This window comes from Eretmochelys imbricata, chromosome 17, assembly GCF_965152235.1.
Source record: "Eretmochelys imbricata isolate rEreImb1 chromosome 17, rEreImb1.hap1, whole genome shotgun sequence".
Lineage (NCBI taxonomy): Eukaryota > Metazoa > Chordata > Testudines > Cheloniidae > Eretmochelys > Eretmochelys imbricata.
This window is the reverse complement of record NC_135588.1, coordinates 19039557-19179544: the sequence shown is the minus strand read 5'-3', so window position 1 is coordinate 19179544 and position 139988 is coordinate 19039557. Positions and strand designations below refer to the sequence as shown.

Sequence of the window (139988 nt, the reverse complement as noted above, 5' to 3'; positions counted from 1 at the left end):
GTGGCCAGTGAGCGGAGCTGAGAAGGGAGCTTGGCTCGCTGGGCTCCCAGGCCAGTGCCCCGTCCGCTAGACCACACTGCCTCTGTATGCAACTGTTTATTATCATCACTTGTACTGCGGTAGTGTCTGGCAGCCCCAGGCACAGGTGAGGGCCCCCTGGCGCTAGGTGCTGTACAAACACAGCGCAAAGAGACAGCCTCTCTTCCAATGGCCCAGGCCTGTGTCTATCATTTATAGTAGGGGACTGACGCCCATGTCATCTGGCGTGTGCCGGGCTGTGATTGGGCTTCAGCAGGTGGAGAGGTGGGTCCTTTGCTGTTCATTTGAACCAATCGGTGGCAGCAGGTGTGGAAAAGGAGGCGGGACGTTTCCCAGGCGTAAGGTAGCGGACAAGGGGGGGGGGCTGGTAAAGAGAAGGGGCTCTAGGCAATGAGGCAGACGCTACTGGGAAGAGCCGAGCAACGTTTCCGCCCTAGACTGAAGAGGGAGGTGATTAGCTCCTGCCCCACCCCCACATGCAGAGACCAGCCATGCCCCGTGAGCCAAAGCCCCTTGTTTTCAAGCAATGTATTTCATTCTTTACCAATGAGTATGGTAATTGAACAGCACTGCAGACCACGCCAGGGAGCCTATAAGAGCCAGCCAGGATTTGTCATCAGGGCAAAACTGATCAGCCGGGTTGGAGGGGTGGGTCGAGGAGGGTCCCCTGCAGGTGTGTTATAAGCTGCTGCTGGAGATGGGGTGCTAGAAATGGGAGGCCTGCGGCCTGAGCTGGTGTGGGAGGCGAACCAGGTAGGGGAATTCATGGTTTGGGCCAGCGTGGCTGCAGGTAGAGCGCCTGGGGCAGCGGGTACCCCAGTGTGGTGGGGGGTTCTGGCGCGGCGGGGGACCCAGGCTCTACGTGGGTCACTGTTCTGATCGGCGTTCTGGAACGTGCCTTGCTGCGAGGACTCTGCCTCCCTGCTGCAGGGGCCGGTCCGTCCCCTCCCACGCTGGGATGGGAGACTGAGCAGCTTAGCGGAGCGGGCTCCTCATTCGGCGCGGACGCCGGCAGCATCTGCGCGAGGGGTGAGTCCCGGCGGGCGGCAATCAGCACTCGCTCCCAGGCGGCAGGCCCTCAGATTGGCGCCATTAAGTCTTCTCAGAGGTGGGGCCCGTGCGGGGGCTGGCCGGAGGGGGGGGGCGGAGGGTGGTCTCCGGAGGAGCCCGTAGGCCGCTCCTGCCCTGGAAACAGCTGCGAGGCGATAAATCTCCAATGGCTCGCTAGGGGCTTCGAAACAAACGCATCAAGGCTGGAGGGGCCAGGAACCCAAAGCTGCCGAGTGCAACCTGCAGAGAGGCCCATGCCGATACCTCTGCTCTGCTGACGCCGGGCCTATAACGCAGGGGAATGAGGGAAAACAAAGAGATCGAACCCAGCCAAATCCCAGCCGTGAGCATTTCGTGGCACTCAGAACCTGGTCACAGTCCGGCCACATGGAGAAGGCTCTGCCCAGCAGTCCCATGGGACTGAAAAGCTGGGGCCATATCGGGGTATAACCCCGCTGTATCTGCAAGGGTCTCCCCAGCACAGCAGAGGGTAGATGGATCCTGCAGGGCCCAGCTGTGGCGACATGGCACCAGTGCGATGACAAATGGGGCTACCCTGCATCCCCCATCCCTGCAGTGCAACATCTGCTGAGTGTGGGGGGGGCATGCTAGCCAGCCGCAGCCCCAGGTCCTAAACACAGGTGACTTGCAAAGACTTTGCCCCAACCCCGGTCTGGATCCCTCTCCAGCTGTCCCCATCTGATTGGCCAGTCACTCTTGGCTGACCAGGTTTAGAAACGGCACCGGTCCCAGCCGGACTCCTTTGAGGTGGCGAAGAGGCCGTTCCAAGTGCTGCCCTCGTTGGACGTGCATCTCCCTAATACACACACCCTGGGACCTTTTAGGGCACCGTGGATGGGTTCCTGGGTGTGGGAGCTTTGCAATTGCTCTGTGGCTCGCGGGGTAGAAGGCGGCTTGGAAGCTAGATGGAAATCGCTCATTTCAGCAGCAGCGTGGGCCGTACAATCTACCAGCACACCAGCCATAGATCACGCTGAAGCATGGAGGGCCGGGGGGAGAGATAGAGCCATGTCAAAGCAGCAGGAGCAGTATCCAAGCAGCAAAGGCTACGGCCTCTGAGGTTGTAAAAGGGGAGTGGGGAATGTCAGAGCAGACACGGGGCATTCAGCCGGCCCAGTAAATCACAGCCTTTTTTCACTCTGCCAGAGCATGCTGCCTTTAAAATGCCCTGGTTACCTCTGTGAGTGATCAGCCCCTGGACCGACTGTTGTCCTCCAGCTTAGAGAGGCATCATTGTCAGAGTGAAGGAGACAACCTGGCTAAGCAGAAAGGGGACGTGGGGAAACCCAGCCAGCTGGGGAACCGGGGAGGACAGCTCATCACCCCGCTTTAAGCCACCCACCTCTCCGAAGTGGCTGGCTGGAGCTCTGGCCAAGTCCATGGTAAGTCAACGCTTTACTGGGGTCATGGGGACGCTCGCTCAGTGGCAGGTGGGCACGCTGCACCGGAAGCTGCTCTCTGTGCACGCTGCAGGGAAACAAGTGTGGACAACGGCAGGCTAGATCCTGAACCCTGGGTAGCTTTTCCCCCTGCCGGGAAGGGAGAATGGAGGCCTGTGGAAGGAGGAGTAAGCAAACAGAATGGAGGCTGCACCTTAAGGGAAACTCCTTCAGGTGGAATCTGGGGGCCAGGATTTCACCCCTGTGTTAATGGTGCTGTCCAGGTCCGTTGTGGATAGCTGGGTGAGGAGACGCTAGTGAACATGTCAGTGCCAATGGCCAGGAGCACGGCATTACGGCTACAGATTAGCCTCTGCTCTGGTCTCCAGAGGGGAGAGCTGGAACCTGCTGCTGGAGCTGAGAAAGGAGCATTGCCTTGCAGGTCGAGTAAGGGGCTGGAAGCCCTGGTGCTCAGTTGCCTTGAACAAGTCAATTAACCCTCTCTGTTCCTCATTTTTCCCAATGGGGCCAATAATGCCTGGCTCGCTGGGGGTGGGGGTGGAGGTCTTTCATGCCAGTAAGGAGCTTAGCTGGATGTGCCAAGCTGTATTATTGTAAGGCCAGTGAGGGGGGGGGAGAGATTCCTTGCCTCTCCTTTCCACGGTCCATCTGACAAGGGGCCAAGCGCTCCCTGATCAGCGGGGGACATCTCCTCGGCACCCTGCAGGACCGGGCCTTCCAGGATGGAGAGCAGGAGGACAGTAAAGCACGAGCCACGTGGCAGATTTCCTTATTCTCCTTTGCCGTAGGGTCAAGTGCCAAGCACTCGGCCCCCCACAGCTAGGACCAGATTTCCCCCCAGAGCCCAATGCCTGATGCTCTCTTGGGAATCTGGCCCATGAAGTAAATGGGCCATTCCCAGGCCAGCTCTCCCAGCCAAAGCTATAAGTGGGGTAAATCAGGGTGTTACAATGGAAACTAGTTACCCCCTGCACTACTTCCTCTCCATAATGCCCCTCTGAACTCTCCGCGTCCATTGGATGGGGCAAAAAGCAGCTGGGAATGTCACAAGAACCACGTTCCACTGCTCCCGGCCTCTGCTCCAACGCGTGGACGTGTGTTTCATTAACACAGCAGCCCCTCTGCCCCTGGGTTTTTTTCTCCTACTCTCCCCTGCAACTTGAGCTGCTTGAAAATGGAAAATAATTCTCTCTCTAGACATTTAACTGGTACTCCCCCAAACCTCAGAGGTCCTGCTGGGGAGCTCCGGTCACATTGGGTTGGTTCCGGCACTTTGGAACAATCAGAGTGCAGGATGTCCCCCGAAAATCCATCCGAGGGGGCAGGGCTGAGCCCATCACGCTGGGACAGGGCTTTGAGCACAGCCGGGGCTGCGGAGGGTGTATGCAGTGCGTGTGTAACCCACGGGGGAAGAGCTACCGGTCCCCACTGTGCCGATCCACAGAGGACATGAGTTGTTAAAGCCTCACCCAGCTGTAACTCCTCCTGTAAGCGCACCTGCTTTGGAGGGCCCTGGGTCAGACCCTAGTCGTACCTGCTAAGACGGGGGCTGTCATACAAACCCAGTGAGTGAAGCACAAGCTACGTACCTCGCTCACACAGCCTCAGTCTAGGAACTTGGTATACAGCTGGTCTCGCAATCCCCACTAATAACACTGGCCCGGATCTCAGCGGGCGTTAACTGGCGCCGTCCCAGGGAAGTCAGCAGAGCTGTGCTGATACAGACCAAAGAGGGACATGGCCCCGTCTTTCTTGTTATAAATTCAAGGGTGAATTTCAGGCAGGTGCTGTTAGTCGAACAGGGGCGGGGAGATTGATCACCATGCTCCCCCTTCTAGGCACAGACGGATGCCTGTGTCTGTGTGCAGGCCGCAGAGATAAGCTCTCCTGGCCCCGGGGGGTGGTGCGGAGATAGGGCATGAGTGATGGGGCCCCTCCGAGGAGCTGAAGCATCGCACAAAGGGAGCGAGGAAGGATGGCACAAAAGCTGCAGGACTTGATTTGCCGGCCTGTCTGGGCACCATAGTGTGTACACAGACGGTTAGGAGAGGACAATAGATGAAAGGAAACCACCAAAGGCTGCAGAGAGACAAAAGGGCAGGAGGCTGGAACTGGCTAACAGCAAGGGAGGAGGAGGGGAGTGACTGCTGGAGGAAGCATTGCCTAGTGGTTAAAGCCCAGGGCTGGGCTGCAGGAGGTCTGGGTTCTAGTTCAGCAGACGTGCTGTGAAACCTTGGATTGTTAGCGGGTGCCTAGAAACCCCGCCCTAAGGAGCGAGGTGGCTTACCCACGCTGAGCTGGGTGATTGGAAGGCTCTGTTGACTTGAACGGAGCCATGCCCATTTACCCCAGCTGAGGATCTCTGGCCAGCTAAGTGACTTGCCCTGGGTCATGCAGAAAGTCTGTGGCAGAGCAGGGACTGCCCCCCGGTCTCTCCAGTTGCAGGCTAGCACCCTGCACCAGCCTTCCCTGAGCCTGACACCCGCCTGCGGTTACTACTCACGCTTACTATCTTTCTTTCTAACTTAGCAGGGAACTAACAGAAGAGCCTGAGGACCAACCCCAGAGACCGCGCCATGAGCAACACTTGACTCCCCCTCCATCCGTCTGCCACAGCCAGAGCGCCGCGAGCCAGCTAGGCCACCCCTCGTCATATGGCCAGCGCTGACCGCGGCACCCACAGGCAGCTGCTTCCTTGTGTCTCTGCTTGGCAATGATCCGAAACAAAGGGGGTCCCGGACTGGTCGCCAGGCTCCTGCGGGAGGCTCAGAGAGCTCTGGCTTACTTCTTAGTGATGTACACTCTCCTGCTGGGCGGGCTGCTGGGCGCTGGGTTGATAGTACAATACCTGGCACCGCGGTGAGCGCAGACGCCGCCCCAGGCCCGCCCTGGGTCCCAGGAGACCTGGGCCCTCGTCCTGGCTCTGCCGGTGACCGTGGACAAGTCACGTCCTTGCTCGGTGCCTCGGTGTCCCCACCTGTACCAAGGAGACAATGCTGCTAGCCTCCGGTGCGAAGTGCTTCGAGATCTACTGAGGAAAAGCACTGGAGCAGAGCTAGCTCTTGTGAGGATACAGGGAAGGATCAAAGCCGTCTCACAAGCCACGTGGATTTTAAAAGCATGGGTAATCCACACCTACGCAGCATGGTCCCCTTTTGTGGGGCCGCGGCCACCCGCAGAGAGACTGAGGAACTCGCTGCAGCCTTCGCGAACGGCAGTGTCTCTTTTAGCTCAGGCTCATGCTTTAAGATCCTAAGGTTCCAGGTTCAATCCCACTCCCCCCAGCGGCATTGTGTAACACATTCAGCTACCCGTGTGCCGAAAGGGTGCTCCCCTGCCGGGGGAAGTGGGGGCCCCCTGTGAAGATGCGTAATGGACCCTCAGCAGTGGGTTACACAGTGGGGCCCTGATCTTAGCTGGAATGTGTGTGTGTGCAATAGGCTAATAATAATCCAGTTGACCATGGAAGTCGGTTGGTTGTATTTGCCAAAGCTGTGTCAGCATATAGAACGTTATGTGTGATTAGCTTCTGTCCTGCAAAGCCAGAGAGGGGTGGAGGGGGGCAAAAAGTGGGAGACACAGTGGAGCATACAGACCTATAAAAATCGAGGGGGGAACTACCCCCGGGCCTCCTAGCAAATGATGCCCCTGAGGGCAGTTGCCCCACCTTGTATCCAGGCTGTGCATGACGCTGCTTTCCGTTTAATGCTGGCATTTCCGGGGACCCAGGGCGGGGTGTGGAGAGGGAGAGATACAGCCTGTCGGACAAAGGTTACGATGTGATCACTTCTCTCCTCCATCCCTCGCCATGCGTCCGCCCCTCACCCCCACTCGTGGCCCTTCCTTGTTTCAGCGGGTGGAAGAAAACACTCCTTTGAAAGCTGTTCCTAAGCGGCGGGGGACATGGGGGGGACTAGCCCTTGCTCCCTGCTAATTGCAGTGCTGGCTCCGGGCACGTTATGAAAACGCACAGTCGTTAGGCTGGTTCCTGCCATGCCCGCAGGGGCGGGGCGGGTAATGCTCTCTCACTGTGAGATGGCCTAGGTTCAAAAGCCGCCCCCTCTTGTTCCTTCCCGCTGCCTTTCTACAGCCGTTTCCGCCTCCCTTTTTGCAACACGCGTTCTCGGCTCTCAGCATGGCCCCGTCACAAAAGAATGAAGCCCACTGCTCCTGCGGGTTGCTCCCCTTCCCATGCGGGCTGGGAGGGGCAGCCCTGGAAAACGCAGGCCTCTTTATCCAAAGAGCCGGTGCAGGCCAGCCGCAACCCACACCCTGCCCCGTGCCATGGGACCGCCCCGAGCGGAGGGAGCTTTCTCCGCCAGCCTCTCTAGTGAGGCCACCATGCATGGGCTCCAGGCGCAGCAGTTGCTTTGATCCCCCGAGGTCCTGAGCCCCCGTAGGATGCTCCGCAGAGCATGTAAAGTTGGGCTCAAGGGTGAATGGAAGCCCTCCCTTCCTGAGCGAGAGGAGGGCAGGCATGGCCAAGGCTGCGCTGCACCATCCCCAGCGTGCCTCTGTGCCACGCACTCCGCTTGAAGGCCTCGCGCCAGCCCCTGGGCAGCAGCGAGAGCTGGGTCTGCGGCACCCTCCCCCCCGGCCGGCTCACGCCCTTCTCCCTCGGGCTGATACGTGCAACATCCTGGACCTGCAGAGCGCAGGATCGAACCCATACCCCCACAGGCTGCCCGCTCTTGGCTGGGGATCTCGGCCCCTCCCGTTTGGTTACGATAGATTTGTATGATGTTGGCACAGAAACAACCCGGCCAGGCTCTGCACAGACATAGAGTGACAGTCCCTGCCCTGGAGAGCTGATGGTCTAAGTAGGCAACGGGAGAGTCTTGGTCACGAGTCAGCCCAGTCTGCCTTCATCCCAGTTATCTAGCGGGGAAAGGTTCTCTCTGAGCCTGATCCAAAGCCCACTGAAGTGGAGGGAAAGACACCCCTTGGCTCCAATGGGCATTGGATCAGACCCCATCCCATCCTCTGAGCCATCTGCTCCCTCTCACCTGCTTTTCTAAACTGTGGGACCGGACAGCAAAAACAACTGCAAAAATAGCCCCGTGGTCCTGCATGGCTCCATTCGCCCCATCGCTCCCGCACCCTATCCCGTTGCTAACACGGCCTGCGCTGCAGAACCATTGCTGCCAAACGGAGAATGGGGCAGTCTCTGCTGAGTGCAGAGGCAGCATTGCCTAGTGGCTAGGGCAGTAGATGGCAACTAAAGAGACCTGTATTCCTGACTCTGCCACTGACCTGCTCGGTGACCTTGGTCAAGTCATCCCCCCTCTCTGTGGCCCTGTTTTGCTTCCCACCTGCTGGCTGTCTTGTCTATTTGGATTAGAAGTGCTTCAGGACAGGGAAAGTCTCTTGCTATGTGCCTGGGCCTTGCCAAGTACCATGGGGCCCTGATCGTGGTCAGGACTTCTAAGTGCTAAAAAGAGCTAATAAAAATACCGTACCGGCGGCAGCCTCAGCCAGACGGGCTGGCTGCAGGACCTGTCTGCTATGAGGCAGGAGGGACACAGCTTGATGGTCAGAGCGGGAGAGTCAGCGTGGCACAGTGGCTCGCGCTCTCCCCGGGATCTGCCTCCCTGGGCTCCCCCTAAGCCCCTCAATGGGTGCGGTGCACGCCAAGCCCTGCCTCAGAGACAGGTGCCGGAGTCCAGGCTGCAGGGAGGCACCTGTCTCCGCTAGCAAGCCACAAAGGGGACCCAGCCACGTGGCTTGGATGTCTGTGGGAAGGAACCAGGCCTCGGCCTCACCCCTCACCAAGTGGCAGGAGTAGGCACCTGCCTTATAAGCTTTAGCCCAGTGGTAAGCACACTCGCCGGGGAAACTCGGCTCTGATTCCCCCCTGCCTGCCAGAAGGGGGACGATGGGTTTGAAGGGGGGGATCTGCCACCCCTCTGGCAAGTGCTCTAACTACTGGGCTATGGGGTATCCTGTTGGAGCGGGGGGCTCCCCTAGTTTCTCTGTTGAAGCAGTTCCACTGTAGCCAAATAACAAACCAGGGACGTTAGCCAGGGCCTCCCCCACCAGTGTCTGAGCCCCACAGCGACAGTCACTCTCTCTGACCCAATGACTGCAAGTACTTAGCCGCTGGGCCAGTCGGAGAGCAGCAGGGGTCCTGTGGATCACAACGGAGCCAAAACTGGGCACCTAAACCTGAATCCGGGGTGCTAAATCCAGGGCTTAGGTGCCTAATTGCCTGTGTGGATCTGGGCCTTTCCCACAATGGGCCTCTGTTTCCTCTCCCCCCCCTTGGTCTGGAAACTCCTCAGGGCAAGGACTAGGATAACGGGCACTGGGCTCAGCCAGGGCCTCTGGGTGTTGCCCTGATGCACAGAAAAGGTTAAAATGAGGCCCCCTGGGCAGGTCTGGCAGTTAATAAAAGCATCCCGCAGCCTGGTGCCCCCCCACGACACGACACAGCCGCAGCTGGAAGGGTGATGGGGGTAATTGCATTGGTCTCAATGGACGGTGATTTATACCAGCTGAGGATCGAGCCCAGGTTGCATTGCAGCCTGATTAGCAGCCCCCGGGCAGGGCTTCCCAGCGTTCCCCCTCTTGCTCTCAGCCTGCCTCGGACTCCTTTGCAGCCGGCGAGGCCACGTAACATGGGAGAAGGAGCCGCACACGCTGACGTCCGAACAAACCGAACTTTCCGACAGCTTGATCAGAGCTCACTCCGCTCTCGCCTCTCCCACCTCTGGCCTGCTGCATGCCACCGCTGGGGCTCTGAAATGCACAGCCCACCACAGCAGGAGAGGAGCGACCGCAACATCCAGCTCCACGGGACGACAACTGGATCAGTCCTCCACAGGTAAGCAATCAGTCGAGGAACTGTGTTGCATGGGGACGGTTGTGCACTGGGTTCGTGCGGGAAACACGTTCTGTGCAATGAGCTGCAGGTGCCCATTAAACCGGCCAAGCCACTCGCCAGAGAAGGTAGCCAGGCCCAGGAGCGAATGACCCTTGGCGCCAGAATAACCCGTATAAATAGCACTACGGCATTCTCCAGTCACGGCCCAGCCACCGTTCACAATAGCGGTTCTGACACGCCGACACAGGTCACGCCCCATGCTGCTGTCAATGCCGGAGATGACCGGAGCGGGTACGAGCCCCACGGGGCGAGGTGCTGCACAAACCTAGGAGGGGACCGTCCATGCCCCTAAAAAGACAAGCCAGACACAGGAAGGATCATTCTCCCCATTTTGCAGACAGGGGGCCTGAGGCCAAGAGCGGTTATGGGCCAGATTTTCAAAGCGCCTAGAGATGCAGATAGGATTTTCCAAAAGCAGACGGCACCTAAGTATGTTTGAAAGCCTGGCCCGGAGGACCGTGCCCATTCAGACAGGAATGCTGAGGCAAAGGTAGGCCTCAAAGCCAGGCCCTTGAGCCACAGGTTACTGTCTCTACTACACAGCCACCCATCCGTTCCTAGTGTGGCTCTAGATCTTCTCCTTCAGAGAGGGTATTCTCACATCCCCTGCAGGAGGGCTGAGGCCCTTTGCAGGAAAACGTGAGCACTGTCTCAGGTGCTAGGGCTCTGCGGCTGCCCCCTAATTAGCTGTACAAATGCTACACTCCAACTCCCGACTCGAGGTAAGTGTTTTGCCTGGCGCCCGCCCCAGCTTCCCTAGTCTAGATAGAATCGGGTGACCAGACGTCCCGATAAAATCAGGACTGTCCCGATTTTTCGGTCTTTGTCCCACATACCGACCGATGCACGGTTGGGGCACCATTTGTCCCGATATTGCGGCTTTGGCCGCTCCGGTGGGGTTTTTGGGGGTTTTTTTTTTTTTTTGCTTCCCCCAGGTGTCCCGATTATTTTCTCTGTTTAATCTGGTCACCCTAAGATAGAACCCAGCGTCCATAGGGCCTTCCTTGAACCGGCTGCCTTCCGCTGGCTGCGTGCAATCCCAGCCCAAGGTTTTAGCCCCAGGTGCGATGCACGTTGGGCTGGCAGCCTTATCCCCGGCTCAGCTGGCATCCGAGTGAGGCACCATCTCATGGAGAGGCAGCCGTGTGCTCTGCAAATCAGAGGCAGTTTCAGTTTAGTGCCTGGGGAAGCGAAGCTCAATCTGTCCTGAAATCCTGTGCGGGATGAGTCACAAGGCTGGGAACCCACTGCAGGGAGCTTTCCTGAGCCGACTTACTGAGATGCTCCTTCTGGCTAGAGGAGATGGGGCTTCGCACAGACAGGGCCCTGGACTCTTCACAAGAAGCCCACCGGCTGGGAGAGCAGCTCTGGTGGGGAAAGTGTCCTGGGGGGAGGCGCACAATTTAATGGTACACATGGCAGCCTGGATGCTCCCCAAAGGGGGTGGCGTTCCCCAAGCCAGGGGCTTTCTTCCAGAAAGGTCACCGCTCAGAGAAGGAAATGGCAGGAACAAAGGGAACCATTAGTCTCCTCTCCAGCTGCTAATGAGCTGTCGTCCCAGCCCTGACGGAATTAATGGTCTCTGTTATCTCCGCTCTGCAGCCTGGCGCCTGCTTTGTGATGCCAACCTGCAGAGAGAGAGAGAAAGATCAGAAAGGAAACAATGCCCATGTCTTGTACAACAGGCTGTTCCCCACCTCCCCTGCATGATCGCTACCTGAAACTGTCTGCAAAGCTTTAGCAGCTGCCCTGTGGAGCTAATCCAGGTGGGCGGGGGAAGAGGAGTTCTGCCATTAGGTTTAGAGAGTTTGGAAGCCAGGTGCAATTCTAATCAATTTGGGATATAATACAGGCCGAGAGGAGGTGTCAGCAGAGTATTTCTGTTCTGCGCAGCTAGGGGACAGGACAAGCCTGCCGGGAATGGACAGTTTTGCCCCACCACAACCGTGCCCACACGTCCATGCTGCTTACCAGGCTTTGGATCCAGAGAGCTACTTGCCCAGAGCAGGTAGCCCTGCCTGTGACCTTGTCTCCAGTGATGCAGGATTGGGAGTACAGGAATGGAGGTTGTTCGTAACTCTGAAATGTTCATATCTCTGAACGAAACGTTCTGGTTGTTCTTTCAAACAGTCACAAACGAACCTTGACTTCACACAGCTTTGAAATTTTACTATGCAGAAGAAAAGTGGTGCTTTCCCTTTATTTATTTATGTTTAGTAGTCTAGGTTTAGCACAATACTGTACTGTTCTGTCTTTCATTTTGGGCGTGGGTGTGTCTGCTGCTGTCAGATTGCTTTCGGTTCCAAATGAGGTGGGCAGTTGATGGGTCGGTTCATAACTCTGGTCTTCGTACCTCTGAGGCTCGACAGTAGCTAGTATTGGGTGGGAGAGCGCCAAGGAAAGCCCAGGGTGCCACCAGGAACTTCAGAATTCTGGTGGATTTTTCTGAAATTGCTGTGTAAGGGAATTGGCTGGGGTGTGTGGGCTCCACCCTCATCCCTCCCAGAGCAGAGACAATGGAGAGTCGTTAACCGGCGCGGAGAACATCCTCATGTTGCCGCATTCCATCAGGCTGCCATTACTATTAAAGGCCACAGAGCTGTGGGGTGGGGTGCCACCCGGAGCCACGGCCAGACCACTTAGAAGCAGCAGGTTGCAGGGCTGCTGAGGTTTGGCCCAGCTGCCCCTCCAACAGGATGGGAAGCCAGGCCAATCTGAGTGACTGGCCAGGGAGTCGCAGCTCTGCTCAGGTTCCCCTTAAATGGGGCTCCAAAGCCCCTGGTTATTTATTCTTTGCATTACCATGGGCCCAGATCCTCAAAGTATTTAGGCACCTCCTACTGAGAGCAATGGGAGTCGTGCACTTAAATACCTCTGAGGATCTGGGGCCTAGTTGCTAGGAGCCCTAGTCCCGGACCAGCACACTGTATCACGGCATCCTGGCTCAGTGTTCTGTCCTGCCACCCTTGCATTACGTCTATTGTGTGTTGCAGTGTTCCATTACGTTGCCATTGCATCGCACCCAGCGCTGGGTGAGTAACAGGGGTTTTGGTTCACTGGCTAGTCCAAGAAATTTTTTAAAATATATCATTTTGGGTCGACCTGAAAGAAATAGGTTTTTGAGATTTCCGGCAAACCAAGAAGTCGAAAAATGTTTTGAAAGGAGCGTTTCTTAAACTTCTTACAGTGTTAAAAAACAAAATCGAATGCAAGTTTGACTCATGGAGGGGTTTTGAATCCTGCTGGTGAAAGAGAAGCTTTCAAGCTCCACAGAAGGCACGTGGGACATGCACAGGTCTACACTTAAACCGCTGCAGCTTCACCGCTCTAGTGCTGCCATGTAGACACTACCATGCTGATGGGGGGGGGGGGTCTCCCGTTGGCGTAGAAGGCCATCCCCCTGCCCGAGAGGCAGTAGCTAGGCCACAGGACGAAGTCTTCTGTTGACCTAGCCCAGTCTACAACAGGGTTAGTTCAGGATAGCTACGGTCTCTCAGGGTGTGGCTTTTTCACTCCCCTGAGAGACTTAGCTCAGCCAACGTAAGCCCTGGTCTACGCTTCAGATTTACTTTGGTATAGCTACATCCCATACCAGCAGGAGAGTGAGTCTGTGTGTGTGGTTTTTGGAAAAGGGGGGGGGGGGAGAATGAGAAAACCTGGATTTGTGCTGGAAATGGCCCACCTTGATTATCATACACATTGTAAAGAGAGTGGTCACTTTGGATGGGCTATTACCAGCAGGAGAGTGAGTTTGTGGTGGGGGGGGAGGGTGAGAAATCCTGGATTTGTGCTGGAAATGGCCCAACTTGATTATCATACACATTGTAAGGAGAGCGATCACTTTAGATAAGCTATTACCAACAGGAGAGTGGGTTTGTGGGGGCAGGGAGGAGAAAACCTGGATTTGTGCTGGAAATGGCCCAACTTGATTATCATGCACATTGTAGGGAGAGTGATCACTTTAGATAAGCTATTACCAGCAGGAGAGTGGGGTGGGAGGAGGTATTGTTTCATGGTCTCTGTGTATATAATGTCTTCTGCAGTTTCCACAGTATGCATCCGATGAAGTGAGCTGCAGCTCACGAAAGCTCATGCTCAAATAAATTGGTTAGTCCCTAAGGTGCCACAAGTACTCCTTTTCTTTTTACATCCCATTAACTGCTCTCTCCGGTCAGTTTACAGCGGCCTCATTAAAGCGACACAGCAGCACAGCGGCACCGGTGCAGCCGTGCTGATGCAGCGTCTACAGCGTGGACCTGTCCCGAGTTCTCCGTGTAGACCAGCCCTTGGCGTGTCAGAGCTAAATACAAGGTGGACGAGATTGTTTCATATCAGTAGTTACGCACGGAAGAGGCCATTCAAGATGAAGTGGTCTGTTAGCACCCGTGCAATCTCAGGACAAAACCAGGGGTTAGTGGGTTACAGAGTGTTGTAATAACCCATAAATCCAGTGCCTTTAGACCGTGATTTTTTAGTGTCTAGCTGAGTTAGGAATCTAAGTTCCCAGGCTCGTCTTTGCGGACTGTTTTGGTGTTGACAAATCACCATTTTTTGCTGGAAAAATTTGATTTGGCCAAAACGTTTCTCCCAGCTCCAACTGTATCCTGATATCCTCCTGCTGTGGTGTTATACCATGTGCAGTGATGGGAAATATTTTCCCCCTGCTGTTAGGGGGCTTCTTCCTTCACCCTCTCACTTCCCTGGTCCTTCTCGCATGAACAGAGAGCAACAATACCCGAGTCCAAAGGTGCAAACAATTCCATGTTTATTCCAGCAAGCTTAAATCCAAGTTCCTTTTTCCTTATTTTCGAATCCCAACTTACTTCCTGTTTGCCCCTAATTTATATAGTAATATTCTTAGCTATACCTTAACCAGTCATTTTATTGAAATTTACCTAACCTATCCTAACATATTGTAACGTGATTCGCTAACCAATTATATCCCACCCACCTTAATTAGTTTACACCCAGCAAAATTAATTATACAGCAGACAGGAACAATCACAGAACCAGACAGAGACCATGCCAATAAACAATAACAAAGCAGGAACTATAATGACAAAACAATACAGAAGTGAGGATTTTACAACAACATCTATAAAGACATAAGGGTTTCCCAGCTGTGTCTATTGATAAGTGAGTTCTTACCAAACAGAAAACGATCAAACTAAATTTCCGTTTACATCTTTTAGGCTCTTCCCTTTCTCTGGAGGTGATAGCTCAGATCACCTTTCTAACGGCCCCTTATTTCTTACGGCCGTATTTCAGTATGACTGGTTCGGAATGTGAGGATGTGATCGTATGTTTTCCAGGTTCCGGCTGCCCCTGCTGCTTAGCCAGAGGCCTTAGCCTAAGAACAGGGCCTCAGACTGTCACAGGGAGAGAAGGACCTTACACCAGCAGACCGTGATTTTGATTCTTTCTTTTACACCTCTATAACTAGCTAAGTGATAAGAATACACCTAAATTCTTAGAGTATAGGCCTTTACAGACAGGCCTGAATATCTATATCCTAACACCTGCGTTGACTCGTCCCACGGGGCAGAGCACGAAAACTAGCAAGTCTGCCCTGCACCGAAATGGTGCTGGGGACCAGCTACAAAGGGGTTACGTTCTCCTGGTCTTCGTGAACAGACGGGCACAAAGGGACATGACTCAGACTGCCTGACATTTCATTTTTAAAGACCTAGAGTAGAGAGCAATTTTTTTTCCCCTAGTACAAAATAACCCTGTTCTAATAACAACTATTAAACCACATCCTGCATTGAAGGCTATATTCTCCCCTCCTGTGCACGTTAAGATGGTGACATTAAGCAGCAGAGAAGCAGCATTGTCTAGCGGTTAGAACCCAGCGTGGTGTGTCAGGATTCAGCAGTTTCCAACCCTACCCACAATCACAGAGCAAGGCAAGTCACTCAACTGCAGTGCCCTCCGGGGAGGTTTCAGCAATCAATGAAAGTGCCTGGAGCTTAGAGCGAAGACCCAAGAGAGATGCTAGGTTTTCTCAGGAGAGCTGCTAGGGGCCCTGCAGGAGCCATGCGAAATATTTTCCGTGAAACCAAACCCAGATCCTCCTCGTTCCAGGTATGGTCGCGAACTCTGAGGGCAGCTGAAATTCATTGAAAGGCTCGCAAGCCTGAGTTGATTTATATAGGGTTACCGTATTTGAACATTCAAAAAAAGAGGGGGGGGGCAGTGGATTTGTTCACGCCCCTCGCCCCCAACGCCACCCCTTCCCCGCCCCCATTCCAACCCCTTCCCCAAAGTCCCCACCCCAACTCCACCCCATCCCTGTCCCATTGGACCCCTTCCCCAAATCCCCGCCCCAGCCCAGCCTCCTCCCCTGAGTGCGTCGCATTCCCCCTCCTCCCCCCTCCCTCCCACCCGGGCGAAACAGCTGTTTCACGGCACAAGTGCTGGGAGCTAGGGGGAAAAAGCAGGCATTCTCTCGAGTGATCAGCATTCACTTTCTTTCTCAAATGATCACCATTCACTCTCTTTCTTGAATGATCAACTCTTCTTTGGGGAAAAATAATGGGAAAATCCCAGATGTTTTTAGATATTTAAAAATTCCTCCCAGACGGCGATTTACAAACCAAAAAGCTGGACATGTCTGGGAAAATATGGATGTATGGTAACCCTAGATTTACGGCTCTCCATCAAAACCATGTGGAATCAACTGAGTGCAATTTGGTTAGAAAACTGAACCCTTATAGCTGGAGCGGTAGAGCCTTTTGCTGGTGGTTTGGAAGTGCTGGGGCTCCATCCTCACCCTATGCAGAGCCGGTGATGGATATGTGGTTGCCCCCTTAATTTGCAGGTGCTAGCCTGGTAATGGTACAATTAACAGGCCCTGTCCTAAGGAGCTTTCCACGTGAAGGCCTATGCTTGTGAGCTGGTACTGGTTTGAGAAGCAGGAGGGATGGCTGTGTTAATGGCTGTGGAGTGCAGGGGCAGCGGTGAGAGCTGGGTTTTAACTTGCAGCAGAAGTGAGATCTCTAAGGAAAGGGTGGGGTGAGCAGGTGGGTGGGGAGGTGAATTAGGCTTTGTCTTTACTGAAGTTTCAAGCACCATGCTTGACAGTAGCTACCAGGGTCCCCTGGGGCTGGGAGCTGTACAGACAAAGAGACAGAGACAGCCCTTGCCTTGGAGAGCTTGTAGTCTAAAGATGAGACAATAGGTGGATACAACGGACTGTGTGTTGGGGGAAACCATGAGGGAACCATGCAGACAGTGCTGATCAGCATGAGAAACAGCCGTCCCTGCTCACCTGCCCCTTCAGCACTGTCAGGCAGATGTGGATTCACAGCTGGATAAACTAGGCCAGGACAGGTGACAGTTGTCTACGCTAGGGGTTTGCATCAGTGCAGGTGCCCCTGGGGCTGAAATCCCAATGCAGATGAGGCCCTAGGCTTGTCTACATGGGAGGAGTTATTCTGGAATAGCTAATCCTGACGGACGCCACGTCTGGATGCTCTGAATCTAGAATCAGAGCGCCTTATTCCAAATTAGCTTATCCCCTCGGACTGAGGTAGTTTGGAATAAAGATCTCATTCCTCGGAACAGCCACACATGGAATTAATCAGGAAGAGTCAATCTGCCTCAAATTCATACCCTAATGCACAGCCATGCCCTGCGATCTGCAAGAGAGGAATGCCTTGCTCACGGCCAACCCTTCCTGTGCCAGCAAAGGGGACCAAGGAGTGTGCTTATGGGATAGCCTTTTTCCCCATGGTGGACCATCGTTCGCTGGTGGGAAATGGACCCAGGCTCCCCCCAAGGGCTACAGAACAGCCAGAAGGTTTATGAAGCAAAGAAACTGGTGCAAACGGTGGTGAAGGGCTTGTGAAGTCCAGGTCAGCCCAGAGTGATCGTTAAGGGCCCTCCTGAGTACGCTGGCTGCTGGGCACACTGCGGCCCCTGCCCCGCTGGCAGGGCTGTCCTCCAGCCGGATCCCCAGCTGGCGGGCAGCGTTCTGGCCCCGTGAGGTCATTGCATTGTTTGTTTCAGTGGCAGCTGCCCACGCAAACAGGCTGCTGTCGCTCTGGTGTTTGTTATGGCATGGGTTTGAGGGGAAGCCACCTCTTCAGTGACAGCGTTGGCAGTGCTGGGAATAAAGCAGCGGGGGCTTTGGGAGGTGGGTGGGGGCGGGGGAGGGGGAGGGGAGGCGCTCCCCTTCGGCTTTCTCCCCCTCCTGTTTGCAGGTCTCCCAACTCCCAGCCCAGTGCTCCATCCACTAGACCGTGCTGCCACCCAATACGGCTCCGACATGCGAGGCGTTTGGATGCACTCCCCAAAAGCAGCATTTCCTCCCCAGTGTTCGACTTTCCTGGGACACTGGCTGTATTTCCTCCTCCAGCCCCAGGAAGCGCTGATCTCCCAACTCCGCTCTTACCTCCCTGCAGGGAATGTCACCGTGCGAAGGGCGACGGCTGACCACCATCCAGGTGCACGACGACTCTTAGCCGTAAGGAGCCAAATCACCTTCGGTGCTTGTTTGACCAGGGGCCCTGTCTGATCTGTGGGGCCTGAGTGTTGTTCAGCAGAGGGAACAGGATTGAAATGTCCCATCTGTGTCTTCCCCCCCACACCTCCCCCGGCCCCAGGTGAAACCCTCTTCAGATCTCCCCCTTAGATGGACCTTTCCTGCCCTTGTCACCAGGCTCCGAGACTGAGCAGCCTTCTGGCTAACGGTCCCCTGTTTATAGTCGCTCATCTTCACTTGCCGAGAGCGGGGCTAAAAATAGACAGCAACGCTGCTGAAAATAAACCGGAATGAGCAGCTCTCTCCTGGGGCTGCTGCCTCCCCGCCTGGCTCCGATGCATTTCAGCACCGTCCCTCGCGCGGTGGGGGGACTCCATTGTTACACGCGGCTACGAGCCATTCACTACACCTGCCGCAGCTTACGGAGGGCGGGTCGCGCAGGCCAAGCTGGCCCGTTCAGGGGGCTGGGGCTCTGCTGCACCCTGTGCCTGGCTCAGCCCACCTCCCCAGGTGAAGGGCATATGTCCTGCTGGGGTCACATGGGAGAAAGTTGCTGAAGTCCTTCCTGGGTGGGGCATGTGATTCTGATTTCCCTTTTAAAGGTCAGAAGTCTGGCTGCAGGGCTCTGGGACACTCCGCTCTCTTCCTCACGGAGACTTATTCTTTCTTGGTTGCCTTAATCTGAAATAACTTCCCGCCTGGCCCAGGAGGGCAAGTTGAATGGAAGTTGTATATGGAAGACGAGATGCAAGCTGGGGAAAGCACCCCAGGATTTTTTTCTTTCCCTTGAGCTTTTTGCCTGAGGTGGCTCTGGACCCGTCTGAGTTCTGGGGGGAGTTCTGACTGGGGCGCTGGTTCTGGAAAACGATCGCTGTGGAAGGGGCAGCCCTGGGAACACTGAAGCCACGTTCTCCTACACGCCGATCTCGTCCAACCCTGCATCTCAGATGGCTCACTGTAGCATGCGTCATTGAAATGCTAGACACCGAATTGCACCCCATCAGTTGCGTGGAGGGGCCCAGCTGTAACGATGGCCCAATGTAACGACCTGGCTGCCCCTCTGCCAAGTAGTAGCAGATCTGGGGGCTCTGCAAGTTGAGGACGGGAATCAGTGATTTGCTTTATTTACATTTACATACAGCAGCCCTGGCCCAGAGAGTCTCACAAATGGCACCGAGGCAATCCCCTTTCATAGCTCTCAGCTCAACCATCCCTGGCTGGTTCCCAGGGAGCAGGCCTGCCCTCTCTAGGGAGGGAACTTTTAAAATCAGGACTGGCTGTTTTTTCTAAGAGACCTGCTCTAGGAATTATTTGGGGGAAGGCCAACGGCCTGTGTTCTCCGGGAGGTCAGACCAGATGATCACAATGGGCCCTTCTGGCTTGAAAACCTATGAAAAATACAGACAGGCAGCAAAGTTTTCTGCTGTTTGCAACAGCTTCCCACACCAAGATCCGCATCACAAAACTAATACAAACATATCATCAAAGACTGAGCATTGCTCACATGTGGCCATCCACTGACTCCTGCCATAACAACGCTTCGCACCATCCCTCCATAAATTGCAAAGTGTAGGTCAGGGTTATTCCAGTGGAAACAGAGGCACTGAGAAATGACGTGTCCTGCCCGAAGAGGAAGAGTTAGTCAGCTGCAGAACCAGGTTTAAAACCCCGATTTCCTGCTTGCCAGTTTTGTTCTCACCCCCCTGCCTTGCTCTGCCTTGGCATGTCTAAATACACACACAACATGAACAGCACACGTTGAAATTGGCCAGATTAGCCCGGTCCTTCAGTGCCCATAGGCCTGTAGATCCTGCTGCAGGCCGTCACTTTGACTCTGGATCCCAAACGTTCACTTAAAAGAAGCTGCTCAAATGAATAAAACCAGTGAACAGGAGACTGTGATTTAAAAATAATACGCCCCCAGCCCCCCCACAATAAACCTGTTTGTTTGCTGGTATCCTTCCCAATGCAGAAGGCTTCACTCTGCGGCTAGCGCAGCCTGGCAGAGCCCACCAGGTGATTTCTTTCTCACCTTCATGTGTGTAATCCCTAGGATGAAGGGGGTGGGGGGGAATCTGGGGGCTGATCTTATCAAGGGGAATTAAAGAAAAGTGGCTCGTGTCGAATGCACGTTCTAGCAGATTGGGGAACGTGCTTCACTGCAATACCAATTCTCCAATAGCCCGATGTCCTGTAATTTGATGGTGAACTTCTCTGCGCCGAACGTAAAGGGTTAAACAGGGCCAGGCTGTCTGCTTCCTTCCCAGGCATGGAAGAAGCCTCATCTTAGAAGCGCCATGCAATGACCAGGCATAACTGCAGTTTCTCCAAGCTCTTGCAGGGGTGCATAGCAGCTCCCAGGAAGAAGGGGTCAGGGAGGAGGTGGGGCATGGCCTGGCCATTTCCCCTCTCTCCCCGCTGGCAGGGTGCAGAGCATGTGTCCTGAGGCATGGCGCAATGAGTGTGGGTCGCCCACGCCCACTCACTGGGGTGCGCTGTCTCTCTCGAGTGTGGTTGGGCCCCAGAGGTTGATTAACATTGGCTCTGAGTTGGCCATTCTAGCTCAAGGAGTCAAGGCGCTGTGTGTTCAGACCCAAGGGCCCATGTTCAATCCCCACTACCAGCAACCCCCACAGGGTCATGCTGTGACCTGGGGTCGGCACCACCGTGTTGCGATGGACACTTGACAAAATGACTGTACTTAGTGATGGACATTGGACGGGGGGGCGGGGGGGAGTTATGTCATTCAGTCATTCAATTTTTTGAAAAATTACCACAGACCTCAACATTTTTACCATGGGCACTTGTGTCCGTGTACGGACACATTGCTGACCCCTGGCTGTGACACACACTCCCTTTGGGTGCCTGAAAGCTCCCGAAAGAGATGTGCCTCCTTGAAGGACACTCCTCCCCAGAGTTACTGCAGAGGTGGGACAGCTCCCCACTAGGGAGCTCAAGTGTGGCCTAGTGGCTAAGAGTCACACCTGAGCCCACACTGTAACTGTGTATATATACACACGCTAGCCACTAAAGTCAGGGACCGGATTAGCAGAGACAGGACTCTATCAAAAGATTCACTCTGTTTGCCATGCACAAGGAGCCAGGCCTGCAACTTCAGTCTTAGAAAAGGGAAAAACAATCACAACAAAAACCAACCAAATCTACATCTACATCTGCATCTCCATAAGACAGTGAGAGCACAGTGTGTGAGACTCTTTGCCTGACAGCCATGTTGAGTTCACTCACAGCGCCATCCCCACAGCAGACAGGCAAGGAAACCCCTTACAGGCGACAGCATCATAGCACGTCCTTTTACACTCACACAGCCAGGTGGTCGAACACAGTTATACTGGAGTCTTGGCCATGCTTTCAAGTGCTCACTCAGCTGGTGAAGGCCCTGGAGTGGGATTCGGGAGACGTGGTTTCCTGACTCCGCCACAGGTTTACCATGGGACCCTGGGCAAGTCACTGGTCTAGGAGGTCCCCTGCAGTCCTATGTTCCCTTTCCATGACTCGGAAATGACAGGGGGGCTGTGAGGAAAATAGTCATGTCTGGGAGGTGCGCAGATACTGTGGGGATGGGGCCACAGAAATGCTAGATTAAGGGAATGGGCTGCTAACTGTATCTTAGAGCACTGGTAGGTTTTGCTGTGTCATGTGGTTATAGCTGATTGTTACATAGATGTGGAGCCTCTTGTGAACACTGGTAAAAATAACATTTGGGCAGTGTCGAATGCATGGATGGCTGTGGCTGGATCCTCAACAGAGACAAAAGGGACACCTCTATACCTCTAATGATATAGCCCATCTGGAATATTGTTCCCCTTTTGACCCGAGCAGCTAGTCAAAAATGTGGGGGTCCAGTAGGTTGTTCCAGTTAGGAGGAGAAATTCGTGATAGTCAGTTAGTTCTTTGTAAATAAACAAACTGCATCAAAAGAATGTACAAAGTCCCGTGTCTCTGAGCCCAGAAAGACTCAAATAACAGATAAATAACAAATAAGCGGAGATTTTCCACTTGTCCCAGCTCCTGGAGTCATGTGATTCTAAGAAACACATGATATGATAAAATAAAATCATGATAAAATTGTGAGCATTGGCAATGCTCTGACAGAGCAACCACGTAATGGATTCAGTGTGCGCGTCAGAAGGCCTAAACTCTAATCTGTCTCATGCTTCTCTCTAACCTACTTCCTCTGAGACACCTGCCCGGTCCAACAGATGGCGCTAGACCACGCTACCATTGGCACTTCTCACAGAGGCCTTTTTGCACCTGCTTTCCATATCCTGTTGTTCCATATGGTCTCCACTCAGCAACGCGCCATGAACAGCGGCACCTTGTTTCACTTCTCAAAGAGGAACAAGCCTGAAGACATGGGCCTCTCTGTCCTTGTGGTGCCGGGTGTATCTATCTTCATGCAACACTAGCAAATTAAATACCAGATGGTGTCAAGCAGGAGGCTTGAATTTTGGCAGAGGAAAACAGCCAGGCCTCCTGTTCTCTGGCTGCTGCCATTTTGTCTGCTCAGATTGCAGTACTCTATGAAAGCGAGGCTGCGACCCAAAATTCTGTGGCCCGTTATTAGTCCTGGGGCTGCGGTGTACTGGAATATATGAATGCCCCCAAGTAGCTCAGGCTGTTGTAAGGCTTCCACAGGATCTAGCAGGAGCTGTCTTCTCTTTGCCCAGGGCTCTTGCTGACTTTCCCTTGTTATTGTTTATGCGTAATGACTATCATCATTATTCCTATTATCTGGGTAATTTGTCTAACACCCCCTTACGTAACGTACAAAGTGAAGCTAATCTGCATTCAGAACAGATCCACTAGAATACGTTTCTCAGAAACCACTGGCCTCGGCGTCTAGCAATCGGCGAGGAATAGATTCATCGTTTGAATTACAGTAGCGCTAAGAGGCCACAGCTGCGCTAAGGGCTGTATGTACACATAGCATTGCACTATCCATCATAGAGAGAGGGCCCTGTCTGGAAGAGTTTACAGTCTAAATAGACAAAGGGCTAGAGGGGGGAAAGCGTAGACACATTGAGGGGAAGTGACTGCCCAAAGTCGCACAGCAGGACAATGACAGAATCAGGACTAGAACTCAGGTTTCCAAGCTAGCATCCTAGCCACTGGCCAACACCACCTCTCCAGAGCACATGCCTAGTCCAGCTAACCCTATAGCGTATCTCTGGTACTGGATGCTTCATAGGAAGGTGATCTACCCTAGTGCACCAAGATATTTGGGAATACTCCAGTAGGTACTATATAAAGCAAAGCATTTTCTTGCAAGGATCTTGCAATGGATTAGTAGTCAACTAATCGATTGCAATGGATTAGTATTCGACTCTTGTGATAGATGTACACACCGGTTCAATGATTTCTCCAAGCTCACTGAGCAGTCAGTGGCCAACTGAGGATTAGAACCCAGGAGTCCTGAGACGGAATGCAGAATTGGCGCGTGTGGCTGGGTGACTGAAGAATAAAGCAATTTTCCAGTAGATGAAGGCAGGGGGGGAAAGAAATAATACCAACTCATCTTATCATCTTGGCTTCCAAGGTAAGGAGGAGGTCACATTAAAACAAGCCAACCCATCAGCGATAGCAAAATCTGAGAAGGGACGAAGGGAACAGACCGCTGTGGTCCTTACTACTGTCCCCGTATAGTGCTGCCAATGCATGCCATTCATTCACCGCAACCCAATGCCATTTACTGGGCATGTTCCGAGAGACAGACCAGCTTGTGACGGATCCCCTGCGCGAGGTCACCCACACCAAACAGTGCAGGGGTCGTGCCAGAAATTAGATCTTGTTCCCCAGGGGAAGAAGAGTACTAAATAAATGAACCAAAGATAATCTCGCCGGCAACACATGGCCTTTTTCTCGTTCGAAACGGTGCTTCCTTTCTGAGCCATCTTCTGTCAGTTCATTCAGTGAAGTACATGTTTCACTTGGAAAGCGGCTTAGGGGAGCTCAAGTGGGTTGAGCACCCAGTCACATGGCTTGAAATAGAAATCGCTTGTTTGGTGTGGGCCCCGCTGTGGCAGGTGATGTTCCTTCCCCAAAGGGCCAGAAGGGCTCCCGGTCACAGGCAAAGCATCAGGTGTTTTTAGAGCAGAAAGCTGAGTGTGCCTGGAGGAATCAACCTTCTGGTTCGGTGCTGCGTCGTGACCAGGGAGTATCGCATACTGGCAGAAGACGTCCAACTGAGTCAGCAAACTAGGAAGGGCCAAGTCATCATGACACTGAGATCAGGAGCAAAGCCAAATTTACTACAGATCCAGGTAAAATGGCCTTCAACGCCTAATAAACAGATAGGGCCACACACGAGGGGTTCAGGTCCCATACGCTAGGGAGGAGTGTGTTTCATTGAAGGCAATGTTACGTTTAGGAAGCGGTTGTTCTGTTTCCCAGAGAATGGGGGCTGGATGTGCCTTCAGGAGGCCCCAGGTGAGGTGGAGATGCCTCTCAAAGCACTGTGATGACTTTGAATATCTTCTCCAGGCTGTTCTGCAAGGTCTAGGCCAGCAAGTGGGAGGTTTGCCTCATGGCATGTGGGATAAGGCAAAGGAGAAAGGGTTCCAATCAGCTTCTTTGTGCATTCAGAATCCCCCGATGATGGATCAGGCAACTGGCTAGCTGTGCTGGTCAAATCATGATTGAGAAACTTTCCCGCGAATAGCCATTGAGATCTTATGGTCATGAGGTCAGTACAGATACCTAGATGCGTCACATCAACAGTGACTAGCGAAATCTCCTGGCTGACGCATGGGATGAGCTAGGCTTTACCCAAGCCAGCTTTTCATGGGCAAAGCAAACCTTCGAGTGAGGACAGCAGAACTGCGGGTGGAGTTGTTTAAAGAAACTGATGGATTCGCTTTGTACCCAGTGAAAAAGCGCTGGGCTAGCAGGGAAACCCTCGCAAGTGTAAATGGCGGTCTCCAAGAGCCAGACCACTAGGAGAATGGGAGCCCAGTGCCACAGCAAGCACCGAGCCCTTGATCTTTGCTTTGTGGATTTTATGAACAAATCATTGAGATTTTAGTGCATTTTCTCCCATTTGTGGTTGGTGCGAGTGAGGGGCATTATGACTACAAATGCATATTTTAAAAAATAAAAATTTCCCCGCTGGAACTAAATGCTGTTCTGCAAACACGGTGATGCCTTTCCCCATGATGGCTAAACCCAGGAGCCCTGGCTCTAGAAACAGGAAGCTATTGCTTCACCTGAAATGGCAGCTCCATTAGCTCAGAGGCAGTAGAAGACTCGTAAACTTCTGTAGGGGGCCTAGCCATTAGGGGGAGACAAAGTGGCATCCTGCATCCCCCCTCCACGTTAAGAGTCTCCGCTCTCCCCATATGGAAATCTGTCATCGGTCTCTGCAGAAAAGAATAAAGAAACAAAGGCCAGATTCCCAGCTGGAGTAAAGAGGCAGAGCGCCAGTTAAGTCAATGGCATGCTGCGGATTGACACCAGCTGACCAGCTGATCCTGTCTGTCTTATGGGTTCCGCTAAAGTGAAGCAGCACAGAGGGTGGGTCCACAAATCCAGGGCCCCAGATCCAAAGGGTGCCCCCAGAGTACAGCATCATCCTGTGTCATGAAGAAGGATGGCCCTGTGATGGGAAGTGCTCCCCACCCTGGCAAGAGCTGAATTGGGCCAGGTGGTCCCAATCAATTAATTAGGCTGCAAACAGGGGGAGCTTTAGGCTGGAGGCAGCTAATTAGAGAGACACTCACCTTTGAGGGACAGGCGGGGCTTCTACAAAAGACAGGAAATTGGAAGCAGAGGGGGCAAGCAGAGAACCAAGTTGCCTAAAGACAGGTTTCAGAGTAACAGCCGTGTTAGTCTGTATTCGCAAAAAGAAAAGGAGGACTTGTGGCACCTTAGAGACTAACCAATTTATTTGAGCATAAGCTTTCATGAGCTACAGCTCACTTCATCGGATGCATACTGAGGAAACTGCAGAAGACATTATATACACAGAGACCATGAAACAATACCTCCTCCCACCCCACTCTCCTGCTGGTAATAGCTTATCTAAAGTGATCACTCTCCTTACAATGTGTATGATAATCAAGTTGGGCCATTTCCAGCACAAATCCAAGTTTTCTCACCCTCCGCTCCCCCCCCCCCCCCACACACAAACTCACTCTCCTGCTGGTAATAGCCCATCCAAAGTGACCACTCTCTTTACAATGTGTATGATAATCAAGGTGGGCCATTTCCAGCACAAATCCAGGTTTTCTCACCCCCCTCCTTCCAAAAACCACACACACAAACTCACTCTCCTGCTGGTAATAGCTTATCCAAAGTGACCACTCTCCCTACAATGTGCATGATAATCAAGGTGGGCCATTTCCAGCACAAATCCAGGTTTTCTCACCCCCCCACCCCCATACATGCACAAACTCACTCTCCTGCTGGTAACAGCCCATCCAAAGCGACCACTCTCCCCACAATAAGAAAAGGAGTACTTGTGGCACCTTAGAGACTAACCAATTTATTTGAGCTCAGATAAATTGGTTAGTCTCTAAGGTGCCACAAGTACTCCTTTTCTTTTTGCGAATACAGACTAACACGGCTGTTACTCTGAAATCTCCCCACAATGTGCACGATAATCAAGGTGGGCCATTTCCAGCACAAATCCAGGTCTTTTCACCCCCCCCCCGCCGCCACACACACAAACTCACTCTCCTGCTGGTAATAGCTCATCCAAACTGACCACTCTCCTTACAATGTGTATGATAATCAAGGTGGGCCATTTCCAGCATAAATCCAAGTTTAACCAGAACATCGGGGGGGGGGGGGGGGGGAAACAAGGGGAAATAAGCTACCTTGCATAATGACTTAGCCACTCCCAGTCTCTAGTTAAGCCTAAATTAATAGTATCCAATTTGCAAATGAATTCCAATTCAGCAGTTTCTCCCTGGAGTCTGGATTTGAAGTTTTTTTTGTTGTAAGATAGCGAGCTTCATGTCTGTAATTGCGTGACCAGAGAGATTGAAGTGTTCTCCGACTGGTTTATGAATGTTATAATTCTTGACATCTGATTTGTGTCCATTTATTCTTTTACGTAGAGATTGTCCAGTTTGATCAATGTACATGGCAGAGGGGCGTTGCTGGCACATGATGGCATATATCACATTGGTGGAAGTGCAGGTGAACGAGCCTCTGATAGTGTGGCTGATGTTATTAGGCCCTGTGATGGTGTCCCCTGAATAGATATGTGGGCACAGTTGGCAACGGGCTTTGTTGGAAGGATAGGTTCCTGGGTTAGTGGTTCTGTTGTGTGGTATGTGGTTGTTGGTGAGTATTTGCTTCAGGTTGGGGGGCTGTCTGTAGGCAAGGACTGACCTGTCTCCCAAGATTTGTGAGAGTGTTGGGTCATCCTTCAGGATAGGTTGTAGATCCTTAATAATGCGTTGGAGGGGTTTTAGTTGGGGGCTGAAGGTGACGGCTAGTGGCGTCTGTTATTTTCTTTGTTAGGCCTGTCCTGTAGTAGGTGACTTCTGGGAACTCTTCTGGCTCTATCAATCTGTTTCTTCACTTCCGCAGGTGGGTATTGTAGTTGTAAGAATGCTTGATAGAGATCTTGTAGGTGTTTGTCTCTGTCTGAGGGGTTGGAGCAAATGCGGTTGTATCGCAGAGCTTGGCTGTAGACGATGGATCGTGTGGTGTGGTCAGGGTGAAAGCTGGAGGCATGTAGGTAGGAATAGCGGTCAGTAGGTTTCCGGTATAGGGTGGTGTTTATGTGACCATTGTTTATTAGCACTGTAGTGTCCAGGAAGTGGATCTCTTGTGTGGACTGGACCAGGCTGAGATTGATGGTGGGATGGAAATTGTTGAAATCATGGTGGAATTCCTCAAGGGCTTCTTTTCCATGGGTCCAGATGATGAAGATGTCATCAATATTGTGCAAGTAGAGTAGGGGCATTAGGGGACGAGAGCTGAGGAAGCATTGTTCTAAATCAGCCATAAAAATGTTGGCATACTGTGGGGCCATGCGGGTACCCACAGCAGTGCCGCTGATTTGAAGGTATACATTGTCCCCAAATGTGAAATAGTTATGGGTGAGGACAAAGTCACAAAGTTCAGCCACCAGGTTAGCCGTGACATTATCGGGGATAGTGTTCCTGACGGCCTGTAGTCCATCTTTGTGTGGAATGTTGGTGTAGAGGGCTTCTACATCCATAGTGGCCAGGATGGTGTTTTCAGGAAGATCACCGATGGATTGTAGTTTCCTCAGGAAGTCAGTGGTGTCTCGAAGGTATCTGGGAGTGCTGGTAGCATAGGGCCTGAGGAGGGAGTCTACATGAGGGGTGAGAAAACCTGGATTTGTGCTGGAAATGGCCCACCTTGATTATCATACACATTGTAAAGAGAGTGGTCACTTTGGATGGGCTATTACCAGCAGGAGAGTGAGTTTGGGGGGGGGGGGGGGCGGAGGGTGAGAAAACTTGGATTTGTGTTGGAAATGGCCCAACTTGATTATCATACACATTGTAAGGAGAGTGATCACTTTAGATAAGCTATTACCAGCAGGACAGTGGGGTGGGAGGAGGTATTGTTTCATGGTCTCTGTGTATATAATGTCTTCTGCAGTTTCCACAGTATGCATCTGATGAAGTGAGCTGTAGCTCACGAAAGCTTATGCTCAAATAAATTGGTTAGTCTCTAAGGTGCCACAAGTACTCCTCTTCAAGTTGCCTAAAGTTATTCCCTGGGAGGAGGAAGCGAGGAGTGGCACTGTGAGGGGAAGGCCGGGAGGTATGGAAGCAGCTCAGGGAAAGGCAGCAAGGTGCAAGGACCCTGTGTAGAGGATCTCTGAGCTAGCACCCGGAGTAGCGGGTGGGCCCGGGCTGCCCTGCCAGCCCCAGCAGGAGTGGCACTGTGAGGCAGTGAAGCGGGAGACTGCTGGAGAGCAGGAACCTTGTTGCACTCCCCCCCGGGAAGGGGAAGCCTGATAGTGACCTGGCCGGAGGGCTGAGTCACGAAGAAGACAGCTGGGGCTCCTGAGAGCAAGAGAGGGGCTGCAGAGGAGAAACTGGGGTGTAACCGCTGAAAGGGGCGTCTGCCTGGACCGAGCTAATCCCCAGAACAGCCAGGAGGTGGCATCATCCAGCAGTGAGTAGAACAAACCCATCCCAGGTCCCCAAACCAAGATTTGGGATCCCCATGCTCCAAACACTGAGCCTGTTCAGATCCAGGAGCCACACTGGACGTGGATGCAGTTTCACCTGTGCAGTTTCAGGCCGTCCCTGGTGGGGGTAGAAATGCGTCGGCAAGAGGCATCATCCTCCCGGACTCGCCAGCACCCCGTCAGCAGCCAGAGTCCGAGAGTGAATGGGGGCCGCGGCACAGTGGGCGAGGGAGATGGGGGGCTGCTCGCCCCCAGCCTCCCAAGGTCATGAAACACCCCGGCAGTGCTCTTCTGCCGCTGGCCGTTGCTCTCTGCAGTGCGCGCTTTGCATTCGGGGGGGCTGCACTGGAAGGAGGCTGCCATTCAAACCTGCCTTTAGAAGCAGCAGTCTGGGGAGGGGGGCTCGGCTTCATGACAGCTCAGAAAGCTGCTCTCAATAGAGGGCTCCTGCCGGGGCTGTTAATTCAGGGCTGCTGTATCCTGCAATTACACGAAGAACAGCTTCCCTTCTTTCTTTTGACTCCAGTCACATGAAATTGCCGCAGGAATCAGGCTGCTGCCAACTTAATGGCTCTTGAGGCAGGGCTGGGTCGTGGGTGCACTTTGCCGGCTTGGTTTGTACAGAGACCATGCAGCTGACGACACCGGCTATTATGTGTAATGGATTCCATGGGGCGAGGGCCCCCCCGGGGGCGAGGAGAATGGAGTGGGGGAGGCAGGTGCCCATTGGGGAGCCGTGTTAAATGGCTTACCGATCGTAGGCAAGGTCTTGGCGCTCGGTTCCCTGCTCTACAAGCTAGCCTTGCGGTGGGGCTTGCATGGCCCAGCCAATGCACGCAATAGGATTCCTCCTTCCCATCCCGTCCTTTCTTTGCTCTTCGTTAGTTAACTGGGAACTAGGCCCAGGAGGGACCAGTGGCCGGCCATGAGCGTGCATTGTGACCCTTGGCTGGTGCCTGGGCCGGGTTATCCAACCCGCTTCCCTTTGTGTTTTTCCTTGTTGGGGTTTTTCTTCCAAATGGTCCAACGGGGGAGAGTTCCTTCTCGCAGGGCACCTGCCAGGGCTCGGGGCTCCCCCAGGCAGGTGTCTTCGAAATGTCCCCACGTCTCTGGGGGTCTGGAAGCTCTCCGTGCCCAGGCCCTGTTCACGCTCCCCGTGAATTCACTGGGGGCGGGACTGGACCTATAGGCAGCCAGGAGAGGGCGGCACTGAGACCAGCCTTAAGGGCTTGGTTCTGATGATGGAAAGCAGGAGTAATGCCATTGATGCTAACCCCCACCTCCCACCGCGCAGCCCTCTCTCCTGAGCTCAGTGTGCTTTCAACCCAGGCTAGCATGGCTGCGGGGCTGGTTTAAACCCTGGGTTCCGCTGGTAACCCGCCCACTTTGCAGTGAGGATGCTGGCTAAACCACACCAGTCCCGAGAGGCCTCCAGAGGGACCGATGAGTTCTCCCACAACTCACTGGGAAAGAATCTCAGGCCCCCAGAGTCCTGTCGACAGCTGGAGAGCGCAGCAGTCGCTGGGGTCGGGCTTTGCACACTCTGGGGAGGCTAACCCGGTGCCCGTCAGCAGAGTTAACTCTGCGGTGAAGAGAGACCTTTTAACAAGCTCAGGTGACTCCTGACAACGATCTCCCCGTCAAGCCGGTGACATATGTAAACAGCTGATGCCTTTGCAGCGCCGTGGCTTCTAGCGAAGGCTGGCGTGTGCCTTTTCGGCACGCTCTCTTCATGATGCGTTTCGGACTGTTAAGTCACGGTGCATATGCTTGCCTGCCCTCATCAGCTCAACAAAATCTGGCTCGCGCCTGTGCTCTGTATTTACTGGGAAGTCTCCCAAATTCACATAATGATCCCAATTAAAACTCCTCTTCTTTTTTTTTCAGTCACAGAAATACAGTCTGGCACGCTGGGCTAAGTCTGTGTATCCTATCGTCTGTCTATGTTGGCTCCATTCTCTGTGTTATCGGAGCCCTGCGTCAGTGAGGTTGCAGGGATGTAACTGACAGATTAATTCAGCCCCATAAATGCAGCCACCCAGGCAGGATCTGGCTGGGTGTTTAACCTGGGGTTAGTGAAAAGGGGCTGGGGCGGTTTATCCTCGTCTTTCCTTGCACCCCTGGCCAGCAACTAGTGGTGGTTCTAGGGCAGACCAGGCCACATTGATTTATCATCATTTATTCCCTGTAGGACCGGGACATCCAGACGCCTCCTCTGAGATCACAGCACAGATTTCCTTCCCTCTCTCTGCATTTTCTCCCTCTTGTTGCTTTACCAGCCACCAGCTCAGCTCAGCTTGTTGCGTGCATTGGCTGCAGCCCGTGGTAACAGGAGAGATGCTGCACTGGAAAGTGGCATAAACCTTGTGCTTGGAGGCAGCATGACCTCCCCGGGTTTGACCTTGGGCAGGAACAAGGCGTGCTCTGTGACCTGATTAGAAGGCTCAGCATGCAGCTGTGCAAGGGAGAGGTGTTTGGTAAACAGGTCTGGCTGATGACTTCCGTTCCTGAGAAGGTGGGGAGCCCAGCGCCCTTCGCCTGTGATTCTGACCATTGTACGGAGGTCGGGTTAAACCGGCAATAAAATCAAGCATGGAAAAATCTACTGGGGGTCATTTCCAGAGGCTTCTACCGCGTCTTCCCTCCAGCTGAGATTTTCAAAGCCCTCAGAGTGATATGGGGCCCCCATCTCCACCAAATGTAATGGCAACCAAGCCTCCAAATCAGTTAGAAAAAATGGAGACAGATTTCATTCTCCCAGCCCAGTTGGACTCCTGGCACAAAGAACCCACTTGGGTTTCCAGACAGAGGGCATGCTGGCTGCCAGGCAGGTTCTCAGCCAGCCTCTGAGCTGCCCTATCATATCAGCCAGCCAATGAGCCAGCTCCATTAGGAGGGCATAGGCCAAGTACCTGCAACAGACTCCTGGATTGGCTGGCCGTGACGCGGGGTAGTTCATAAAAGAGCTAGGACAGGTAGAAGAGGGGCTTGTCTTGTTCCCTTCTTCACTGCAGACTCAAGGCTTTTCATTTCATGCTATCCTCCCACTCTCATCTAGTACGTTTCATCCATAAATCTCAAAATGCTTTACCACTGAGGGGGAGTCTTATCATCCCACTTGTAAGATGGGGAAACTGAGGCACAGAGAGGGAGCCATGGCGTGCCCAAGGTCATGCCGCAAGCCAGTAGGAAGAAGAGAACACAGGTCTTCTAAGGCTTAGTCTAATGTTCACTGCTCTAGACCACAGTCCCCCAAGGTACCCGCTTGCTACAGTAACTCAGGCCAGGGAACCATCTTGGCTCTTAGCCTGTCTCGGACAGTGGCCAGCACCAGATGCAGAAACTCTGCAGTTGGCAGCAATGAAATAACCTGCCCCTGGGGAAAGTTTCATCCTGACCTCCTTTAGTTAGAGGTTGCCTTGTCCTTTGACTCTCTGTGGTGTAAATCAGGAGTGACTCCATGTCAGGCAGTCAGATTCTTTGCTGTCCTGCACCTTGTACAATCATTTACACCAACGCAACGTGACTTCAGACTTGATCTGATCTGGCAGCATTTTACACCCGTGTTGCTGGGTGTGCATGACCACACATAGTGCAGGGCTCTGGCAAATAAGGGGGTTTGTTGACAATCCCCCGTCCCAAGCCTGTGCAGGTTGGACCCTGCTTTGGCTGTGATGAGATCAAATCTCAAGACGTTATCGCTGCAGGAAAAACATGTAGCTTTATACAGCATTGGCACTTTTCAAAGAGCCGGGGAGGGGAGCACTGAAATGGAGTCGGGTTACATTTGTTTTCTCTCTTAGGTCTTGTCTACATGGGGAAATTAACTGGTATACTCATACTGCCGTAGCTAGAGCAGCGTAACTCCCTGCGTGGATGCCTTTATTCCGGACTAGTGTTTCCACTTCAGCACATACTGCTGCCAAAGCTACATACCCAGAGTTAGATTAGTAATGTTTGGAAAAAATTCCAGGAGTTTTGGAAGGGATCTAAACCCTCATCTTTCAGGCCGTGCACTAACTAATGGAGGTCAGGAAGAAACTTGCCCCAGAGGGGCAGGTTACCCAATAACTGCCTGCTGCAGGGTTTCTTGCAGCTGGTACTGGTCACTGTCAGTGATAGGATATTAGTCTAGATGAACCGCTGCATCTATCCTGTTATAGGTACCTACATGGCCCCCAGTACCGTGGTATCTGAGCTCCTCATAATCTTTACTGTATTTATCCTCACAACTGCCCTTTAGAGTAGGGAAGGGCTGCTACTGGCATTTCTCAGATGGGGAGCTGAGGTACAGAAATACTTAGCCCCTGACCCTCACAGTGACTAAGTGACTTGACCAAGGTCATAGAAGAAGTCTGTGGTTGTGGGGAATTGGACCCTGGTCTCCAGCTAGTGCTTCAAACGCCAAAGCATCTTTCCTCTCCAGCCTTGCAATGGTCCAGTCCCATGTAACTGAGGGGCAGAACTCATGCCGTAGGGTAATGGACCTTTCCTATGGCATGGGTGAGTCCCACAGCAAGTTCTGGGATGGGGCTTGGGGTTAAACCAGCTCTGCTGACCCCCTCCGGCCAGCGGGCAGGATCCTTGCCAGCTGCCGGTTTGTTGCGGCTGGGGGGCCTAAAATTCCCCTTTGCCATGTCAGCTGCCAAATGGAAAGGAGTGAAATGAAAACAAACTAAACACTGAGCAGGACGGTGGTGACAGTCTTGGCAGTGTGGCCCTCTCTGAGCCATAGGAAAAATACACCACAATGAGCTGTTCTCACCAATGCAAACATCCTCGACGGGGGGGCTTTTCCCTCCTGACCTTTCTCGCTTCCTTATTTCACAAAAGCTCTCTTGTTATGCCACCGATTTACCCTGTGGATTATATTGCCGCCTTACCACACACAGACTGGATAACCAGCGCATTCTCCATTCGCGAGTCGCTCTGTCTGAGCCTCTAACCCAGAGCAGCCTCTGACCCCAGGTGCTTTGTCCTAGTGTATTTGTCCTTCCTTGAATCCAGTTCTTGGGTCAGAGCCAAATCCTGCATCAAACCATCCTTCTCCCACATTTTTATGTTTTGCTCACTTGGGCATTTGTTTCCAGCCGTTGCTCTAAGATAGATCTTGGCCATTTCTTCTGGCCTCCATGCGGCGTCTTGCATCACCAGCTAGCATTCATGGAATAGCAGGGTTGGAAGGCACCTCAGGAGGTCATCTAGTCCGACCCCCTGCTCAAAGCAGGACCAAGCCCCAACGTTTTCCCCAGATTCCTAAATGGCCCCCTCAGGGATTGAACTCACAACCCTGGGTTTAGCAGGCCAGTGCTCCAACCACTGAGCTACCCCTCCCCCCATTCAAAGAGGGGTGCAGGTAGCAGTGGCTTTACTCTGTTTTTTTGAATGTGAATTTAGTTCTGGTGAAAGGTGGTGAATCGACACCCCTAATTTGGGGTGTCCCAGTTTGAGGTACCCTGATTACTCAGGGGTGCTGAGCACCCACAGCTCCCCCCGGCATCTGTTGTGGGTGCTCCACACCTCTGAACATCAGGTCCTGCATGCCTGGGGCACCCATGATTAGAAGCCACTTAGGAAAATGTGAGCCTTAGCCGCTCCGTGCCTCAGTTTCCCCCTCTGTAAAATGAGGCTGGGGAAAACTGGGCCAAGGGCAGATATGGGGCAGCTTAATTCATTAGTGTTTCTGAAGCACTTTGAGGGGGCAAGGGGCTAGGTGGGATGCTACAGAAATGCAAAGCATGATTGGTTAAAGTGGAGGTTTCAGATTAGGGCTGCTAATGATGGTAGTTTCTAACTCAGGTTTCCCTGTGATGCAATATCACTAGGGAGAGGATGGAAAAGAAGGGGTGTTTCCTTTGGTAAATATTTACCACCCAAGCTCTCACCCTTTCGAGAAATAGTGGCTCCAAACAGCTCGCAAAACCCCTCTATAAAAAGCAAGTTAATCATTTTCATGAATTGCTTAGGCGGATTAACCCCGAACAGCTGGAAATGTCACACCAAAGGTGGGCGTGTGGTTACAGGGCCAGACCCCCTGCTGCCGTAAATAGCTCTGTTGGCCTCAATGGAGCTATGCTGATTTACACCAGTGGAGAACTTGGCCCATTGTGTAATCAGCAGAGTGAAGGATTCAGGTCAAACCATTTCCCCTTGAAAAAAAGCAGAGGTCTCATTCCCATGGGGGTTGGGTTCCCCAACACGCCTCTGAAATACATTATCATCCTCTCCGGAGGCTGGATTAGATCGAGAATAAAGGCAGCAGGTGCCTAATCCTGCCATTACTCACGTTGGTGTAAATCGGGAGTAACCCCCTTTGAAGTCAGTGGATTAACGTGATGTCAAACAGCAGCCAGCGAGAAGGGATTCGGGCCCAAGCGCTCCAATGCCTTTCGTCTCATTGCTGATAGCTTGCACTTTACTGCGTGTTCTTTGCAGCCATAATTAGGGGCTCTGGGAACAGATGGTGAAGGCTTAGTTAAAAGTATTATGTCCATAAACATAACCCTGCTTTGTGATTGCTCACTGCCCACGGCAGTTTGGTGCGTGTACAAAGGCCTGCGATTTTTATATCGCTTACCCCATAACACCTAGCTCACTTCACCACTGGCGCTCAAAGCACTTGACAAACGAGGGCGACAGCCATCTGCCCTGTTTTACAGAGGAGGGAAACTGAGGCACGAAGAGAGCGAAGGTCACCCTGTAGGCTGGGAAGACACCGATGCTCTGCGCTGAAAAAGCAGGGAGGTTGGGTTTGGATAGTGAGACCGGAGCACTAGATGGCTCAGAGGGCTGCCTTTAAGGCCAGAGGCTCAGCTGGTGTAAACAGACTTCATTGACTTCCATGCTGAGGAGCCGGCACAAGGTCTGGGTTCGTGAGCTGAACCCCAGCCAGGGTGGGAACAGCTGTCCGTTATTACCCGCTGATCGGGGCTTGGTGGGTTGTGGTCCCTTCCTTAGCGGACAGGTCTCCAGGTCACAGAGCCACAGTTGTGGCGGGAAAACTCAGCAGACAGGCTGGAGATTCAATAAGGTCCCAGGGACTGGACAGGGGTCAGTTCCACGGGACGGAAGCGGGGTGGTGGAGCCCTGTTTTGCTGCTCTCCCAGCTACGTCTGTCCTGTGGATTGAGGGTCTCAGTCTCTAGGGACTGGCAGCACTGAGTTACGCCCATAATACAATGGGCAGGGTTGGTTGGCCTTTCTCTGCTCCTGGAACCGTTCTTCTCAGAACTGCATGGGCAACGGGAGAAGCTACCCCCTTCTCGAGCCCAATAACTGGCCTATGGGCCAGTGGCTCCCAGGCCCGGAAACCAGTTCTTTCCGAAGCGCGAAGCAGCGCTCCCGGCTTTCGGTGTGCTCCCCTGCTGTGGTTCTAGCTGAGCCGTGAGCGGCGTTCCCTGCCACCCACCATGCTCATCGGGAACTCAGAGCAGGTTCCCCCGTTAAATCCCTGTGATTAAGCGGCGGCGTTGGAAGAGCAGAACATGCCGCCTTGTTTTGACTCACCATGTATTTTAGGCTACAACATCTATGGTGTGCGTGGCTTCTTGAGTGCGGCGTCTCACTCTTCACTTCCTGGCACTGTCTCTCTGGATGATTAACGCTGTTGTAGATCATCACACACACACACACCCCCACACCCTATTTTTATTTATTTTCGTTCCCAGATTCCCCCTTCCTTCGCTTCTCTATGCCTTGCCCCTAGTGAGTATCAGGGCCCCTCATGTGTCTACTCATTGAGCCAAATCATGCCCCCATTTACACCAGTGTAATCACACTCCCTTCAGTGCTGTTGCTTGGGTGTAAAACGAAGGGCCGAGTTACGGGGTGTGGCTGTGTGATCATTGCCCCTTAACTGCCTCTCCGAGACAGAAGACTGTAACACTGATTATAAAAGTCACATGAATCTGTGCTGGCTTCACTGATCGTTACAAGAGTTTCCCTTCCTGGTTCTGAGGGCAATAACCCTAAAATATTGCCCGAGGGATGTGAGCAATTGCAAAAAAAGAAGGTGTATGTTCAGCATGGTCTTTTGCAAGGCTGGTGACTTTTCTGGCCCTTGACCAGTGTTTTACACAGCTGTTGCCTCGGGTGAAATGATCAGTACATCTTCGTTATGTTTTATTTCTGTATTACATTAGCGCCTGGGGGTCCCCCACAGACCTAGGGGCCCATGTATGTTAGGTGCTGTACGTACAATTAGTAAGAGACAGTCCCTGCCCTGAAGGGCTGACAGATTAATCAGAGAAAGGGACTATTCTCCTGTTTTAAACAGAGGCAACGAGGCAGGGTGAGACTGACCAGATGGATCATGAGATCATCTAGTCTGAGGTTATGCCACGGGCCGCCCCAGTGCAAAGTCACACAGTGAGTCTGTGGCAGAAGTGGGAACAAAACCCAGATCTCCAGGGTTCCCAGGCCAGCGACTTATCGATCAGATCAGTCTTCCTCTTGCATCTCACTTCTCTAGGGCTGAAAAGAGAAGTGCGGGTGTGCAGCATCGGCTGTCTTGCTGCTCGAAAGGGTCTGAGCACGTGCAATGACCTCATTGCATGATTTTGGGGACCTAGTGTTGGCCTGCAATTTTTTTTTTTTTCCAGGCAACAGCGCAAAGGTGTCTTAGGTCATGTGATGCTGTCTGGCACCACTGGAATCTCGTCTCCTCCTCCCTCCCCGGTAACTGGATCGCCGGCTAGCGACTCCCAGTAATGATACAGGTGCTGAGAGAGAGGCCTAACCAAGCTTCCTCTGTTACTTCCCACACCCCTGCTGCAGCTCTGAGCGGGGCCACTGAGCTTGTTTTATGCTCCCCCTGCAGGGAAGTCAGCGCAGGCAGGCAGAGCCGGGCACAGCAGCGGCCAGCCAGCCTCCTGCCACAACAGCCGCTGGTACGAGAAAGCTGGTCATGCTGCCTCTAAGGTACAGGCTGCAGCCCTGGCCATGCCCTTCTGCCCAAGACATGCCCCCTGTATCGGAGTTTTGGGGGACAGCACAGAGCTGACTGGGGAGGCCTCCTGCAAAAGGGGTTTTCCATGGGGTGGGACTTGATGAAGGCTTTGATGCTCCACAGCATCTAAGTTACAGGACAAGCTTGGCTAGCTCAGTTGGTACAGCCTCAGCCTTTTAATCTGAGGGTCCAGGGTTCGAGTCCCTAGTCAGGCAAAAGGAGCCTTTTCCCCCCCGTGGCATCTTCCAAGGACTTCAAAAGGCACCTCTTCACAACCCTCCCAATGCAGTGGGGCCAGATAACCTGAAACGTTAGCTTGGAGAGGTGTGAACCGCCTTAACCCTTTCACCGCTGATCCTTTCAGCAATGACATCCCAGCTGTGGGGGGAACTGGAAGCAATGCATGGCCAACTCCCCCTGTTCCAACCTGAGCGCTGCTGGTTGAACGTGCTCCAAGCGGACTGTTTTATTGCTTGCCAGGGGCTTGGTCCTGCATTCTTTGAGATTCCCAGGAACTGCAGCTGGAGTGCCAGCAGCACCAGGAATGCAGGATCAGGCTCAGTGTTTGCAATGGGAATCAGACTGCGGAGAAGACTCCCCGTCTGTGCATACCAGAGACTGTTTGTTTTATTTTCCCCCCTCTCTTTTGGATCTTGGCCACTCGCTCTCTGCAGGGACTGGCTGGCGTCTCACACTGGGCATGGGAACCTAGCTTCACTGGGAGATTTGTGTGCTATGAAAAATGACGTTTACCCAGAGCAGCAGCTTAAAACCTCCTCTCCCTCTCTACTCCCGATTTGCAAGAGTAGCTCCACTGGTCAGCAGGCATGAACCTCCTTGCTCGTGGGGGTGCAAACCAAAGATAACTCCTCTGAGCTCAGTGGGCCCAACTCTCCTCTCTTACACCAGCGTAGCCCAGTTGACTGCCATGAAGCTAATCCCGATTTACAGCAGTGCAAGGGTGCTCAGAATCGCGTCCAGCGTCTGTACTGTTTACCAGTGGCAGAGACCTCCAACCGGAGAGCACCAGGGGCAGGTTAACTATTACGTGACCAGTGAGCAGATGCTCTTTCTCCTGTTGTGTTCCTTTGAAGTGAGCTGGGATTGCTGGGAAGGGCATTACTGGGGAAGGGGACTGAAGTGGATCCCAAGCTCTGGTGTGGAGCTCAGTGAGCGTTTCTCTCACCGCCTTCCATATTGCTAGAAAATCCCTTTCCTAATGACCAGCTGGTTAATGATGGCCCTGGTTAATGTCAGCTTTGGACAGGATTATGCTAATAAAGAGGGGGGTTTAACGTTAGACAGAGGCTTGTTTAGTTTGGTTTATACGAGCTTTGACATGTCTGTTGCTCTGTCTAGCATCAATAAATATATGTATTCCCCATTGGCCCTGCAATCACAACACTCAACTCTGCAGCCCCCTGTGGATGTCAGTGCCTTGTTTCCAGGCCTCTTTCCTCTTCCTGCTGCTCTCTCTAACTAACCTTCCCTTTCAGAACTGGTGCTTCCTTACTCAGGATCTGTTGCTGGTTCTGGTCACATCGCTAGTAAGTCCCATTGATCTCCACAAACACTAATCTAACCCTGTATTTCAAGATCTAGTATCCTGATACGTGTCAGCTGCATGTTTTGGTCATTCAGTGTGTTGTTAGGTTTCAGAGTTAACAGTCCATCTCCGTGATGAATGGGTGCAGTTCATGCTTCTCAGAGCTGTTGATCCTGAAGTAATCCTACAGGTCAATATGGCTTGTGTCCTCTGTACCTTCTCCATAGAGAATGTGGGGCTTTCACAGAGCCTGATTTGAGACCCTGGCTCTTTAGCCCCACTAGCTCTGCAGGTCCCCAGTCCAATCACCAGTGTCGCCAAGCTGGTGGCTGTCACATAAGCGCTCTGCAGACTCAGGCAGACAGTCCCTGCACTGGTTGCATTCAGGGCCAACCTTTTCAGGGGTTTCTTCCTGCCCCTAAAGGCTAGAGATGTATTATGATGAAAGCTGAGATTCCGGAGCACGAATCTGCAGCAGGCCCTGAGACTGGCCTAACCTCCCTTGCTCTGTCACTTCCCCTACCCCCGCAGCTCTGAGCAGGGGCACTGCCCGGCCAAGCTCAGCTCCATTGGCCCTTGGCTTGTCAATAACAACCAGTAGATCAGAAGAGTAATTGGCCTTTTCACAGGGGCCCTCCATTAGCGAGGAGGGGATGGAATCCCCCACTGCACCGAGTGTTTGCTGTCTCTAGACCTAGGCCCTCATTCAAGCAAGGCACTTAAGAACATGCCTAACTTCAGGCATGTGAATGCGTTGCTTTGGCACTCACCTTCAGCCAGGCTCTTTGGTCAGTGGAGAGATGTGGTCACCGTTCCATGGGCCACGTTCTCCCCCCTCCACCCCATCCCCTCTGCACTGCAGAACGGAGGGAGCTGCTGCGGAGCACAGAGCTTGGCACGAAGGGGGGTGTCGTGTAAGAGCTGGACCCAGCATAAGCAGTCCCTGTCCAAGTGGGAGGACGACGGGAGATCACCAGGATCCCCTGCTCCCCACTGACCTGCCTGCCTCCTTGCACATGCCGTGGCTTGCAGATGCTTGCTTTTCTTTCTCCCCAAAGCAGGGCCTATCCATGCCATGAAGCTCCTCCTGCCCCACCTCACTGCTGCAGGACAGAACCCCTTAGAAGCCTACAAGTGACACCCCTAAGAGTTGCAGCAGCATGGCCTGGTGGCTTGGGTACGTAGCTAAAAAGCAGGAGACCTTGGTTCTATTCCCAGCTCAGCTGTGTGACCTTGTGTCAGTCACGTCTCTCTGTGCCTTAGTTTTCTATCCGTTAAATAGTATATAGTGCTTCCTTGGCAGATTTAAAAGCCCATTAATGTCTTCAACCCCAGAACTCCCCTGTGAGGCAGGATAACTCCATTATCTGCATTGTACAGGCTGGCTACAGAGATACTAAGTGACTTGCCAAGGGTCATGCAGGAAGCTGGTAGCAGAGCAGGGTACTAAACCCAGATCTTCTGCATACTAGGTTAATGTCCTAACCATGGGACTGCGCTTCCCCTGCTTTGTCAAGCACTTTGAGAGCTATGGAAGAAAAGTGCTACAGGCTTATTTGTAGTGAAGAGCCTAGGTCCCCAGGTAAGCAAGGCACCTAATGACATGCCTAACTTCAAGCGTGTGAATACTCCCATTGACTCGTGCTGAGAGTTAGGAGCACTTGTTAAATTGGGCCCCTAGTTTAGCAAAGAAACCTGGTGGCTCTTGGAGGCATTAGTGGGGGGCATGTGTATGTCTCACCCTGGTGTAAATCAGGAGGAACTCCACTGAAGTCCATAGTTATAGTGATCAGAGGTCAGAATTTAGGGCCCCTCCAAATTCATCAGGCAAAGGCATCTATTCCAGTCTCCTGAAACTGGATCCCGGCTCAGCCTTCCTTTGCAGAGGCTGATCTGTTAATAAAATGCCATATGGCTTAGTCTGGAGAGGAAGTCAACTCTCTCCTAATCCTGGATCCCGCTCGTGGGTGTTACATCTGGGCAACTTGGATTTCTGAATTAAAAAACTAACAATAAAGCTTGTAAGGCCAACATCAGCCGTGCCGTAAACAGCAGAGTAAGTTACATATCGAGTATAACCTGGTCAGAGTGCTAAAGTAATGAGCTGGCGTGGCTTTGTGCAAATTGAGTGTGGCAGGCAGGAGAATCAATCTGCAGGAGGATGTAAGGTAAAGCAAACTCCCTTCGCCCTCCCACCCCCACGTGTGCTCCCACACCCATTTACAACAGCAGAACTCCATTGACTTCAGTGGAATTTTTACGGGCTGCATGTGACATCGGACTCAAACCCTGAATTCCTGCCTGTTTTTCTTTTTTCCAAGAATGAAGATGAAGGAAAACAAATGGGAGGGAATAATGGGAAGAGAGAGAGAAAACAGTGTGGGTAGCTGGAATAGAGCAGTGTGTGTGGGAGAGATAATACTTTGCATTTCAGCTGCTGCTCTCATCCACACATCTCAAGGTAGTTTTCCCTTTCTTTAAACGAGAAGCCCAAGACCCAGAAAAATTGAGTTACCCAAGTTCCTGCAGCTGGGTAGCCAGGAATAGAATGCCGGAGTCCTGATGCTCTGTTCTGATCACTAGACCACATGGCCTTTCAATTAGCTAATGCTCCACTGACTGGCACAAGGTAGGAAAATGGCCTGAAATGAGACAGAAAATAAATAGCGCAGGGACATTAGGTATTAATACCCTGCGTTTCTACAATGTCCAAGAATTTCATAGCTCTTTATAAACCTTGATGTGTCCCACTTTTTTTTTTATAAAGGATTAATAAATTGCTAGATGGTTTAATAAATGGTGAATTGGTTGTTATAAAGGCCAATAGGTTGCTTATATCACCATCTAGAACACCTTCTGCTGATGGGCTAATAACCATCTCTAGCATATGTTGCCCATGTCTGTAACATGCTTAGAACATCTGGTCACATCTCAGTATAAAACAGGATCCATCAATGAATTAAGCCATATGAGGAATTTGTTTCCTGAACCTATACAGCATTAGGCTACAGTTTGCTCTCCCTTTTCCTCAATGAAAATCTGAAGTAACTCCTTTGAAGTAAGTCCATGTTTACAATAGTGTAGCTAAGAGCAGAGTTTGGCCTATATTCATAGATTTTAAGGTCAGAAGGCACCATCACCATCTAGTCTGATCTCCTGCACGTTGCAAGCCGCAGAACCTCACCCAATCACTCCTATAATAGACCCCTAACCTCTGGCTGAGCTACTGACTCCTCAAATCATGGTTCAAAGACTTCAGGTTACAGAGAATCCACATATATTTACACTAGTTGTGTAATTCAGTCTCTGAGGTAAATAATTTACTGTACTTTGATTTTGAGGTAACACCCAGTGTGGGGGAGAGGGCTCCGAAATGAGGGACATCCCGTTTACTGTTGAACAGAGCACAGGTAGGGTAGGAGATTGGTCAAGAAGAAAACAGACTTCCCAATTCTGCAGCCTGTATTCGCTTGGGTAACCCGTATCAGTCCTAGTGTCTCCATTGATGTAAATGGGCTAAATCATTACCCAGGCAAAACTTTCCTTGGAGAATTGTGTGAGTGGCTCAGGGTTTGGCCCAAATGTTTTACTCAGCTGGATAAGGATTACTCCTGGGAGTAAAGTTTGCAGGTTCAGGTGTCTGGTTTATCGCATGCCTGATTCTGTTCCCTCTTATATCAGCTGCTGCTGGCTTGCACGAGACACAGTCCCAGAGACTAGGACTGAGTGCACCAAGAAGCATACAATCCAGTTTGTTTCTGGAGCACGGTGGTGTTTGTTCCAAGCACTCAAAGTTAGGGCTGGCTGCGGGGGTGCACTGAAAGGAAGGATCCCACACAAGGTTCAGCAGATTTCCATGTATGGAAAGGTGTGTTTATTTTATCTTGGTCAGTTGCTTCTGGTCAATTGTATCCAGAGTTATTTAGGGTCCCTTAAGTTGTGTGTGAGACTGATGGGATGAGTAGGGGACTCATGGTGGAGGGTTATTTTTTGGGATGTGGATGGGAAGTTAGAAATGATTCTTTCTATTGTAGTTAATTAGTGGCTAGATCTTCAGAAGATCTAAAAGAGGCTTTAAACCAGCTGAGGACCTGGCCCTCTATGTCAATTGTGATAGATTATTGAAATAGAGACCTCCAACTCCCCTTTCCACTGAGGGAGATCCAAATCTGACTTGCCCCAGCGTAACTCTTTGGACTGCCCTGGAGCAGCACGTGAGTCCCTTCATTGTAAGTGAAAAGAGCGTTAGGCTCTTAGCCTTAATATAATCTTGTTTTAACCAATGGTATTTTTTTTCTTTGAGTTCAGGAGCACTGATAACTTTGCTGGTCAGTATTAAAAGTTTTGTTCGTGTATTTTTCTTTTCTCGTGTGATCAGTAGGTTTTATTGGGATTCATTGGGTGATACACAAAACTTTTGTTAATTACAGGCTTAGATTGTAAATTCCCTGGGCCAGGGATCATCTCTTTGCTCTGGGTTTTGTACAGCACCTCGCACAATGGGGTGCTGGTCTATGACTGGGCTTCTTGTTGCTACTGCTGCAATACAGATAACAATGGAATGGGATCTCTGTATGTTTCTCTAATGTTAGTGTCTGGTTCTCTGCATTCAGTAAGTCTTCAGCCTACTTGACTGTATTTAACCCATCTTCTCCCTGTGTTTTCATGCTCATTTGTATTCTAGTTTGCAGGCAACACCCGATTTAACTCAGTGCAGGGTTTGGAAACCTTGAGTACTCATCTGCTTAACAATGTTGCTAATAAATCAGGGTCTGAGCTCCCTCGCCGTGTATTATTCGGTGAGTGTGTCTACTGGTTTAGGTCTCTGCCCCATGTTTACAGTCCAATGTTTGAAGGTGCCAGAGGGCGGACCCTCAGCCTTGAGCCTCCTACTGTTTCCACTGTACTAGGGTGACCAGACAGCAAGTGTGAAAAATCTGGACAAGGGGTGTGGGGTAATAGGAGCCTATATAGGAGAAAGACCCCAAAATCGGGACTGTCCCTATAAAATCGGGACATCTGGTCACCCTACACTGCACACCCATGTAAATGGGGAGTAACTCCACGGAAGTCAATGGAGTTACCCCGGTGTGAAACTGGAGGAGGATTGGTTTCAGAGTAGCTGCCGTGTTAGTCTGTATCCGCAAAAAGAAAAGGCGTACTTGTGGCACCTTAGAGACTAACCAATTTATTAGAGCATAAGCTTTTGTGAGCTCCAGCTCACTTCATGGGACGCATGGAGGAGGATTGGGAGTGCGGGCTGCCTGGGGGAGCCAGATTGTGCCCTTGCAAAAGCATCACATGGAGAATCAGCAGCTGTGGCTGATTCACCGACATGCCTATCACCGGAGTCGCTCTTAGCCCAGGGGCGCGTTAACCAGCTCAGACAATCGGGTGTCACACTCCGCCGCCTCGCTTTAGAGCAACGCCCCAGAGGGGGCGCATTACCGAGCGCACACCGAGCAAGCAGGCGGGTCACTCTCTCGCCAACAGCCAATCCCCGCTGGAGCTGCCCGCCTGACCACGCCCCCTCCCTCCTTCCCTTTTCTGATAGGCCAGCGAGCTGCCGGTGACGCAGCTCCCCACACATGGGTGAATGGAAGCGTGAGCCGCCCAGCTGGGCTCGTTCTCCTCTCCCAGTCCCCAGCGTCCTGCAGCCGGGCCAGGCTCGGGAGCCCGACCGGGACCTGCCATGGCCAAGAGGAGCTCGCTGTTCATACGGATCGTGGAAGGGAAGAACCTGCCAGCTAAGGACATGTAAGTAACAGTGCTTCTCCCCCCAGCCCCGTGTGCGTGAGAGAGAGATTCTCCCCCCAGCCCGGTGTGTGTGTGTGTGTGATTCTCCCCCCAGCCCGGTGTGTGTGTGGGGGGGGGTGCACAGGCATCGTGGGGGTGATTTGCTGGGGGGCTGGCACAACTCGTAGAAGGGGGCTGCTGAGAACTATTGAGCCAACCTGTAAACCCTGGGTATGATGGAAACCACTTCAAGCCAGGGAGTGCAGCACCCCCCCCCCCACCCACACTCTAGTTCCAGCGCCCATGGGGGGGTTGTGTTGGTTCTAGTTTGCAGATTAGTGGTGGCCCATGAAACACAGGGAGGATAGAGATCGTTGTGAGGCAAGGAAAAAAGATCTCCCTGCCCCACAGGACTGGCATGTTCAACCCCAAACAGCAAGCATGTCCAAAGTATTATCCCTTCCCTCCCCCACTGCCAATTATCCACATGACTGTCACCCCCAGCCTCCCCCCCCCCCCCCCGTGCAGGCCTGTCCATAGAGTGATTGCTCCTGCCCCATGCCCAGGGTTATTGTTACTCCGATACAACCCCTATTGTAGGCAGGCTTTGAGGGATCTCCTCCGCACCCCTCACTCCCAGTGTAGTTCTGGCATGTGAACTCTCATGCCCCTCCCCAGTGGGGGGGATGTTCTCTCAACACAACCCCCCACGCCTTATAGGGTTAGTCTCCCAACACACCCACTCATGCTTTCTTCCCAAGTGACATCTAGGGTTATCCCGAACACACGCACCCTCTCCCGATGTAGGCATGCTTGAGGAGTTATTTCCCAATATATGCCATGTTCCTTTCTGATGCATGCATGTTTTTTTAGGATTATCAGCCAATACACATGTACTTCTCAGAGTATGCCGGTTCTAGCTCTGGAAAGTTGGTACAATGCAGTGTCCCAGCACCTGCCTATTCTTCACGTTGCTTCTCTTTTACAGACACTGGACTGTAACCAAAAGAGGTTGATTTATTTATTTGCTTCCTGATTTATTCTTTCTTTCCATCCTGTGTGGCCTTTTCTTGGGGAAGAGAAGTGGCTACATGTTGCTTTTTTCTGGGCAGGAGGAAGCAACTACATGAGTGATGGAAAAGGGTTAGTAAATGAAATAGACAAGATTTTGCTGCTTACCATATGGAGGCATTTGTAACCAGGTTCCCAATGTAAATCCTGAATCGCTCCGCTCAGCTAGGACAGCCATCTCCGGAGGCTGTCAGTGTTAAGGAATCAGACTTCGGGTTGGTGGGGCTGAAGGGCTGCCAAAAAAAAAAAAAATCCTAACAATCGTCATGGAAAAAGAATAGACATAAATAAGGAAAGAAATGTGACTTTTGAGTGTTTTACAGGCCTGATTCTGAAATGAGGTTTACGTCAGTGCAATAATGCCACACTCCTGATTTGCCTGAGTGTGAATGAGAGGAGAATTAGACATTACAGAAAACTGAGGGTGAAATAACATTTTTAAAAATGCATTGCCCATAGACTGCGTTTGCAGGGAACAGGGACTGGACAAGCTCTGATTTCACCAGCATGGCTGTGTGATCTAGTGGGTAGGGCATTTGCTGGAGAAACAAGAGACCTGGGTTCCATTCCCAGCTCTATCATGGGACTGTTGGGTGACCCTGCACAAGTTACTTCCCCTCTGTAAAATGAGGTTAATTATCTTTATCTGCCTATGTTAAAGTGCCTTGAGATCTGGGGCTGAAAAACCCTGGATTAGGGATCATTGTTCTTCTGTCTTTAATTTGGCCAGCCAAACACTGCTCAGGTTTATACTCCAGAGAGCTGTCCACGCAGCCCCTAAAGTGGGTGGTGAGGCTGCACAGGGGAGATGGAGGAGCCTGGATAGCCTAGTGATGGGGCCATGTCAGTACCTTGGGTGTAAGCGAGAGCTAATCCAGGAGGAACTCTGCTGAAGTCAATGGACCTTACTTACCCCTGGGTGAGATCAGAATCTGGCCCAACCTGCTTTAACTTGGAGGGAGGCAAAAGATGCGTCATGGGATGGGTGGCCAGACTGATCCGAGTCTGTCTCGCTCCAGTGTGTCCTGCAGCAGCGCGTTCTCCTTGCGACTCCAGTGCCCTGGGCTCCAAAGCCCAGGATCCCAACCCTTCACCTTGGATCAGATCATGGTTCCCGATGCTTTCGGTGACATTACTGGGTTTCGGGTTTTGTGTTTTGTTTTGGTTTTTTTTAATTGCTCTTCTGATTAAATCCATTGACTCCATACATCAGATCCTCAGCCGGCATAAACCATCATAGGGTCACGGAGCGATGCTGCTTTATACCTGCCCAGGATCTTGCCCATTATAGTTGTGGATGTCTGTGAGTGGTGCACCTGCTCTGATGTAAATCTGGAGTAACTCCATTTGTTCCAGCTGAGTTACTCTGGATTTACAGCAGGATTTGGCTCTGATCCTTGCTCCCAGCTTTCACTCGATGGGCCATATCTTCAGCTGGCCTAAATCAGCACAGACGCTGCTGACAAGTCCTGGGGACGGTGCTTACTTGTGCCTGCTGAAGATCTGGCCCCACACCTGTAACAGACCTGTAAATAGACCTGAAGCCCCAGCTGCATGTACAAACCTGCAGCTCCAGGGTGACTGATCTGCGAGGTTGCTGATCGCCACAGCTGAGCCTGCGGTGTCCAATTCGGCCCACGGGGCGCCCTGACATTTTAGGCAGCCTATTCATTAATATATTAATGGGTTTGCCTTCTCAGATACCTGGAATGAAATTCACTCCCCAGGCAGCAGGGAGAGAGCCGTGCCTTGGCTTGTCTCCAGCTCCGGGTTGGCTTCTCTGGCCCTCTTTGTGTTTGTCTTCGGTCTGTGTTAGTCAGGGCTTTGAGGAGCCACTGATGGGGCCATGCATCCCAAGGGTTCAAGGCCCTGGACCGCTCTTTGGGGAGTCTGAGCTAGTGACGTCCTGTATCCGTGGAAATAGACGGGAAAGAAGCTCTGAACTTGCCACTTCTCCTGGATTTGCCTTTCGGTGGCCCTGGGGTTGTTCTGCCCAGCCTGTAATCACTTCTGAGGTGGTAAAAAGTCTTAGGGCCTGATTTTTCCTTTCCTTTCTACCAGCTTTACTCCAGTGTAACTCCACCAAATTCAGTGGATTTACTGCAGATTGACACCAGCGTAAACACGAGGTGATTCAGGCCCTGTAGGGATAAATCGTGCTCTGGGTGACACTGTTGTAAATCCAGGATAACTCTGTTTCAATAAATGGATCATTCTGTATTTACGCCAGAGTAGCCAAGGGCAGAATTTGGCCTACAACATGTAGCTCGGGATGGATCCAATGCAGGGGTAGCTTATGGAAACTCAGCCATAAGTGCACCTGATTCGCCTCTGGCACTGCCATACCACCAGAGACGTGAGCTATTTACCCTGTATGAAGCGGGTGTGAGATATGAATCAGACCCAGTCAGTGCATGGATCCAGCTTCTGCAAGAATCTGAACAAACCCAAGTACCTCCTGTTCAAGAGATGCTTAAATGTGGCCCCAAATTTTAGCCTCATCTTTAACAATGGGAAAAAGTCCTGTTCAAGTACAAATCTGCCCTGGCAGTGTTTGCAGCCTAGACTTGGCTGCATTGAGAACTTGAAACTGACTAAACCAGAGGGAAACAGACTTCTTTGATTTCTCCCCTCTACCCCCGCCATGGTCTGAGCCAAGGGGGAGAGTGGTGTTTTTGTTTTTTTGGTTTTTGTTTTTTTTTTTGTGCAGAGAGCCATGAACAGTATCAAGTGAGCTGGATTTTGGACACTCCCTTTCAATAATCTAAAGTCATGTTAGGAACATGGGGATAGAAATGGGTTTCTGTATGTGTAATATGTTTATAGGGAAATCACCACCACATGCTGTCCTGTGTACCAGGCATGTCATCAGTGCAACATCAGCTCAGTTTACATCCAGGTTTCCAAACACCGCCCCTATCTTTGGGTGCTTCGCTTGAATCTCCTTCTGTGGGCCCTGTTAAAAATCCACAACTCCTGTTGACTTTGCTGTTTGGCGTGTATCTGGCAACTGAAATAAGGTTTTTTCCAAGGAGGGCTGGGTCCAGGGCCTGGTGGCGGGTGGACCATTCTGGGAAGAGTGACTCCACTTGCCAGCTGGCAAGGGCTGGGCTCCCAGCTGGCTGCCTTACAGGGATTGGGTTTCTTACCTTCAGCAGTTTCTGGGTGCTTACCAGAAAGGCACCTCTCAAGAAGCTATTTCTAGACTGCCTGTAATAACATGCTGTGTCCGTGCGAATGGTTCCTCCCACCCCTGGGGAAATGTTAAGCGTCCTTCTCCCAAGCAGTCAAGCTGCCGATTGTTTATTGTTTAATTGTGGGTGATTCAGTGGCATTTGATAGTGGGGGACTCCTAGCAACCAGAAATAGCGCGGACAGGTGTTGTGTGAGCTTCGCCCCCCCCTTCAGTTCAGTTCTATTGTGAGCTGCAACGCCCCCTTTGTTATCCTAATGCTGGGCCCCTCCCCACAATGCACCTCAGTCTTGACTTGCAGCATGTCTCTTCCAGTTCAGTACAGGTTCCCTACTATCATCAGCTGGGATGTGGACTGTCACTCCTTCTGGTTGGAGTAGGAGCCAAAGTCAGGAATCCAGTAACCAAAGCCAAGGGGTCGGGGACTCGGGGCCAGAGTCAGGAATGCAGTAACCAGGGCCAAAGGATCAGAGCTGGACTTGGGAACCAAAGCCAGGGGTTAGAGATGGAGTCAGGAAGCCAGTAGGCAAGCAGGACTGGCAGGAAAGGAGCAAGGCAGGATGGGGGCTGGAGCAAAGCAAGGAGAAGGGTAGGCACAGCAGAGATCTGCTGCGGGCAGAGATCTGGTGAATAGCCAGAGCTCAGTTAGAGCTGTTGTACTTAACAGCAGGCTTGCTGGCTTCCTCAGCCAGTCAGACAGAGTGGTCATCAGACTCCACTGCGCTCACAGGCGGTCCGGTGATCGGCAAAGTGCAGCTGCAAGGCCTCATGCCTGACACCCTACACGGCTCTGCCAGTGAACCACGGCTCTGCCAGTGAACCACGGTCCTGGCTGGCTGCATCTCCTGCTTTCCTAGGCTGTATCATGCCTGGGGTATCTCCTCTGCAGCCAGTGGAACTGCACCAGGGACTGATTTGTTGGGTTTGCGTTGCGGACGAACGGGGACCACGTTGAGCCACCGTACGTATTTCGCTTCTGACCAGCTCCTTGGTTTGGAACCTTTGGCAAGGAACGGCCATTGCACTAATCCAGCGCGCTAACTCCTGTAGGCTGGTGGCTGTGACCCTGACCCCTCCCACTCCCCGTTCTGGGGACCTCGATGGAAGGTCGTGCACAGAGCATTCAGCGGCACAGCAAAAGCGTCCAAAATGGAACAGGCTCGTGCCAGCTGGGCAGTTTAAATAGTTCCTAGCTAGCCCTGGTACGGCCACGGATTTACAAGGAGGTCAGAGCAGCAGGGCGTGGGGAGAGGGATGTGACTAATTCTTAGGTGTCTCCAAGCAGCTCATTCCTAGGGGATTAGGGGCCCCCTGGAAGCTTCACCTGGAGCATTAGCTGAATTCCTGCGGCCGTTTTGTTGATTGTGATATTCCACCACTCTGCCTTCCTGCTGTACCTGCTCCTTGTTCCTGGTGGAGGATGGGACATAAAAGCAGGCTGCAAGTCACTTCACCTTTATAGACCGTGCTTGTACATCTGATCCAGAGAGGTGGAATATCCCTGCTGAATCCCAAGGAGATGGTCTCTGCAGGAGGGGTCATGGGTTATTTCTATGGACAGATGTCCTAGCAGGTTCATCCTGATGCCTTCAGGTACGGTTTTGCCTAAAGTTTTTACCCTCCTGCTTAGCTAGCACAAATATAAACACCAATATTAGAGTCTCATCTGAGCAAAAGCCGTTTCTGTCTGCTGGAGTTACCCAAGCTACTGGAATACAGTCATAGCCCTTGGAGCTCGCTGCACCTTCCGGCTGAAGGTCTCGGAGTGCTTTACAAACATGAATGCGCTAAGTCTCACCATCTCCTGAGGAGGCAGATATCCCCACCCTCGTAGAGATGGGGAAACTGAGGCACAGAGTTCAGGAATGAATTGCACAAGGCTATGGAGCAAGTAGCAGAGCTGAGAAAGGAACCCAGGTCTTCTGTCTCGGGTGTACTTGCCGCTAGACAATGCGGCCTCTTACCCTTCCTGCTGAGGACCCATGACTCTTAAATGATCTCACCCTCCACGGACACCAGAGACCATCTGTGTATGTCTTTCAGCAGGTGACTCAAGACACCTTGGCTGGGCTCTCCAAAAGAGGAGTTAGGTGCCCAACTCCCTTAGGCCCCATTGAAAATCCCAGAGATTAGATTAGTTTTTAGACTGCTGTTGTCAGTGTGCAGTTGCGCTGTGGGGTGAGAGGCAGTGCAGGGTATGTGCATGTGGGTGGATCTTGTGGCTATTTCTGTTTCTGTCTCTATCCCAGCTTAAATATCGGTCTGTTAGACAAGGCTTGCAAAACGGCGGGGGAGATGGTTGTCTAGAAAGTGGAAAAACGCAAGTTTTACTTGCCTATCTTCATGGAGAAGGTGGGCAAGCAGATTCTATGTCTTGGCTAGTACATTTTAATGATGATTTTGCCAAGTTGGATTAGTTTCTGTCCGTCTTCATGTGCAAGGAACTGTGTGAGAGCTCTTACTACTTTTTGATTTATTTAACTTTCACTTTTTTTCTTTTGTGTGTGGATTTTTTCGATCAAAAGTCTAGATCTTGTCCCCCACCCCCATCTTTCCGGAAGGCACTGGCTATGTGTATGTACGCTAGGGGGAACGTTGTCTCTTTGCTACATGTTAATTGACACATTATAAAATCTCAGTGTAGACAGGGCAAGTTGTAGTTTTAACTTAGGTTAACAGGCTGAAACAAACCCTGTTAACATGACAACTTGCGCTCTCTCCACTAGGATTTGGTTAGTACTGGCTAAGGCATTCAAAAGACTCCTTTTTCCTTGTGTAGACATGCTCCTAGTGAAGACATGGGAGTCCCTGGGGGTACACTGTAACAGGCCGGTCTGCTTCTTTCCAGGCCAGGATGCCTGGGACCAGTCAGTCCTGTTCACTTAACCCTGTCCCGCTACCCCTATGCAAGGTGTGGGACTTGGAAGGAGGAGGAAGTGAGGAAGGAGTTTCTGGGGTAAGGCTGCCAGAATTCTCTGGGGGATGGTGGACATGCAGGCTAGAGCAGCTGAGGAGAAAAGCTGAGGGGGGGGAAGTCTCCTGTGATTAGCCCTGAGGAGCGAGGGCCCAGTGGTTGAGGGCTGGCTGGGGAGGACAGAAGTGAGGCTTCTCAGCAAGGAGGCAAGAAGCTGAGAGCTAGGAACTGGCTGAGGACTCTGGCCTGCCCAAGGCCCTTGAGAGGAGGGTAGACCTGACCCCATGGCTGGGTAGACTGGAGCCCAGACTCTGGCTGTCAGTCAGTGGGACAGCAGGCTGCAGTCCTTCTGCTGGCTCCTCCACAGCTTTCTAGTGAGGTTCTGGCTGCATTTCCCGCCACATCGCCTCAGATTTGTACATGCTACCCATGGCCCCCACAAAGTCGCAAAACCTCCCCATCAACTTCCTCCTCACACTGGCCAAGAGAGCAGTCCACAAGAACAGCAGGAGGAGGAAGTTGGATGGGAGGCTTGCTCTGTGGCTATGGAATCTGCTTCCGGTTCCTCATATCAGGCAGAGTCTGGCTGGGCAGGCGGTGTCCACTGGCTCCTTGGACTCCTTTGAGGAACTGTGCGGGCTGTGTGGGGTTCTCTGCTCGGTGAGCCCCTCTGGATCCCTTGACCCACACTCCTGTTCCTGTTTTCTTGTGATTTATTTTTTATTTGGTCCCACGGCCATAACCATTGGCCAACTGGGCTTTGTGATTCCTCCCCATCGGTTGAAGAGGATGGGTCTAGGCCCACCCATCCAAGGACCCACAGTAAGTAGACTGGGACAGGCCTTTGCTGCTGGGAGCCATCTGTAAGCGAGGGGGCTGAAGGCTGAGCCCTATGGGGCTGGAGACTCTTGTTTGGATATTGCTTGAGGACTTGGACTAAGGGACGCTGTATCCCAAGACTGTCCGGCCAAGCCACTTTAAAGCATTCAAGTTGCCTCTATGGCCAAAGTAGGCCAAAGCTCATCACGGGATAACTGAGGAGGAAACGCCGTGATGCCAGGTCTCACCAGGCGGGGGCACCCCGGGATGGTGGGTTTTGTAACGTGTCTCCCCTACAAGCAAAAGCAGTCCAGGAAGGCCTATCCATGTTTGCTAAAACAGGGAAGACCAGATTTGACATTGCCAAGGTAAAACACACCTAGAAAGCCCCCTTTAGGCCTTCTACATCCATCACAAAGAGAAGGCAGAGCTTCAGTTTCATGTCCCTTGGCAGGTCCTAACTCCTGCCTCTGCTCTCTTTAAACTTGCTTTTAGTTCTGTTTTCTTGGTAAGTCTGGGGCCTATGGGGCCTTATAAAGAAAACATGACGCTATTATTCTTCAGGACTGCTCCTTTGTCCTGTTAAGCAGCCATCCTCCTGGCAGTCAGGAAAACACCAGCATCCTTCGAGTTAATGGTGGGAAAACCATCAATGCAAAAGCAGCCACTGCCACTTTTTTAGTGGTGCTTTGATTTCCAGCCTCAGCCAGAAGTCCTGGGTCATTTAGCTTTGGCAATGATTAACAAACCTCCCAGAACGGGAAGTTTCCAGCACTGCAAGCTATGCACACCACTCAACCTTGGCATTTCATTATAAAACTGTCAGCCTCCCCTGAGGATCTATGGCTTCCCATAAACAATGGGACATTGAAGCCTGCTGGAAAGAATCATAGCACCTCTTGTTCTGCTGCAGCCTTTTTAAAGGATTGCTTTACTCCGTTCAGATGAAATGCCTGTTGAACCAGGATCTTTCTAACGTGCTTATATGGCCCCTACACCGACGGAAGGGTTTTTCCCATTGCTGTAGGTAAACCGTCTCTCCTAGCAGTGGTAGCTAAGGGTTAACGTGACATAGGTACCCTGTAGTTCATGCCAGCAGTGTCCATGCAGGGCAGTTAGAGCACCGAAGAGGTACACTCTCTGCAGTTCATACCTCCAAACTTCACGCCGTGACACAGTGTAGACAGAGCCTGGGTCAAGAGGAGACTTTTCCGTCAACTTAATCACATCTACACTGGGGGTTAGGTTGGAATTTTTCACACCCTAAGCACCGTAGCGTAAGGCCATGACTTGCCTAAGGTTACACAGGGAGTTGAACCCAGGTCTCTGGCTAGCACCATAACCACTGACCCAGCCTTCCTCTCCTCCATTCTCTGGAGCAGTGAACCGAATGGTTCTGTCGGATTCATTAGTTGTTGGTGCTGGCCGAGAAATATTGGAAAAGTTGGAAAATGCCATTGGGCTGAAATCAGAATGAGCATGTTGATCTTGACACAACTTTCAATGGAAAAAATTTCAAAATGGTGTGCCAATGAAATGGAGGCTTTGATTTCCATGTTCTTGTTTCGGCTTTGATATTAATATATTATTTAATATTTTAATTATATTTATTACAATTGTTTCACAGCTGTGAAACAAAACGTTTGATAAGGTTCTTTCTGAAGATTTTCTACTTGGAATTTGTTTTTGTGCCCCCCCCCCCCCCCCCCCAAAAAAAGGACTTTTTATACCAATTCAAGACAGGAGTGGTAGAAACGCCCTAAAGGGAAGCGGGAGGGTCTGAGGGTGCCCAAACCATGGCCCCACCCTTGCGGTGCCCCAAGGCCCCACCCTCACACTACCCCTTTCCCCAAAACCCTGCCTCTGCACTGCTGCTTTCCCCTGGGTCCCTGTCCCCTGCTCACCCCTCTCCCCCTGTTGCTTGCCCTTACAGCCGGTAAAAAGTGGAAAGACCATAGTCCTCCTGTTCTGGTGCCCCTGATTCAAGATGAAAACACAATTTGAAAGGTTGGAATTTCCTGTGGGGATGGAAATCCCCATTTTCTGGCCACCTCTACTAATTGTGCTGGATGTATCGGAGATTGTCTGAGTTGGTTCATTACTTTTAGGGAAGAAGCAGGTGCCTATTGCATAGGCAGTGTAGTGTTTTGGGAGCAGGGTGTGGTGGTTAAAGCTTTGATCTGGGCATTGGCGGCTTCATGCTGTGAATTTGGCTTCGAGCAGCTCATCTGATCTGTGAAACGGGGTTAATATCACCTGCGTCGTAAGAGTGGGGGAGGAGCATTGTGAGGCTTCATTAGTACAGCTGTCACATGACAGTCATGTCTAATGTTAAGCAAGGAAACAGCCCACGTCTCTGCGAACGATGTGAAGCGGTCAGCTCATGCTAAACCACTGTGCGGTCAAGTGATTGCATGTCCCCAGTGCTGCGTTTGTACCCGTGCATCCTAGGACTTCCAAAGCACCAGCTACAGAATGGAGGTAGGTGAGCTAGGCCACCTACAACACCTCTGGCTTCTCAGTGGTGGGGGGAAACATTGTAGATGGTGCCAGTCCCGACCTAAAGACTTTGCGTCAGGCATTGCAACTAGAATTTACCTACCAGCCCTTGTGAAGATACTGGGCTGTAGCGAGTGGATGTCAAGGCACTGCCCAGGCCTTGCAAAGCCTAGAGTGAGATGGTTGCAGAAGGTGGTTCTGTAGGTAACATGACCCGGTCATGCTCTGTCGTGGGATGGAAGGTAGGGCAGGGTGATCAGCTCAGTGCGCTGCGATTGGTGGGAATGGTCTAAAACGTTTATAAAGGATGTAGGTGCCGGGCGATGGCCGTTTACAAGGAAATCATTCCATCCAGGCCTCAGTTTGCAGTCCTCCAAACCCTGGGAGGTTCATCATGTCCCTGGGCTCCTGAGATGGGACTGAGTCCATCTAAGCTGCCTGTAGTGTGTTTGGGTGTTTTTTCCATGCTTGAGTAGAGCAGCTAGGCTAGAAATGCTGAAGACAGGAGGCAGCGTTTGATCTGTGGGTTAGCTCCCGAGACTAAGAGTCAGCAGTCCTGGGTTCTAGCCTTGGCTCTGCCACTGGTGGTAGGCAGGCAGCTTAATTTTATTATTTGTACTGCAGTAGCACCAGGATCCCATTGTGCAAGGCGTTGCACTAACACAAGTCGCTTAACCACGCCATCTCAGACCTTAGTGTTTGGGGCCTATCACACTTATAAACCCCTGTGAAATGGGGGTGATACTGACCTCTCTCCCAGCTGGGTTATGAGGCCTGGATGAGGTATGTAAAGCACTTGGAGATCCTTGGATGGAGAAGGTACCATAGAAATGCAGCATATACCTATTGTGAGGTGGATTTAGAAACCTTTTGGGAGGTTTGTTTTAACCATGATCACTTGAGCTTCAGTCCCCCAGAGGAATTGTCAGTGGTGCAGGATCAAACTGGACACCATCAGATTAGGCGTGAATAAAGACTGGGACTGGTTGGGTCATTACGGAACCTAATTTCCCCCTACTGAGACTCTCACCTTCTTGTCAACTGTCTCATGGGCCATTCTCATTACCACTTCAAAAGCTTTATTTTCCTCCCTTGGTATCCTGCTGTCAATTGAGTTGTCTCACTAGACTGACCTCACACTTGGTAAGGCAATTCGCATCTTTTCATGTGTTCATACTTGCTCCTTTATTTTCCACTCCATGCATCTGATGAAGTGGGTTCTAGCCTACAAAAGTGTGGCACCTTGAGACTAACATTTATTTGGGCATACAAAGACTGCTCCTGGTTTTTGTTGATCTAGGAACAGACACTTAAGTGATATAAATTGGTACAGCCCCATTGGCCTCCATAAAGCTACGATGGTTTACACCAGCTAGGAGCTGGTCCTTACTTTACGAACTCCAGGTTAGATATTAATGATCTACAGACTAGTTTGCCCACATCTGACATTCCCTGTGTGTATTCCCTACGTACTTCATAGTTTGTCTAAGGCAGGAAATGCTGTCAGCAGCAGCCTATATTTAACAGAATTTGAGCCACTGATTTCATTTTGTATAAAAACATTTTCTGTATTTTCCACAGTATGCATCCAATGAAGTGAGCTGTAGCTCACGAAAGCTTATGCTCAAATAAATTGGTGAGTCTCTAAGGTGCCACAAGTCCTCCTTTTCTTTTTGCGAATACAGACTAACACGGCTGTTACTCTGAAACCTGATTTCATTTTAAAACCTGTCCTGACTGCAGTTCTAGCTCATTGAAATGCTGGGAGAAACGCGTTCTTAGCAACCTGAAATTACTTCCAGCAAAACACACACATTTAAATTATCAGCTCCCCATAAAATGAAATTGTTAATGTGTTGTCAAATAACGCGGAATGTAAGTGAGGCAGGAGCAGAGAAAATGGAGCAGGTAACAGGACAAAAAGAAGTGCTCTTTGAAATAAATAAGGTCAGTTATTTATCTGTGAGGCCAGCTTTGGGAAGAATATGGGCATTGCCAGACTGGTCCATCTAGTTCTGTAACCTGTCTCTGACATTGGCCAGCACCAGATGCTTCAGAGGAAGGTGTAAGGAAGAGGTCCACAGTAGCGGATGTGGGAAAATCCATCCCCATGATAGGTCTTGTCTTGGTCTAATAGAGATCTTCAGAATTATTGTTTTTACTTATGCATAATATATTCTCCATACTAATAGTCAGTCCCTTTCTGAATCTTGTGACAGTCTAGGCCTCAATGATTTCATGTGGCAGTGAGTTCCACAGTTTAATCATTTAATTATCACTTTTTTGGGTTTCCTACCTTTAGATTTCATTGGGTGCTCCCATGTTATGAGGCTGAGAGAACAGAAATTCCTGATCTGTTTTTCTCTAGCCCATTCCTGTTGGAGAAGAGAGGAAAAGAAACAGTTCAGTTAAGTCTTTTGTCCTCTCTACCCCTTTCCCCTGAAGATCCCAAAGCACTTTACAAACATTAAGGGGTCAGTTTTCAAACCTGGGTGTCCAAATTTATGTATCTAAACCCATATTTTGCCCCCTAGATACTAGTTTTGGGCCCATGAGTGGTTTCTAAAGTGGCACGTAGGTACCCAAGCCACAGGTGCCTCTGTACCGATTTAGGTGCTGCGACTTCAGGCAAGGCATTGACAATTGAGCCCTGCTGACTTCAGCCCCCCGCCCCCCTGTGAGATGGGCATGAAGCACCGAACATGCTAAACAGACGGGGAAAGGAAACCACAGTAAGACTAAAGCCATGTCTACCCATCGCTGCTCTAGGACCAAGCCCAGCTCAGTGGCACGGGCGCGAGTGATGGCGTAGATAGCTCTCTCCCTTTAGCCCCATCATACGGGACTCAAAATGGCTGCCAGAACCGGCAAGCTGTCTGCCTTTGGGCTTCCACCATGGCTACTGCCAGACCAGTCCCGCTGAACTGATGTGAGTTCCCGTAGCGCTCTGACTACTAGTCTCCCCCCCGGCCCCACCACACACATTCCTCCTCCTCTTCTCCCCCCCCCCCCGCACCCAAATGGCAGCTCTTGCTATTCTGGGGAGTAGGTTTGTGGCAGACAGCACCTGAGAGCAGAAAACTGAAGCCAACATAAAAGCAGAGGCCCCAGCCCTGCCTGCGGTTTTGCAGCCATGCAACGAATGTTTGTTTTAGCCTATCAGCCGCTTAACGCTCCTTGGCAGAATTAACCTTTCCGCTGGCCGGGGGCATTGTTGCTCCGGCTGCAAATCATTAAGACAGTTCTGCAGAATGCTGTGTTTGGGTCCCGCCGTCCCCTTTCCTTCCTTTGATTGGAAAGCTTCATCGAAACAGCGAATGTGCCGAAGAGGCTGCATTTGCTACTGGCCTATTTAATTTACCACTGGCCTGCTTTACACCTGCTCCAGGCCGCAAGCCGGCATAGCAGTGCTACGTAGCAGTGGGAGGGGATTTCCTCGGCCACTGTGTCTCCTCGCCCCATCTCCCCTCAAAGCAGGACCTGACTCTGACCTCTAGCCTCCCTTTGGGTGTCCATGTCCAGCACACACGGACACATGGTTCTTTCCACCTGGTTTCTCCCTGCCCAGACCCCGTGATAGGCCTGATCCAAAGCCCATTGAAGTTGATGAGCTTTGGGTCAGGCCCACAGCATGTGCCTCTTCTATCCGGTGACCATCACCGTGGTATCTGGGCACCTGCGCTGGTTTCCCCCAAACTCTTCCCCTCCTTGGCTATGCTACACCCTTATGGGAATCTCTTCCACATGGCAGTGATGGTGGGAGCGGTGTGGCACCAGCCTCTTTGGCACCTTGTCTAGATCTGCTCCCCTCTCCAGTTGGTCAGCGGAGAGGCAGCCTGCAGGAGAGTCTAGTGTGGTGGGGGGGAGGGCAGGGGGGAAATGTAGCTGTCTGGTGGAGGCCAGAAGGAGGTGCTATTGTGCTTGCAACACAAGGGTGCCCTTTGAGAAGCTGGGTGGTAGCGGGGCCCTAGCGTACTCCACACCCACTCGGCGGGGACCACAGATGCTGTGCAGGAGGATTGCACGTCCCCGGAGCTCACAGGGTAGGATCAATTCCGGATGAAATATAGCAGCCTGGAATAGCTGCTCCACCTCTCCTGGGTCCTCAGGGCCTTGCCTGAGTGGTGGCTCCCTTTGTTTTAACAGCAAGTAACACTGGGGATCCTCTTCTCCCTGGAGAGCTGCCAGGGCAGACCCCCCTCGCCAGAGCTGCTGAAAGGAGAAGTAAAGGTCTCTGTCGCTAGCAGGTAGCGCTGCTTTTCCCAGGCTGCAGGAGCTTGGCGTAGCCGTGGTCTGGTTAGCGTTGCCTTCCCTGGGGTGCCGCGAAGAGCTGTTGGCCCTGGTTACCCTGAAACTAGAATCTGCATCCGCACCTCTTTAAAGAGCCCTGTTTTGAACACCGTCCCCTGGCAGCACCAACTCCCTTTGCAATTCCAGGCCGGACGGAGTCTGAGTTGTGCTGAGAAACCTAGAGGACTGTCTTGAGATCACCAAGGCTGAACTGAATTCTACTTAACCCAGAGCTGGGAGGAATCCAGCGTTAGCCCATGGATCTGCAGCGCGTCGCCAAAGACCCCATTGGGCAAGGTTTGCATAAGGCCATCTGAGGGCTTTGCCACAGAGCAGGCTGGATGCAGAATCTGCCTGGAATTCCCCACATGGTTTGAGGCCAGCAGGGAAGTCTTCCAGAATAACTTCTGGATATGCTTGTGCAATGAAACCCCACCAGCCCTGGGCCAAATACAGCTTGGATGAGATCCCCAGCTCCATTGATCAGAGGGGCCCATGCAGCTGTCAAATGGGAGTGACTTTCATTCAGTCCTGATCTGGGCCATCTGTGAGCCAGCTGCCGAGGCATGAAAGGTCTCCTCTCCTCTTCTGCTTCCTCTGAGCTAGGCAGCCTTTGTTTGTGGGCTGGTATGTTCATGTCATGTCCTTTTTCCTAATGAAGATCATCTAGTCCTAAGCAAATTGTTTTGACCTGGAGATCTGCAGCACAGTTGTGCTAAGGATCTGCCTGAAATCTCTACCCTCAAAGCCACAGAGCTAGAGAAGCACTATTAGAGCTTGGCGGGCTATTTTCCCCGCCTCCGTGCTGATATGTTGAGTGGGAATTCTGGCCATGATGCAAACCTTGGAGGGCACTGACCAGTGGATCCTAACCTTGCTGGTTTTCTGGCAGCTGCTCTCGCTGGTCAGTGCTCTCCTTTTTCCCTTTGTGTTCTGTGCCTTAAAGACCTTCAGTCCTCATGCCAGAAGGATCTAATCTATTGCTTGACCTAGAAGTTGCTGTCAGGCCAGCACCACCTAACTCCAGAAGTTTGGATTGTCAGGTCTGCACCAGAGTGCCTCCCTGGCTGGGAATTAATCCCCCAAACCATCGGGTGGCCCACTGGGACTTCAGGACATAAGGTGGTCCCTCCTCTAGGACATGCACAAAGCCCCCTAAAGCCCATCCCTAGGGAGCTAGGGGAGTTTTTGTGGCCGTTAGGAATGTGTTGAGAGTAGCTGGATGGGCTACATCCCCATGCTACAGGACCCATATAGCAGTCTGATAGCGCTGGTTATGATGGGGGGTAGTGCTGGGCCTCCTGGAGTTAGTTCTCAGGACACCAATGTTGGAACAAGATAAAGTCAAGGAAATATCCTAAATCTTAACCTCCCCATGCAGTTTGCCCAGTGGGGGAAGGAGAGGAAGGACCCGGTGGGTGGCATTCTCTGAGCCCCCCCAAAACTTGGTGGACTGGGGCTAGGTCCAACTGGGCTGGAGTTGGCTCTGTCTCCTTTTTGCTGCCTTGTTGCTTGCTGCAGGAAGCAGCTGCATCTCTGGCAGCCCTGAGTCACTCTGGCCATCCGGTTGCAAACAGCCAGTGCCTGATGGGGGAAGTTGGACACACTCAGCTCCAATGATAGAGAGGGGGGTTTTCCTCCCCTGTTTTGGAAAAAAGAGAACTTCTTGGCAGCCAAAAGGACTGAGAGATTCCCAGCCAGGCACCTCTCTGTTTACAAGGAAGCCAGTGTCTGAGATTTATTTCCTTAGCGCTTGGTGCCTGACCATCCCCCAGCCTGGATCCGTTCTTATTTATGTTCAGTCCAGATGCTGTCAGGTAACAGTTCTTGCATAGATGTCTAAGGCCACAATGTCCCTTTGGACCAGGTAGTCTGACCTACACAGGCCAGAGTTTTTCACCTAGTACCTTGTGTTTGACTAAAGCCTCCAGAATGGCACCAGCCTTGATTTGGAGAATCCACCGCTTACTTCCCTGGGCTTACAGGACTCTTTGGCTCGTTTTATTCCCTAGTGAGATTAGGGTGCCAACAATTGGTGCCTAGCTGACATGCCTGCTCCATTTGGGTCTCCGAGAAATAGCCTGTCTGACCTGCTCCGATTAGTTTGTTTGTTTGCATCGCAGTAGGACCTAGATCCCCCTGCTAAAATCAGGTCTAGAAGAGCTGTTCTGGAGCTGGGAAGGGTGGGAACAGCAGGGAAGGCAGTAAATGGATTTTACTTCCCGCTGTCCCAAAAAAGAGCTGATCCTTGCTGTGCGATTGTATCGGCCCAGTACTGCCAACTGTGTGCATTCAAAAACCATGAGTCAGGCCTCGAAAAAGTCACAAGATTGGCTTAAAAACCATGAGATTAAAAAACCCCACAGAAACCAATAAACCGTCTCATCCCCTGACACAACATGCCTCTGGAAGCCTGCTGCTAGTGCTCTAAGGGTACGTCTACACTGCAAAATATACCACCCAGCAGTGAATCTCAGAGCTCAGGTCTACAGGCTAACACTTCGGTGCTAAAGACAGGCAGGTAGACGATCCCGCATGGGCTGGAGCTTGGGTTCTGAGACATTCCCCCTCCCTTACCCCTGCCAGGTTTCAGAACCCAAACTCCAGCCCGAGGGGAAACGTCTACACTGACCTTTTAAAAGAAGCCGTAGCATGGGTCCAAGTCTGTAGACCTGGACTCTGAGACGTGCTGCCATGGTGTTATTTTGCAGGACAGCAGTACCCTTGGACAAGTGAACCGTGACTTGCATAGGAGGGAAAGGCCATTGGGACTGAAGAATGAAAGTTGGGTGCCTTCTTTCCCTTGTAGCGACTCTGGTTAGAAATTCCCTGGTCTGTGCTAACAAGGACATTTTGTGTTTGTTTTGCAGCACGGGCAGCAGTGACCCTTACTGCATCGTGAAAATCGACAATGAGGCTATCATCAGGTAACTGACCCATCCGCTTGGGCACTCTAGTGCTCGTTTGTGTGGTCTTGCGCTCTCTCTCTCTGTGCAGACTTTATCCTCAGTTGGTGTAAATCAGCTTAGCTCTTCTGACTTCAATGAAGCTAGGCCAATTTAAACCGCTAAGGATCTGGGGTCCTGGTTTGGCTTTTTTTTGTTGTATTTTTTCCCTTGAAGTGCTCCCTGGAGCAAACTTTTATTTCTTCTGTATCTCTAGCATGTGTGTTCCATGTGATCATCTTGTATATTCCGAAACTTGAAAAACCAGCGCGAGACTAATCCCGAGCTCCGGGCAGCTTGGCGCAGTTTAGAACATTTGCCATATATAAAAAAAAGTTTGCTGTGGTTTGAGGATGTTAGGAGCCAGAGATCAGAGAGACGTTTCCTTTCCATGCGAAATGCCCGTCGGGGATGTTATGAATTTTTCCTCCTTCTGATTAGAGATTAATGTTATGTTGATTTTGGAACAGCTGGTAGAACTCTGTCGACTGCCCCGCCCCCACCCTTTTAAAAGTTGTAAATTTAATTTGATTTTTCAACCCATGCCCTCCCCAAGCTGGCTCTGTAAACAAGAAGAAGCTATCAGAAAAGCTATTTCCCGTCTCCTGTTTTGTCTCCTATCCTCTTCAGCAATGGCTGCTTTTTTTATTCTCCTGTGCTCGGAGCAGAGTGGACATGAACGTGAGGTTTTGTTTCCCAGCGTCTCAGGATCCACGGGAAGCCGGCACGAAAGGCTGAAATGTGCTTTTCAAGTATGGTCGCTAACTGGTGATAGAATGCTAGCGTAGACTGGACAGGTTTAATGCATGCTAGCTGGTTGAACTTAACTCTGTCTTGGCTCCCCACTGGGATCGGACCAGCTAACCCGTATTAGAGCTACAGCTTACCCTGTCTGTACGAGGAGTTTAGTATGTGTTAGCTATCACGTTTTTAAAAGGCACTTTTACTAGTGTAGACAGGAGGACTCAGGAGGCTGCTGTTAATAGGCAAGCACAAATCCTTTTGCTATGAGGTCGCTGATCTGAATCCCCAGCCCCAGGTTAGTAGTGTCTGAGAGCTGTTGGCAACGGAGCGTGGTTTAGGACAGGAAGTGAGACAGAAGGTCATCTCCTGGTGGGTCTCAAATCCTTTTGCTATGAGGTCGCTGATCTGAATCTGTAGCCCTCTCCTAGTGGTTCTCAAATTTTTCCATACTGTGATTACAATGGAGAAGCTTCAGGATCCTCCCCCCACACTTCCTGCCCGCAAGCTCATCTAATGATAAAGAAAGAGCGGCTCGGCATACACTACTAAAACCTCATTTTGATCCCCAGGTTGAGAGCCCTTAGTGTATCCAAATGAAAGTTCAGGGGGAACGGAGGGAGAATGGAGTCTAGCTAGGACACACTACTATGGAGAAGTGCCCTGGGTCCCTGAGGCTATGTCTACACTGCAGTATAAGCCCAGGGTTCGAACACAGGCTCAAGTCTAACCCCCTTCCATCTACACACAAATCGTACTAACCCAGGACTCAGACCCAGGATCCCTCGGGGGTGGAGGGGCTGAACCTGAATCAAGCCAGGACCCAGATTTCAAGCCCTGTTGTTTTGCAGTGTAGATGCAGCCTCACTGGACTCATGCTCTGGGAGTTCACCAAAAGTATCCCATGGGCCAACTTTCTTTGTCCTCTGGACAGTCAAGTTTTCCCACACTGCACCATGAACAGAGAGCTGGATTGGCCACCTTTTGGGGAGGGCACTAGGAAGTCTGGGAGATGGGTGGCTGGACTCAGGCCCGCATAATGCAGTGTAGATGCTGGAGTGCCAGGTTGGGACCCAGGTTCGACAGTTCCAAACCTGAGGTTACAACTGAGTGTAGACACTCAAACCTCAGGTTAACAAACTTCGGGTCTGCTAACTCGAGTTCTGCTAACCCTGGGCTGACACTGCAGGGTAGACAGACCCTCAATGACCATGAATGGTCAGGAGAGCTTGGTAGAACACCTCACCTGGGGCTTGGTTGCATGGGGAAGCTAATATTTTGCCGTCCCTATATGAGCACTTAGGCACGACTGCAATGTCTACGGCAGAAGACCTCCGGTAGGTATATAGATGAGATATGTATCAATGAGGAGCGGATGGCTGTTTGGGACACAGGTACCCACTCTCCTGGTAATGACTTGTGGTTAAAGGGACCCTCTTCCCACCAGGACAGCCACGGTCTGGAAGACGCTATCCCCATTCTGGGGGGAGGAATACGAGGTCCATCTGCCACCCACCTTCCACTGCATCGCCTTCTATGTGATGGATGAAGATGCACTCAGGTATGGTGTAGACGTCTCTCCAGCTCTTCTCCTCACTCCCACCAGTGCAGCTCCTCTGGCTTCAGAGGAGTTTGTCCAGGGTGAGATTTTAGCCTTGGGCTAAATCTCTGACAGATTTCTGACACTAGTATTGTTGTTTATTTGTAGGATGGTAGCAGCAGGAGGCCTCCACTGTGCTAGACCCTGTACTTACCACCCCTGCCTAAATAGCTTACACTCCAAACAGAGAAGGCCAAAGAAGTGCTATTACCCCTTCATTAACAGATGGGAAACTGAGGCACAGAGTGATCAAGTGACTTGCCCAAGGTCACACAGGGACTCAGTGACCGATCAGGTCATTGAACCTCCCCAGGTATTTGCAGTGCCTTAGCCACAAGACCATCTTCAACTGCAAGGGACTAGGGAAGAGAAATGACCGATCTGTGTTTGACTTGGTGGGTTCTGCTGACCCACTGACCCCCTCTGCAAAGGATGGGTGGAAAAGATGCAAATAAAATTGAAGCCAGGAGAGGCTGACTCCAGAACAAGGGCTGCTCTTGAAGGGAAACTCCTCTGAGTCATTTGCAAACTCAGCTGGCATGGGCAGCCACAGCAGGGAAGCGCATGAGCGCCCAGAGGAGATGCAGGCTGGGCTCGCTGCAGTAGTGCCCGGATCTGTGAGAGATGGGCAGTCCTGAATGGCAAAGCATGTAAAACAGGGCAGTTCCACAGCAGTGATATCTGGGCTGGACTAAGAACTACCAGCTGCCTCGGGGCCAGATCCTCATCTCGTTGACCTCGGTGGAGGGAACGTGCATCAGGGCTGTCCCACAAATTGAGGGGCTTCTTGTGAACCCCCTGCTTTCAGCTGCCTAGGAATGAAAACATCCCTACTCTAGCAGGGTCAGTAGGAATTTGAGGTCTTCCCTGTCTTTGGCTAAGGAGCGTAGGAAGCACCTTGTGCCCGAGAGGGGCATGGAATGCGTCTGGCTCTTGGCCTGCCGGCTGTGAAGGAGGTGAGGGGTTTTCCCTCAGCCGGGGAGCTGCCCGATGCCTTCTGCTGGCAACGCAGATGGAGACCCAGCCATGTGGGAAGGTCTCTGCCTCCCCTGGAGATCAGTCAGCTGAACTGCTCACTTAGCTGCCTGCAGAGCATTTCAAATAATCCTGGTCAGCTGGAGAGGGGCTGAACAACCGCCTAGCCGGGAGGGGCTGGAACAATGTGATGGGGTCACTGCAGGGTTCTCTCTCCCTGAATGTCAGGAGGACAGAGGGCCAAACCCCCCTGCAAGCTGCACACAGGTAATTGAGGGCACAGATGCTGGTCCAGCGTCAGATGCCAAGGGCTGGCTGTTCGGTGTGGCAATGGGAGCACTGGTTAACACATGGGAGAGGAAACTCCAGATGAGCAGTTACCCCACAGTCATGGAAGAGGAAATCCGTTGTCAGCTTGATGCACAAGAGTGAGCAAGCAAGTGGGAATGGAAGAGGACAAGCCATTCAAACCTAGAGGGTGCAGATTTGGACTGTCAGCCCAGTGGGGCCTGCCTTTGTGTGTGAACACCCATGGAATTTGCTAAGTGTATGTAACTCTTTTTGTGGGAATTTTATTTCTCACAACAAATGATTCAGGGCGAGAATGGCACCTCGCACCTGCCCACAACCCTATGATAACAAACCAGCTGGCCTGATCTACTTACTCCGCAATACCAGAGCAATGTGCAAAGTCCACCATTCCCATGCAATCCTCCCATAATAAACTGGGGTGGCCTGGCCTTGTCAGCACCCTGCAATACCAAACCAACGCGTGAGCCCCAGCACTCCTGAGCAGCCCTACGGTAACACAACGGTGTATGCAGTGCCAGCAGCTACACAATAGCAAACCCAGCTTGTGCAGCACTCTCGCTCCCCGGTGACCCTACAATAACACATGCGTTGTGCACGCAGCAAAGGGGAAGAATAATTTCGACAGGCATGTTTCCAATTAGTGGCCTCTCTCAAGCAGCTTGTTGGAAGCCTCTGGCCGGATTGAGGGAGGCGGAGGGCTCCAGTGGATAGAACGCTGGACTGGGTCTCTGCTCTGTCACTGGGTGCCCTTGGGCAAGTCTTGTCCCCTCTCAGTGCCTCAGTTTCCCCATCCCCGCAGCAGCGCTGATGCCATCTTGCCAGCCTCTAGTCACTGCTGTGGTGCAGTGCTGGTGTGTGCACCATTGGGGTTTTGGGGAGCGGTGGAGCCCCAGCACACAGAGCATCGCAAGCAGATATGGGTCAGGAAGCTTAGTCAAGCTAACCTGGCAAGGACTGCTCCTCCGCCCACGCGAGGAGCCGGGAAGCAGCAAGAAGCAGGGCTTTGTAAACAGGAGGGCAGGGGGGGAGCAGCACTTGCCCAGGTGACAGGCTGGGCTGATTGCCCAGCAGCGTCTCTCTGAAACTGATCCCAAGAGGCTAAGGGGGGCTCCCAGGGAGCTGCAGAGTTCCCAGATCTCTCTGGAGCAGGCTCTTTAAGGGGGAAATGGCATTGTGCATTAATGAGCCAAGGAGGCTGCACCCTGAGCAGGCTGGTAAGGGAGGCAGCCTGGCCTGGCGGAGCACAGTGCTGGGACTCGGGAGACCCAGGTTCTGTTTCCAGCTCTGCTGTTGGGTGACCTTGGCCAAGTCACGTCCCTTCTCTGTGCCTCAGTTTCCCCACCTGCGCAATGGTGATAATGCTACTGACCTGCTCTGTAAAGCTCTGAGAACTGCTGATGGAAAGTGCTTTTGGGAACTAGGTTGGCTGGGATGACCAGGGCTTGGGTTTGAGGCTAAAGCAGGGATATAGCCCCAATTCAGGACTGCGCGTAAGTACATGTTTGTGTCCTAGTGAAGTCACTGGGACTTAATCACCGGCTTAGCTACTGCCCTAACTGGGACTATGGGTTGGGGTGGGTTATGTCAAAATCTTGTCCGTGTCTGAACCAGAAAGCGAGTTAGCAAGTTAGAACCATGGGGTCAGGCTCCAACCTGGGGATTTGAATCGGATGTCTGCAGGGGTTTGGCATGTCGAGATTTTACATTGGCTCGGCCCCTGCACTGCGAGGTGCTTTGTTTTGTTTCCCCAGCCGTGATGATGTTATCGGGAAAGTCTGTGTCACACGGGACGTGCTGACTGAGCATCCGAAGGGTAAGGCTGATTCTCACTCCAGCTGAGTCGGTTTCTATGTATAGCTGTGCATGCTGCCAGACACGAATCAGCACGGTCCCTTTCCCCGGGGGCACCGAGCTGACGCTGGGAAGCGACTTAGAGAGCTGCTTCAGGGGAGTTGCACCAGTGGAAACGAAAGCAAGGCTTGACCCCACAGCTGATAGCAGTCATGAGCCAGCCAGAATTTCTCTTGCGGCTTCTCCCCTGCTGTTTACGCAGCCCCGTCAAAAGCGACCACCTTGCCTGGTTGCATCTAAGAATGTAGAATTGAACCCTCAAGCACTAGTGCCCTGCTACTGCACCGGGCACTGTGCAGACCCCCCGTGCATGATGCCTCGGAAAACTTGGGTGTGGCAAATGCAATGGCATTTGATTTGGGATTTGGGCTGTCACTCGTTCCAGTCCCCCTGTGAATCCGTGCAGTCCGTGTCCTAGCGTAGTCTCCAAGCCATGTGCTGCCATGTTCGGTGACTAATGAACGCTGCATGCAAACCCTCTGTCTGCAAGACGCTGCCCCAGATCGGTGCAGCCTGGGTCCCAATGCGCCATCTCCCTGCAACACACTAGCATTGTGTTTTGTTGGTGAGTGTAATCTCTGTCCCCTGCTGTGCCTTTGCTGGGACTCTGAGAGGACGCGCTAAGGCAGAGGTGGGCAAACTACGGGCCACATCTGGCCCGCGGGACTGTCCTGCCGGGCCCCTGGGCCCCCGGCCCCATCCCTGCTGTCCCCCCTTCCCCCTCAGCCTCAGATACCGCCACAGCTCTGGTCCTCCACTCCTGCCAGGCAGTGTGGCTGGCTCTGGCCGGGGGCGGGGCTGCGAGCTCCTACTGGGCATGGTAAGAGGGTGGGTGGGGTTGGGTAAGGGGAAAGGGGATCCCAGGGGGCAGTCAGGGGAGGTTCTGGGGGGGGGGCAGTCAGGGGACTGGGAACAGAGGGGGTTGGATGGGGGGTTCCCAGGGGGCAGGGGTGTGGATAGGGAGCAGGGGTGGGGGGCTTGGATGGGTCTGGGGTTCTGAGGGGGGCAGTCAGGGGGCAGGAAGTGGGAGGGGGCAGATAGGGGGTGGGGGCCAGGCTGTTTGGGGAGTCAGAGCCTACCCTGCCCTCCATATGGTTTTGCAGCCCCGATGTGGCCCTCGGGCCAAAGTTTGCCCACCCCTGCGCTAAGGGCTAGTTTGCAGCACAGGAGCGTAGCTGCTCATTCCAGCAGGCTCCCATCGCTCCCTCTGTGCAGAGAGCGCCCCCCGTTCTGAGCTCTGCCGAGCTGCAAGTTGCCACGGCCCTGGGGTGGTGGGCCAGCCCTCCCTGCAAACTGGAGCCATCCCGTTCTCCTGGCGATTTGGCCCGTGTTCTAGCTAGTGGCTGGATCGAAGGGGTGAACTAGCTGCAAACTAGTTAAGAGGGAGCAGAGAGCGAGTTCTGATAAGCCCCCCTGTATTGCAAATCTTTCTTGCCAGGAGGAAACAATCTCCCACCTATATCAGGGATGAGTCATGCAGGTCTCTGGCTGCCTCAGTCCCCCCATCCTTGAGTAGGCAGCTCACGTCCTCTGCTTACTCTTGCCCAGCTGAGCCAGCCGCTAGACAAGGGCAGCGAATGCTGCGTGGGTGGAAGAGGCGGGGAGGGGGAACTCTGCGCTGGCCTCCCTCCTGCATGTGTCTGTCTGGGCAGCTGGGTCCAGCCCAGAGGAAGCTGCAAAAGGGAAGGGAGCTGCCCTATGGGGGGGTCTGTCCACATTTGTGGGGACTTGGGAACTCTCTGGCTCTTTTGGACACCAGAGGGGCTAAAGATCCAGGTAAAGGGTCCTGTACCACCCCACTGCCCCTAGCAGTGAGAGGCTTTGGGTGGTTCAGGGGATTGGTAACTGGGTACCGTGCCTTTCCCCGCTAGGCTGCCAGCTTGGGCCTGGTCTGAGACCAGAGGTGACTGAATGTCATTACCCTTTGATACGTCGCCTGCAAACTGAGGTGCTAGCCTGGTTCTTCTGGGACAGGGTCTGCGTGGCACATGCCACCAGCCACTGCTCACGGTAACGGGCACCTGTGTCGGCAGTGGGAAAGCTGGGGTCTGAGCAGGCTTGGAGACCCAGATCTCCTCTCCTTCCAGGTTAGGCGCCAGGCTCGTTGGTGGGAAGGGCTCTGCAGAGAGATGACTTTGGGCTCTAAGCCTGGTACCTTTTGCCAGCATTAAATTCAATGACAGGTTTCAGAGTAACAGCCATGTTAGTCTGTATTCGCAAAAAGAAAAGGAGTCCTTGTGGCACCTTAGAGACTAACCAATTTATTTGAGCATGAGCCTTCGTGAGCTACAGCTCACTTCATCAGATGCATACCGTGGAAACTGCAGCAGACTTTATATATACACAGAGAATATGAAACAATACAATGAAATATGTCCATTTATTCTTTTACGTAGAGACTGTCCAGTTTGACCAATGTACATGGCAGAGGGGCATTGCTGGCACATGATGGCATAAATCACATTGGTGGATGTGCAGGTGAACGAGCCTCTGACCTGGATTTGTGCTGGAAATGGCCTAACCTGATGATTACTTTAGATAAGCTATTACCAGCAGGACAGTGGGGTGGGAGGAGGTATTGTTTCATATTCTCTGTGTATATATAAAGTCTGCTGCAGTTTCCACAGTATGCATCCGATGAAGTGAGCTGTAGCTCACGAAAGCTCATGCTCAAATAAATTGGTTAGTCTCTAAGGTGCCACAAGTATTAAATTCAATGTCAGTCTGTCTCTTGGGGGAGTAGTGTGAGCCGACTGTGTGACACTGTGATGGGTCCGTGGTTTGGGCACTAGCCTAGTGAGGCCTTGTGAGACTCAAGGTCAAGTTCCTGCTCTGCTACAGACTTTGAGTGACCCTGGGCAAGTCACTTAGCTCTATGCCTCAGTTCCCCAGTTGTACCATGGGGATGACAGCCCCACCAGCCCTGCCTCCCAGGGGTGTTGGGAGGAGAAATTCATTAAAACTTGTGAAGCGCTTTGAGATCTCCTGATGGAAAGCCCTACATAAGAGCAAGGTATTATTATTATTTATTATTATTAATTTCCTGTGTGGAAAACGGGCCTGACCAGACAAACCCGTGGCAGGGAGGCACACACAGCCTTCTCTACCAGCTGTTCTCTCTGTCTAGGCTACAGCGGCTGGCTGAACCTGGCCGAAATCGATCCCGACGAGGAGGTGCAGGGGGAAATCCACCTCCAGATCGAGATCCTGGGCAGCGACGCGGCAAGGAAGCTGCGCTGCAGGGTGTTTGAAGCCAGGTAAGGGGGTGGAGCAAGGCAGAGACAGGCCTGCAGGGAGGAAGCTGCTAATGCCCCTTTGCTCTCCAGGAAGAGTCCAAAGAAGAGCAATGAAACTGATCAGGGGCCTGGAAAGGAGGAGGGGTTTAAAACCTCAGGGCAGTGCAATGTACCGGTAAGGCTCTAAAGGGGCGGGGGCTGTCACAGAGGGGTGTGTGTGTGGTAATAAGCAATATATACCAGGTCGCTGGGGCTCTTTCTTTTACCCTTGCTCATAAAATGAGAAGAAAGGGACGTCCAGTGATGTTACGAGGAAGGCAGTGTGATCTAGTGGCTGGAACACTGGCCTGGGTTCTAGTCCCACCTTTGCCACTGGCCTGCTGGGTGAGCTTGAGCAAGTCACTTCTCCTCCCTATGCCTCAGTTTCCCCATCTGTAAAGTGGAGCTAAGTATACTGACCTCCTTTGTAAAGCGCTTTGAGCTCTGCTGATGAACAGTGCTATATAGGAGCTAAGTATTATTACTACCTGGGGTATAATTAGCCTGTGGAACTCATTACCACAGGATGTCACTGAGACCAAGAGCTTAACAGGATTTGGAAAAGGATCAGACGTTTATCTGGATATTGAGAAAATTAAATTAAAAAGGATCAGACTCCTCCTGCTTCAGGCCATAGATCAACCACTAGGTGCCTGGGGCTGGGAAGAAACGTCCCCCTGGGGCCGGATTATTCCATTCTGGGGTCTCTTGTCCCTGCCTCTGCAACGACTGCTGCGGGCCCCAGTTGGGGACAAGACGCTGGGCAAGATGGATCCTGTGTCTGCTGCATCCTGGCCGTCCTTGTGTGCACAGCGCCCGCAGCGCACGGTCTGATGCAGCTGGCAGAACAGCAGGAGCTAGACTGAAAAGGCGTTTGGCCTGCCTGCCTCTAATGAGGGGTTAATCTTCCCTGTGGCTCCGGCTGCACGCCCAGCTGAGCTCCCTCCACCACAGGGCTCCCTGTTAGAGTCCCAAGACCCCAGCTGCTACAAACGTGACAGGCTGTGTGAGAATCTGGTGCAGGTGGGGGCTACCGGTGGGCAACTGCTGTCTTGCTTTTGCGGTAAAGGCTGCTTTGGCTAGACAATGACTGGGGGGGGGGTGCCCAGTGCTGCTTGAAGGGGTGCATAGCAGGGCAGAAAGGAATTATTTGGGGAGCTCCAAGGGGTGTCACTAGGAGGGATGTGGGGGATGAACACGAACGTTAGGCTGCGGAAGAGGGTCCCCAGGGAAGTGGTGGGAGCCCTGTGGGTTCAGACATCCTGGAGTCAGGCTGGCCAAAGCACAGCAGAATGTCCTCCAGGGAAGAGCCTGCCCTGGCTGGCGGGGGCGGGGGGGGATGGACAGGGCGACTGCACGGGGCTTTCCCTTCTCTGACGCCTGCCATTCTCTCTGCTGCTGCACGTGTTCGGGCTGGGTACCACCCTCCGGGGCTGTTGGGGAATCTCTGTCCCCCCCCCCCCCAGTCGGGCAGAGGTGTGGGATGCCCTGTCTGCCTCGGGGAGAGGAGGATTTATGCTGCGCAGAACAAAGGGAACGTCTTCACTGCCGAGTTAGCCCAGGCCATCGGCCCTGGGTCAGCCCAGCCCAGGTGTGAGCAGCCCCGCTGCAAAGCCCAGCCCCGATTACTGGGCACTCGCTGGTGCTGCGCTCCCCTGGGGGAGTCGCTAGGATGCCCCATTGCTCTGAGCTGCTCTCTGGTGCTTTCCCAGGGAGTTGTGAGGGGCTACAGTGTGGGGATGGGTGAGGGCTGAGGGCAGCACCTGGGTAAGAGCCCGTGTTAACTCTGCGGTGAAGATGCTCAGGGGCAGGATAATGTGCTGATATGTGCAAGACCTTTTGGTGACTCGAAAATGCAGGGCCAAAATCCATCCCGCTGGCTCCCGGTGAGTGACCCCAAGGATGGGCCTCTCCTTCCTCCGTTCAGCCTCTGCGTAACCATTTCCTCCCCTGGGGCCTGCGCCTCGAGAGCCCCTGGGCTGCGCTCCTGGAGACCGCTTCATGTCTGGCCCCGGCTCTGCCGTGGGGCTGTGAGGACTGGGGCCTGCAGGCAGTGCCAGACTGCCGCGGGGGCCTTCCTGCTGCAGCGTGGGCAAGACTGTGCCAGCTGCTGCTGGGTATTTGCTCCAGGTACCAGCCTCCCCAGGCATTAGCCATCTGCCTCCTGAGTCAGGGCTCTGTGACCCACGAAGGCTGTGCAGATGGGAAGCCAGCGTTTTGTTTGGGCAGAGCGCCCTTGAGGCGGCTCTCTCTCATCCGCCCCCTCAGAGCAGCCAAGCGGCCCAGCCTGCGCTCTCAGCCAGGCGCGGGGGGAGGAGAAGCCCCTGGGGAGCTGCAGGGAATCTGCTTCCCCAAGCCAGCGAGCTGCCTGGAGTTCCCTTCCCTGTGACTCACCAGGATTCCCCCTCCCTCTCCTGACCTTTCCGCTTGCTCTGGGGGGAGTACCCTGCACTCCCGCAATGACCAGCAGTCCGTCTAATGGCCAGGAGGCTTGTTCCAAGGGCTACGTGGGGAGGGAACAGCAGGGCACCTACAGGAGAGATTCGGACACAATTCCCTCCTGGGGTTTGCTGGGCCGCATGGAGCGAATACTCGCTGTCTTCAGCCCTGCTCTGAGCCAGACTGCCTGTGGGCAGGGATCCTTGCAACTGAGCAGCCCACAACGGGAGCGTGTGTTGTCCAAGTGACATTGCAGGGGGAGTTTAGGGAGGAATCTGGTCAGGATCCTGGGGTTTCTCTTCCCAGGGGATCCTAATGAGCACGCGTGCTCAGGGCCTCTCTCCTCTGAAAGGCAGCACGTCCTATGTGAGACGTGACCCCCGGGCCATTGGTTCAGTATGCAGTGATTCATATACTCCGTCACCAAGCACAAATCCGTGCAGCAGCCTGGAGTGTTCCCACCCAGGTACTCAGCAGCATTCTGTTAATTATTCCTCTATTAACGAACAATAAGGAATTAATATTCATACCGTGGTAGTACCCAGAGGCCCTGATATCAACCGCAGCCCCTGGGTGTGGGTCTAGTCCCTCTTTGGTGGGGCAGAAGGAGAGAAGGCAGCCCCTTTCTTTGGTCTGTTGGCATCTCCAATCACTGAACTGCATCATCAAGGAGTCTGCTGGGTCTGTTGGTTGCCCCGTTACTGTTTTACGCTTCATTATTTTCCATGTCTGCTTAACAGGCCACCCCACCCACCCCCGGGCACTTCCCCCAGCAGCAGGGAGCTGGGAGGGGGGAAGTGACGAGTGCAAATTCTAGGGGTGAGCGCCAGAACCTGCGACTCCCTGTGAAACAAACGAGCCCCTTGTGTGACTCGCTCTGGGGAAACGCCTCATTGGCCAACCCTGCATGTGGCTTTGACGCTTCAGGTTTTCCCTTTGCACACGTAAGCCTGGCAGCAGAGGGTGGCTTTTCCTGGCTAGCAGTCAGCGACGCTCCATGCATGCTGATGGAGCCTGTCGCCTGGCTCCAACCCGCCCTGTGTATTCTGGAAAGGGAGCACTTGAAACACGTTAGGCTCTTTAATTCCCTAATTAAAGAGGATGAGTCTGGTTTGGGTGTCTGGCTATTTTTAGCTTCAGTCCCTCACCATGTAAACTGGCGTCACTCTGCTCCTTCTGGGGAGCTCTGCTGAGGGTGTTGATTTGCGCTAGCTGAGGACCCAGCCCGTATGAGTCAGAGAGAGGACTGCGTGGGAATGCGTCTTCCCCACTAATCTCTTTGTACCTGCCAGTTCTCTAAGGCAAATAATACGGCATCCTTAGTAAAATGCCCTGGAGCCCTGCGCACATCAACCCCAGTTAAAAGCATCATCCCACAGGGATCTCTGCCATTTGAATTCTGAACAGCGGGATCGGCTGAGCTCTGTCTTGTTAATAAAGGATAGTGTAGGTGATCAGAAGTGCTTTGACGCAACCATGGATGTGTTTAGATCCCAGGGAACAACTTGGAGCGTAGGAGGCAGAGTGGACTCGTCTGTAATGAAATGAATATGAAGGGGGTGTCGTGGGGGGGGGTCGCACGCGTGCACACACGCTGTGCTCTGCCATTGAGACTTTGCTTTCGTTCTTTCTTGGCCCGTCATTCTTTATTTTAAGCCATCCAGACTAAAAATACACCGTTGCTCTTGGCCTATGGAAGGCCATAAGCATTTTATTCCCAGTTCATCAATACCCCGTGAACAACATGAACTTTGCCATGGAAAACCTATGTCAGTGGAAGTAATCTCTTGGGCGAGTTTAAAGCAGGCGGGAATTCTCTTGCTAAAGAGAGAGGGTAATAAACTGGGCTGGTTGTTTGTTTTTTCAAAACCATGAGGGTTCAATTGAACTGCTCTGAAAAGATATGGGGGATGCCACCTGTGGAAATAACTTGTGTGTCTAGCTACAGCGAGCCTTAGTTGGAGCGGTGCTTGAATTTTTACTTGGTAAGAAATGACTGGTGGAGGGGCTGGTTTGGGGGGGGGGGGGAGGAGAATGAGGGCACTTTAGGGAATAGGGCCGGCGTGTGTCTCTTCATCGGTTATAAGGCCAGAAGGGATACTAGTAGAAAAATTTCATCAGACAATTCTACTGCAGATTTTGCTGGAATCTGATCAATTTCATGCCTTCTTCCAACACATCCGTGTAAGCTGCTGGGTTGCGTCTGCAGAGACAAAGCACACACGCAATCAGCAAAGGGTTTGCCTCTTGGGAGGGTGTCTCTAACCAGAGATCAGACCAAGTTACCGTAAGCAACAAAAGAGTGAGAACGCTGCCTCATGCCTGGAGTTGGGCACGTTCCTGAAAATAGCGTGTATTTATTATACCAATCGGTAGTGTGTGCTTATCTGAAATAATGTATCCCACCTGGTCACGCTATGTTGAAAAGGCTAGAGCAGAAGTAGAGGGGGCTCGGAGACTGGCAACAAGAATGATTAGAGGCCTGGAAAAGAGGGGGGAGACAGGACTGCTTACCTGAGAGAGGCGACACGCTGAAATAATGAATGGTAGAGAGAAGGTAGATCAGGGCCCTTCTGTTCACTCTGTCTTGTAAGTACAGGGAATGTCACTGGCAGACACACACGAAGAAATAAGTGTTTACCCACCATGCAATTGGTCCGTTGAACTCATTGCCACAAGATGTCACTGAGGCCAAGAGCTTAGAAGGATCGCAAAAAGGATTGGCCATATATATGAATAATGAGAAGGTCCAGGGTTACAATAGCGAGGATGGGGAAAAGGTGGGAAGGAATGTAAACTCTCGTTCTTCCAGTGAGCCTCTGACTCATGGGTGTTAGAAAGATGATTCCTCTGAAGCAGCTGATGCTGGCCACTACCAGAGATGGGCTATTGGACCAGTGTAGCAATTCCCATGACCCTGAGAGGGCAGCTTGACCTTCCCAAAAGAGTTCTCTCCCATCTTCCCCCAAGATCCGCTGTTGTTGGCTTTTCCCTGAGCGCTCATACAAAGAGTGGGGGACGCTGAGCTGGAGTTAGCCCTTGTTTACCAAGAAACAGCTGGCACCCCGGGACATCACACTGCTGGCTGCTTTCAGTGGCTAGTCTGGATCACCCAGTGCTCCCAAACCTGCACCTGTCAATGGCCCTACCCCCCACCCAAGGGATACTGGGACAGTGTTTCCTGCTTATGCCACAGCCCTGTGTGACATGTACAGGAGATCTGTAGAAGCAGCTGGTACCCCATGAGGTATCAAGTTATTGCCCTTATCTCCTAGCCCTGACTGGGCCACATGGCAGATCCCTCCCTCCATCCATGACTCCCCTACCTTCCCATCAACATTCACACCAGTTACGGACATGCAGCTTGTTCCCCTTCTTTCCCCTGCAGATGGGCTTCCTTCCTCTGTCCCTGTAGGCATGCAGCAGCCAGGAGTAATGTAGGAGGGAACACGCATTTGAAAGCAGCTTTGGTTAGGTAGCAGATTCTTTTATGGTGCTCACCACGAACTGGCCCCCGTTCTTTTGTGCTTTCGGTAGGAAAAGGGAGGATCTTGCAGGTTCCCCTAAAGCTGCTGGTAGCTCAAGCAGAGCTTAGGTCAGTGGCAGTTCCAAAAAAAACCCCTTTTTTGTTTGACCCACAACAAAAACATTTTTTTTTTAAATTTCCAACAAAAATGAAACATTTCATTTAGATTTTGAGCTTTTTAAAAAAAATTCTTATTTTTTACGTTGGCTTCAATAAAACTGAAGGAAATTTCTAACTAAAAGGTCACTTTGAAACGTCCAAATGAGCCCTGTCCGAATTGAGTTTGGTTCTGGGCCAACACAGATTGGCGAAACGTTTCGGTCGACCTTCATCTACATTTTGCACTGACTCGTTTCCATTGAAAAAGATTGCCAGCTCTAGTCAGAAGCTCTTTTGTGCTAAGGCCCTTCTGATTCCTCCTCTCTCTGCAGAGATTTGGCTCGGAAAGACCGGAATGGCGCTTCCGATCCCTTCGTCAGAGTTCGCTACAACAGCAAGACCCAGGAGAGCTCGGTGAGTCGAGAGAGCAGCTTGGGGTGTTGATCCCATTGTGGGGACAGGGAGGAGAGCAGCCTGTGCTAGAAACTCCCTCTGCCTTTCCCTTCCCCAAGGGGAGACCCTGGGATGCAGTCAGCCGCATGGGTCATGTTTGTAGCACAGCACCCTTCACGGACACAGCATCCAAGGTTACTCTTGGATGGATCAGTTAGCAGTGAAAGTTACATGTGAGCATCACTGGGACCAGAGCCCTGGGAGCCTTGTTCTGTGCAGAGGTTGTGTTGGTGCTAACGGGATGGCTCGGGGCGGTATACGTCAGGCCAGAGTTTGGCCCTGGTCGTGTTCAGGACTCCAGGAGGAAAGCCGCTCGGGTGTGGCGCTATGAGCCATTTCAGTGATGTTATTTCAGGTAGAAGACGAACTGCCTCAGGATTTCCTCTCGGGATGGGCCTGAGCCAGACTCCTGAGGTCTGAACAACCCCAGGCTTTGGGGGGGGGATTGGCACCCCCAATCGAAATGTTGTAGCATGGCCCCATTTCTAGTGCCCTGTTGGACTCCTGTCGTTGCCAGCCTTGCAGCTCAGCTCTGGTGGCACTGTCTGTATCCGACCTAGGCCTCTTTGCAGTGACCTAGTACGGGAGTATAAACTTCACTCCAGACATGGGCATAGCCTCTCAGTCCAGGTGAGCACCTCCGGTTTAGCAGAGTGGGGATTATCAGAACGGTACTATCTGATCACGGGGAAGTAGTTATGCCCATCTGGGGAAGGGATCCAGGTGCCCTCTAGATGTACGGCAGGAGGGTAAATGCAAGGGACGGGGAAGAGCAGCTGAAGCTAAATGAAGAACCAATGGCGGTAAACTGACCCTGAAAAAACGGAGGCTGGAAATTAGAAGGTTTCTGACCATGAGAGGAGCGAGGCTCTGGAATCCGACAAGAAACCTACCTGGTTTTAAGGTGGAGCTTGATAAATTTAGGAGTGGGATTGTATGGGCTTACCTGCAATAGCCGCGTGCTACGCTCCATGACCCAGGAGGTCCCTGCCCGTCCTGTTCCTGGATGGCAAACGATGCATAGGAACTGTTTTCCTGTGAGAAGAAGTCAGCAGACTGAGAGATCTGCTGACGCTGGGAATGGAAATGTAGGTAGTTTAGACCTAAAGTTTAGCTTCTGTACAGTTGGGGGTTTTGTTTTTTTTTTTAAAGAAAAAGTTTTACCAGAGCCGATAGGAATCTAAATGATTGCCCAGTTACAAAGCACAAAGGCATCAGTACTGACCACCACAAACGTCCCCTCAAAAATCACGAGATTGGCTTAAAGAAAGGAAATTGGGTTCTTTTTATTTGCCTTGGGTGTTTTGAACCTTTGGGTCACGTTTTCGCCATTGTGAGCTAGAAACTTACTTTTATAAAAGGAAAGCTGTGATTTCTCCCCCTCCATAATCACATGACTCTAGGAGCTGGGGCTTTCAGTGAAACGTGACCTGTGACAAGACTCCCTATGAAATCACAAGAGTTAGTAACACTGTGTCATGGCAACACGGGGCTGTGAGGAGCGGGGGTTAACAATTGTGTTTGGGATCTAAACCTGCTGTAGTGCATGAGAATCAACGGCCTGAATTCTCAGTGACACTAAATCCACATTATACCACTCTAGGAGGGAAAAGAGGCCTTCTGGTGGTCTTAAATGTAAATGTGTATGCATTTGAGTGCCCCTTTAGATTGTCAGAACCATTTTATAACCGGCTGCCCCAAACCCCTAGGCTTTCACCACTCCTCAGCTCTGAGGTGCTGGAGATCTGGCTCTGGCGACTGTGGCTTGAGGCCGTCTCTGCAAATGCAGGGCCTGATATTCCCGGTCCTGTGTCTTGCGTGGTCACTCACGCTGTGCAAAGTGGGCGTGAGGTGCTTTGCACTGATGCAGACGACCAGGCAAGGTGCATAGCCGCAGTGAATCAGGTCAAGAATCAAGGCCAGGAAGAATAATCTAAGGGCTGTTAGTGACACAGGTAAGAACACTCTCTTTTTTTTTTTTAAAAAACCAAAAAACCAAAAAAAAAATTTTTTTCCTTTAATTTGCTTGGTGACTCAGTGAGATGCTGTTCCCTTGTCCTGAGCTGCTTAGTGGAGCATGACAGATCCCGCTGGGGAGGGTGATGAAAGCTGTAATGTTTTGCCTTGCCCAAAGGTGGTCAAGAAATCCTGCTACCCCCGCTGGAACGAGACCTTTGAGTTTGACCTGGACAAGTCGGCCACAGAGAAGCTCTGCATTGAGGTGTGGGACTGGGATCTCGTCAGCAGGAACGACTTCCTGGGGAAGGTGAGGGGCGACCGCCAGCTGATCAGAGCCACCTCCATTGGCCTGGTTCTTATACAGTCAGTAGGATTAATATTTAATAAGCTTCATGGATCAGACACGGGGCTGTGAGTCAGACACCTTGAGGGTCTGGTTCCAGCTCCACCACTGACTCTCTCTGTAGCCTTGGTAAACCCTGTTGCCGCCCCGTGCCTCAGTTTCTCCCATCTTTGAAATGGAGGCAGGATGGCCCAGTGCTCAGGGCACTAGTCTGGGACTCAGGAGACCTGGAATGAATTCTCAGCTCTGCCACAGCCTTCCTGTGTGGCCTTGAGCAAGTCCCATAGCCGTTGTGTGCCTAATTAGTGCCAGGGGATGACAGCACCGCCCTGCCTCACAGGATCAATGCATTAAAGATGGGGAGGGGCTCAGGAACTTCCCATCACTGTAAAATCAAAGAGTGAGAATTAGATGCGTAGGTGGAAACACCTAAGTTAGGATGAAATAATTCTGCCTTCCTTTGTACAGTGCTGCCAGCCCCTCGGTGAAGTCAGGTAGAAGGTTAAGTATTTTCATTATTTTTATCCAAACCACTGAAGTTCCAGGGCACGCTGGGAGTTCAGATAGAAGCGTCTGGTTCTGGGCCATCTCTAGGCTAACCGCAAGCATCCTGAGCATGGCCTAGCGGAGGAAGGGGGCGTTCAGGATTCAGAACTGCACCAGGTGTCAGTTCCCACCTTTGCCACAGCCTTCATGTGGGACTTCGGGTGGGTCACCCAATCTCTCTGGGTCTCAGCTCCCCATCTGTGAAATCCTTTCTCTCACCCTGTGTGTCTGTCTCTTGTCTGTTACACTGTAAGCGCCTTGGAGAAGGGACTCTCTCTCATTCTGTGCATGGACAGGGGGCCCTGATCTCAGTTGCTGCCTCCTAGGTGGTGGTGTAATATGTAATATGGCCGTGGGAACGAGCTAACGGTGAGAGAAGTAGCTGGTGAGACTCGTTGGAACTATTCCTGAAGTGATTTGCTAGCGAAAGTGCCCTGTGGTAACCCAGTCAGGGAGAGGGTTATGTTTTCCTTGCCAGCTTTCTCCTCCTGTGTTCTTCCTAGGTGGTGTTTAATATCCAGGGGTCACAGACCGTTCAGCAAGAGGAAGGATGGTTCAGGCTGAGGCCAGATAAATCCAAGCCCAGAGTGGATGAGTGAGTCCGTCTTATCCAGTTACGTTTTCATGCCATAAAATGCAGAGAGAATGCCAGGGGATTCAGCAGGGGGTGCTGTCCCTCCTAGGCAGTGCTGACCCCGCCGTTCCTGGGGCTTGCAAGGCAGGCGACGCGGTAGGGGGCGCTCTCCCCTCTGCGTCTGTATTTCTGTGCCAGCCTTTCGAAAGGGACGCCCGCCCGTGGCGTTTCTGCACACCACGATCGGGTGGGTGTCCTCGTGGGTCCTGGTACATGTGGTATCTCATAGGAACATAAGAACGGCCCCACTGGGTCAGACCAAAGGTCCATCTAGCCCAGTATCCTGTCTTCCGACAGTGGCCAGTGCCAGGTGCCCCAGAGGGAACGAACAGAACAGGGCATCACCAGGTGATCCATCCCCTGTCGCTCATTCTCAGCTTCTGGCTTCTCTCCACGCTTTGGTTCTGTGCTTCATCCATTTCAGAGGCAACCTGGGCTCCCTGCAGCTGCAGGTGAGGCTGCGAGATGAGACAGTGCTGCCAGGCAGTTACTACCAGCCTCTGGTCCAGCTGCTGTGCCAAGAAGTAAAAGCGGGGCCCAAGGTGAGCTGGCTGCACCACACCGTCTCACGCAGGACAGAGCTGGGAGGCTGCTCAGCTGGGCACATGGCTAATATTTCCTGGCATCACCCCTGTTCAAAACAGGAATTCAAAGTCCTAGAGTTTTAAGGTCATTCTGATCATCTAGTAAGAGCTCCCGGTCAGCCATCCTGCAGGCCGCAAGTGGCACCTGTGACTCGCAATGAGCTAGGTTGGTAGTGACCAAAATATCATTCCCTGCTGATCAGCTCATTTCAGGCCATCAGCCAATTACCATTCGACATCTGCTCAAGGCCCCCACCAATTCTTCTCATGCCGTGACCGACATCCCAGACATAGCCCCGCTAGACTGATTAACCATCATCTGTTTGTATTGTGATGGCACCTAGGAGCCAGAGTCCCAGCCCAGGACCCCGTTGTGCTAGGTGCTGTACAAACAGAGATGGCCCCAGCCCTAAGCAGCCTACAGTCTAAGTAAGGCGTTTTGGTGTGGCTGCATGGGGGAAGCCAGTATAATCCACACTGAGCGAGTGCGGTCTTTGTCTCTGTCCAGTGGCTGGCCCACATAAGAGGGTAGCAGTCTACTACAGCTGGCAGCTAAGGGAGTCACTCCTGTAGCTCACGTGGCAGAGGCTTGTGCTTTTATCACTGTCAGGCCAAGCGGGGTTGGTTACCCCAGTTCTGCCAATGCGTAGGCTGTACTCGCTCTGTAGACAAAGGACTTCAGCCTCCAGAGCTGCCAGCTGCCAAGAAAACTCCCCAGAACCCAGTGTGCCCTGCCGAGGGGAAAGGCCTTATCCTGCCTGCCTCTTCCACTCACTGCAGCCCCTGCTTCTCTTCCCAGCAGGACGGGAAGCTTCATTTAATCACCCTGATCGATGAAACTACAACGGCGGAGTGCAGACAGGAAGTGGCCATCAACCTCGTCAAGCTCTTCCTAGGCCAAGGCTTGGCCAAAGAGTTCCTGGATCTCCTCTTCAAGCTGGAGCTGGATAAAACGGGTGAGGCACGAGGATATGGGGAGGAGCCTGTTATTACACTAGCAACAAGTGACCCAGCTACAGTCTAGCGGATAGAGCACTGGACTGGGTTCTATTCCTGGCTCTGCTGGGTGGCCTTGAACAAGTCACTTCCCCGCTTTCTGCCTCAGTTACCCCACCTGTAAAGTGGGATAATGCTATCAACCTTCTTTGGAACGTGCTTTGAGATCTCCTGATGAAAGGGGCTAGGTAAGAGATAGGTGGTGGTCTGGGGATGTAAAACTAGCAGGAATTCACAAACCATTTTCCCCCTGTCACTTACTTGTCCTCTTTCGCACCCGGTGAGTCCATTAAACAACACAAGTGTTTCTAGTTAAGGGGCAGCCTGTTCCATGTGTACGGGATAGACGAGTGTCCCGAAAGCCAGGTGCATGTCCTACAGCTGCTCTGTGCTGGGAGCCCGGTTCTCCTCTCGCTTACTCTGATGTAAATCCGGTGCAGTGCGACCGCGGTTACAAGGTTCTCTCGAGGCTGGTTGGTTTACCTGGCTCTGAGTATGTAAGTAGGGAATACAAAGAGCGCCATCTACTGGCAAATAAGAAAATGGGACATTGTTCGTAAGCAAGATAAAGTCTGGTGCAAGTGGCTGCTGAAGCCCCAGCTCTGAACAAGTTTAACTGCGCTAGCGAGAAAGGAGAATCTGTCCAAGGGGCATCTGTGGCCGCTGTCCCTGGAGGATCTCAGCACCTCCCCATCCTTAATGGAGTCAACCTCACAGCAGCCCTGGGCGGCAGGGCAGGACTGTTCTCCCTCTTGTACGAAGGGGGACCTGGAGCACAAAGAGACTAAGTGACTTGCCCTAGGTAATGCAGGAAGCCTGTGGCAGAGCAGAAGAATTGCGCCCCGGTCTCCCATACCCTGGGCTCCTGCTCTAAGCACTGGGCCATCCTTCCTCTCAGAAGCAGGGGGTGGTGCCCAGAGTTTTTCATCAGACTGTCTTTGCCCTTCCCAAGCCAACCCCTTCTCCCCCCATCATCCCCTAAGTCTGTCACAAACACAGTAACGTTTGATTTCAAACCCACAATGTCCGTGCAGGCTTGGGATGAATCAGGGTCAGCTGCCCCGGCCCATGTGAGTTTTGTCTGTCAACCTCCAAACAGCTGATGATGCAGAGAGGTCACAGACAAGGGGCTGGATGGCTCTGGAGTCTGCTAATGGCACTGAATTCTAAAACAGGCCAAACCCCCTGGAACTGGCTAACCCCCCACTTCGGGGGTGTTCTGATCTGGAGGCAGGCTTCAGGAAGAGCTCTCTTCTCCTAGTGACCAGGGCTAATGTCTGCTGGCCAGGATGGAGCTACAAAGCTTGACAAAACCGTGGCTGGGATGATTTAGTTGGGGATCGGTCCTGCTTTGAGCAGGGGGTTGGACTAGATGACCTCCTGAGGTCCCTTCCAACCCTGATATTCTATGATTCTACTCAAAGGGGGGAGTCACAAGGGAGGCAGTACCACATGTGGAATTCTGTCACCCCTTGATTAAAAACGTTGCTTTGGGAGACGTGGGTCCAAGTATCCAAGTGGGGCTGATCACCAAAAGCCTGGAGGGTTGGTTCAGCTCAGCACTTGAGGCTGAACATTAGTGAGAATTAGGTGTCAGGATTGCTTATGAGAGTCACCCCCATTCCCATTGGGCCTGCAGGGCTGGGCTGGAAGTGCCAGGAGATCCTGCCATGATGGGAATGCTTAGAAACGGCAACGGGAATGATGATAAAATAATTGAGGGGGGACCTGAATTTTTCCAAGGCCCCCAAAGGGTCAGTTCAGGTTCGACTTGAGCTCCAAAGTGAAGCTTTGGGTTGTTTTTCTTATTTTATCCAAGCGCATTCAGGCTGGCCTGCAAGACACGCCCTAAGCATGCAATACGCACCAGGAAAATTCTGCTCCAAGTGACCAAAGCCGGGGGCTCTGGGTCCTCAGGTCTCTCATGGGTGACGCTCTCATTTTTCAGATGAGCCAAACACGTTATTCCGGAGCAACTCCCTGGCCTCGAAGTCGATGGAATCCTTTCTGAAGGTGCTGCCCCGTGCTCAGCCCGCCGCATGTTATACCCTGGAGTGTGTTATCAGTCTTGTAGTAACCACGAATGCCAGGCAGGGAGGTGACCTCATAGATAATAGAGTCTGGCCCCCCTTTAGTTGCTGGCTTGAAACCCGCTCCACAACTCACCGCTAGAGCTGGGGCTGAGCTTGAAACCCTGTGACTGTGGGGAGTTTGGATCCAGATCTTTACTCTGCAGCCCGCCATTATCTCTGTAACGGGCCAGGACAAACACCCAGCTCTGGCACCAACGAACTGGGAGGAGACCAGGGCCTTGGATCCCTGTAGCTGGAGTCATCTGTAAATGTTAGATCCCCCACACCTTCCGCCCCATCCTCCGTGAGATAGTGGGGTGGCCCCTGAGACTTTCATTGGCCAAAGGGCTGCAGTGGGGGAGAGATCCGGCCACGCAGTGTGGATCCAGCTTTGCCCTTCGGATGCAGGACTGGGCCCGTCTCCTGATGGCTGTACATGCTGAGGGGGAGAGAGAGCGTGTGTGTATCTGTGTGTGCAAGCTGCACACTTCTCTGCCTGCCTCACTGGCCGCCTCTCCTTAGGTGGCAGGGATGCAGTATTTGCACAACGTCCTGGGGCCGACAGTGAATCGAGTCTTTGACGAGAAGAAGTACATCGAGTTGGATCCCAGCAAGGTGGAGATTAAAGAGGTCGGGTAAGCGGCAGTGCCCGGCGTCGGGCAGCCCTCGGGGCAGGGGACGAGAGTGGCAGAAACCAGGAGCCATGTTCTGGCTCCGACACCGAGGAATGTGGCGCTGACGTGTAGGCTGCTACCCCTGACTGCCCTGGTGCCAGCCACCCTGCCCTAAATTCACACTGCTGCTGGAGCTGACAGTGCTCCCTGAATGTAGGGGATGCATGAGGCTGGATGCTCCTCTCCCCTGGCTGTAACTCCCATGAAGACCTGACGCAAGTGAGATCAGGCCCACGATCTTTAGGAGCCAGAGTCTCTGGGTATGTCTACACCGCAAACAAAACCCCACGGCAGTGAGTCTGAGCCCAGGTCAGTTGACGGGCTCATGGGGCTTGCACTGTGGGGCTAAAAGAGCAGTGTAGACATTCGGGCCCAGGCTGGAGCCTGGGCGCTGAGACCCTCCCCCCTTGCTGGGTTTCAGAGCCCGGGCTCCCACCCGAGCCTGAACATCGACACAGCTATTCAGCGTGAGGCCAAGTCAGCTGACCTGGGGGTGGGGGGTTTGCTGTGTAGATGTACCCTAAGGGGCCAGCTGGTGTCGTGTGGCATCACTCCATTGACGTCAATGGATCTACACTGACTGACACCAGCTGAGGATCAGGCCCTAGATTCTGTGTGGATCACAAACCTGCCTAACGTTCCCCCTCCAAACAGAGCGTTCTCCTAAAGCCTGTAACTCCCTGGCTGCAAATCTCTCTCTCTGCTCTGCTCTGCTCTGGGCGGGGCCAGTAAAGGAATCCCAGGGCTAGAGAGGAGCCCAAACCAAACCTCCGGCTCACTCCTGACTTTGTGTCTCAGGCCTGTCTCTAAACAGAGCCACACCAATGCCAGGGGATTGGCTGATGACTTAGGAAGAAGGGAGCTAACTCACCCGGCGATGGTCCAGCTAGTTCAGCGTCCTATATCCCACATCACGCTGCACTAGACTCTTCAGGAGCAGTCCTTCCTGACCCCAGCTGGTGGCCAGCATGTGTCCTGAAATATGTGGATTGGCAGCCCCGCACCGCAGCTGTGTGGCTGCAGAGACCACTCATGCTTACGTACACGGTCTCCCCAGTGTGCGTTCCTGACTGTGTCCCTGCGGCTCGCTCGGCAGGTGCTCCGGGCTCCATCGGATCCAGACGGAGAGCGAGGTGATCCAGCAGAGCACCCAGCACCTGCAGTCCTACCTGACCGACCTGCTCATCTCCATCGCCAAGTCAGTGAGGACATGTCCTGCCACCGTCCGCGCCACCTTCAGGCAGCTCTTCAAGCGGGTCGAGGAGCACTTCCCGGAGAACAAACACAAGGTTGGTTGCCAGGCCCTCCCCATCCCTTTCTGTCACTGGCCCAGAGGGAGGCCAGCCCAACACAGAGACGGGGATGGTGATGTTTCACTGCCAGAGAGACCGTGACTCTCCGGGGAGACCTGGCTGTCCCGTGCTGTGGCTGGCTTCCAACAGGCATTGGCTGTGAGGCTGCAGAACAACTTAACCCACCAGGCAGCAGCTGCCCAGAGCCTGCTGCTCAGACACAGCAGTGATGGGAGGGGGGCGGCCTTGGCTGGAAATCGCAGTCTTGTTTGAGTCTGGACCAAGATGGGCTCCAGTGCAGGGCCCGCTGAGGTGGGAGCTGCAAGGAGCAGCACTGTGGTTCAGTGGGGGGCGCTCTTCCCTCTGGGCAATTAATGACGCAATGGTGGCCTGCAGGGCTGGTCAGAAATTAAACTGCTCTGTGACGAAAAATGGGGCTTTCGGCTAAATACAACCAATAGTGGGGAAGAATCCTGCAGTCAACTTAAACTGCAAACAGCTGGCATGTTTGTTCCACCCCAGAGGTGGCTGCATTACAGTGGCAGGAGAATATGCTCTATATTTGCTAAAGCACTTTGATGCTGCTGGCCCAAGGAGGCTTGGGGGGCCTGATTCTGATTGTGCTTACACAGAGATTAGCTGACAGACACATACCATCCCCCTGGGAGGCCTAAGTTGCTGCTATTGGTATTTAATGAGCGGTTTCCTTCTCTGTCTCCCTGCCGACACCCCTCCCTGACCACTCTCCTCCTGCAGAACGTGAAGTTCATTGCCGTCACCAGCTTCCTCTGCCTCCGCTTCTTCTCTCCTGCCATCATGTCCCCCAAGCTCTTCCACCTGCGGGAGAAGCATGCAGATGCCCGCACCAGTCGGACCCTGCTGCTCCTAGCCAAGGTAAGTCCCATGTTGCCCCAGGCTGCGCTCCATTTGGTGTAGGGGGGGTGTCTGTGTCCATAAGGGACCCTGCCAGCACTTCCCAATGCAGCATTTCCAATCGGCTAAGCCGAGGGGCTGGCATGGGAGCACAGGCAGTATTCCCCCAAGCAGCCCACCTGCCGCAGGATGCCGGGCAGCCCTCACTGCCTGCTGACCCAGTGTGTCATGCTCCCCTTGGGTGGGAGGCAGCAGTGGGGTCAGCTAGCCTTCCTGCAGCTCTCTGAGTGAGGCCAGGACATTTGGGGGACTCCAGGCAGCAGTGGGCTGCATCAGCCACTCACACAGCCAGAGAGAACCACAGAGTCTGCTTGTGTCCAGCTGCCCATTTCTCTACAGCAGGGGACTTAGAATCAGGACTCCTGGGTTCTATTCCTGCCCTGATGTCAGGCAGAGTGTAACTGCCCCAGCTTTGCCCGGAGTACACAGCTGTGGGCAGCTCGGGTGGCGTGCTGTGATCCTTCCCTCTCGTTTGGTGCCAGGCTATCCAGACTGTGGGGAACATGGACGCTGCGGCGAGCCGGGCCAAGGAAGGCTGGATGGCCCCTCTGCAGCCCACCATCCAGCAGAGCATCTCCCAGATGAAGGAGTTTATCACCAAGCTCATAGACATCGAGGAGAAGGAAGGTGAATGGATCTGCTGGAGCCAGTTGGTCTAAGGACCCCACACCTCGCTCCATCTGGCTTGGGGGGATTCGCCGTCACTGGTGTGGCTTTGGGCTGAATCCCTCTTCTAAAAGCATAGCAGCTTCTGGCCCCCACAAGTAGAACGCTGGGACTCTGTCTCTCTGCTTAGCCTAGATGGATAGAGCCAGGTAGATCAGACTGGGATCAATGAAGTAGCCTGTGTCACAGGTCAGGGGACCTGTATTCCTGCTCCATGGTTCAGCAAAGACACCCACTTTTAGGCTTTGGGCCCCAGCCACCCCCTTTCTTGGATGGGACCCCCATCTCATGCCCACCTGAGTCAGGTTTCCCCAGGCGATACAGTCCCCTGCCTATGCTGTGAGAACCCCAGCAAGCCAGGCTGTTTAAAAGGTCAATGTCTGCACTTTGTTTCCCCTCCAGAGGCTAGGACAGGAGAATTTCCCATGGGGATCAGGTACCACACAGCCCTTTCTAAGCACACACACGCTGGTCTTCAGGTGACAGCCTGAAAACCAATAAAAATAACCTGCACGTGTACTAATACAGTTACCTGAGATGGGCTCCAGCAAGGGGCGATCAGTCTGGCCGGCGATGGGTCCTTCGCACTGCCCCCAGGCGGTTTTCTGTGGTTGCGAGCCATGGCGGCCTCTGCTCGGAACACACACGTAGGTTAGCCTTTCCTCTATACAGCTGGGGCCTTTGGCTCATACAAGAGTGAACCACAGACGCAACCTCTCCCCTCAGGGTGGGGCTGCAGAAGATTGGGGCTTTGCATAACCAGACGGGGGTACGTTGGGGCACGCACACACTCACTCTCTCTCTCCCTGGGCAACCCACTTAATTGTTTGTCCCCAGAGTTCATTCTTGTCTGGCTCATTGTTTCAAAGGCTCCCTGGGAGTGCAGAACACTCCCCCGGGTTCACACTGGTCCCGTCTGCCCCAAGGCATTACGTACAATCCCACAGCGATACATAAACTGTGCATTCTTAATACAATGGACTCAACTCCCAAGAAGGATTTCCAGGGACAGTGCAGGAAATGGCCATCTTTGTCGCAGGCGGCCCCGCCTGCAGGCGGTGTGCTCCAGCGGACAGGGCACCACCTTGGGAAGGAGACTTGCGTGCTTGTCCCGGCTGTGCTGCGTGCCCTGGTTGTGAAATGTGAATCGCTCTGGGAGACTCTGCTCTGAGGTGCTTTGAGGTCTGCAGCTGCCCGGGGGCTAAGTGGCAGCTGTCTGGTTCTGAGGGCGTCCCTGTTGCTTGCAGAGGTGGACCAGCCGAAGGCGCAGACGCTGGTTGTGAAGGAGGGGCCTTTATTCATCCACAAGAGCAAAGGCAAAGGGCCGCTGCTGTCCTCCTTTAAGAAACTCTACTTCTCGTTAACTAGTGAGGCCCTCAGCTTTGCCAAGACACCCAACTCCAAGGTAAGGGGGACGCACCCTGCCATTAGCGGGGAGTGGTTTGCAGCCTGGATGGGCCCAGCTCAGGGAGGCAGCTGCTGGTCCCACGTCTTCGGTTGGGCTGCACTGATCGTGGAAGAGAAGTGGCTGTGGGGCCTCAGGTGGACACTCGGCTTTGCCTGGACCAGGCGGACAGATGGAAGCTGCTTCCCTGCTCAACCCCCATCTCAGCCTTTGCTGCCAGGGTCACCGTGAGCCCCCTGAGAGCACTGTGCTCTAGGGGATATTAAAGGCAGGGCACATTCCCCCTGACACATGGCAGTGACACGGGGCAAAGACTCTGCTCACACTGCTGGGACTGAGAGCTGGGTTTGTACCTCCATTTGCCCATCTGTGACGTGGAGCTGAACTGCTGGCTTCTGGGGGTGATGTTGAGAATTCAGGAACATGTACAAAGCGCCAGGGGTGGGTGAACTGGTCAGGGGGGAGAGAACTGGCCAGAGCCACCCCCCCAGGGCCTTGAAGGCTTTTCCTGCCCATCCAGTCAAGATCTGAAAGGCAGAATGGGCCGCTTGGATCACCTGGTCCGACCTGCAGAGCATGGGCCAGAGAAGCACGGTCAACGGTTCTGCAGTGCAGGAGATCCACTGGAGTCAGGATCTGGTTGCATTGTCTCTAGAGTCTGGGGCGGGGGGGGGTCAGCATGGAGCCAGCCGCCGACTGAGCTTTCTCCTGTGAAGCCCCCTCTAAGGGGGGCATGGCCTCTCCCTAGGCGAGCTCAGATCTCCTGGGCTCTGCTGTGGGGCCTGCTCTGCTGGGCTGGCCCCCACCCCTTCTCCCCTCCTGACATTTCCATGGCTCCTGGCCACCCCTTCATTTCAGAAAAGCTCCTTCATCACCCTGTCCAACATCCGGGCGGCCGAGAAGGTGGAGGAGAAAAGCTTTGGCAGCTCCCACGTGATGCAGATCATCTATACTGATGAGGCGGGGCAGTTGGAGATGGCCTATCTGCAGTGCAAGGTGGGATGGGCACCCAGGCCAGGGGGGTGTCCTGTTCACAGATCGAGTGATGGCGCTCAGCCCATAACTCACAGAGGAAGAGGATGTGCAGCAGACTGCTCCAGTCTGAATGGAGACTGGAACTCATGGGCCTGGCCGTGGGTGTCAGGAGTCATCCCCCTTCCCTGACAGCGCAGCGGGCCTGGGGGTCGGGACTCCTGGGTTCTATGCCCGCAGGCTGGCCACACAGCTCGAGTGAGAGGCTGAGAACATGTGAGCAGCAGTGCGGAAAGCGACGCAGCCAGTCATAGGGGCCAGAAGAGGCTCTTATGCTGGGCGGTGAGGGCAGAAGCTTTGTTTGCCTCGTGAGGCCGGCTGTTTCGGGGAGGAGGCTCCCCGGGAAAGACTAGTGCCATGTATGGCTGTCACGCCACAGACGGGGGCCCTTTGCTTTGCTCCCAGGCTGGCGCGCTATTGTGCTGGGCAATGCCGATGGGCTGCAGGCCAAGTGATGCTGGGGGCTGTGAGTGGGGACCCTCCAGTCACTCAGTGGCCGGTGTTGCAGGGACATAGGGCAGCCCCCGCTGTGTGTGTCTGTTTCAGTGTGTCAATGAGCTGAACCAGTGGCTCTCGGCCCTGAGGAAAGTCTGCGGGAACAACACTGAGATGCTGTGCTCCTATCACCCGGGAGTGTTCAAAGGAGACAAATGGACCTGCTGCCACCAAAAGGATAAAACCGGTAATGTGCTTGCCTGACCCCCTGCCAGCAAGGGGAAGGCGAGGGAGTCCGGGGATGAGAGCAGAGAGGCATGGCTCTTGGGTGGATTGCAGGGCTGTAGTTCTGCCATTGCCTCATTGTGTGACCTTGGGCAAGTCACCTGACCTCTCTGTGCCTTCGGGCCCCATCTGTGAGATGCATGCCTGGGTGTAAAGCGGGTGTCTATGCCACAGGTGGGTGGGTGTTATGGGTTCCCCTCTCTGCCTGACCCACAGAGGCTGTGACTGGTACAGCCCAAACTAGCGACGTGTGGGTCGTCTGCTCGTGCTTTTAGCTGTGGAGCTCCCCGGTTGTCTGCCAATAGGGCTTGGAGCCCCTTGGCTCAGGGCTTCTCTAGGCTTACGAGGCCGCACTGGTGCAGCTGCGTCGTTGTAGTGAAGACGCACCTGTGAGAGCATCTCCCGTCAGCATAGGTGCTCCACCTCCCCGAGAGGCGGTAGGAGAAGCCGTCCCGTCGACATAGCGCTGGTGGCTACACTGGGAGTTCGGCTGGATGGGTGACCACGCTATACCGACATGAGTTTGTAGTGCAGGCCACGGCTCAGGTGCAGGAGTATTGTTCCTGTCCCCCTGGGCACGGAACTGTGTTCATTTGCTTTATTGATGTCTTGGGAACGCCCGGACACTCCCTCCTCCAGGGAAGCCAGAGCAGGGGGAGGGCAGGGAAGTCGCAGAATGCCTGCTGGAGTGTAGTTAAACTCGTGGGCTCTTACATCCACTAGAGGGCACCACTCTGATACCAACAGGTGGCCTTTGCCAGCCCACCTCAAATTAACCATCTGTGTCCTGGCTGCTGTCCTCTAGGTTTGGGATGTGATAAAACCCGGCACGGAGTCACCCTGCAGGAATGGAATGACCCCCTGGATCCAGATCTAGAGAGTCAGTTAATTTTTAGACACCTGTTTGGAGTGAGGGAATTAATGAGGTGAGTCATTTGATTTGTGCGGCATGACTGGGGCTGTTTCCCTCTAGGAGTTTGCACGCAGGGATCATCTTTGGGCCCTGTAAGCATGAAACAAATCTCGCACACTGTCTTCTTACTCGCGGGGGACCATCTCTGTGGCCCCAAGGAGGGAGGGGGCCAATCAGCACAGTGAGTTATGTGTCCCAGGGGCCAACACTCTGCCCCTGGCAATCTGCCTAAGGCCCAGGGCTCTGCTCTATTTCAAAGGTCTGGCTGGAACTGGCCTGGAGTTTGTACCTGTCTGTGCACATGTCCCAGGCATTCTGACTGAAGCCAGGGTGAGGGAGATACCCCAGGGTCCCCCTCTACACTGGTCTGCAGCCTTGGAATCCTGTGCAGAAAGAGATGAGTCATTAGTGACTAGCCTAGAAATTGGAGATTGGAATCCCTGTTAGGTCCCATCTCGCCCATCCCCAGGCCAGGATTGTTCCCTTCAGTTTATTTACCAGTGCTCTGTCCATTCTAGTTTAAATGCCCCAAGCGATGGGGCTTTCACTGTTTCCCTTGGGAGGTTCTTCCATTATCTTAAGGAACTCACTGTGCGGGAACTCCTTCTGAAACTCACCCTCAGTGTTCCCTTTCTGACTGTCCCTGTCCTTCTGTCTACATCCTGTATCACCCTGAACAGTTCCTCCTTCCTGAGCATCCACTGGGGCTCCATCCCAGAGAAGAAAGTGTGGGTGAGCAGAGGGATGGACATATACATGAGGCTGGGATGGCTGCTCAAAGGTGTTTAGAAGCCACCATGTGTCAGAGTTAGCCAAGGGGGAGCAGACACACACATCTTAAACTTGCAAAGTCCTGACCATCTCATGAGATGCCGATTGTCTTCAACTCCTGTTATCGGTGGCATTGTGCAGGATTGAAACTTCTGGCCTCTTGGCTTTCAATATGGTGGGCTAATCAGTTAATTGTGGATTACACCTGAAAACCCATTATTGTTTCATCTTTCTCCCTTAAGGGAAAAGTACCTGGAGATTTTGACGGAGAAAAATGAAAATGTTCTTCTGAGCCAAAGTGGAGGTATTGCTTTGTTTGATTAATCTTTCCAAGGTACCCATCACTACCACCTGGGCACGTGCTGAGATTTCGCAATACATCTAATAACCGGCACTCTTCTCCCTTTTCCCAGACAACGCCACATTACCTTGTAATAGTTCCCTGTCCTCGCCATCAACCATGGCTATCAAAATTTTCAACCAGCCCTAGCTATCATCCTCCGCTGCTGGAAGCGGGCTCAAATTTCTGGGTGGTGCTGTCTCTTCTGGTGATCCTTAGGGCTGGTAGTGTTGTCAGCAGCTGCTGTGCAAGCATCAGTCCAATTCTTTTTGCTTCCTTGCACCTCCACAGACCCCGAAAACGTGGATGGACCCACGAGGCTATTCCAGGTGCTGCAGGACCTCGAAGACGCCCATCACACAGCCCTCTTCAGCTCAGGCACCCTAACTGATCGGGACAGAAACTGCCTCCTGGAGCTGCAGACGTGACTCCTGGAGTGAGCCACTCCATCGGGGTGATGCCACTGCCTCTCGCTGTGCTCACCCGGTCCCTCTGCATCCATCAGAGCTGCCAACACCAGACATCTTTGCAACGGGAACTCCCTCAACACCGTGTGCTCTCACACATGTTGCCCTGCTGCTCAAAAAGCCAAGCCATGGACTTCTGCTAGCTTAGCGTGTCTCCATTAGTGAGCAACTGGTCAATGACCCTCTTGTGCTTTCACTAGTCCCCAGAGCGGGATGTGTGGCCTGTGCTCCATCCAGAAGGTACCACAGAAGCTTTCACGTCTCACCTCTGCCAGGGTTGCACTAGGGAGTCTCTCCACTATTATTTTTACCTTTCAGTCAAGATCCAGCTGTTTTGTCAAGCCTGATCTGATGTGAAATCGTAATTCCTCAATGCAACCTTATAGCTGAGCTGCTTCAGCCTGGGTTTGTCTCACCAGGGTCAAAATGACTCTGTGGCGCACTGAAGCCAGTTGTAATGTACAGGCTGGTGCATCCACAGCAAAGGAGGGGAAATTTGCTAATGCAGGGGACTGGGAGCCAGGTGGCCTGGATTCCATTTGCTCTTCTGCCACTGACCCACAGTGTGAGCTGCGGCAAGTCCTTTGACCCTGCTGTGTTCCTCAGTTTTCCCATCTCTGAAATAGGGATGATGAGGCTTCCCCTTTTTGTTAAAGTGCTTTGCGACCTTCTGATGAAAGGCGCAATGGTGGTGCAGAGTATTGGGTAACTGGAGGTGCTGGCTGCCACCTGGAATTTCTAACCAATGTCACTGAGCTGCACATCCATATGTCTCACTGGGTTGTAGCCGTGGTAAAGGAATGCAGGTTCAGCTTATTGAATGAACATGGACAAGGCAGCACCTTAGACCCCATTGCATGGTATGTGGTTACCGCTGGCTGCTCAGGGACCATTCCACACCTTGAGGAAGAAGAGTTGGGGAAGTGGTTCATTAGAGCAGGTGATTCTGAGCCAGGAGTCCTGCTTCTATTCCTATCTCCCCCCACCCTAGGTAAATTGCTGCTTTTTTTAGAAGCACTTGGCATCCACCTGCAAGAGTAAGTGCCAGCTGCAGAGGTTCAGCACCTCTGAAAGCCAGGGCCTTGACCTTTGTGTCTGTTTTTTCTGATCTGTAATTGTGGATAACATTTATTAGGCTAAACTAAGTTCTCCATTGCGATCCTATTAGCAGTCAGTGAAGGCAGATTTTCACTCCCTATGCCTATCTCTCAGGGGTCTTGTAAAGCCTACTTACCTGTCAAGTGGGTCTTGATCCCAGGAAATGCAAAACCCTATCTATATAATGGCTTCCTGTCTGAAAAGTGCTTTCACATCCCTGGCGAAAGGTGCTGTGGAAATGCAGACTGGCCACTACCCCCTGACCCACGTTTCAGGCCCAGATAAACTGATGCTCTGAAACTATTGAGCCGGTGGCCTGGCTCCTACTCGGTGTCCTGCACTAACTAAAGCGCTGGTTCCAAACAGTCTGGTTCGTGGCCATTTGGGTGTCAGAACAGGGCACCTGCTGGATCACGTGGCCCCCTCCATTGAATGGACGGATAATGCCCCAGGTTCGACCTGCTGTTCCGTGTACTGTTATCATTTTAAAAAAGGAAAGGAGGACGAGTGGCTGCTGCTGCTCTGAAACCTCTTATCATTTAGCGCAGCACAGGGCCTCACCCCGCTCCAGCAGCATGGTGGAGGGACCCAACTGACCATCCGCTTGCCCCGAACGTGTGTCCCTTTGGACACGTGCTGGGCTGTTCATGGCAGAGGGGGCTTAGCCCTCAGTCGGTGTAGATGGCCTAAGGAAACAGACTCCAGAGGAGACCGGTGTCGAAGGGAGTAACCACGGCCTCTGCCTTCCTGGCCACTGTACAGAAGCGAGGCTGGCGCAGTAGCTGCGTATGGGAATGCACAATAAACCCCTCGTCTATCATGAGGCCCGGGGTTTGCTTTTCCTTCCCTGCCACCATCTCCCGCGTGAGCAACCGCCAGTGGGTTGAGCGCAGGGGGAGGGAGGGGCTGCCCCGGGCAGAGCCCGCCGTGGCCTCGGCTCCTGCTGGCGGCTGCGGCCCGGGGCGGGGGCAGGGGCCCCTTGGCGGCGTTGCCATCAATCGCGACGTGCCGTGGCTGCGTCACGCAGGGCCAGGCCGCGGCCGAGCCCGGCCAGGGGGCGGCCCGCACGGAGCGGGTCCGCGTCCCCCGAGGCGCGCGGCTGCCCCCGGCGACGGCGCTGGTGACGCTGGTGGGGGCGGTGCCCCGGCCGTTGGTGTTGCCATGGGTGACGCTGGTGGGCGTTGCCACGGCGTCACACCGAGGGGCGGGTGCTGACGATGGTGTTTCTGTGGCTGAGGGCGGGGCCCCGGGGCCAGGCTGAGCGGCCATTTCTCCTCGCGGGCGGCCCGGGGCGCCGCCGCCGCCGCCGCGTAGTGCCCCGGAAGCGGAAGTAGCGGGGCCCTGGGCGCTCCCGGAAGCGGAAGCTGAGCTCGGCGCTGCTGGAAGCTGAGCTCGTTACCGCCGCAGGATGAACGCCCCGCCGGCCTTCGAGTCCTTCCTGCTCTTCGAGGGGGAGAAGAAGTGAGTGCGGGGGACGGGGCCCAGCCGCTGTGAGGGCCCGAGTTCGATCCCCCCAAGCCAGGCAGCGCCAGACGCCCCCCCCCCTTCCAACCCCACCGCGCCCCCTTCCGCCCCTCCGAGCCGGGCAGTGTCAGACGCCCCCCTCCCGGCCCCCTTCCAACCCCCCGAGCCGGGCAGCGCCAGACACACACACACCCCCGGGGCCCCCTTCGACCCTCCCTCCGGGCCCCCTTCCAACCCCCCGAGCCGGGCAGCGCCAGACACACCCTCCGCTCCCCCCCCCGAGCCGGGCAGCGCCAGACACCCCCCCCGGGGCCCCCTTCGACCCCCCCTCCGGGCCCTCTTCCAACCCCCCGAGCCGGGCAGCGCCAGACGCCCCCCCTTTGCCTCTTCCAACCCCACCACGCCCCCTTCCGCCCCTACGAGCCGGGCAGCGTCAGACGCCCGCCCCCCCCCGGGGCCCCCTTCCAACCGCCGAGCCGGGCAGCGCCAGACACCGGTCCCCCGGAGCCCCCTTCCAACCCCTAGAGCCGGGCAGCGCCAGACGCCGGCCCCCCTTCCAGCCCCCCGAGCGGGCTCGGCCTGCCCTTGGCGCGGGGGCTGCTTTGCGGGGACCCCGGCCGCTGCCAGGCTCTGCCGGCGGGGGGGCGACTCCTGCCCCTCTGCTCAGCCGCGCTCTGTGGCGTGGCCGCCCCGCGGCCCGTCCGCTGCCCCCTCCAGAGTCCGGCCTCCCTGTGGGGGGCGGGGGGAGCCGAAAACCACCTGGAGCCAGTTGTGCCGGGAGCTGCTGGCCCCATCAGGCGGGGCTGGGGCAGTGCTGGGGAATTAGCTCCTTTCATAAAAGGGAGTGCCCAGCTGGGTCCAAGATCCTACTGGCCCCTTACCGATGGTTTGCTGGCCAGCCGGGGGGATGCCTTGTGGGATCACACAGGGGTCTGGGGCAAATCAACGTTTTCATTAACGACTTGAACCATGCAGTGAAGAATAGGTTGATAAAATGGGGATGACACCAAGCTGGGAGCACTTTGGAGGACAGGATTAGAACTGAAAATGACCTTGAGAAATTAGAGGATTGATCTGAAATCAAGATCAAAGAACTGCATTTAGGAAGGAAAAATCAAATGCATTAATACAAAATGGGGAATAACTGTCTAGTACTGCAGAAATGGATGTCGGTGAGCTGAAGCTCATGAAAGCTTATGTTCAAATAAATTTGTTAGTCTCTAAAGTGCCAGAAGTCCTCCTTTTCTTTTTGGGATTATAGTGGATCACAAATTGAATATGAATCAGCAGTGTGACGCTATTACACAGAAGAAAATATCATTCTGTGGTGTTTTTACAAGAGTGTTGTAAGACACAGGAGGTAATCTGCCCACTCTACTTGCTACTGGTGAGGCCTCGGCTGGAGTGTTATGTCTCGTTTTGGGTACTACACTTTCAGAAAGATGTGAACCAACTGGAAAGAATGCTCAGCAGACCAACAGAAATAATAAGAGGGTTAGGAAATGTGACCGATGAGAGAAGGTTGAAAGAATTTGGCATATTTAGTCCGGAAAAGAGAAGGGTGGGAAAGACCTGATCAGTCTTCAAATATGTAAAAGGTGTGTTAGGAACAGAGAGAGAACAATTGATCTCCAATGCCTACTAAAGGCTGGGGTGTGTGTGTGTGTGTGTGAGTAATTGGCTTGGTTTGCAACAAAGGAGGTTTAGCTTAGATAGTAAGAAAAACTTTCCAACCCTAAGACTAGTTCTGCACTGGAACATGTTACCTATAGAAGTTGTGGAATACCCATCATGGAAGGTTTTTAAGAACGTTTAGCAAATTCTTGTCAGGGTTGGTCTAGGATTACCTAATCCTCCCTCAGCGCAGGGGCTGAACTAGACCAGGGATTGGACTAGACCAGGGATTGCAGACCTCCTGAAACCACTTGTGGACTCCCGCTTCAGATTGCTGGACTAGATGAGCTCTAGAGGTTCCTTCTATCCCTACATTTCTATTATTGTAAAATCTCAACAATTGGCAGAGGGACTTTTAATTAGGTGGCAGACCGTATATATATTTCCAGTTTAGAGATGTTTCATTGGGTGTACACAGTCCTAGGACATGCAGTCAAAAACAAGTATGTCCCAATCAAGTCCTTTCATTTCAGACACTTGCTCTGTTCTGCCTTAACATTTCGTACATATGGCTATGTTTTCGCAGCTGCAAAATGACAATCCGTGAGACACAGTGTCTGAGTCGTGCATATGTTGCATGTTGCACCTTTTACCTAGTCTCTGAGTTGCATAATGAGTCAAAGTTATGGGTTAAGTGAGAAACTTTCAGAAATACAAATGGATTAAAGACGGGGGGAAAAAATTGACAAGCTAAATCTTCTAAAAAAAGATCTGAATTATTAAAGGCAGCGTCTCCTCAATAGACAATTTGGCAAACAGCTCTAAAGTATAGAACGTTTTTGCATTTACAGTATTCATCGTGAAGTGACATTTAGAAGCTATAATTTAAAAAATGGTGCAGTTTTGGGGTTGACGAATTATTCTGTAATTCACCCACAGAGCTTTTCAAATTATCTGCTAAATTACCTTTTTATTAGTGCGCTGTGCAGAGTAACTTTGGGTACATTAAAAAAATTCTCCCTTGCCAATAACCATATACAGCTACAGCTGTGTGGGATGCAATTGCTATAACAGTAATTCTTAAAGAAGTAAACCGGGCTCTGAAATTCATTTGTTTTCTTCTGTCTCTTGTGCTGCATTAGCAATGCTGTAGGGATGACATGAATTATGTAAGGATCATTATGATCCCATATTGACTTCATAACTTTGTCCAAAACAGGTACAAAAGGCTCAATCTGGTGGGACTCTCAAGATAACTGTGTTTGACTGAAAGCACAGACTGGTTTGGTTTGATGTTCGATAACGTCACTTGCTTTAACACTAGTATTTTTCTTTTACTCAGAATCACAATTAATAAGGATACAAAAGTACCAAACGCCTGTTTGTTTACAATCAACAAGGAAGACCACACGCTTGGAAATATCATCAAGTCGTAAGTAAAACCAATTCCTCTTGCACAGGGTTAGAAGTAAAGTTCTAATGGGGATGCAGTAGCTTACGTTTAGCTGGGAAGATTGCCAAGGTGACTAACCATAAACACCGGATAACTAGCAGCCAGTCAGTTTCAATAGCATGTTTGGGTGATGTCTGCAGGCCTAGTTGTGGTAGTTAGGGATGTGAAATTATGTTCGTTGACACCCACGTCTCATTGTGGCCCTTTTTACCACCACGTGTAAACGTTGAGCTAGGGGTTCAGTTCCTCTGCTCATGTGCAGGAATAGCAGCATGGCTGCAGCGGACCCCCCCACCCCCCGTTTTCAGGCAGGTTTGTACTTCCGCCGCTATGAGGGCTAGCAAGACTGTGTGTACATGAGCATGTGAATCATACCTCTAGCACGGGGGTGGGCAAACTGACGGCCACATCTGGCCCACGGGATCGTCCTGCCCAGCCCTTGAGCTCCCGGCCCCTCCACTGCTGTTTCCCCTCTACTGCAGTTGTGCTCCTGCATGGCTTGCGCCCGCCCACCTCCCAGGCTTTCCAATAAGCCTGTCCTGTTGCTCGGAGTGGCATGGTAAGGGGGCAGGGAGCAGTTGGATGGGGGGCAGTTAGGGGGTTTGGATGTGTCAGGGGGCAGGAAGTGGGTGGGGGCCAGGCTATTTGGGGGGCACAGCCTTCCCTACCCAGCCCTCCATATGGTTTTGCAACTCTGATGTGGCCCTCGGGCCAAAAAGTTTGCCCACCCCTGCTCTGGGGCATAGCGTGAGCAGATACCCAAAAGTTAGAGGCTAAGGTTGGTTCTTTGTAATGTGGTAAGACGTCTCCCCCCAGGTGAAACTGGCAGTGACCTTGGGGGGGGCGTTTCTTCGTCCTTTTTTTTTCTTTCCCTCCTCCTTTTCAGTATGTGGGTGCGGGTTGCTTGCCTAAATTATCTGGTTATATCTCACTTGATCATTTCCCTGCTGTTACTGAGCCTGATGCATCTTGGTCTCTGCCTGTGGCACATAATAGTCTAGTCTTCTGTGGGCTGTAATACATTGGTCTAACTTTGGTTGCTGGGTGGTGGTACTGGCCTGTGATATACAGGAGGTCAGAGTAGATGATCTGGGGAGCCCCTCGGGCCTTAAAATATGATTCTCAATCTGGGTGGCAAAGGTGCAAATGCCTGTTTTTCTTCAAATTACAAATTAGCATTGTAGCAGTACACAGTGATTCTAGTGAAGCAAGGAACTCTTAATTTAACAGTGTAGGAAATTCAAGAATCTCCAGGGCTGAACCAGGTTGACTTCACAGATGGACATGGCAGGGGCTAATCCATTCGTAGCTGGTGATGCAGTAGGTCTTTTGCTTAAGTCCCTTCTGTAATTTATGAACTCAGAACAGCAGCATGTGGCCTCCAGTGGTAGGAGTAAATAGTGCTGCCTTTAAACTTGGGCTCTCTGCATCAGATTATTGAAGTATGCTTTTGATAGCTCTTCTGCATGGACTTTGCTGAAAGTGATTCTAAGTTATACCCTGGTGCTTTGTTCACATGACCACCACTGCTCAGTGCTTGTCAAGCATTTCCCATTATCCCTGCTGTTCCAGTCCTGGACCTCTAAGGTAGGAATGGTCAATGCTGCCAAAATGTGCAGTGGCTTTATGAAATGCATGTACTGTGTCTTATTAGGATAAGATAAATCTTGCTCTCAAGCTGAGATGGGCATAGACATAACATTTCCTCTAGCCCTCTGGAAAAATTCTCCAAGGATTGAATTAGTCTGTTAGAAAGATGTGATCTATGGCAGACCCAACTTCATGCTTTGGGATCTTACAGAAATTTTGCAGGTAACTGTTAAAGTCATCTGTCTTGTATCCTCTAAATGCTTTCCCCCTTCCCATTTCAGGCAATTACTGAAAGACCCTCAGGTGTTGTTTGCAGGATACAAGGTCCCACATCCTCTGGAACATAAAATCATCATTCGAGTTCAGACCACTCCTGATTACAGCCCCCAGGAAGCTTTCACCAATGCTATCACGGACCTGATCAGTGAACTCTCCCTTCTGGAGGAGAGATTCAGGGTAAGCTTGCTCCTCTGGCTAAACTGTAGTATCACTAATATGGGGAAAAGTTACTGAAACTGTGACCTGGTTTACAAATGGCAGTTAACCTTACAGCTGTTGCTTTCGTATGAAAAATGTAACTTATGATCAGCCCAATTCAGCTCTGAATACCCATGTGTAAATTCCATTAAGCTGGAGCAGAATTTGGCTGTTTTACCACAGGATACTTGAGATTTTGTTCATTTTCTCACACACCTTGTCTCTCTAGGTGTCTAGCATTTGCTTTCTCTCCCTTTTCACAAGCATTTAAGTGTGAAAGCCTGTTGTCTGGAACAGCTTACTTGAAAAATTCTGCCTTTGAAATCTTTCCCATGCCAAGAACTCTTTTTCACTTATGTGCCCTTCTGTAATTACTCCATTCCTTGCTGTACAGTGTCTATTTAACCTCTAAAATTGTTTGAGATACCATTGGTCTGAAAAACATTTCAGACTAAAGCTATATTGAGTCCTAGCCGTGACTTGTTTTAACATAACTGCTTTATTCTTTGAGATCTCAAAGATTAGTTGCTGTGGTTGACACACAGGAAACCCTTTGAAACTTACCCTCTTTTCATGTAAATGCCTTCCAGTAATGAATAGAAGGTAAGGGACCTGTATAAATATGCATTCTCCGTCGGAACATGACTTGGGTTAAAAAAAATCTGATTCAATATTTTTAATCTCAGTTTTGCTCAAATTATTGGTCTTCAAACCCCATTTAGAGAGGAAATAAATGAGATCACTTTCTGGTTCAGAATTCCTTTAGTGATCTATTTCTTGTGTTTTACAGGTTGCTATCAAAGATAAACAAGAAGGAATTGAATAGAAACAGGAAGCTTCAAGTGGACTATTTTTTTTTACCTGGAGTGTGTTATAAATAAGTTTTGTTTTCATTATAGTGGATGTGACTCCATTTCATTGAACAAGTTCTTTAAAATAATCCTTAAACTTTTTCAGTAAGAATTCATGTCTCTAATAACAGTGGCCCTAAATTCACTTATTTTTAATTAGTTTGCCCAGAGAAAGCAGTATTTTGATTTCTGTACAGGATAAATTATTTGCAGGTAGGATGGTAATTGTATCAGTTGAGCTATTAAACTTTTTTCAAAGCTGTGTGTGAGACATCCACAATCTATCATTTAGTGTCACACAGAGGTAAGACCCTATGAAACTTAACAGCTGGGTAGTTCTCCACTTTATTTTGTAGCGTGGAGCATGTTAAAGTGACTGCTTTTTCACCATGCAGTATTGGGCTTAGTAGCTGTACTTCCAGAACAAGATTAACTGGTGGCTAATATATTCTTGTACCACTGCTGACCCTCCTACATCTGTAGCAGCATTCCCTCCCATCCCCAGAAGTCATCTCTTCACTACCAAGTTAACAGGTATTACATTTTATTAAGTATCATTTCTATAAAACAAATACACAAAATTGTGAAAACTCACAGTAAAAGAAAGTGGGTATTGTCAATGACAGGATGTGGGCCAAGTCCCTTTGCGTTCTCTCTTGCATGATAAGGGCTGGTTTAGAAAACTTCATGGTTACTCTTGGAAACAATCACTAATACTGCACTATTTCAAAACATCACAGGAATGAAGTTTTCCATAAAGAACAAGCTATGTTTTCTTCCATACAGCTGCTATATTTACGCCAGTTAAAGCAATAAGGTAAGTGAAAGTAGGGTCTGTCACCACATTGTTTATTAAGACTTCAGTCAGCAGCTCCCCATTTGCTCGAAGCTCTGGCCACTCAAGAATCTAGCAAGAGAACAGATTTAGCTCAGAAAAGCTTATACAAAGTAAGTCTTGGTTGGGGTTTACCTCTGTTTAGAAAGGAAAGGTAACGTACAGTCTGTGCAAAGCCCAAGTCTTCACTGGGGGAGGGTATAAAAGAAGTCAAACTTTATATAATCTTACCACAACTGGTTAGGGTTGTGGAGTAGTTATTGGCTAACAGCATGCAACGTCAGTAGCCTAGAAGAGTCACCTACAAAAACTACAGGCTGACAATTAGGGCCTCAGTCATTGGGAGTATACAACTCCGATCTAGGACAGTATTATTAGGCAATTGGAGATGTTTATCCACACAGATTTTCAAGAAAAAATTAGATGGTTGCCTCTCAAGTTAGCTAAAATCTCTCTTCTTCCAACAGCTTTAGGGTTAAACCAATGTGTACCAAAACCTGAGTTAAGACAGTGAGTAATGCAGAGAGAGCCCTGTTTGGGGGGGAGGGAATCATCTAGTTTTCAGAGCTGGTGGTGAAAAAACTAACAATTTGCACTGAAAGGCTTCTCACCTGCTATCCAACTGCACCAAGAGCTTGGAAAAAGCAGATTTACCACACATTTTGGTTCCCTGCTAACTCTTAACAGCCCCTTTTAGAATCAAATTGAATTTTAAAAGAGCCATCTGAGATATTTAAGGTGCTGTTTAGCATATGGAAGTAACAACTTTAAGTAATTTGTCTTATGCCTCCTGTTTGCACAGCCTCACTGATGGGGAATATAGTTCAATATAAAAGGCCAAGGCCTACCTGCGTGGGAGCTATTCTGTTCTCTGAGCGTTTTCCCTTGGAGGCCCTCCAGGCTGAAGAGTGCTTGCTGAGATTGTACATCCACACACTTCCCTTTTCATCGCCACAGAACACATACTCTGCTACTGCAAGAGCAAAGGAACCAGTGCAGGGTTGAGATTTCTGATGGCCAAGACCAAAAACTTCTCACCCCTCTGCTGGTGGCACAGAGCCCAGTATAATGTCACCTTCCAGATGAAATGTATCCCATTCTTAATTGCTGCAGAGTGTTAAGTAAACCAGCCTTATAAAATTCAACTCTAATCATTTGTTGTATCATACTAAGGAGGTGCTGAGTGGACTTTGGGCTCAAGCTGGTGTGTTTTTATGTCTATTTTGGCTGAAATAAAGTCGTTAACATTAGTCTTGCATTGCTGGGTGCCTCCAGCAGACAGCTTTTTCTCCTTTCAAAGTGCTGCACTAGGAGGGGAAAGTATGTGGATTATTTTAAGATTCAGGTTCCTCCCAGAAATTTGTCACTATTAAGAGTGCTGGGGGGGGAAGTTCTACCACCAGTTTGAAATGCAGCACAAATTCTAATATGCTGTCCACCCCTCTGAGGTAGATATTAACATTTTACAGAGGCAGCAAGGTCGGATATAAAATCCTTACCCTGCCCAAGGAATCAGGTAAGTAAAGCAGAAATGGCAAGATCTATTAAAAGAACAACTTGTACCTTTCACATCCTTCCCCAATAGTAGCTTCTTGAGTCCAGTCCAGCCTTCTGCATTGTTAGCTATAAAAGTGGGCTTACCTGGACAGGTGCTGAGAGTAAGGTAGGGCAGGTCTGTTGTTGACCACTCCAGTTCCGCTAGAATAAGTGCAGGTTGTGTTCTCTGACAGGATTTCCCCTGTGCCTCAAATGACTGGCTCCAGCTCCATAAGTATATAGACCCTGTCTTAGAACTCTTAGAAACTGGACGAGAGAGAGAACAAACAGCGTATTAGGAATGAATGTCCTAAAATATTCAGACACATTTATTTCAAAACACTCAGCCCTCTTTAAATACTGCCTTTCTGACAGTAACATGCTCACCATTAGTGGTGATAGCTGAGGGACCTTTCTAGCCACACTTGCCTTAAGCAGATTGATAGTGTGAGGCTAAAGGAAGAATTAAACTTGATTTCCCACCCCAGAGTAGTTTAAAGCAGCACCCAAGGACTCTGGAGCTAGTGGGGCCTGGGATGCTGCTGGCTACTATAAAGGATTGTCTACACTGAGAAGTTAGTGCACAGCAAGGTAGGGTGTGAATTTACTGCTCTAACTCCCTGTATGGACAATCTTACTGTGCACTAAAAGTGCCCCAGGCCGCATAGCTTTAAAATGCACAGTTACTTAGTGTGAGCGTCCACACAGGGAGTTTAGTGTGTGGTAAGTTCACACCCCAGCTTACTGTGCGCAAACGTCCCTGTGTGGACAGGCCCATAGAGCCAAACCCTGCCACATTTCAGGGTGGGAGTTAGGGTCCCTGAACCAAGAAAGCATTTTCTCCAGTTCCATTCAACACACAAAGCAAGTACAAGCCATCTGCCTGGAATGACTAGAGGGGGAAAAGCTCCTCCTTATATTAGGAATATAACATTTCACAGTATGTAGTTCCAGCCCAAACATCATAAAACCTGCTAAAATATTCACAGCCACAGCTGTGGTACACAATTAAAGTTGTTTCAGTCTTCCTGAGACCAGGTGAGCATGACTTACTTCCTACACCCCACGTAACTGTTTATGGCAATCTGCCTCCAACTAAGAGGCAACTATCCGAGTTCATACCTACCCACAACATCCTTGTTCAAAAAGGCCAATCCATCCACTCTGTGGGAAGCTGTCTCTTCTCCCTCATCATTAGGAAACTGGAACGCCACTTCAAAAGGCCTGATGAAAAATTGGAAGTTAAAAAGTGGTCAGCTACCGAATGAACAAACATCATCTCCAAGCGACCTGTTAAACTAGTCAGTGATGGAAATATAGTCTGTCATCAAGCCCTTCTCGGTGCCTAGGCAGGATCATTCCCTAATGCTAGCTAGTTTTAGATGTGCCAAGAAATAGGCTTCCTGTTATGCTGTGATAATCAGGTGCTGACGCTTCAGGGAGAACAGAAGGTTTTAAACGCCCAACAATGAGCAGCTGAAGCGACTGATTGCATACTGTATTATTGTACTATCAAAGTGTCTTGAGTGAGGTCTTTTATGAAAGCCCGTAATGTGCAGAACTTGATGGTTTTGACGAGAGACGTATACATACCTGCACTACAAGGTCAGCTACATCTCCCAAGCCAGGTATTTTCAAGAAACTGGCTCCAAGTAATGACCCACTGTCCAGTCAGGAAGAGACAACGGGTGAAGCATTCGAGTTAATGGAAAGCCATCCAGCCAACCCAGCTGTCAAGTTTACATGCTGAGTAAACATGAGTCATCCTGGACTAAGAGGGGGGGGAAAAGGGGAGGGGAGTCTTTTAAAAGTAAACTTGTGTCTGAGGGTTTTTTTAAATCTGGAAACTGAGGGACAGCCTTGAGGCAGGAAGCTGTCTGTGAAACCTGGATCCCCCTAGAGCTACGGGGTACTGGGGGAACCTGTTCAAAGGCAAAACATAAATTGTTTTAGGAAAGGGACATTATTTAATGTGGAAGTGGAAAGCCTGAGGTTAAGTCTTTGTTATTTGTCTCTGTTTGCTTTCCCTTAACTATTTCATCTCTGAATCTGTGGTTTTTCTAGTAAATGAACTTTTTGTCTATTTTTATCCCAAACAGGTCTCTGTTGTGCTAGGAATGTGGGTGCCAAAGTGAATTGATAACGGGGCTGGTTTCATGCCTTTGGAGTGACAAACCAGAGGGGAACACTTCGAGTGTCTGGTAGTTAGGGAGGGCAGATCTGGGAAGACTCAGGGCTGTTGGTGTCACTAGCCTGGTGAGAGCCAGGTGAAACCTTGTGCTTTGGGGCTTCAGGGATCTGAGCATCATACATGCTAAATAACTACTCTCTATACCTCTTGCTGGGGTCCACCATCTTGTAAGAGCTGGGGAATTATATCCACAGATTAATAGGTTTTCCTCATCTCAGCCTTCTATAATCAAAATCCCAAAGCCCTCAGAACACTTATGGTTGTGGAAAGTGAATTTGTGTCCCAGGCCCATGGTTCTTACCTGCTCTTCTGTGGCTTGTCCAGTCTAATATCCCAAGCAAAGCAACCTTCTTCACAACCAGCCAGGAGGAACTGATCTGGGCAGGATGGGACCAGGGCAATCCGTAATGGAATAGAGGCAACTTCCAGCACCATTAGTTGGCTGGCAAATAAAACAGACATTTAGTCCAACTTCCTGTAACAGTTGCTTCTCGGGAGAATTTAACTGAGTGCAGCTTGTTTCTGAACACTTACCTTGCTTTGAAGTTGTAGTCACAATCCGGAACCCCAATATCCCAGAGGCCAATTCTTTTGTCATAGGATGCAGCTGTGGGGGACAAAAAATGGTACCAGGTAGTTACAGACCATTACTTGCCATCTTTTCTTTTTTGCTCCACTTAAAAATTCCCCCTGGATTACATGCCATGACATTGCACGGCTGTGTCATATGTGAGGCCATTAACACAGTATCAGCCATATGGGCTTTGGTCCAGCTAACAAAGCAGTCAAGCCATTAAAAACATATGGTTTGGAATATTTTTTTAAACTTGGGAAAGGAAAACCCTCTCGTGTGTGAATTTACTGCTGGTGAAGAGTGCTAGCTCTGGGGCCCTTCATCCACAGCGCAAGCTTCCCCCATACCAAATCTGTCTTCTCAAGGGAGCACTTCGAAGGGTGAAAGGGAAGTTTGTTTTCCAGGCCTCTGAGAAGGCCAATAAGAGCATCAATTAGTGCCAGTTCCAGGCAGTCCCAATGGATTGCGACCCACCAGTTCATTCCACATAGGTTATTAATCGTTATAGAACCTCCCACTGTGGACGCTAGGCACCAAGTACAAAAGATTTTAAAATCTTCTTTGGCACTGAGAGCTACGTGATACATTTCCAATAGATTATTCAGAAAATAACTCAGACCCCAGCCAAATGACTGCCCTCAAACTGCCACTACCTGGCCACCAGACAGTCCTTTAGGGAACAACTGTTAACCCCTGCAAAAAACCCCCCACAACTCTACAAACTAAAATGGCCCTTCCTCCATTCCACGTCCCTATGGTCCAACTCAGAACAATTCTCCAGGTGAAAGTCCCCCTCAGGTACCCTATCTGATTATCATTCTCAGCTATCTACTGAGCTGGCTAGGCTCTTGTTTTTAAATTCTTGAGCGTACTTTTGAGACATGTCCATTAGTTTTGGATGCTTCCAGAAGTTGGGCACCCAGAACTGGAGGATTCCAATGTTAGCGGATGCTTCTGAAAGTTTAGGCCTTCATGATTCACGTGGCACTGACAGAAGGTATGGAATGCGAAAAAAGGGTTGATTTAGGTGGTGATTGGTCCTGCTTTGAGTAGGGGGTGGGACTAGATGACCTCCTGAGGTCCCTTCCAACCCTGATATTCTAGGATTCATTACTGGACAGACAATACAACGGTAACTTGTAACCCAGTGGTTATTACTGGCGGCTCACTGAGCACTAGTCTCTCTACCCAGGCAAAACTCTCCTCGATGTCAGGATCTGACCCTGAATAAAGTCATTTGTAAGAGTGAGTAAAATCAGAGGTCACTAAATTTATTTAACAAGTAAAGGCACAAACGGCATTGATCTGAAGAAATCAAGCAGCCCAGGGTAAGCGCACTCATTTGACATGGGGACTGAGTCACAACTTCTGACCCACAAGATGCAGCCTGGTCTGACCCTCCTTACTCCTTGGCATGGAAATGGTTGGGGTTTTATGTGGTCTCTGTGTGATGGCCGCCCTCACGGGCAAGACACTGTGGACCTCTAGAGCCAAAAGCCAGAGCTGCTACCACTGGAGCAAAAGTCTCAAGGCTCTATAACTGAAGGCTGTAACAACTCATGTCAAGGTTCCTTCCCCACGCTGAACTCTAGAGTACAGATGTGGAGACCTGCATGAAAGACCCCCTAAGCTTATTCTTACCAGCTTAGGTTAAAAAATTCCCCAAGGTACAAACTTTGCCTTGTCCTTGAACCCTATGCTGCCACCACCAAGCATGTTAAACAAAGAACAGGCAAAGAGCCCACTTGGAGATGTTTTCCCCCAAAATATCCCCCCAAACCCTACACCCCCTTTCCTGGGGAAGGCTTGATAAAAATCCTCACCAATTGGTACAGGTGAACACAGACCCAAACCCTTGGATCTTAAGAACAATGAAAAATCTATCAGGTTCTTTAATTCAGAAGAATTAAAGAAAAGGTAAAAGAATCACCTCTGTAAAATCAGGATGGTAAATACCTTACAGGGTAATCAGATTCAAAACATAGAGAATCCCTCTAGGCAAAACCTTAAGTTACAAAAAGACACAAAAACAGGAATATACATTCCATCCAGCACAGCTTATTTACCAGCCATTAAACAAAAGGAAATCTAACGTATTTCTAGCTAGATTACTTACTAACTAACAGAACTTCTGAGACTGCATTCCTGATCTGTTCCTGGCAAAAGCATCACGTAGACAGACAGACCCTTTGCCGCCGCCCCGGCTCCCGATTTGAAAGTTTCTTGTCTCCTCATTGGTCATTTTGGTCAGGTGCCAGCGAGGTTATCTTAGCTTCTTAACCCTTTACAGGTGAAAGGGTTTTGCCTCTGGCCAGGAGGGATTTTATAGCACTGTATCTGGAAAGGTGGTTACCCTTCCCTTTATTTTTATGACAACTCATATCCTCTGTGGCTAGACACTGAGGGGAAACTTGTACCACACACCTCAGTGAGGTACATGTGCTCCATGTGCATTTCAACACTCCTCCACATCAATTCCCACCTACCAATACCTGCTCCAACACTAGTGACCACAAAATGCTTCTTTATTTGGAAGCAAGGCCTTTTCCCGGCTACTAGAGAAATCCAGAACTGGAGACTTACTAAAGAGGTGTGTCTCACAGGTTGGGCTGAAGCAGGCTGTAGCAATGGGCTTTTTGTGAGCCTTTATCTCTCCGTAGCAGAAATCAGCCGATACATGAATCAGCTTTACAATTCCTCTTCTTCCGGCTGCGGCCAGGATATTATGTTTTTTTTTCCGACCGTCATTAGTTACCATGGTCAGAGTTGTCCATGCAACGGTGAAGAACTCCTAGGACAGAGAGAGGTGAGAATTTGTGAAACTAACACAGGAAGATGGCTGTGAGGTCACAGATTAGATAGCAATCTAGGGAACTAGTGAGAAGCCGCATTTTGAAATGACATAAATATTCAATCAGGGGCCATACATGTCAGACCAAACTTAAAGGGAAGAAACAAACTGCAAAAGCAGGGCATGGATCCTTCTACGCTGTGAAGCAGATTCAGCAGCCTACAAGTGGGGTCGCTAAGTTTTAGCCCGTATTATTATTTTCCGGATCCTCAAATGACATTTTCCATCTGTACCCATCATTTTAAAACCTGTCACAACATAAGAACTGCCAGACTGGGTCAGACCAAAGGTCCATCCAGTCCAGTATCCTGTCTGCCGACAGTGGCCAAAGCCAGATGCCCCAGAGGGAGTGAACCTAACAGGTGATGATCTAGTGATCTCTCTCCTGTCCACCCTTCTAACAGGCTGTTTTAACACTGTACTCACGCTCCTACCTCCGCAGGCACTTTATACTTTTTCAGCACTATTCCAGTCTCGCAGTCGATAAGACAAACAGATTCCCCTCCACAGGTGGCCATAGTTCTGGAGGTGCTTACTACAGGGTCTGAAAGATGAAAAGAACTGGTAAGAAATGCCGGGGCTTGTAGTTAGATCTCTGCTGATTATACTATAATCATAATCACCTCTCTGTTACCCCAGGCTCCCACTGTCTGTGCAGTACTGGAACTATCCTGTGGCCTGGCATCTCTAGGGAGGTTAACTTGACGCAAAATTCACACACACAAACTAGAAAAGAATCCTCATTTATTTTATAGTCAAAAATATAAGTAGGTAGCAGTGGAAACTACTGCTTGAAAGTGGAGGGGTCTAACACATGAGTCAGCTGGGCATCATACCCACCAGATCCTTCGCCAAAGGGTTTGTGGAGTCATTCCGTGAAGTTGGCCAACTGCAAAGTGCTCTCCAGGTGCCTTCAAACAAACTCACCTTTCCTCGTCCCAGAATCCAATGGCGGCTCGAAGGCACAGGACCAGAGCTGCGTTTTAAAATCCTCCCGGCTGTTGCCTTTACTGTGACACTGAAGAAAGTGCAATGGCTCCAAACTGATAACTTCCTGCAATAAACCTTGCAGTTAGAAAACATGAGTGGGTAACAGGAATAGAAGATCAGAAGCCTTCTACTCCAAGGGCTTGTTTAAACAGGACACCAGTGACTAGATCAAGAGGCAGATGGATCTTAGGTGTTTACATAGCCCTAGTAACTGCAGCTAGGAGTTGAAATACAGTGTAAAAAAAAGGGCAGAATACTTTCTATAAAAGGGATCAGCTCTTTCATACATAGGTCTCAGCTGCTTGTACTGGTGTGTTATACACCTAGTCAGCATCTCAACCTTTGGGAGGTCTGCACCAGATTCTGAAGAGGATCAGACTAGAGGCTGCATTCTATCCCCCTTCTGTGGGGTGTCCCATGGCCTCCGACCCAGTGCTAACCCTCTTTCTCACCGGGCTTCTCTACTTTCCAAATCCTTAACAGTGTCTGGACATGAAGTGTTCCAGGCAGCAAGGCATTCCCTTAGGTAGCCTGGCTATAGTCTATTAGGGTTTTGAAGACAAGGGCTCCAATGTTGCACTATATCCAAGTTGGGCGGAAAGGTGACTTTATGCCACAATTATGCTCCCCTGATCCTGGGACTGGCTGAGAAATGGGCCAGTTCCTGCTGTATGTTAGAGCAGTTTCAGGGCTGCTTTAATTTATTTCCAGATGTTTATGGCACCAAGGGGTTGCTCTGCTAGGCAGGGATCAGTGGGGCACAGACACAATCCAGCTTTGCCTCCTTCCTCCCAGGGAGGCTTCCTACACCAGGAAGAGGTGTTGCATCAGAACACCCCATAGTGAGAGAGTCCTCCCTTGTTCAGCTAAGCCAGCACAGCTCGCTGCAGCTGCTTGCTGGTGCTTCAGTGCAAGGGGAGACTGAAGTAACACGAAGCAGTGGGCAGTGTCCTCTGTACACGAACTATTTAGCATTTAGCATTCTTCAAGCAAGGCTCTGCCTCACAAAATGCTTTTCGCTCATTTACGTGACAAATCCACCAACTCTACGGTAACTTTAGAAAAAGAAATTCCAACAAGCTGGTGACTTTACACAGCTGGCACTGGGATTTCTTCCCCCTTGCTGCCTTTCCTCCACATGCCTGGGAGCCGAGCACATACACTGATCCCAAATCTGGAATGAATCAGTGTCACAGATTCATAGAGTTTAAGGCCAGAAGGGACCAGCAGATCATCTAGTCTGACCGCGGCTATAACACAGACCATTACATTTTACCCCTATATTGAGCCCAATAACTTGAGTTAAACCAAAGCAGTTCAACCGATTAAGTGGGATATACCCAAATGATCCCAGCACCATGCTGCAGAGGAAGGTGAAAAAACCAAGCTTCGTGCCCATCTGGCAGGGTAGATAAAAATCAATTATTTTTTAAAATTTAAATGCAATCCAGATTTTTTTTTAATAAACTTCTTTAAAATTAAATTTGAAATTGACAATCTATGTTAAGGCCTAAACTTATTATAATCTATTAAAATAATTTAAATACAAAAATTAGTATTTGCTGCCAAATTTTAAAGAAATTCACACCGCTGAACAGGCTAAAATAGCTAAAAAGTACAAATGCAAAACACAGTTACAACAGATGATTTAAATCAAGGTTCCTGCCTGCCAATTTAAATGAGGGTTAAAATTGCAACCCCCCTTGCAATCTGACCAGGGGAAAATCCCTTCCCAGCCCCAAATCTAGTGATCAGTTTGACTCTGAGCATGTGAGCAAGGCACAGCAGCCAAGCATCCAGGAAAGAGGATTTTCTGTACCACCTCAGAGCGTTGGGCCACCCCATCCAGTGTCCCATCTCCAGCTGTGGCCAAACCCTCATGCTCCAGAGAAAGGCAATCCCCACCCCCGAATACATACGCTCAACTGTGCACCAGGGAAAGCTGCGTGAGTTGTTAAGATGCCTTGAAAGAGCAGAACCTTCCCATCCCCCTATCTGAATGTGGATCCTCTCTGTATGCCCAAGAGGCCAAAAACCAACCCCAAAGGAGAATGATCAATGTACCTTGTCTTCCAGGTTCTTGACAGGGGTTATGGTCAGAACCCTTTTGTCCTGATCCTGGCTTTTCTGCTCCTCCGTCAACTGGCTAGATCTTCTGTGGCTTTGTCCTTTCGGAGGCTGTTCTCCGTTCCTGTGAGTCTCTTCGGCCACCTTTGCCTGTTGGTTCGATGCTCTTGGTCTATCAGGAGTTGGGTCATCCTGTGAATGGCTGGACTTTCTGGGACTAAGCACTACTTCCTCATCAGTGTTACACTGGGACCGTGGCCTTTTGCTCGCAGATCCCGCTGTTGAGTGATTCCCTCTTCTCTTGCTGTGGATTAATGTGACCTACAAGACACACTGGCAATGTACTGGGTTGTTTCCTTCCCCAGCCAGCATACAGACAGCTTGTAATTCAGAGAAAGTCTTTACCCCAAAACTGATTCCCTTAAATGCCCATAGAGACTGGGCTCCTAAATCAGACAGATCCACATCTGAACAGCTCGTACAGGCCAGCAAGCTACAGATGACCAACGAACAGCATACAGAAAGGGCCTGATTCTCCTCTCACTTGCTTCACCTGTGTCACTCTGCTGACTCCAAGGGAGTCACTTTGGATTCACACGAAGATAAGGAACAGGAGAATTGTGCCTACAGAGCTTAACGCCAAGTCAAAGAAGCCAAGTGCAGTGATGGGGCAGCCCCAAAACAACCCCAACATCTTGGGCATGTGCCACCTTAGTTAATTTCATTAAAAATATCTTTTCCCCAAGGAACAGTGGAACAAGCAGGACATTATCCAGCCAATATTCTGGCTCTCCTATGAAAGTCAGAGTCTTGTGCTCTAGGATACTAACCCTGCCTTCACATTCCTGGGAAAGCTTAAAGCTGGCACCAGATGAAGGTGCGACTACTTGCAAGGTTTTTTAAGAAGAGGCGCTGCCTGAGTTACAGAAAGGTAAGTTCTGTATGCAACTGATGAGTATTGTTGAATTTGTAAGAAAAGCAATTAAAAAACAAGTTAACAAAACCAACCCCTGACCTCACAGTTTCAATTAGGATTTCTGAAAGCCAACATGCAGCTGCTGCATATCATCCCAGAGGTGGCTGCATTTCAGTGGTGGGTGAAGCAATCCCTGTATTCACGGAGAGGCAGCCAGGAGACCTGGATTCTACTCCTGTTTCTGCCACTGACCTGCTGTGCCTCTATTCCCCCTTTGTTTAGGTTGTGAGCTCTTTGGAGCATGGACAGTCTCTCACTATATACATATACATCACCAATCCCGAAGGGGCCTTGATCTCAGGCTGGAGCCTTTAAGGCACTACCCGAATACAAATAATTAACAGCAGCAGCATTAATTTTGTAGAGGACTTTAAGATCCTTCTGGATGAAAGTAAAAACTTAGATGGAATGAGCTGTCTTTACTTTCCTGATGAAGTTACAACTGGATCTGCTAAGATCTCCTGGCTGGGGAATCCTTAGTAGAGAAATATACTACTTCCATGCAGGTTTGCTAGAGCAAGATCATAACGCTGACCTCAATGCAATGTGTAAAACCTAACTGGAAGCAGTTGTGCATGGACCCTACTCTTTAATGCAGTATTCTTTTTAAAAAACCAAGAAGGTCTTATCTAGAAGAATCCCCTGGAGAATCCTTACCTGCGCAATATCATCGTCTCCCACCTCTCTGGGGTTTTCTGTCGTCTCCTCATCATCATCCTCCATCCTTTCTTGTGTTTCAGGATGTGTGTTCTCTTCCTGTCCCTGCTTGGATGCCAGCAACTCCTCCGCAATCATTTTCACCTAGCATTGCAAGGACATTTTTAAAAGGCATCACTTAATGGAGGACAAAGAACAAGAACATCCTGACTCAACTATGCAACTACACTTTGTAATAGGGGAGGATGTTTTTGCTTCCATTAGATATTTTGTGTGCACTTACTAGCTGGTGGAAGGACCCTGGGCTGACAGGCGGGGAGACTCAAGCCCTCTCTTTAGTCACAGAATTTGTCCAGGATGGGAAGCAGCAGTGCAAGATGCACCATGCTGCCACCCTCCTGTGCCTCATTCCTGATCTGGAGGGACCACTGCTAGGAGGTTGGAATTTAGCCTCATTCAGTGTATGGCCTCTCTGCTGAGGCTGCTAGCAACCAGGGTCAAAGACAGCTCTTTTCAGAGTCAGAGAAAGGAGCAGGTGCTTGGCAATACAGTGAGCCCGGAAGAAATACTGGTGACACAATGAAAAGATAGCCAATTGAAACCAGTTATTAGCCAAAGACCAGTGTATCGAAGCAACAATTCAACTCATTGACCAAGTGGAGCCCCTGGATACCGTGAATGGCAAGTGACAGATACTGGTGACCTGGGAGATCAAAGTGCGCAGGCAGAAATGAGAGATTAGGGTGAATTTTTCTGCATCAGCACAGCAGAGTTCTGCAACATATGGTGAAATACAAGCCTGTTTGATTGCAATCTTAACCTCCACATAGGACTTCTGCCTATACTGGTTTTGTTTTACTGGGTATGTCTGTGCCACGTGGACCAGGCACCCCACTCTGTTACTGATGCCAATGGGGTCATCTGAGGAAGGAATGCAAAAGCAATAAAGCTAGACAAAGAACAGACGGAAGTCCAGGGCACATGCAGATAAAATACTCAAACAAAAGGGTATATTTTCCTCCGGCGATAATGCACACAGCTGCCATTAGCTTTAATGGGAGCTGTGCAAAATGAGCAGTGACTACACAGTGGTTGCCATTAAAATCATTTGCCACTTGCAAGGACTACCGTATTTCTAATACTTAATTACTATGAGTACCTTAACTACTGGTGAGTAGAAAACAAAGACAGTAAAGACCATCACTCCATCCGGAATGGAATTTATTGCTGGCTCTTGTATAACAGCCACAGCTAATTAGCAAAGAAAACCAAAGACTGATACTGTCATTTGCAGGAGCCCCCCCTTACCGGAAATCATTAGAGCAGTTTAACCTTATGGGTCCACAAAACAAAGCTGCCGAATCCTGGCGTCAGGCAGCTCAGAAAGCCCAGACACTTACCCTCCATCGGGTAAATTCACCGAGGGAGCTGGGTCCATATATGACGTGGGTTTGTGCAGACTTCAGAAACTTTTTCCTGATGAACATCACGTGCTCGGCTGAATACTTCTCAGGGAGTTGGCTTCGGAAGTGCCTCTCCCAGTGAGCTGTGACCTAGGCAGAGAGATCTGGTTCACTGAACTGGATGCTTCATGGAAATCAGAAGGCTCCCTACTAAAACTGCTCCAGAAATGGCCAACCCCCAGGCCCAGACACTGTTCTGTTTGAAATTTACGTGATCAGGTGCTTGTATACGATCTCAGCTCATTTGGGAAGGGGAGGAGGATTTGTTAACACATTTTGCATTTGTGTTTTAACTTTAAAGAACACGTTATGTGTTAAAAAGAGGCACCCTGGAAGCATCTGCAAATAAATTATATATTTACATAGAATCTTTACTCACGGGACACTTGTATTTTTAGGTCTGATTGTGTAAGCAAATAGTTTTTAAGTGAGGTGACACAAGACCAATCACACTACTGAAAGGGGTACATTAGTCTGGAAAGACTGAGAACCACATACTTACGGGTTGTTGCAGTAAGCCCAGAAAAGCTGAAGGCCCCTGACACACATCTCAGCCAATCCCATTTACTACGGGCTGCAAGGGTATCTAATGTAGGGCTATCAAATCCCCCCTGCACAAAGGGGAATTCCAGGTGGGAAGATCTGTCAGGTTTGCAGCCCTTATACACCAGCAGAGCTGCTATACAGGTGTTGCTGAGAATCCCAGAATCAGGAGCCATGTCTTGTAGTGCTGAGCATGCTGGTTTAAACTGGGGGCAGTGGATGGTCACAAAGGCTGGGTGGAGTGAGTGTAAGGAGATTAACGAAAACCAGGAGAGCAATCATGAATTGGTTTCAAAGAACAGGAGGCCAGTGAAGGGGACTCTGAAGTATTTACAAGGACTGTTCACACTCCAGATGAAACTGTGCTATCGTATTTAAACACGCCTGCTGCCAGCATAGTTTCAATGGCAAAGTGGACGACAGGGTCTGAGATGTTAACCTCATTATTGCATTGTATCTACTGTAGAGCCTCTGAGTTACGAACTGACCAGTCAACCACACATCTCATTTGTAACCATAAGTATGCAATCAGGCAGCAGCAGAAACCCCCAAAAAAGCAAATACAGTACTGTATTAAATGTAAAATACTAAAACAATAAAGGGAAAGTTAAAAAAAAAAAGATTTGACAAAGTGCTTGTTTCATTTAAATTAAGATGGTTAAAAGCAGAATTGTCTTCTGCACAGTTAAGTTTCAAACCAATATTAAGTCAATGTTCAGTTGTAAACTTTTGAAAGAACTAAAACGTTTTGTTGAGAGTTACGAACAACCTACATTCCCGAGACACTTGTAACTCTGAGGTTCTACTGTAAGTCTAAGCTATTTCTTAGGCATGCATGTGGAAACATTACACATCTTACCTTGTTGGTCAGCTCTCGGCTGTTGACAACTCTCACATGATTAGCTAATTTGGTTACATCCTTGCCATTGAGTAGCCGAAGATTTTTTAAAAGAAACATGACCTTATAGTCATCATTGGTCTAGAAAACAGATAGAAGTTTGAGTTATGGTAACACGTGTATGATATTTCCTTGAACAAATAATCAGTTTGTTTTTAAATTACAAATCCACCAGGAGGGAATTGAATATATTTATTCCACAATGGGCACTTAAAATAATTTAGCACCATACAAGACTTCCCGATCAAATATACTCCATTTACAAGTACAAGTTTTTTCCTGATTGCCAGCCCTGCAAACTCAACCTGGGGTCTGAAAGTCAAGTCGGGCTCCTTCCTGTTCATACATCACCAGGACTAAAATCTCTGCCAGTAGCTACACCAGAGAGTTGTGCAGGTAGGATAGCTGGCAGAATTTGCTTCGGTATGTAGAACTCAGTTAACTCTTCTGTTGATGACCTCCCTTGCTCTCCCACAGCTGTAGCAAGTCTGCAGTGTTATGTGGAGTACAAAGTAGCAAAAGGGCTTTTGTGGTCTCCAAGATCCCTTTCACACCTAGCACTTCCAATGCGCTTTCCATCTTCAAAGCGTTGCACAGAGCAGTGATGTTAGAGCACCCTGAACAAGCAGCCCTAGGTGGGAAGTTTCCTGTAGCTGGCCTAATGACTAGAGCACTGGTCTGGGACACGGGAGACCTGGCTCTGCCACTGGCATGCTGGGTGACCCTGGGCCCTCTGTGTGCATCAGTTTCCTCGTCTGTACGATAGAGATAATGCTACTGGACCTCCTTTGTAAAGCACTTTGAGATCTACTGTTCAAGAGTGCTACATAAGGTACTATTATTATTTACGTTCCAGTCAATAAACTGCTGATCACATAAGGATGGAAAGCATATCACTCACTGTCAGGTAGACATTGTTTTCATAGTTTAGCTCCTCCAGCAGCGGGAACTGCTTCAGGACAGTCACATCTTCCAGTTGGTTGTTACTGCAGTTTAGGACACGCAGGTCTGGCAGGCTTAGATTAGCAGGTAGTTTGTCCAACAGATTATCAGAGAGATCAAGATTTTGCAGATGTCTCAGACGGGAAAACAACCGTGGGTCCAAGTCTCCGGTCTTTAACTGCAGCTTGGATAAGCTGAAACAAAACAAAAACAAAACATGCTGTCTCCGGTTCCCCAAAGGTAAGGGCAAAGGTGGACACATCTGACTTTTAATGGACATCAAGTTTCATTCTGCTGCACTTCTCACTCAGGCAAAACTTGCTGAGTAAATCTCGCTGACCCTACATTAACTTTTGAATGTAGTGCTGCATGTTTCAAGCACAAATCTGAAGGCGGCAAGGAGAGAGTTGTTAAGTGTAACCACAAGTGTGGTGGGTGAACAGTAACCATTGCTAACACCTACAGGCAAAACCTGCACCTGTTACTTACTGAGAAAACACAGCCATTTGTGACACTCCCAATTCACTGAAAATAAACAGTGGAATGACTGTATCTTAATTGCCAGGCCATGCAGTCAGTGGCTCACTACAAAACAAGTTATTGTTCCTATGAAAACTATTCCCTATCCTATTGTGATAACAATTATAACTAGCCATTTTGATGCATCTCTGTTGCTGAATTCTTTGAGTTCACATCTTTCAGAGTCCACACTTGACTTCCGGAACACTATTTCCAAAAGAGAAATAACATAGCCGAGTTATTTTCTCATCAGACTGTCTCTCTTGTATCCATTTACATCACATACATGACGGCCAGACGCACAGGATACACTATATAATTCATGCACCTCAAAGCACTTCCCTCTCTAACCACTAAATCATCTTGCCTGGGATCAGCCCCCAAGCAGTTTTCAAACAACTGACTAACTTTCAGAAAAATAAATGATGTTTTACTTTCAATAAATAAAATAAAATAAAGCAAACAAATAAATAAAAGCATGCTGTAAAAGGATTCCCATGTGGAATTCCACCTACAAGCCCTAGAACAAACAGAAGTTTAAGGAAGTTGTGACCAACTAGTCCTAAAAAAAAAACAACCAGGTGATTCATCCCATTGGAGAAATGGGAAATTCTCTTTCTAAGGGGACAGAGGACCTTTACCACCTGACATATCATGAGAATTGAGGTCAGACTGGTCTGGTTAAACCTTTACATTACAGTCCAGATTCTGATCCCCTTACTCACAGCAAGTAGCACCTTACTCCTTGAGTGGTTCCCATAAAAGACAATGGAGGAAAGTGCTATTTAATGTAAGGAGATCAGAAGTCAGCCCTCCTTAAACAGTTCTCCAGTAAAATACATGGCATATGCAGAATTGATATGGTGGCAAAGATCTTGCAACTGCAGATAATATGACTATCTTATTCTTGCCTATTCAACCCTACAGTGCTGATAAAGCCCTGGTACCTATCACACTATCAAGTATTCCATATTTTATAACATATGTGTGTTATTTCTAGGGCTGTCAATTAATCGCAGTTAGCTCACGTGATTAACTCAAAAATATTAATTGTGATTAATTGCACAGTTAAACAATAGAATACCAATTGAAATTTATTAAATATTTTGGACCTTTTTCTACATTGTAACTGAAATCAAAGCATATATTATTCTTGATTACAAATATTTCTACTGTGAAAGATAAAAGAAATAGTCTTTTTCAATTCACCTCATACAAGTACTGTAGTGCAATCTCTGTGTCGTGAAAGTGCAACTTACAAATGTAGACCTTTTTTGTTACATAACTTCACTCAAAAACAAAACAATGTAAAACTTCAGAGCCTACAAGTCCACTCAGTCCTACTTCTTGTTCAGACAATCACTAAGACAAACAAATTTGTTTACATTTACAGGAGATAATGCTGCCCTCTTCTTATTTACAATGTCACCAGAAAGTGAGAACAGGAATTTGCACGGCACTTTTGTAGCCGGCATTGTAAACTATTTATGTGCCAGATATGCTAAACATTCGTATGCGCCTTCATGCTTCAGCAACCATTCCAGAAGACATGTTTCCATGCTGATGGCGCTTGTTAAAAGAATAATGCATTAATTAAGTTTGTGACTGAACTCCTTGGGGGAGAGTTTTATGTTCCCTGCTCTGATTTACATACATTCTGCCGTATATTTCATGTTATAGCCGTCTCGGATGATGATCCAGCACATGTTGTTCATTTTAAGAACATTTTCACTGCAGATTTGACAAAAAGCAAAGAAGGTACCAACGTGAGATTTTGAAAGATAGCTCCAGCGCTCGACCCAAGGTTTAAGAATCTGAAGCGCCTTCCAAACTCTGAGAGGGACGAGGTGTGGAGCAGGCTTTCAAAAGTCTTAAAAGAGCAACATTCCAATGAGCAAACTACAGAGCCTGAACCAACAAAAAAGAAAATCAACCTTCTGCTGGTGGCATCTGACTCAGATGATGAAAATGAACATGAGTTGGTCCGCACTGCTTTGGATTGTTATTGATCAGAACCTGTCATCAGCATGGACATACGTCCGCTGGAATGGTGGTTGAAACATGAAGGGTCTTATTAATCTTTAGTGCATCTGGCACGTAAATATCTTGCAACGCTGGCTACAACAGTGCCATGAGAACGCCTGTTCTCATTTTCAAGTGGCATTGTAAACAAGAAGCGGGCAGCATTATCTCCTGCAAATGTAAACAAACTTGTTTGTCTGAGTGATTGGCTGAACAAGAAATAAGACTGAGTGGACTTGCAGGCTCTAAAGTTTTACATTGTTTTATTTTTGAATGCAGTTATTTTCTGTACATAATTCTAAATTTGCAAGTTCAATTTTCATGATAAAGAGACAGCACTAAAGTACTAGTATTAGGTGAATTGAAAAATACTAATTTTTTTTGTTTTTTTACAGTGCAAATACTTGTAATAAAAAATAAATATAAAGTGAGCACTGTACCCTTTGTATTCTGTTTTGTAATTGAAATCAATGTACTTGAAAATGTAGAAAACATCCAAAAATATTTAAATAAATGGTATGCTATTATTGTTTAACAGTGCGATTAATCATGATTAATTTTTTTTAATCGCTTGACAGCCCTAGTTATTTTATATTCCAATAACACTATTTAAAGAAGGAAAAAAAAGGGGGTATAGCCCAGGTTGGATTCAACTGGAATTTGACTAGAGTCTGGTTTGCACTTACTTCAAAGTCTCAATCTTTCGTAGCCTAGTAGATCTTGGAACCGCTCTTTCCAAAAGAAGCTCTGTAGTAACTTTTGACATTTTTAATTTCCGCCCCTTTCCTGGAAGCACAAAGCCGTCAGCCGTAGACTGTCTTCTTGGAACCTTCCTGGTGAAAGAAACTGGAATTAGGGGGAATCCTTTAAAACTGTGTCCCAGAAAGAAAAAAAAGTTATGGTGCAACTACCCCGTTGATAAAGCTGACATCACTGGGTGATATTAGTAACCCAGCCTTGCAAAACAACCAATTTCCACTTCACCTGCCCTGACTGCAATAATGATAATAAAAACACTAGTGATATTTTACTCACCCATTAAAAGAAGTCACTCATTACAGGCGAGTTGTACCCTAGATTGTAAGCTGTTTGGTGCAGGGACCACATTTTAGTTCTGTGTTTGTACAGCACCTAGCACAAAAGGGCCCAGTCCATGACTAGGACTCTTAGACGCTACCGCAATGCAAATAATAAACAATACCTGCCTACTGCAAGGTTTCTTCCTCTGACGCAAGTGTTACTGCCCACTGGATAAGATACTGGACTACAGAGACCACTAGCTGGATCCAGTCTGGCAATTCCTGAATTCCTAAAATTTTGCAAACCTGGACTAACTAGCTGATTCCCCTATTCAAAGGGAGAGAAGGTACAAATGATAATGTCCATCACCTTTGATGGGCACTGATTTCTCACAGGGGAAAGAAATGTTAATAGCAATATTGTAGGTTATTAGGAAACACATTGCTGTGGAAAGGGGAAATGACACATATTCTGTTATTTAAAAATACTATGTCCAGTGCCAGAACAGCCTTATGGAACTGCTGTTGGGGATACTGGGCCTTGGTTTAGCTTTCTTTCCAGCCCTAGTCCTAAAGGGAGTACAAAAAACGCTATTAGGCCATGATCATGACCTGCCTTCTAGTCCCATTGTTGGAACAGAGATTAGGCTGCAAGTTGATAAGAGTATGTGGGCCCTGAGCAGTCACTTGTCTTGCTAAAGAAGACTTGCTACAGTCAGCTGTAAGGTCTGTTTGGGACCAACACTGTTGCATTGTTTCTTTTGTTTAAATAAAGGCTTTGCAGGCTCAACAGCAGGGAGACTCTCATTTCAAATAATAATTTTCCCATTTTATCCAAGAATTAAAAGCATTAAACCTGACAATTTCATCAGTGACCATTTATGGCCTGATCCAGCAAGCTGCAGAACCCCCTTCATCTCCCAGGGCAGTCAGTGGGAGTTGAGTTCCAGGATCAGACCCCTACATACTGATATATTCAAGCCTCCCATAAACCCCCACGTCAATTATAAGAGTCCAAACAGTTACGAGCTAAAATCAGTGCAGGCACAGCTGAGTTATGAGCCATGTCACCATGTTAGAAACTCTGCTGATGTCTCAGACACAGCTGTGTCACACCGTCATGGGCCACATTATGCGTGACACTGGGGCCATACCATGGACCATCTCACATATAGGGGCTCTGTCACCACTGAGTTACAGAGCAGATTATAGTGACTGTATTACAGACTTTGCCATCACATTACAGGCCACGTCACAGCCACGTTTCACACAGCCATGTTCTGGACTAGCACCCACTCAGGGACACATCCTTGGCCTGTTCTGGCGCAAAGGTGCCAACACTATGTTATGACTCAAATGGCCAGTTCTGCATCAGAGCTGTGTCACTGTGTAATGGACTGCATTGCTGTGTTCTAAGTTGCTTCTGGATCAGAACAGCGATAAGGGCTGCATCACCAAATTCTCCTCCAGTCCTGGCTCAGCAACACATCACCGTTATGGATTAGGTCACTACACTATCACAGTATCGCCGTGTCCACATTGCCATATTCTGGCTCAAGGCTGTGTTGCCACATTATGGGCCATGTGGCTATGACCATGTCACGGTGTTCTGGTCCGGTTTTGGCTTAGGGTTGCTTTGCCACGTTACAGGCTGCCTGGCCATGACTGTTGCTGTGTTCTGGTCTGGTTCTGGCTCAGGGCTGCATTGCGTTAGTATGTTACAGGCCATGTCTGAGTGGCTGTGTTGCCATGTTATGGGTTGCATGGCTGTGACCATGTAACTGCATACTGGTCCAGTTCCAACAAGGTTTGTGTTGCCATGTTGTTGATCATGTTGCTGTGACCAAGTTGGGGTGTCCCAGTTCAGTTCTAGCACAGGGTTGCGTTGCCGTGCTATGGGTTGTATGGCTATGTTCCAATCCAGGTCTGGATCCGGATTGCGTTGCCATGTTAAGGTTCATGTGGTTGTGGCTGAGCCACCGTTTCAATCCAGTTCTGGCATAGGGTTGTGTTGCCATGTCACGCAGCTGTGACCGGGTCGCCGTGGTCTGGTCTGGCCCAGTTCCAGCGTGGGATTGTGCTGTTATGTTATGGGTCATGTGGCTGTGACCCGGTCACCCTGCCCAGGTCAGTTCCAACTCAGGATTACATTGCTGTGTTTTGTCATGTTGCTGTGTCCTGGTCCAGCTCCAAAGAGATGTGGCATTGCCATGTTCTGGGCCATATGGCCGTGTCTGAATCGGCACGTTCTGGTCCAGTTACGGTGCCGTGTTCTGAGACGGAGCGCTGAGTCCAGATCCCTGTGATCTGCTCCAGTTGCAGAGCAGGGCACGTCACCACATTATGTGTTAACACGGCTGTGACTGTGTTATGTTCTGGTCCAGTCCAGTCCAGTTCCCGGGTGAGTCTGGGGGTGCAGAGCCTCCATGGGCACGTCCCCATGTACCAGCTCAGTCCTGACTCAGAGCCCTGCCCGAAGCACGGAGGGCTGCCAAAAACCCCATGTTCTAGGCCGGCCCAGGCTCACAGCCCGACCTACGATGTGGGGGGGACGGGAAGGGGGAGAGCTCCCGTGTCCCAGGCCGGCCCTGGCTCCGGGCCAGGCCTGCGATGTTGGGATGGGGTCAACCCCCCCAATGTCTCATGCCAACCCTGCCTGCGTGTTGGGGGTGGGGATGGGGGTCAACCCCCCGCCCCCGTGTGCCAGGCCGGCCCTGGCTCCGGGCCAGGCCTGCGATGTTGGGGGGAGGGAGCCCCCGTGTCCCAGGCCGGCCCTGCCCGAGCTGGAGTTGGGCAGAGCCGGGCCCTGGCCCCAGGCTCCGGGGGCAAGGACGGGAGTAGGTGCCGAGGGGCGGCTAAGGCCGGAAATGGGGGAGGACTACAACTCCCAGCACCCCCCGCGGCCGAGCGTGGTCCGCTAGCTTGGCCGGCGGTCCCGGAGACTGCTGGGAAAGCGAGTTCCGCGTAGGGGCGGACGGAGCGGCTCTGGGCCTGCCGGAGCCGGGCCGGGGAGCCCTGGTGTCCCTCCCCCCGCCGCGGGTCCCGTCCGCCCGCCCCCCCGCCCCGCCACTCGCTCACCTGCCGCCGGGGCCGCGCGCGGGCCGCGCTGGGCCCTGCCGCCGCTGCGGAGCCGGGAGCGCAGAGCCCGGCGGGCGGCGATCCGGGGCCGGGCGGGGCCTGCCCCGCGGGATGGAGGCGCGGGGAGGCGGCGGCGGCGGCGCGGGGCCCGCCTGCGGCTGCAAGGGGATCCGCTCCTGCCTGCTCTGCGAGGGGCCCGCGCTGGCCGCTCCGCCCCCGCAGGTAGCGGGGGGAGGGGCCGGGAGGGGGCAGCGGGGGGGACAGAGGGGCGCTGGTGGGGGGGCAGGGAGGGATGGGGCAGAATGGGGGGGAGACCATGGAAGGGGCAAGGGCAGAATGGGGGGGTAGTGGGGTTTAGAGGCGGTGTAGTAGGGTGACCAGATGTCCCCATTTTATATATTTGGGGATTATCTTATATAGACTCCTAGTGTCCCCCCCACACACTTCACACGTGCTGTCTGGTCACCCCACCGTGTGGACAGGCCTAGAGATTGCCTTCTTGCAGCCTCGTGGAGCCCAAGGCCTCTTGCCCCCTTGTTGCCCCAGGGGAACAGAGAGCAGCAGAGGGGTCTGTTGTCTGCCTCCCCCTACCTGGAAGGGTTTTGCATTCCCCCCCTTCCTTAGAGGGAGAGGCTAAGGGGTGCGTGGGGGAGTATCTGTTAAATCAGCAGCTTCCAGTTCCCTGCCCTCCTCTGCTCCTACCAGTAGAGGAAACCGCACAAGAACAGCCCCTGCCCTTGGCATTTCCAGGGCATAGGGTGATGGTATTGGAGATAGCTTCAGGCAACACCAAGGCCTGGGGAGCATGACATTGATCTCTACCTGATTAGGAGTGATGCTAAGGAGCTTCAGAGGGCATCTCCTCTAGCCAGAGCAGTCCATGTTGCTTCAACTTAGAGAGGGGGCACATCAAGCCTGATCTGGATCACTTCCTGTTTAGGCCTGTGTCAAATGGATCAAAAAAGACTTGTTAGTCATACAATTGGAGCACCCCGGTTGACCAACCCACACCCAGGAGTCAGTTGCTTACATCTCATCTAGAGGCAGAAAAGACATACAAAATAGTTATTAGGGCAGCCCAGTGGCTAGTGCACTGGACAGTGGATCCATTTTTAAAGCATAGGATTCTGTTCCTTGAACCAGCAGCATTGGTAGAGGTGCCTCTGGTTTTGTAAGGAATCCAGCACTCTTTGCCCCAGTGAAGTTGGTTGCAACCTGGAGCACTGAGGGATGGGAGAGAGGCAATAATCCCTCAAATATACGGTGTGTTTTAAGAATGCACAGCTTGTTATTTTTCCTCCAGTGATGTCTTGTACTATAGATGTCACTGTTAAAGAAAGACAGCACTTATTAACCTGCATTGCAAAGATGCAACTATAAAAGGAGGGAGACATTTTTCATGAAGACAAACAGTATAACTGGTTAACTCTACCGCAGTCTTATGCGTACATTATCTGTTGCAATGCTATAACAACAGACATCATGGCAGTGTCTTATTGTGCTGTGTCCTTTTTTATTTCCGCAGGAAAAGGGTAACTTCACTTACTGTCCAGCAGCAGGTTTAGCTGTAGGAAATGAATGCTCAGAGTTTGCTGGCTGGGCATTTCCATTTCCAGGAATATTCTTGCTGGAGGAGTTTATAAATCAAGACGAGGAATCTGAGATGGTTCAGCTGATGGATCAAGATGACTGGAAACTATCACAGTCTGGCCGAAGGAAGCAGGTCCGATTCCAGAAATATGCTTATTTCTAACTCCCTCTGGGGAAGGAGATTATTTCTTCAGTTAATAAAAATCATGCTTTAGGTTTAATGTTTTCATTAAATTGATTCTTTCTGAAATAACAAAAACATAATTGTATTTGAAATTAGCCAGGATGGGCAGGGGTGGTGTCCCTAGCCTCTGTTTGCCAGAAGCAGGGAACGGGCGACAGGGGATGGATCACTTAATGATTCCCTGTTCTGGTCATTTCCTCTGGGGCACCTAGCACTGGCCACTGTCAGAAGACAGGATACTGGGCTAGATGGACCTTTGGTCTGACCCAGTATGGCCGTTCTTATGTTCTCTCAAGAGTGCATTTGTGATTGTTATAATGAATCACACTTGATAGTGCACATTCAAATACAACCTCATATCACATCAGTGTCCATAAACAGGAAAACCGAATACAAGATTATATGACTTTCATGGGGTCATATTATCAGAATATGACTTGCACCAGTAAGTTACTGGTAAAGATGGGAATAGAACCCAAGAGACCCAGGGCTTCTCAGTTTGTCCAGAGGGTAGTGCCTCCCTAGAAAAGCATGCCCAAGATTTTTATTTAACATCATCTGGTTTTCCTTTTCAACAGGACTATGGGCCCAAAGTGAACTTTAAGAAAAAGAAGCTGAAAGCTGGTGGTTTCATTGGCTTGCCCAGTTTTAGCCAGGAGATTGTGCAGCGAATGAAAGCTCATTCTATGCTAGAGGATTTCTTTCCTGTTGAGCAATGTAACCTGGACTATCTACCTGAAAGAGGTTCTGCCATTGACCCACACTTTGATGACTGGTGGCTTTGGGGGGAGCGACTGGTCAGTTTAAACGTGCTCTCAAAAACTGTGTTGTCCATGTCTTGTGATTCAGAAGAGTGTCTCCAGTTATTTGCCACTCACAGTCAGGGAAGTGGGGCATCAAATCACTCTGCCTCACCTCAAGCTTCTCAGAACCATAAATCAAACAACCTTTCTCCCACATCAGCATGTGAAAATTTGGACAGTTGGGATATTGACCACTCATCTCCCGCAAGACTTATTCCATACAAAGAAGTTACTGTAGACATTCTCTTACCTAGGAGATCCCTGATTGTGCTGTATGGAGATGCACGCTATAAGTGGAAACACGCAATTTACCGCAAGCACATTGAGCATCGCCGGATCTGTGTGACCTTCAGGGAGCTGTCTGCAGAGTTCACTTTGGGAGGAAAGCAGGAAAAACTGGGTAAAGAGCTCCTGGAAATAGCCCTGACATTTCAAGGAAAACCAGTGTGAACATCAGAGGGAGAAAACTGGAATTATGAGTTGTTTGGATATTTGAAAATTAAAGTGTAAAAATTCTGAAATTTATCTCTGTCTTATTTGGAGATTGTTTAAGGGCCATTCTCGGACCAAATTATACAAAATATAAAAGCTAGATCTCATGGAAATGTTACAACATTGCAGCAGATTGAAGGTGCTTGGTTGTTTTTAAAATAAGCCTTCCCTGGCAGTATCACAATCCAAAACATTGTAGTGTTAGCTGCTAGATGAAAATCAGAAACTGGCTATTGTACTTTTGTCCTTACTGTAATTTACTGCAAAGACGTGAACAAACCACTTTAAAATAATCACTTGAAGCTAAGGTGTAAATCAGGAAGGAAACTTGGTTTGTAAGTGACTTTCAATTTGACAGTCTGTATAGTCTAAACATTATTGTAAGTTGATTTATGTTTATTTTGATGTTTCAAATTACTGCAAGCAGAAAAGTGTCTTGTTCTGTAAGCTTTTTTGATTATTTTAGTGCCTTGACTTTTCTTTAGGGCTCTATTTTAAGAATGCAGGTGCTCTGCCTAAACTAATAGTGAATGAAAAATAAATGTCCCTTCCTATGGGACAGAATGTTTCACACTATCATTCTAGGAACCAGTCACTAACCTTCTGATTCAAATTCAGTCCAAGCAATGGAGCAGATTCCAAACTACTGGTCAAGGCTCAGTTCTGAGATATTGCTTTTAGAGCTGCACTGTTCCTTAGGGACATAACTATCTTCTTGTTTGCATCAGCTAGTTCCTTTAAAAGGCCAGCTCTCCAGGGGAGGAGCATAAGTAAGGATCTACCCATAGATAATACTATATATATAAAATACAGAGAACTAATTACAGTAATTTTCCCTTTACTGAAAATATTAACTGTGACACTGAGAATTAATCATATATATAGTGTATGACCTACATCTTGTGGGATTTCAGAGTGTCAGAGCAACATTTGCAGTGGGAGGTTTTCAAAGACAACTCAGACATCTTCAGTATCTGAACTCTGTCTAAGTAGGCTGTGTTCTTTTCTGAGCATCTGTAACCTCTGAACCCTGCCATTCATTCAGAGTAATAAAGTATGTTTTTAAGAATAAGCAGAGAGGCAGACTACAGCACGAGTCCTTTCCTGTAACTTCCAGCAGAAAGGCTCAGGTTTGTGTCACTCCAGGTAGGAGATTTGAGAAGTCAGCTGTGGCAGAAACTAGTTTCTTCATGTTGTAAGTCTTAGGCTTCAGTCACTTATATTTTAAAAAAAAAAATCTACTCATTACAAACAATTGACACAAATAAAAAAAAGGATTGAGTTATCGGATATTTTAATCACATTGAGTTTTACATACACAAACACAGGTCTGTTCATAGTTGCAGACAAAATGAACCAGTTTCAGTTTAGTCAAATATTTAAATGCAAATGCACAAATAGCAACATATTAATTCTTACATTGATTAGCAAGTGTTAAATGTACATAGTGTCACACCCATGACTCCCGCATAAGCTTCAAAACCATGAGCAGCATTCAGGTTTTCTAACAGCAAAGCGTTTGCTTCACACAGTTAAAGCGTTCCCTCTCTCTGCAGGAAACAACATACTGTGATCACAGGTTGTCAGAAGGGAAGATCTGTCACCGCAGGACAATCCTTTGCACCTGATACTACCGTAGAAATGCAACCTGCATGAGACTTGTTCACTACAGCCACATGTCATTTCTTTTAAAACAAACAAAAAAACCCACCATTCCTCCCATAGGCTACAACCTTTTTGGTCCAATCAGAAAGCAGGATTGCGTGTGTAACTTGTGCTCTTAAGCTAAAGGCCCCCCCCAACTTTTTTGAGTAAATATACGAGTTCATACTAACCTCTCCTGTACAGCTAGCACCTACGTCCTACTGCTCAATTGTATAGCGTGCTCTATCACAAGATGAGTCTTGGGGTGCTCCTAACTCCATCTCAATTCAGTGCATATCCAATTGACTGGAAGGTAGGTAGTGGCAGCATCCTGGAGCTCTGTACAATGGTACAGTTAGTTAGAAAGCCTAGAGTACCACAGTTGTATATGTAACAATACTTTTGATCCATGGTCCTAAATTATCCTGTTTGCTGTTAGCATTTAGCCTCTGCAGTAATATGCTCTAAGCTTACTAAGCGACAGTAGACAGAGTATTTAAATTAGTGTTTGGTCCTTATATTTCAGTCATTAAACATTCTTCCTTTAACTTATGCTCTGTGCTCTCACTCCACTGCTAAACTACTACATATGCCCGTTTTAATCTCAAGGTATGATACCAGATGGTTTCATGGAGAACATAACTCCATAAAAAGAAGATAAATTGTAGTGCATATTTTGGCTCACACTGTGCTGTGTGTTTATTGGCTGTGTTTTCAGCCCTGTACAGTCTAAATGAAGACAGTTCCTGCCCCGAGGAAAACAGACTAGAGAGACTCAGTATGAACTAATTTTTTAAAAATGTATGTTATACTCTGAACTATAAACTAAAGGGTTTTATGCTATGTATTGAGAGAGGCTGACGTTTAATTTGGTCACTGTTTGCTTCTTGCTGCATCTTAGCGCATACTTTTCCTAGGTAAACATTGACATGAGCACCTGTTTAAGGAGCTCCCGAATGCAATACTTGTAAACCTGCCATTTCATGCTGCTGTGGCATCAGGGACACACATGGTGGCTCTGTTTTCGTTTGTGAAAACCATACGCATGTTCTCTACTGAAAAGGCAGAATGGCAGCATTGTAAAGACATTAATAGTTGTTTTGGATGATCAGGTATTGTGGAGATCTGTGGTAAGTATAAAGAGGATTTTAATCTGTAACTAGTAGATGCTAAGAAGAGTTTTGGGCTTCTTTGCTAATGCAGTTAATGTAATACATTTAAACTATTAAAGTTCAATGCAACAGTACCTCCTATCAGAGCAATATATTTTCTTAACCTAGATTAGTGCTTGTGAACACATTCCAAGAACAGGGTCCTTCTCGAAAATCAAAATCATCAAGTTGACTTGCATCCTGTACATTTTATAAAGGGGGAGCCTAACATATTTGGCCAAATTAATTAAATTAGGTCAACATCCTAATATACTATTATATATTTTTTTTGTCCATACAGGACACTGGATGACTCAGTCTAGCCTTCAAAAATATAGTCTTAAACAGCATGACAGTGTAAAGACCACTATACTTTAGAAAATGTTTATCCAGTTTCACATAGGATGGGTTCTTATTATTCACATATCTAAATACAGTCTAGGATATATATTTTTTTCCCCCATAAAATACTCCATGCATAGATAAAGCAAGACTTCAACAGGAACTAGGTGGAAACCCCCCCCCCCCCACCGACTTCAAAAGTTTTCTCCTGGCACTTAAATGATTCAACATTTTGTTCTCGATATCAGTTGTTAGAATCAAAGCAAAGGTGAGCTTTGAATTGTATGTACAGATATTAATGTAGATGTTTGATATATTCAGATGGTTATCAAATGATTTAGAGTATTAACTTTGAAGTGGACACAAAGGAGATTGATGGTGAGAAGTTAATTAAAAAATAAATGGGCTGGCCTGATTGTGCTGGAAGTGGTTTCTTTGTTTCCCAGGCTGAAAGGAATGGGAGGGGAGGGGCTTATGGCAGTGGTACAAAGCTTGGAGGATGGGGAAGGTATGAAATGGGGAACGCTGAGGGCATGAGAATTTAAAAACCAGAAAGTAGGAGAGAGGGGGAGAGAAGAGAATGGATGTCCTGAAATACAAAACAAAAATAGTGGACAAACAGCTTAGGGTCCAGTCCTGCAATTTACATTGCATGGCAGACTACTGCGCTTTCATGGAGCCCTAGAGACGTCAATAGGGCTTCAAATGGACACAGCATCCATCTGTGTGTTGTAAATTGCAGGATCAGCTCCTAAGGATACGCTGCTGAAGTCACAAAGTCAAGCATATTAACTCTGTGGTGGTGTGCATTCTACCTTCCCACATATTAATACTGCGTATTGTAAAATGCATGCCATACCTTAATTCATCCACGGTGTTTAAGGCATCTTAATCATAGGAACATAGGAATTAATAGACTGGATCAGACTTGAGGTCCATCTGTATCCTGTCTCTGTCAGAACCTTCACCAGATACCTCAGAGGAAGATGCCAGAACCCCATAGTAGGCAGATGTGGTCTGCCCCCAGGCAAGTCTCATCCAAATCCCCACTAGTCAGATTGGCTCCAACCTTACATCTGGAGTTTTTATCCCTTCTAAAACTCTGTTTGCATCTTGATTATGATTTTAAGTGAGCAGCCTTAGGCTCCAACCCTTCAAGTACTTACAGATGAGTTCAGTGGGCATACTCATGTGCTTAAAGATATTCAAATGTTTGCAAGATCCAAACCTTGATGCTGCATTACTGTGGTCTGGTGCCTTTCCTTTCCTTTTACGACAAATAATTTGTATTTGTCTTTTATTATTATTATTGTGATGCAGTCTAAAGGGGAAGATGACCGTTTACAATATGGTCACCACTGTTGCAAAATTGTAATAAATCTCTTACAAAGTATGCCTTGTAAGGGATCATTTAAAAAGTCAGGATTTGCTGAAACTCATTGTCCTGTTTGAACGTATCATCATTGTAAATGAAGTTATCAAATGTTGATATATATTTGTAACTCAAAGTTGTTGTGAGCTTGAGAATCATCCATAGGTTAGCTCTTCAGGAATAACAAAGAAGCTGTAAACAAGGGTAAAGACACCTCAGACAGCATGTATCCAGAAAGGGGCAAGCAAAGATTTGAAATTCATATGAGGAACTGAGGGCAAAGCACTTATGCCATGGAGCCACTTGACCCCTTGAGACAGCCAGGATTTTTCCAGCAAAAAGGGTCAAGACATAAAAAGGGGAGAACAAAGGCTCCTGGCCACCTCTTTCCTACCCCATCTCTGGACGGTGAATTCTGACCAGAGAAGTTTTAAACAACAGGACTGAGGTCCCAAAGCTATTTGGGCAACCCAGAGAGACTTATAGGAAACTAGCAGATTTAACATCCCTGCTAACATTTTGGCCTACATTCTCTGATCCAACAGTACTATGTTTTACCTGTCTTAACCTTTTAATAACTCATTTCTTTTCTTAGTTAATAAATCCTTAGTTAGTTTACTAAGGATTGGCTGCAGAGTTGCTTTTCATGTAAGGTCCTGCACATCCATTGACCTGGGTAGAACCTAATGTGTGGTGTTTTTTGGTTTTAATAACCTTACATCACAGAAGTCCAGTTTGTCTGGGTGGTAATAAGGGGCTGGAATGCCTACAGGAATTGTTTGTGGCTGCATGGTAAAATTAGTATAATGATCCAGGAGTATATTTTATTACTGGTTCGGTAAAATCTAGTGGTAGAATATACCACCAGTTGGGGCATATCTGTCCTGAGTTTGGCATTTTTAGCTGTGACCCACTCCAGGCACAATGACAATTATTTGTTTATTTAAGTCTTGTGTTATGGATGCTATTTGTCCCTTCACATAACACAAGAACCAGGGGTCACCCGATGAAATTAATAGGCAGCAGGTTTAAAACAAACAAAAGGAAGTAGTTCTTCAAACAATGCACAGTCAAACTGTGGAACTCACTGCCAGGGGATGTGGTGAAGGCCAAAAGTATAACTGGTTTAAAAAAAGATACACATTCACTGAGGATAGATCCATCAATGGCTATTAGCCAAGATGGTCAGGGATGCAACCCCATGCTCCGGATGTCCCTAAGCCTCCAATTGCCAGAAGCTGGGAATGGATGACGGGATGCGATAATTGCCCTGTTCTATTCATTCCCTCTGAAGCATCTGGCACTGGCCTCTGTCATAAGACAGGATACTGAGCTAGGGCTGACCCTGTGTTGTCATTCTTATCTTAATTTTCTATGTAGTGTTAATTTAGCTTTGAAGACCATATCTATTTCAGTACGGGAGGGGAGAGAATTCTCACCTTTATGACTGCCACTGTTTGGGCTGGAAACGCTTTTCTTACAGTTCACACTGCAATTGCATCAAAAGTCAGAGGCACTCTAAAATCATGGGCTTCTGGATTTTCTGCACCTGCACTTTTCACCTTTTCCTTGCAGCAAAATCCTCCACTGACACATTTACAGTCCCAGCACCAGCTGATGTCCCTGTCTGGGCCCTCCGCTATCAGGGAGAATTTCAGTGATGTTGAAGTGGGAGGGAGTTTCAACAGGCGCTACTAAAATCTTAGCAGATGCTGCATGAGCATACTCAGATGTGATTTTCCCCTTAATCGGGGTTTCAATGTCTCATCTCTTTGCTCCTCAAAAGAGAGGCGCACACGCACGCCCTCAGGGAGGGTTCATGTCCCGGGCAAGTGTCAGATTCCAGCCATTTTTTCCTGTAGCTATGTTCAAAAATAGTTTGCTTAGAACCCCGACGTGTGAACACCACAGTGCATCGGGCCATTTTTTAAAATTAAACCCACAATTTTTCTTTTTACCCTGCTTTCAGTAAGACACCGCTAAGTGGATTTTGCGAATCTTTCCAAAAAGTCCCCATCAGAGAGAGCCAAAGCACATCTTATCGTATCTTAACCTGCTTAGCAATCCTAACTGTGTCAGGTACTTGCAAAGAAACAACTGAGGAGATGAAGACAAAGTCCACTGTCCCTTTAAGAGCTTTTCCCTATTATGATCCCCAAATCTTTGGTCTGGACTACTGTTCTGTCATACATAAGCCAGCTTTGGCCTTAGACTTATTATTTCTTATTATCTAATGTAAACTTCATTTCCCTAGGAAAGATCCAGATTCTTGAAGTCTGCTCGCATTTCCCCCCCTCCTATCTGGAGACAGTAACTATTTAAATGTGTATATTCTTATATCCAACTCATAACTTAAGTGAAAGGTCTCAAGCTACAACACAGATGTATAACACCTTACAAGGAAGTTCTGTCCAGCAGGCAAGATAACAGTTGCTTCATGGTTTTGGTCAACTTTCTATCCAATACATTATTTACCTCTTGTCACAGTGTGAACTGGGCCTTTAAAAAGATCTGAAGCCCCAGCTCCCTCTTGCCCATGCCTGGTTTCCTCCCAAATCAGGTAACTGCAGACTATAGCAAGGTGTGTTTGGAAGAAGGTGGTTTTAAGGGAGTATGCTGAACCACTCTGCAGCAAGTGATCAAACTCTCCTGTGTGGTCTCCAAAAGCAGCCAGGTATGAATGGAAAATGTCCTACAATGGCTCAGGTCTTTCCTCTCAGACTGAACCCAATGGATTGTCAGGAATAACTGCTTCCAGCCCCCTCACACCAGGGGTCCCACCAGGCTTAGCTCTTTTTCCCCTCTTTTTCGATGTGTGTGAAGCTTTTGGGAGAGCTAGTGAGATAGCGTGGGCTGAAGTGCCAGCAGTACATGGATGACACCGAGCTGTCCATCTTCCTTCCATCAACTGAACACCACGGTCTCCAAGCTTTCTGATTGCCTTTCTGACTCTGGATAAGGTTGAAGGAATGCTAGCAGGAGGAAGAAAGTAGAGGAGAATTCCTTGAAGCATTACAATCCCATCTATCAAATTGCCAGACATCTAGGCTGGACTATTACAATTCTCTGTATCTAGTAAGGAAGACCCATTCCCAGAGGAAACTCTGCATAGTCTAGGATGTGGTACCCAAGTCCTCAGCAACACAGGTCACAGTTATACGTTACCCAGATACGAATCTGAGGAACTGTCATTAGAGGTGATTCTGGAACAACCTGATGAACTAAGCAGTAATAAGTCACCAAGACCAGATGGTATTCACCCAAGAGTTCTGAAGGAACTCAAATGTGAAATTGCAGAAGTACTAACTTCGGTATGTAAACTATCACTTAAATCAGCTTCTGTACCAGATGACTGGAGGACAGCTAAGGTGACACCCATTTTTAAAAAAGGCTCCAGAGGTGATCCCAGCAATTACAGGATGGTAAGTCTAACTTCAGTACCAGGCAAACCGGTTGAAACTATAGTAAACAGAATTATCAGACACATAGATAAACAAGATTTGTTGGGGGAAGAGTCAACATAGTTTTTGTAAAGGGAAGTCATGCCTCATCAACTAGAATTCTTTGAGGGAGTCAACAAGCATGTGGACAAGGGTGATCCAGTAGATACAGCCTACTTAGATTTTCAAGAAGCCTTTGACAACGTCCCTCACCAAATGTTCTTAACCAAAGTAAGCTATCATGGGATAAAAGGAAAGGTCCTCATGGATCAGTAAATAGTTAAAAGATAGGAAACAATTATAATAAATAAATGGCCAATTTTCAGAATGGAGAGAGGTAAATAGTGGTGACCCCCAGAGATCTGTACTGGGACCAGTCCTATTCAACATATTTATAAATGATCTGGAAAAAGGGGTAAACAGTGAAGTAGCAAAATGTGCAGATAGTACAAAACTACTCAAGATAGTTAAGTCCAAAGCAGACTGCGAAGAGTTACAAAGGGATCTCACAAAACTAGGTGATGGGGCAACAAAATGGCAGATGAAATTCAGTGTTGACTAATGCAAAGTAATGCACATTGAAAAACATAATCTCAACTATACATAGAAAATGATGGGGTCTAAATTAGCTGTTACCACTCCAGAAAGATCTTGGAGTCATTGTGGATAGTTCTCATTGTGGATAGTTCTCTCTCATTCGATTCAGTCATGGAGGATAGATCCATCAATGGCTATTAGCCAGGACAGGCAGGATGGTATCCCTAGTTTCTGTTTGCCAGAAGCTGGGAATGGACAACAGGGGATGGATCACTTGATTACCTGCTCTGTTCATTCCCTCTGAAGCACCTGGCATTGGCTATGGTCAGAAGACAAGATACTGGGCTAGATGGACCTTTGGTCTGACCCAGTATGGCCGTTCTTATCCCAACACACTGCTTTCTGCACTGGCTTCCCAATGAAGATAGTCCAGTTCAAAGTCACAGTCCTGATTTTCAAAGCCCTACACAGAACTGGTCCCAAACCCCTGAGTCCACATATCTCCCTCTGTGACAAGGGCCTCCCAGCCACCATGTTTTCATGGGAACAATGATACTGTTGATCAATAGGTGTAGGTTTGTAACTATGGGAGACAGGGTCTGGACTAAGAATATGGAACTCATTTCCAGAAGAAAATCAGAACAGCCACTAACCTCAGTGTATTCAGAGCCAAGTGTGAAGCCCATCTCTTCCCTCAGGCTTTCCCACAATAGTGCCCTTGTTCTCAAATTCATTCTTTTCAGAAATACTCTAAGCTTGATACTTGGTGGCAGTGAAAGAGAGGAGAGAGAGAGATCATTGTCATCTTTTTAAGTAATAAGAGGTGCCCTGACACTATGAAGAGGAGTGGCCTTATAAGTACTAGGTAGGTAGCTTCCTTCCCTCAGCAGAGGAGACAGACCTGAGAAGAGCAGCAGCTGGTTGGGAAGGCTCAACAGGGATAGCTTGGGCCGGGGCCTGCATGGTTCCCTGCTAAAAGGGAGCCAAGGAAGGAACTGCCTAAGAAGACTCAGAAGATGACCTGGGGAAGAACAGTCATCGGGGGGCTGCAGGGAGACCACTGGTGGCTCCCTGCGGCAGAGAATCAGAAGCAGAGCCCACGAAGGGCTCAGCAGAAGACTGCAGGGAGAAAGCCTGAACAGAGATAGATCTAAGCAGAACGTGGCCCTGGGAATCGTGAAGCAAGCAGTTGGGAGCTGAAGACAAATGGTTGCTCTACAGTATAGGGGGGTCCCAGGGGGGGTCCCAGGGGTGAAATCTGGAATAGAGGGACAACAGCAACGAGAAGCAGTGGGGGAAAATGCAGTAAACAGAAGACAACAACTGGTAAATTTAGACAACTGAGAACGTAATGGAAGGAGAGGCACTTACAAGTTTCACTACTGAGAATTCTGTTCATGTGAAGACAAGCAGCAGCTGCTGGATTTTGGCATAGTGGCTCAGACACGCACAGCTGGCCAAAATAGGGCTCAACTCCAGGAAGCCCTAGCAAAAGTCTAATTAAAACAAGCTCATGCTGCTTCAGACATTGCTTGGGAAATGGCCGAGTTTCACCATGCTGCCAAACACCCTTTTTTAGATCAGCTACAATTTCTGTAGCGGTGGCTGACACCATATGCAACCTTTAAGGAACAGATGCCAGTGAGTCGATATGCAAGAGTGGTGGCGAGGAAGACACATTAGAGGAAGACGAAGAGACACAGGAGAAAGAGAAAAGGAACCACTACGCTTTGGGCAGGAGCTGGAAAGAAGCCATAGCAAGAAGCTGATGAGAGGGTATAGGAATGCCTGGCTGTCATGGACCCCTGCAGCCAAGCAGCAAAAGGACTATAGATGCAAGGGAAAGGATTAATGCCCACACACACACACAGGGCAGGGCTGTGGCCTAAAGAGGGCAAAAGGCACAATCTTGCTTGGTGGTGTTTTGACTTTATTTGCCATGGCAGAGGATTATTTGATATGGCTGGAGGGCCAAATCATCCTACTGGCCTGCAGGAGACAGCCTCTAGTGAAGGGGTTCTCAACCTTTTTCATTCTGAGGCCTCCCACCTCCAACATGCTATAAAAACTCCATGGCCCACTTGTGCCACAACTGGTTTTCTGCATATAAAAGGCCGGACCAGAATTAGG

At 50.3% G+C, this 139988-nt stretch overlaps 4 protein-coding genes, 1 long non-coding RNA gene and 1 other non-coding gene across 7 annotated transcripts; 5 read left to right on the top strand and 1 right to left on the bottom strand.

The window, feature by feature from the left end:
* The first annotated feature begins 38106 nt into the window (after positions 1 to 38106).
* TRNAK-UUU (transfer RNA lysine (anticodon UUU)) lies at positions 38107 to 38179 on the top strand. Its single transcript has one exon. It is a non-coding gene; the product is annotated as a tRNA-Lys (tRNA).
* A 7023-nt stretch (positions 38180 to 45202) lies between these two features.
* On the top strand, positions 45203 to 94968 carry LOC144276436 (ras GTPase-activating protein 4-like). The gene is made up of 21 exons (XM_077836502.1): positions 45203 to 45267; positions 62903 to 62959; positions 65166 to 65279; positions 68357 to 68418; positions 71584 to 71713; positions 78128 to 78209; positions 80383 to 80514; positions 81600 to 81691; positions 82155 to 82272; positions 83114 to 83270; positions 85259 to 85323; positions 85905 to 86017; positions 87153 to 87345; positions 88105 to 88242; positions 88764 to 88908; positions 90195 to 90352; positions 91211 to 91348; positions 91931 to 92066; positions 92910 to 93030; positions 94031 to 94092; positions 94420 to 94968. Exons 1-21 carry the CDS (start codon positions 45203 to 45205, stop codon positions 94554 to 94556), a joined length of 2415 nt encoding a protein of 804 aa, XP_077692628.1. The 3' UTR covers positions 94557 to 94968.
* Positions 94969 to 96998: 2030 nt separating this feature from the next.
* On the top strand, positions 96999 to 103404 carry POLR2J (RNA polymerase II subunit J). The gene is made up of 4 exons (XM_077836840.1): positions 96999 to 97154; positions 100114 to 100203; positions 102096 to 102270; positions 103082 to 103404. The coding sequence occupies exons 1-4, from the start codon at positions 97102 to 97104 to the stop codon at positions 103115 to 103117; spliced, it is 354 nt and encodes a 117-aa protein (XP_077692966.1). The 5' UTR covers positions 96999 to 97101; the 3' UTR covers positions 103118 to 103404.
* Positions 103405 to 103669: 265 nt separating this feature from the next.
* LRWD1 (leucine rich repeats and WD repeat domain containing 1) lies at positions 103670 to 126406 on the bottom strand. Of its 2 annotated transcripts, none has more exons than XM_077836836.1 (16): positions 126304 to 126406; positions 122893 to 123039; positions 119625 to 119859; positions 118685 to 118804; positions 117220 to 117372; positions 115820 to 115963; positions 114184 to 114507; positions 112057 to 112183; positions 111564 to 111673; positions 110862 to 111069; positions 108239 to 108311; positions 108006 to 108146; positions 106640 to 106737; positions 105619 to 105780; positions 104826 to 104950; positions 103670 to 104049 (listed from the first exon to the last, which is right to left on the bottom strand). In XM_077836836.1, exons 2-16 carry the CDS (start codon positions 122970 to 122972, stop codon positions 103909 to 103911), a joined length of 2241 nt encoding a protein of 746 aa, XP_077692962.1. In that variant the 5' UTR covers positions 122973 to 123039; positions 126304 to 126406; the 3' UTR covers positions 103670 to 103908. The 2 variants fall into 2 exon arrangements, with proteins under 2 accessions (XP_077692962.1, XP_077692963.1); XM_077836837.1 differs by having other exon boundaries at positions 122893 to 123035; positions 126304 to 126318.
* LOC144276614 (uncharacterized) lies at positions 103829 to 105227 on the top strand. Its single transcript, XR_013348287.1, has 2 exons — positions 103829 to 103959; positions 104780 to 105227. It is a non-coding gene; the product is annotated as an uncharacterized LOC144276614 (long non-coding RNA).
* ALKBH4 (alkB homolog 4, lysine demethylase) lies at positions 126367 to 129401 on the top strand. Its single transcript, XM_077836838.1, has 3 exons — positions 126367 to 126525; positions 127829 to 128026; positions 128656 to 129401. The coding sequence occupies exons 1-3, from the start codon at positions 126415 to 126417 to the stop codon at positions 129328 to 129330; spliced, it is 984 nt and encodes a 327-aa protein (XP_077692964.1). The 5' UTR covers positions 126367 to 126414; the 3' UTR covers positions 129331 to 129401.
* Positions 129402 to 139988: the final 10587 nt, after the last annotated feature.

What these genes read in the sequence shown, in the direction of transcription:
- POLR2J (XM_077836840.1), top strand. Translation starts at nt 97,102, where the DNA reads ATGAACGCCCCGCCGGCCTTCGAGTCCTTCCTGCTCTTCGAGGGGGAG. An exon ending in CTTGGAAATATCATCAAGTC is followed by an intron (nt 100,204 to 102,095) that starts GTAAGTAAAACC and finishes TTCCCATTTCAG; the next exon opens with GCAATTACTGAAAGACCCTC. An exon ending in TTCTGGAGGAGAGATTCAGG is followed by an intron (nt 102,271 to 103,081) that starts GTAAGCTTGCTC and finishes TGTGTTTTACAG; the next exon opens with GTTGCTATCAAAGATAAACA.
- ALKBH4 (XM_077836838.1), top strand. Translation starts at nt 126,415, where the DNA reads ATGGAGGCGCGGGGAGGCGGCGGCGGCGGCGCGGGGCCCGCCTGCGGC. An exon ending in TGGCCGCTCCGCCCCCGCAG is followed by an intron (nt 126,526 to 127,828) that starts GTAGCGGGGGGA and finishes TTATTTCCGCAG; the next exon opens with GAAAAGGGTAACTTCACTTA. An exon ending in AGTCTGGCCGAAGGAAGCAG is followed by an intron (nt 128,027 to 128,655) that starts GTCCGATTCCAG and finishes CCTTTTCAACAG; the next exon opens with GACTATGGGCCCAAAGTGAA.
- LOC144276436 (XM_077836502.1), top strand. Translation starts at nt 45,203, where the DNA reads ATGGCCAAGAGGAGCTCGCTGTTCATACGGATCGTGGAAGGGAAGAAC. An exon ending in AAGTAAAAGCGGGGCCCAAG is followed by an intron (nt 82,273 to 83,113) that starts GTGAGCTGGCTG and finishes TTCTCTTCCCAG; the next exon opens with CAGGACGGGAAGCTTCATTT. An exon ending in GCTGGAGCTGGATAAAACGG is followed by an intron (nt 83,271 to 85,258) that starts GTGAGGCACGAG and finishes CTCATTTTTCAG; the next exon opens with ATGAGCCAAACACGTTATTC.
- LRWD1 (XM_077836836.1), bottom strand. Translation starts at nt 122,972, where the DNA reads ATGTCAAAAGTTACTACAGAGCTTCTTTTGGAAAGAGCGGTTCCAAGA. An exon ending in GAGACGATGATATTGCGCAG is followed by an intron (nt 114,508 to 115,819) that starts GTAAGGATTCTC and finishes TGTGTCTTGTAG; the next exon opens with GTCACATTAATCCACAGCAA. An exon ending in TTTGAACAAGGATGTTGTGG is followed by an intron (nt 105,781 to 106,639) that starts GTAGGTATGAAC and finishes TCTCTCGTCCAG; the next exon opens with TTTCTAAGAGTTCTAAGACA.